The 121,896-nt window shown below is 41.1% G+C and overlaps 2 protein-coding genes across 9 annotated transcripts; one reads left to right on the top strand and one right to left on the bottom strand.

Annotated features, from left to right (window-relative positions):
• Positions 1-1,194: 1,194 nt before the first annotated feature.
• stk11ip (serine/threonine kinase 11 interacting protein) lies at positions 1,195-64,373 on the bottom strand. 7 transcript variants are annotated; one of them, XM_062967232.1, is made up of 25 exons: positions 64,275-64,373; positions 31,551-31,614; positions 29,754-29,956; positions 22,241-22,315; positions 21,772-21,867; positions 20,267-20,374; positions 19,977-20,048; positions 18,321-18,450; positions 18,084-18,187; positions 17,505-17,594; positions 15,660-15,701; positions 14,632-14,802; positions 14,167-14,248; positions 13,736-14,077; positions 10,851-11,041; positions 9,491-9,601; positions 8,588-8,759; positions 6,943-7,362; positions 5,134-5,246; positions 4,895-4,992; positions 4,325-4,503; positions 3,727-3,811; positions 3,297-3,382; positions 2,967-3,190; positions 1,195-2,106 (listed from the first exon to the last, which is right to left on the bottom strand). In XM_062967232.1, the coding sequence occupies exons 2-25, from the start codon at positions 31,612-31,614 to the stop codon at positions 1,966-1,968; spliced, it is 3,399 nt and encodes a 1,132-aa protein (XP_062823302.1). In that variant the 5' UTR covers positions 64,275-64,373; the 3' UTR covers positions 1,195-1,965. The 7 variants fall into 7 exon arrangements, with proteins under 7 accessions (XP_062823302.1, XP_062823297.1, XP_062823303.1 ...); XM_062967227.1 differs by lacking the exon at positions 64,275-64,373 and adding an exon at positions 33,218-33,348; XM_062967233.1 differs by lacking the exon at positions 64,275-64,373 and adding an exon at positions 33,020-33,211.
• slc4a3 (solute carrier family 4 member 3) lies at positions 57,236-112,788 on the top strand. Of its 2 annotated transcripts, none has more exons than XM_062967224.1 (23): positions 57,236-57,770; positions 64,753-64,905; positions 69,384-69,540; positions 78,222-78,538; positions 78,881-79,044; positions 80,071-80,282; positions 88,842-88,993; positions 89,380-89,560; positions 91,319-91,454; positions 93,595-93,775; positions 94,997-95,096; positions 96,135-96,319; positions 97,994-98,210; positions 98,487-98,711; positions 100,939-101,087; positions 102,700-102,894; positions 103,103-103,309; positions 105,051-105,140; positions 106,779-106,945; positions 108,664-108,917; positions 109,293-109,462; positions 109,744-109,917; positions 110,390-112,788. In XM_062967224.1, exons 2-23 carry the CDS (start codon positions 64,852-64,854, stop codon positions 110,465-110,467), a joined length of 3,765 nt encoding a protein of 1,254 aa, XP_062823294.1. In that variant the 5' UTR covers positions 57,236-57,770; positions 64,753-64,851; the 3' UTR covers positions 110,468-112,788. The 2 variants fall into 2 exon arrangements, with proteins under 2 accessions (XP_062823294.1, XP_062823295.1); XM_062967225.1 differs by having other exon boundaries at positions 57,236-57,842.
• Positions 112,789-121,896: the final 9,108 nt, after the last annotated feature.

Genomic DNA, 121,896 nt, shown 5'->3' with positions numbered 1-121,896 from the left:
AAGCATTCAGTTTCTTGCCGTGGGGAGGGGGCATAACTTGTTGCAGATCTGAGGCTTTTTCTGAAAGGCAGCATGACTAGACTAAAAACCTTCCAAATGCAGCCTTCCAAATCCTAGCTTCACAGGCTGACACTTAATAACCTTAGTTACTCAAGAGTGACTGGAGGTGGGCTAGAGCCTTGAGGAGAGTAACATGGATTACGTGGCAGGCATTTACGCTGAGCAAAGGAAACTAAGATCTCAGGCAGAATGCACTGGGTGTTTCCACTACAGATATACTCTATGGCATGCCACAAAGACCTCCGCCCAATCAGTTGGTCTTTTCAGTGTCTTCTCAAACTTCACAAAAACCTCAATTCTTGTAACATTGCTGCTGCTGCTTCAGTTCTGTTAGCCAGGGCTGCTGATCAAGACATGCTTTGTTCTTTAGAAGGCAGAAGGTCAGCTAACTGGTCATGCAACATACTGGGATGATTTGTAAGCCCCAGGACGTGCTGCTGGAGGAACAGTTCACATTTTTGCCACAAAATCTTCCAAGACTGATCCAGAAAGAAATTTGAGTTCTTTGCTTAAGATAAAGGACAGAATGCTCAGAAGGGGAAGAAAGAGGAACAAGAAGAAAAGAAATTTAGGATGGAGATTGCATCATTTTATACGGTTCCTTAGTCTCAGCAACACAATGTTTCCAATACATGTCTGTGTTATTCTGCCACCACCTTGAAAGGAAGCCCAGAAACAAGAGAGACAGCAGCCCCCGATAGCTTAAAATAAGGTGTGAGAGACACATTTCACAGAAGAATCTAAAGCATAATTATGTTACCTACATTAATGTCTTTTCTACAGAAGTAATGATTTCCTGCTTCACTCCTTTCTAGAGCTCAGAAATGTTACCTTTTTTGAAATCCAACGCCTACCCACCCCCAGTGGTATCTGGATGATTCTGGACATCCTAGTCTGTAAAAGCAGTGTTTCCAAAGCTCTGTTCCTTTCATTAACCTCCTAATATTCTTGGAAAACTGGATGCAGTAAAGACTGCAGACCCAGTTAAGCCCTCCCCAAGATGATTTAGAGACCCTTCATGTCACATCAAACTAAAAATTAGGACTTGTTACACAGGAATAGGAAGAAAAGTAGCAACAACAATGGCTTGTGAAATTTGACCTGTATAGAAAAAATATGTTAGCAGAGTAAAAGTGAAAGGCTAATAAAAACACTTTTATTAGAAAACAAAAATAAAAGCCTCACAGTTAAAATTGATCTTTGTCCTGTCCAGGGGAGGCTACAGTTTCCAGTGATTCTTACCCAAAAAACCTGAATTCTCTCTGTACCCACAGAGACAGTGTGCAACATTCTCAACACCCCACCCAGCAGTTGAGACCACCCTTTGAAAGATAGTCCAGCACACGGACACAGATCTCTGTGTGTTTTCTTCACGTGTCTGGAAAGTGAGGCCCTCATTCCAAGCAAACATGGTCTGGAGCCTGCTGTGAGAGCTCTAGGTCCCCTGAAGCAGAACCACAAGAGTTCAGTTTCTATGCACAATCTAGAACTGTCTGAATGCTCTGCTTCAAGATCTCCAGCAGCTGCTGCTCAGAAGAAAGTGACGAGTGCACATGAACCGCTATGGATAGCTGAGGATTGCCCCTGGAAATGCCAAGGAGGGATTCTTCTCAATTCAATAGGTGGTGATTGGTGTTACTGTCTGTGGCTCGCTCACTTCCTGATCCACAGGAAGTGACCTACAGGATCATTAGCGAGACCTTGCAACTAGTCAAGTGCCCGTGCTATCAAAATAGGGGAAGAACCCAGCACTGTTCTACAGCAGTTACCAGATGTTGCTAGGACTTTTCCAGCAACAGCAGTAAAATTCAAAATGATTTTGTGCAGCAGAGGTGTGGAAGTAGTCCAAGAACTGCTCTTTCAATCCAGCAGGGATAGAAACAGCCCAGTCAGATTTTCCTTAACTCACTCCAGCACCTCAAGCACAGTCTTCCGGAGAGCAATTGAGAACATCTCTTCCCAGGGCACACGCAACCACTCCACCAGCTCAGCCAGCAGGTCTGGACACTCTGTTCGCAAGTGCCAAGTACTCTCCACTTTTAGGACCTGCAGAGGAAATGGCAGAGTTCAAATTATCTAAACTTCTACAGATGCCACAGACTGCCAAAATGAATTATAAATGGGTCCTAGTACAAATCAAGACTGAACTCTCCTTAGAAGCCAAAATGGGTATCATACATTGGCCATATCACAAGACAACATAGCTCATTTGGAAAAAAAAATCGTGTCAGGAGCAACTTGAGTCACTTCTGGAGTGAGAGAATTGGCCGTCTGCAAGGACGTTGCCCAGGGGATGCCAGGATTTTTTTTTATGTTTTACCATCCTTGTGGGAGGCTTCTCTCATGTCCCCGCATGGAGCTGGAGCTGATAGAGGGAGCTCATCCGTGCTCTCCATGGGTGAGATTCGAACCTGGCAGCTTTCAGGTCAGCAACCCAACCTTCAAGTCATGAGGCTTTAGTCCACTACACCACCAGGGGCTCCTATTTGAAAAGATGATAATGCTCAATAAAGTGGGAGGCAGCACAAAATGAGGGAAAACCACATTACAGGTGGTTAAATTCATCAAGGAAACCACAGATCTGAGCTTGCAAGATTCGAGCAGGCCTGCTAACAATAGGATGTTGGTTTCTCATTCATATACTTGTGAAAAGTTGAAGCAGCCTTGACAATTACCAATGACAAAAGTTTAAAATGCGGTTTGCAACACTAATGGAACTTCTAAATCCCAAATTTTACTCTGTGCATAAATTAAGACTGTAATCTGTATGAATGCAGTCCACAATCCATAAATTAAAGGACTGAAGAGAAACAGACATGCAACACTGCTCTTGTTTCCCCACACTACACTTGCTTGGTCCCTTTCCATTCAGTATATCAGAGACCACCTCTAATTCTGTTACTTACCTCATCATAAAGCTGCAGTTTTACATCACAAGGAGAGAAACGGTAAAGTATAATGCCACTGATGCTACTGATTGGCTCACTCTCCTTCAGATGAATACTATCCTTGGGCTCAGTGCTACTGTCTGAACTAGAAGAAGGTGGGTCTTTTTGCCACTGGTGATCTTCTTCCACCAAGAAAATGTTACTATGGGTGCTAAGCAAGGTCACAGGAAAGGCAGAAGCCCCTAGGAAGAAGAGAGGCATACACACTCTTTATAAAACAGCTCCACAGCAAGCACACATTCTTATTGTGGCTGGAGAACCAATAACAATCCCAAGAACTCTCTATACCTTGGATGAGATATGCCAACAGATAGAAGAAGGGTCTGGCCGAACCACTTGGAGCTTCTTTTGCTAGATCTTTGTCAATCAGTGACCTAAAAGACAGCCACAAATAACTGAAATGGGACTGCCAGTACATTCACTTTCAGTTTATTGAATGCTATCGTGAACACACTGATTCAGTACCAATTTCAAAAATGAAGCCACTTCAAATCAGTTTAGGAAGTTGATAGGAGACATTCAGAGTACTCAGCTAGATGAACCATGAGTTTTCTGACTTAAGATAATTCAGTTCCAATGCCCCAATTGCCACCTCTTACTCTGCCAATCTATCTCTATTACAAAGCTTGAATCTCCACTGCATCTCCTAAACATCATGCCAGCACCAACTGTAGGGTAAACTCTTATTTATACTGTACAAATGCAACAGGATTCTTACCACAATGGATGCTGGGGATTCATTTCCAGAACAGTAACATCTGGGATATTTCTCTTGCTTTTGGCCGGCAACTCCTGTATGAGTTCTGCATAAAACATTGAAAGAAGTCATTATGTGAATGAACTAGAAGAAGGGTCTGAACTGTTTCCTGTCTTCTAGGGCTAAACATTCAGCCAGGAAGGAGCAAACTTTGCGTCAAAGTTATCTGCTGCCAATAAAGAAAAGTCTTCCTTCACAATAGCCTTAACAAAAGACATAGCTCACAGCACACAAGGAGCAGAGCAGCCAAGACTGCAGAAAGTCACTAATCTAAAAGTAAACAGAAGGAAACACACTGAAGAACAAAGAAGTTATACTACTTTTTAAATCAGTTGAACTTTGGTGCCAACGTCATCACAGCTGTACCAATTGCCAGCATTTGGCTGGTCAGCACTGTATCTCAAGCCACTTTTAGGCTGACAAGTTGTCATCCCTGTGATAGAAAACCAGAGTAGTAGCCAGATCTTCTAATCATCCTCCAGTTTTGATACACATGTGCGCCATCTCAAAGTAAAGGAAGATTGTTCAAAAATGGACATAGCCTCAAACCCCTTCTTACGTGTCAGGCACTGGAGGAAGCGTCGACAGCGACTCTGGTTGCGAAGCAGCAGGTTATAGGAGGCAGAAGGATTCACAAACTCCACATGCAAGCTTTGGTGACACAGTCCTACCTCCAGGCAAGAGAGGTTAGATAGGCAGTGGCAGTCACCCTTCTTCAACCAGTCAGATGGCTGTCCCCTAGCACAGATAAAACAATATAAGCCTCCACTTACAAGATGGGGAACCCACCCCACCTAGAAGGAAATAGATCAAGAACACAGGGTGATTTGTAGTTGGTGAGGAGCAGAACACCTGCTCCAGTATGAACCCATCCTTACAGTGAGATTCAAAACTTAAAACTCTCTTGAAAGTTCTCCAAATTCTAAGGCATCTAAGTGGCATTTGATCTCTGCTCAAGAGCACAGTGTGCACAATGGAGAATAGTGGAACTAAACAGTGTCCAATTTAGAATAGCTATGTGTGCTAGTCTAATTATTTTCATCAGTCTCCTGGGTATAAAAATATTCAAGTTATGTTATGTCTGGAAGCTGGGCAGAAATGAGAACTGCCTCAAAATAGTACATCTCACCTTATCTCCCCTTTAACCTCCAACACATGAAGTTGGACATCTGAACACACCAGGAGTGCCTGGAACTCTCCTGGCTGGCCATTTTTCACTACAGCCACCTAGATAAAGAATGACAGAAAATGGCACCTTCTGAGAGACATGGTGCCTCCAAAAACACTGCCATTCCAACCATTACTACACAGAAAGGCCAGATCTGGCAGATCATGACGTATCAAGGTCATGAGAACAGCATCCTATACCTTGAGAAAGCATTTGAACTCTTCTGCCTTGTCAAATACTTCCATATCCAAATAAAGCTTTAGACGATGGTCCACGGAAAAGAAGTCCCGCATGCTCAACAGATTGTTGGTTGCTGGGTTGGAGGAAGCAGCAGAGTTAGCGACATTCAGCAAATCAACGGCATCATTTGAACTTTCAACTTGGAAAACACAGCTGTCGCCCTAACAGGCCTGAGCCTGCTGCAATCACATTACACTTTCATTACAAGTAAAATTTAGAACATTTCTCAATACAGATAATGAGATTCAGCATTTGAATCATGTGGAATCCATTAAACTACAGGTGACACAAAGGGCTTCTTTATATTTAAAGGCAAAGCTCCCTCTTCTGGAGCATACATGCCAGCTGACTCTGTCCAAGTCAGAGAGACGACGAGAAATATCTAGAGCAGGCATGGGCAAACTTCGGCCCTCCAGATGTTTTGGACTTCCTCAATTCCTAACAGCTGAATTGTGGGAGTTGAAGTCCAAAACATCTGGAGGGACAAAGTTTGCCCACGCCTGATCTAGAGCAACGGATTTCTATGCAGAATTTTGCAAGGGGACTGCATACAGACCATCACAAAACTCCCTTTTATATTATATAGCTATCCCATGAACTGCCTCAGGCTGACTGTTCCTCCTCTTCCACACATGGAGCAACTTGGAATATCTTAGAGATATCAATATTACTTTTTAAAAATAAATTTAAGAGGATAGCACTCTTACATTAATTGTAGAAAACACCCCAGTTAATTGGTTTTTTCCCCTTAGTTCCTGCTTAAACGCTCCCCTATTTAACACTCGAAAGCACTCTCTTGTCTCTGAATGATCACTATTCCCTTCTCCATCTTACAAGTCTCACTACAAATTTTTGCGACCCTGCTTTTTCTACCAGCTTTGCAGAACTCTCTCACATCACAACACCCCTTGCTTCCTTTAATGTCTGGGATCAACACCATTTGTTGATCACAGCAAAAAGAATAAAACAAAAGGCATACTCTCACAACAGTTTACACACTAATTGGCCTTACTTTCCACACCACGCAGAAAACCAGATTTGTTGCTGAATGGATACTGGCTCACTCATAGACATAACTCTACTGAAGGAACGTCCTGTTTACATAGTCAACACTTACTGCCCTCTCCCCTTACATTCGTCACATTTATGAATAGTTTACACATCTAGACATAAACATGGTCATTGTTCCTTGAAATCTCAGATCAAGGCAAGTAACATGGCCATATGACTCCAAATGGCTGGAAAATCTGGAAGCAATTCCGCCACCTGTGGTACCTATGCACAGCCCCAAGATATTCCCTAGACATGGCAATAAGCCAGGAACAGTGGACAATCCACAATCTTTTCAAAAACCACCCACCACCTGCTATGGAAGCTAGAGTTTAACAAGTCTTTTGACTGCTGTCACATCCTTTCATCAATGCTAGTGGAAGCACAGCTGTCATGAAAACTTCAGCAGTGATTCACACATCAGTCAGCAAGACCTTTGGCTGCTTTCAAAGTGGCAATTGAAAATAATTGAAAGGCACTTAAAATACTAACCATACAACACCTCTAACAATCAGCAGGTGGAGCTCTTGCCTTTCTCCTACTACAAAATATTCCTCCATTTACAGCTTAAGTAGGCCACCTGGCTGAATATGTTATGTGGTTAAAAATTCTAGTTCTGGTTAGAATAGGCTTCCTATCTCTTCACAATCACTATGCACCATCCCTTCTGCCTTAGAGTCCTTCCCATGCCCTTACAGCAGCTGCCTAAATCTACTCACGGGGGCTCAGGTTCCAGTGCTCCTCATGCTCTGAGCTCAGAGAGAGTTGAGAAGGGGTGGCTCCACGAGATGTACTATAATGATAGCTCCCCATCAGGCTCCCTCCATTGGTGTCTGTACGGCTGAAGGAAGAAAATCGCCTCTTGGAGTTCAAATCCCTCTTATTCGCATCTGCCCCTTCAGAGCTGCGGGAACTGGAATGTGCACTCAATTCTTGAATTTGGGTACTGGAGCTGGTCCCAGTTTCAGAGTTATTATCATCACCAATATAGAACTTCCCTGATTCTGGCACCTGCTGGCTTTCATCAAGGCCATCTTGAGGAAGCAACAGCGTGCTGGGACGTGTTTTGCAGGGTAAGATAACCACATGGTCACTAGAGCAGCTAGGGCAGATGATAGGCTCACTGGAAGCAGCAGCATCTAAAGAAGAGAAGAACGACAGCTCACTCACATCTGGGTGCCACAGTCCTTGAGCCAAGCAAGTAAAACACCAATCAGGTCCCAAGGTCTAAAGCAGTCTCAAAAACTATGTGTCACTCCCACCTCAACCTTTCCACTCTTACTTTTTCTTAGAAAGTTTCAACACACATTTATTGATCCTTTTGTCTTAAGTACTTTTGTCAACAGAGAGCTAACTATACCAAAAAGTGTGCTATAAAGTTTTCATATTCATTTCCTACGAATGTTCATATTCATTTCCTACAAACAGGTACTGACAGTTTCTTCAGCGATAAAATCAACAGCAGCTAACAGTTTCCCTCTCCTCAAAGGAATTCACTAGAAGTGCCCAGGTAAATAACCAATGTCAATAATACAGCACTCCATCTCACAAGACCAGGCATAACATGAATCTACTCTCAACATTACACAGAAGCAGAGTCTGTTTAAGTTTGCAGAAGACCTACTGCAGGATGTAAGGTAAAGGTAAAAGTTTTCCCTTGACATTAAGTCTAGTCGTGTCTGACTCTGGGGGTTGGTGCTCATCTCAATTTCTAAGCCAAAGAGCCGGCATTGTCCATAGACACCCCCCAAGGTCATGTGGCTGGCATAACTGCATGGAGCGCTGTTACCTTCCCGCCGGAGCGGTATCTATTGATCTACTCACATTTGCATGTTTTCTAACTGCTAGGTTGGCAGAAGCTGGGGCTAACAGCGGGAGCTCACCCCGCTCCTCAGATTCAAACCTCTGACTTTTCTGTCAGCAAGTTCAGCAGCTCAGCAGTTTAATCCGCTGCACCACTGGGGGCTCCAGTCAGGATGTACACATGACTAAATAGTAATCCCGCTCAACTAAAATCGAGCCTACATATTCTTTGGAGGTTGAGAATATTTTGTGACAATCATGTCCAGGAATCCAGTTTAGTAATTAGATATCTGTTATTTTGTGAAAACTTGGCTACAAATGGTCTAAAGCTAAATCATCTTACACTGCTACTGTCTCTTCTAGCACCATACAGAGAACTAACAATCAAATTGTTGTGGTTCTCATTTTTTGTTAAAGAGAAGATGAAGAAAGTGATATGAGATTATTTCCTTAAAATCAGAAAGTCATGCATCCTTTGAGCCAAGAACTCACTGCAGAGTCATTCCCCCCCTTGCCATGGCTCCAGCAGTTTAGAATTGGACCTGTACTAGCAACTCATACCTTGCTCTGAGAAAGTGGCAGTTTCTTCAGCAGGGCCTGCACTCTGCCACCCAAGCAGGTGCCCTGGAAATTCCTGCTTGCATTTCAGACACTGAAGCTTTAGGCCTCCCTTTCCCTGACTTCTGTTGTTCCGGTTTTTCTCCAGGATTGGTGTCAACACTTTGAGTAATTTCTAAAAAGAGCAACAGGACAAGGGCAGAATGACATGAGACAATAGCAAATGCCTCCACTATTCTGAATACCTTGCATTTTTGCAGAAGATTAAATATCACAAAGAGCCCTGCCACCTTAGCCATTGATAGGGAGCACAAGAAGTCAGAGGGCACAGAAATAAGCATTGCCCTTCTTTCACTGATGTTCAGCAACAAAACCAGAACAGACAAAAAGTATTTTTAGGCAAGTCATAACTTCTAGAATGTGCTGCTTCAAGTTGTGATGACCAAATCTAGCTAAAAATGAACTTAAAATATAGCAGTTACTAACATAATGTCTACACGGAGCCTCCAGGTTCAGAGGCTTCATCCCCCTGAATGGCAGAAGATGGAGAGGAACAGCAGGAAAGGTTCCTGACCTGCTTGTAGAATCATAGAGTGGGAAGAGACCTCGTGGGCCATCCAGTCCAACCCCCTGCTGAGAAGCAGGACAATCGTATTCAAAGCACCCCCTGGCAAAGCCTTTTTAGCCACCTGATTGGCCACAGTGAGAAGTATGATGCTGGGCTATGGTGGGCAATTTCATTAATCCAGTAGTGCTTCTCCAAAGACATTAGAGATTCAGCCATCCTAATTTTAGAAATAATACAATGTAGCCTTCTCTCCCTTCTTCTCTATAGGCTTGAGTAGCTATAGCTACATTACAAACTCACATTGGCCACTCCTCCATTTCATTCCAGTATGCTCTCACCTGTACACAAAGTTCAGGCTGGTCATCAAGTACTACGTAGCAACGCTTCTGGCGGTCCTTGCAGATGTAGCTGAAATGCAGGGTGAGAACTGGAAAGACCCGCTCCAGATCCTACAAAGAAGCAGCACGTTTCCAATCAAAACAAATTACAGATGCCAATGAAAGCAGCCTTGTCTTCCCACCCCATTTTCATTAGACACTGTCATGAACAAAGATCACTCACTGTTCATATTACAGAGTACGTGCAAGAAGACATCCAAACATATCCCCATGGGCTAGCCTAAACTCTGTGTTTATTAGCAATTACACAGGACTAGAACATGTTTTCTTTTGTTGATCATAAGAAAAGGCAAAGAGCTACAGAGAGCCAACAAGTTCCATCTCAATCATTGGATATCTCGCATTACTGCCTTTCCCCCTGCTTCTGAGATTTCATTTGAGCAATGCCTACATATTTCCAAGGCCATCTTCCCAACTACACTAAATAGCAACTTATCTCAAACAGAAATGGAAATCTGCACCCAGTGTCTAAAAACATTTGCATGGCAGAATTATCACAGAATGGAAAGCCCTAAGAAAAGTGGATAATTTCTGTCACAGCTGAGAGAGAAACCTTATCAAGTAGGTGCCATAGACCAAACAGTGCCCCACAGGAGGAAAAAATGGAGATGACTAGATGTGCATGTCCCGTTTTTATTTTTTCCCTTCTAGGGAATGTATGTGAATTTCTCACATCACTAACATCTCACTAAGTGCAAAAATCACTGTACTTGGAGGCCTCAGTTTTACATTTTTTTTCTGTTACTAGGGGACATCAGACGGTGTCAAAATGCCACAGGCTTCAACAATGCCTGCTCCTGCCGGAAGATAGGACAAGGCAGTTCAAAATGCACAAAGTATGCCCGCTTTGAAGATACTGCAATGGGACAGACCTTTAACATGCAAATAAGCAACCACACAGGCAAGTCTCTAAAACATGTGGTTCTTGACTTGTGGGTCCCCAGGTGTTTTGGCCTACAACTCCCAGAAATCCCAGCCAATTTACTAGCTATTAGGATTTCTGGGAGTTGAAGGCCAAAACATCTGGGGACTCACAGGTTGAGAACCACTGCTCTAAGGAAACACTTATATCCTAGTGCAAAGCTGTTCTATGTGTGGCCAGTTATTTCCACAGTTAGATTCACAATGGATATTGAATGGAAGTGAGATGTGTGTTCTCCACATAGTGAAAGATAATTGTATTTTTCACATGTTCTTCCAGGGACTGGTGCGTGTATTTTTGAGTAATGTCCAAGCAAACGAGGAAACTATACAGGGATCAGAATACTAGAAATTTCCCACAGAAGCAGCCACAGCTTACCATCCTTTTCCAGAGAATCTCTGAAGTCTCTACTTTCTCCAGGCTTTGCAGCTCCAGCCTGTGTAGAACCCTGGCTGCCTTCAGCTCCACCTCCATGACATGCCAGCTAGTGACTCGCAGGAAGATCCAGTCTGGTTCTGGGTCACCGTCACTTTCTATCTGACTAACCAACATTGGCTGGCAGAGGTCCACTGTCAGCATAAACACAAGTATTAGCCTAGGTCAGCTTCAGCCGCTATAGCCCTAGCAACAATGAAAGTTTTCAAAATCCTGTATTTTTAAAGAGAAAACCTACAAGAACAACAGGGTTGCATAGCTCATAGACAATACAGAAAAGTAAAAAGCAAGTGATTGAAAGAGTGAATAAGAATACACTCAGCACTTTAAGTAAACTATATTGTAGCGCTGACCCACACATCAATATCTTGAAAGTTTGTTTTTAAAAAACCATATCTCACATTTTAACTGCTTCACAAAACAGAAACCCAAAGCCAACTCCTCTGCTGCATCCTTTGACTCATAATCTCCTTTTGTTTTCAAATCTACACTCCCTTTAAGCAAGTTTTTCCAAGGCCAAAAGCCGAGTAGTTGGTCACCTTCAATAAGCACTGATGAGCAGGATTTATCCAGTTATTAAGGGTTCTTTTACTTTTGTAACTGCCCAATTTCCCATGCTTACTCAATGTATTCTTTAATATGTATTTCCTAATGTGGATTTGAAATCTTAGATGAGAGTTTAACAAACTCTAAGGGAGACTTTCCCATTCTCCAGCCCACTTAATCCATGTTTCTGAGATTTATGCCAAAGGGAAGTGAAATGGGAGAGGACCAACTGTGGCTTGACTAATTATTAAAACTTAAGGGTTTTGAGTAAGGAGGCATATTTAGGCTTGCTCAGAGTGTGTGATGACAGCCTTAAAAAATAAAGTAAAATGAAAGCTGGCTCACACACCAGTAGTCAATTGAAGATGCACAATATGTTCATTGCAATGATAATGAAAGCAAAGGATTTTTTTCTTGCAAAATCTCATCATGTTCCCCAAATGTTGTAACTGGGGTATCATGAGCTTAGACTAAAATCTCAGCTAAGGAAACCTGCAGGTGTCTGCCACTCTTAGACTAAGCCTCCTCCCAGGACACATGATCACTATGAACTAATTTGATGAAAAACTGTAATGCACCATGCTAGCAGATACAGAGGAAACATTAAGCACAACAAGCAGATGCCGAGGAAACATTAATCACAACAAGCTATGAAGAGATATGCCAATACTTATGCTAAAATACAGTGAACCAGACCAATTCTAAACAAGTATATTACATACTAGGCATTCAGTTGGTCATGAGTGGGAGAAAGGAAACACAGAAACAGAAAGAGCCAAACTGGTTTTTTAACAAGAAAACAGCTTACAATGCCACGCTTTATTAAGACCATGATATTCAAAAGGCAAATAAGACTAGACAAGCACCCTTTGTTTAAAAAAAGACTGTGCTAGTCTTTCAATGTGATCCACACCACACATACACAATGTACCATTTTATATGAAGGGAAATTTGTGTGATTGCTATCAGCTTCCATATGTTCTGGTTATGCACTTGGTTTAAAATTTTGCTTATTTGGGAAGTTACAGGATTCTGCCATTATCAGTTAGGGAAATAATGGAAATCAGGGTTATAAACATTTTATCAGGTATACATAAATAGAGACCTAGAACGCAAAGAGAGAAATCAGCACTCAAAGGAAGCAGCACAGACTGGAATTCCCATCTAGGCAACAGTCCTTCCGGTGGCAGGCTAAAACATTTCTATTCAGGCAGGCTTTTAAAGGTTAAGGTTTGTAAGATCAATTCAGGGGATGCTGTGGTTTTAGCTTTGAATATGCATCAAATATGTTTGAATGGTTTTAACTATGAATCTTTTAATACTGTGTTTATATTTAATTCTGCTTTAATATTTGTAGAGTAGAGTCTCACTTATCCAAGCCTCGCTTATCCAAGGTTCTGGATTATCCAATGCATTTCTGTAGTCAATGTTTTCAATATATCGTGATATTTTGGTGCTAAATTCGTAAATACAGTAATTACAACAAAACATTACTGCGTATTGAACTACTTTTTCTGTCAAATTTGTTGTTAAACATGAAGTTTTGGTGCTTAATTTGTAAAATCATAACCTAATTTGATGTTTAATAGGTTTTTCCTTAATCCCTCCTTATTATCCAAGATATTTGCTTATCCAAGGTTCTGCCGGCCCGTTTAGCTTGGATAAATGAGACTCTACTGTATATTATAAATGCTGTGCTAACTTTTTATTTAAAGCCACTGTGAGTCCCTTTTGGGGGAGATAAAGCAGGATATAAATAAAAAAATTATAATAGTAATAATAATAATTCAACACGGCTGGAGTGCTTAATACCAATTATTGCAATGAGATTAAAATACACTCAACTCCATGACAAACAATGCTCAATTTTATGAGATTTTGACAGGAACTGTGTTTAGGTTCTCACATTTTTCTTATAACAAGGGCCTGGTGTAAGATTTCAAGAAGCATTTCCCAGATTTTCCTATTGAAGTATCACAGGCATGATGCTCTGATGAGATCCAAGCTGATTTCTAGATGAGCTACCTCCACTAAATAAAGCACAACTACTTAGGCAAGCTCAAGCACTGAAATGGTTAAGATGGGGAGAGGACTCAGCTAGCACAAGCTCAAAGGGCTGATGCCATAACAGAAATAAGCTGTAAGAAAGCTAGGACTAGGAATACTACAGACAGCATGCTCGTTGGCCCAGTCCTTGAGGTAACCCTCCAGAGAGGGTAAATGCCCACCACCTCTCACTTACCCATGGGAATGGAAAGCGGCCCAGAAGGAACACCATTTACCTTCCAGTTTTTTCTCCTGTTCTTTATCTTCTTTAGCTGCTGGCACATCTGTGACTGCTGTTGCTTTGGGATCTTCCACCACATTCTCCGCCTGCAGCAGGTCCAGGTCCTGGTCTTTTCCCTCAGCAGTATCAGGGATCTTCTCTGGTACCAGGCTCTCACTCTGCTCAGAGGCCTCACTTGTATTGCCAGGAGATTCCACTGTGGGACTGCCAGAGGGGGTAGCAGGCCCAGCCTGTCCATCAGCTTCCAGGTGCCGCCGATACTGGAGCCAGTGTGCCCCAAAGCGATCCCGGAAGCTGTCCATGCGCTCCATCTCTGCCTGGTGCTGCCGAACTACACCTGAAAGGTAGAGAAAGACCCACACATTTTGCAAACTCTCATGTGTTTACAGTCCTAGGTAACAGGTTCCATTATAACTTCCATCTTACCTGCAGAGAGGGGTAATACTCTGTTCTCATGTTCTGTATCACTGGGCTCTGAAATGCTGGCCTTGCGCACTTTGATCTTCCCCTGAAAGAAAGACAAGCAGTATGTAGAGCCTGAAAGTGACTCTTTCAGACTCAAACTGAATGAGCTAAGTTATCATAATTGCTTTACACCTGGAAGAAAGGCCTTATAAAGAAGAGTTTGAGGTTTTGGTCTGATTTCAAGTTGTAATTACAAACAGCAACCTGCAGGTTTGTTCCCCCATCTCTACCACTTTATTTTTTAAAAAGGAAAAGATTTCTAGGATGCTGCACACCCCCTCTTAGTTTATTATTAGAGATCTTACAGGATAATGTGTATGTTCCTGTAAGAGTATAAAGTTAAAGGCTTGTTCCAGTCTTCTGGCAGGTGAACACATGGCACCTATTGTCAGAATAGCTTATTCTCTCTTCCTGTAGAAACATCACCTTAGATCTCTTCTGTGAGAGGCGTCTTGCAAATTTGTTTTCTCCAGGGGACTGGCTGTCACTTTGGTCTGCGGCACAAGAACTTTCCAGGGCACTGCGGTCTGCCAAGGCCCTCTCTGAGGCTGGAGTATTGAGTGGTTGAACAATAGTCTGATCCAGTTTGGAATGATTCTGAAAGATAGAACAAGCCCTAAAGAGGTAAGGTGGCCAATTCAAGATTTTTTACATTTAATGTTCCAAATTTCAAAAAAATCAGCAAAATGAGCAATTACACATTCATTGCTTACAAATATTTCAATATGATATTAATTGAAAGTAACAGTCAATTAATATTTATAAAGTGCTTTTCAAAAAATTCATCATAAATCTTGGGAGTCTCTATGTTTTTTCCAGTTGTGAGCATGACTAAAGTGACACCAAGCAGCTAAACTTTTTCTAAGGCCCCTTCTACACAGCTGAATAAAATCCCATGTTATCTGCTTTGAACTGGAATATATGGCAGTATGAACTCAGATAACCCAGTTCAAAGTAGATACAGTAGAGTCTCACTTATCCAACATAAACGGGCCGGCAGAATGTTGGATAAGCGAATATGTTGGATAATAAGGAGGCATTAAGGAAAAGCCTATTAAACATCAAATTAGGTTATGATTTTACAAATGAAGCACCAAAACATCACGTTATACAACAAATTTGGCAGAAAAGATAGTTCAATACGCAGTAATGCTATGTAGTAATTACTGTATTTATGAATTAGGCACCAAAATATCACGATATATTGAAAACATTGACTACAAAAATGCGTTGGATAATCTAGAACGTTGGATAAGCGAGTGTTGGATAAGTGAGACTCTACTGTATTGTGGGATTTTCTGCTTTGATATTCTGGGATATAGGGCTATGTCGAAGGGCCCTTAGTGAACAAAACGTATGACTGGCTTGGTGTTAATTCCAGGATGCATCTAGGATGAGATTGCTTTCAGTAATTATAATCCTTTGGGGAAACAGTAATAATCTCTTCTACTCACCCGCAGCTCAGAGACAGACAGTGGTTCCTCATCAAGAAGGAACTGGTATAAGAAAAAGCATGGTTAGTAGGATATCAGCACCCCCATCTCTTTGTCACTCATCAACAAACCCTCCAGAAAAGATTTTTACCAAAATTGGATATAAACCCATGGCACTTATTAATGTATGACAGAGAAGGGTAACCTTTAGAAGTTATGGCGGTATGCTCCCATTACCCTACCATTTGTTTGACTGTTCTTTGAACAATAAATTCCCCTGTCATGTCATGAACTGCTTTTGAAAATGCTCTGTCACCAAAACAGTCTGCAACAGGGGATTATTGCTGGACACAAAAGAGCTCTAAATTATCCCCATTTCAGCAAACAGAATTAAGTTTTACAGAGCAGGTTTCTATTTCCTATCATTGTCTTCGCAGTAAACAGTATTCACCACAAGGGGCACCTGGAGACTGTCAGTTCTGCTTCTACTAATTGTTTTGGGGAATAGAACACAGATTATGGATATAGCACACAGTTGACCTGATGTGGGTTCCTGTTCTTTCTAGTTGCAAGATTAGGGAGTGAGCCATGTAAAAGTACTTCACTTAAGATGCTACAGAACCCTTTCCATTCCATTCAGCACAAAATGGACTAATTCCCAAATTAGTTAAGGGAACTGGGAGAGAATATAAATACCATGGGAAACAGGGTTAGACGCACCATGTCGTCCTGAGAATCACAGGCTGTCACTGTGTGATGACTGATAAATTCTGGCCTAAATCTACTTGTTAGTCCCAATTACACTGGGCTCATCAACCAAAATTTGGTAAGCCAAGACCTGCATAAACAGGTAACTAAATGATTTTGAACTTTCTTATGTTTTACTGTACTTTGAAAAATAAATCCCTGTCATGTCATAAACTGCTTTTGAAAATGCTCTCAGTTACCAAAGTGGCTTGCTGCAAGAGACTATTGATGGACATGAAAGATCTCAATAGGACAAACAACTGGATGTAGGCCAATGTCACTTCTATAGTCTTTCTTCCCTCTGATCGTTTTGAACTAACAAACACAACACAAACTTATGATATGCCTGAAGAAACCTAGTTTACTTCTGGGCTGCAGGAGGAAATGATGGTACAGTAGTCTCTCGCTTATCCAACATTTGCTTATCCAACGTTCTGGATTATCCAACGCAGTCTGCCTTTTAGTAGTCAATGTTTTTGTAGTCAATGTTTTCAATACATTGTGATGCTTTGGTACTAAATTTGTAAATACAGTAATTACTACGTAGCATTAATGTGTATTGAACTACTTTTTCTGTCAAATTTGTTGTTAAACATGAAGTTTTGGTGCTTAATTTGTAAAATCATAACCTAATTTAATGTTTAATAGGCTTTTCCTTAATCCGTCCTTATTATCCAACATATTCACTTATCCAAGGTTCTGCCGGCCCGTTTATGTTGGATAAGTGACTCTCCTGTACCTCATTCTATAACTGCATCAACTATGATACCACAGAATAGTGGAAATGGGAAAACCTTTTATGACACTGTATAGCAAATAAAACTCTATGGAGACCAGCGGCAAATAGTACACTTCCAAAGCTTTATGGCAGTAAGAGAAGAACACTGTGGCTCAAATGTGACTAAGCATGAAATTATTATTTATTATGTTGTTCCCATTCAACTATCAACATTTAGTAGTTGTGCCAGTTAAGGGATACTAGACCATGAATTCCAAATCTATCTAGAGGGCCACACAGTTGTTATCCTCTGAGAAGATAGTTAAATAGTGCCGATCCTTGGGAATTATGCTTTGTATCAGAGATGTGAGGAACTTCTATGCTTTACTACATATACTCACACTGCAGGGAATAGCTCTAGAAGACAAGTGCATTATCGTGGCCAATCGATGATTCTGATGGAACCATAAGGGATTCCCTTCCAGGTGCAACTGTAAGGATAAAAGTATACCTCTTTCATTTTTTTTAAATTATTCTAAACTGTGAAACTTCTGTTGTTTTCCAGTGCAGTACTATGGCACAGACATTATTTTATGTTTCCCACCAAAAATGTCTGGGTGACCTTCGTTTTCTTTCCCTCCCCTAATCCCCTCTAATAATCCTATGAGAAAAGTTAGTTTAAGAGACAGCAACAGGTCAAAAGTTATCCTTGAACTGAAATTTAAAGTCTTCTATCTGAAGTTCTAGTCCAACATTCTACAACCATTATAGCAATTTGGCTGGATTTTGGAATGATGCCCATCTCAAACAGTGACTCCACAACCATGTCAGGTGTCAACAGAAATATAATTGTGATGATGACAGGCACCTACGAGTTAGTGCTAGCAAAACCCTTTCTCCAGACATTTTAGAATGTTCTAGTCTTACACAAACCCCAACATATCCATTTGCCCAAATCCTTAATCAAAATGACTGCTCACTCTTCTCAAGTTGTGGAGCAAGGACAATGGCGCTAACAGAGAGTGCTCCAGCAGCAAGTTGTAAGCAATGTCCAAATGCTGGAGGCTTGGTAGCTGTTCCACACCTGCAGAGAATGAAGCCAGATAAGATCAGAACCTTTCCCATCAAGCTGTGCTTCCCTGTAGTGTCTTGCCTCTAATATGGTCTGGCTTTTGGGCAGACTTCCTTTGCCAGCTGTCTACACTGTATAGTCTTACCATTAATATTATCAAGCTGGTTATACCGAAGGATAAGGGTCACCAATTTAGCCTGGCTGTATAGTCCAAGGTCAGGCATCTTAGTCAGGAAGTTGTAGGCTACATTCAAGTATTCCAGCTCTGTCAGCACCTGTTGAGAAAAATTGCTCATCTATAAATTTATCTCCTTTATTCATTATTTTGTCTTCTGTACCATGCAAAACACTCTTAAAAGCACCTTATGTTGGCAATCAAAACAGCAAGCTCAACACACTCTAGCTCATGACAGGACAAAGATTAGACTACTGGGCAGGCACTCTCTTTATCTTAAAATGTTCAGGAGAATATGCCAGGGTTCCACATGACGTACACTTTCTCCTTGCCCAAGCAAGCATATGACAGCCACACAAAATATGTAGAATGAGGGTAACTTCATAGCAAGAGGAAGCAGAACCCTAGGAAGGCTAACTGTTCCCCCAACAGGCAGACAGCTCCCACCTAGAAAGAATTTACTGTAATTGCTAACTTGGCTGCTGATAGTTTACATTTTTTAAAACAGAAGCTGTCTTCAAAATCCTGATAGAAAGACAAGATACTGATTTTAAACACAAGCAAAAGTTTTAGGTAAAAAAAACACTTGAGCTAGAAAATATCCACTCAATAAGTAATGGAGAAAGGATAAAATGAAGGCAGCCTCTCCATATGAACAGGCGGCTAATTCAAGGGGGGAGGGGAGTTGCCTACTGAAAAAAATATATACTCCACTTTCGAAAAAATACATGTTTTCCTGTCAAGCTCACAAACAAATCCTTACTGTAATAAAAAGAAACCCTACTCAAATGTTTAGTTAAAACTCTCAGGCAAAAAGGGAAGTCTCTAATCCCTATTCTTATGTCCACTACACCTATGTATCTCTCATATATTAAGCATATAATAATAATAATAATAATAATAATAATAATAATAATAATAGGCATTCCAAGGAGTCAACCCTGCACAAAGAGCAGAGCAAAAGAATCAGCAATCGAGCAGTACAAGGAAATATCCCTAGAACGTTAGCTATTTTTTCAGGTTTTTCAGACAGAAAAATTATTGTAACTTCAGCCCTTCCTAAGTGATGACACTACCTTAATTTCTAACGTGCTAGCAGAAAAATCTATCTTGCTAGCAATTTTTTAGTATACCAGTGAAGAAAATAGTATGATACTGAGGGGAAAAGAAGAATTACTATAAAGGAAGAGAACATGAAACAAAACAAAAAATCTAAGTTGACTAGTGAAAAACCATAGAATGATTACTTTGACCAAGTACGGTAGTAATTGGGAAGTCTGGTTTAGGCTTTAGATAGCAATGACATCAGGAGGGGCAGCAGCAGTCAAGAAATGTCCAGAAAGCTAACACCAGATATATTCCTGCAGAGAAATAGAATAGCCTTTTACATCGGCAGAAGGGGCATTCACTGATCCCCATTTTAGTCTGACTGGCTTCACTGGATTGAGCCTACAATGAAAAGATGAGTATTCCCAAATGAAAGATTTTTTTCTCTCACAAAAATAGAAGCGTAATGGACTCCATAAAATGGCCAGAGTACAATGAGCTGAGTCAGTGACAGGAGTGAAGGGGGAAAAACGTTTATTACTTTGCCAGAGTTAGCATCAAAATAAATGTGGCACTTACTGTCAGGTAGCGCTCACAGTCCTTGATAAGATTATGACTAATATCCAACGCCTTCAACACATTCAGTAATTGCTTTACAGAAACAAGAAAAATATATTAATGATAACAGCTAAGGCAAAACCATAAAACAGATTATCCCACGAAGAGGTCGAGAGTCGTGGCACAAGTGTGCTAAACCCAGGTTCTCACTGTACCTCATTATCAGAGAGAAAAAATAAGACTACCAATAAGTGTACTATCACCCCCTGTTCTCATTTCCTTACCCACCCCCACTAGCTCCTCCAACATACCAGTGAATCATCTAGGTTTGCAATGGAATTGTAGCTGAAGTTGACTGTCTGTAATTCTAGCCAAGGAAGTGCAGAACTGAGGTCCCCTCCACATTCAGAGAAGATCTCCTACAGGATTAAAAACATGTAAATGGCAAGTGAATAAGGAAGAGTTAATCTATGTGTGTATCTCTGCATCTGCTTTTTCAGGGTTTTCAGCATTTGAACTAGTCCCAAAGCTAAACCTTGAGTAATAGTTTGAATAGCAACAACAATTAACTACTGCCTATGCCCATATCCATGCTGTGATTGAAAAACAGGTTCTTTTTCACCAGCCAACGATTTCACAAAAAGTACGGGTACAAGAACCAGCTCGCCTGCAATCCTATACTGTTCTTACATATTTTGCACAGGAACTGTTAAGAGCTCTGAATTTTATTTTCTTAATTGCTTTTTAAAAGGCTAAAAATTACTCTTGATCCAACAATATAGTTTCCCTAAGCAATTCTTTTTGGGTGAAAGGGGCTTATTGATCTAGCATTAGCTAGAACAAACTTTTTATTGGGTAGCCGCTTTCAACATCTGTTTCACTGAAGAATCTGCTTCCCCATTGGAACATATCTCTCTTCCTGTTTCTGGCCTGGCTATTCACAAAGATGCAGACCACACAAGAAGGCTGTTCAAACTCTGTTGTCATTACAGAATCAGACATATATTCCTTCAGTATTCAAACCCAGGTTCTTAATTCATTTTACTTAAGGGACACAGAATAACATGTCAATAGTGCCATAACAATGTACAGCCATCCCTCCACATTCACTGGGGTGAGAGGCACAAAACTATCACAAAAGTTAACCTGAGAAAACACTTTTCTAGAAATCTCTGGATCCTCCCGTGTACTATAGTAGTCATCTTCTGCCAGTTGAGCTGGAGGACCTAGAGATTCCTAGAGCACTGTGCTAGAGGACCTAGAAATCTCTAGGTTCACCAGCACAACTCTAAGATCAACTTCACTTTGAGGTTGACCACAGAGTTGTGCTGGACAGCCTAAAGATTCCTAGACAGACTATATTAATCAAATCTATGATAAATCAAATCCACAAAAATTAAACTCACAAATGAAGATGATTGTAATTTAATTGTTGACAGCCTCTGGGGATTGATTTCTTTTCAGATAACAGACAACCCCACTGTCACAATTCATCCTGTAGCAGTGGTAGGGAACCTAGTCCTGGGGGTAAAAGAAGCCGTCCTGGAACTCCAGTCCATCTCCCTCAGCTTTTGCAGAAAACCACACCTGCTTCCCCATGACCCGATTTTTTGCTGGCCTAGTTTTTATTCAAGCTTTCTACCCCATTCTGAAAGACTGGAATGCCTCTTATAATTAGAGCTTTAAGCTAAAATATAATGGTACTTTTGGTCCTATCCTTTCGCCACTAGTGATATCAATCCTAAGAAAACATTCAGACTTAACCATTATTTCTCTCAAAAGGAGGAAAAGCAACTTAATGTTAATCTCCACTTACTTTTAAGGAACTCACGCATTTGGAACAGGTCAAAGCCTCCAACTGAGAATAGATAAACCGTAAACCTTGCAGACAGTGTAAAGGAACACACTTCAGCTACATAAGAAAGCAGAAAATACAAAGTACATGTAAAACATTTTGTTAAATCTTAAGCACAAACTTCCCTCATTAACTGGTTGCACTTTGACTGAAACTGGTTATGGGATTTTGCAGGTTTACTCAAAGTTATTAAAACTCACATTAAAAATCAAAAATCTATAATAAATTTAAGAAAACTTACTTTAAACTGCAGTGAAGTAAAGTACTCTTGATTAATGAATATGAAAATCTTATTTATGCAAAAGTTCACTATAGTCTCATTTATTATCTGTATATGCTCCAAACAGGGAAGCTTCTCATGCTCATGCTAGAAACAGACCAAGGCACCATACCTACCTCTACTGTAAAGGACTCCCATAACAGTACTCACCTCTAAATGCCGCAGAGACTTGAAGGGGGAAATTTTCACAGCAGCTTGCAGAGCATAATCAGGAACATGAATGAGCTAAAAGGGAGAAGAAGGAAAAAGTCAAGTAGTCACCTAACCTACCATTAATAACAAGAGTCACAATTAGACCGTTCCAACTCCAATAGGTCATCTTCATTCTTTGCTTAAGATTTAAAAAGCACCCAGCCTGGTCCGCAAACATTTCTCTAGCTTGAACTGAACACCCTGAAGGCAGGCATGAAACTGTAAGTAAAATAATGAACTGTTACCAGATATTGCTGGATATGCTACATATGTGGTCACTGAGATTCTAGTAGTGAATGTCTCAATGAAGCGATATGCAACATGCTAAGAAACAGATACACAGGTCATCAGAAAGTCAGTTTCATAAGGTGTTTGCTCTTCACATGAAAAAAGGAGTGAACAACTCTTTTTTGTGGAAAACAAGGAAGGAACATTAGCCCTTTAGGAGACCTTGGAAAGCCTTACATGCTCCAGCCTTCACACACACTATGCGGGACATGGAAACATCCCTAGATGACATTTCAGCACATTATGAGGACATTTTAAATTTAATTTCTGCAAAATTTAAATTTTGATTCCAGAAAGGCCTAGGGAGGCTCCAAACATGGGGAAATGGTTTTTGATTTCCAGTGACAGAAACAACAGAGGCAAGAGGCCTTTCTTCCTTCTAAATTAGGATGCTTAAATCAACAATATCTATTCTACAGTTTCCTTTTTAAAAACCCAAACACAGAATTGTAAAAAAGTTAGAAAAGATATATTCAGGAAGACAAGACTAAAGAAAATAGAGACAGTGGTAAATACAATGGCCACAGATAGGATTAATCCTAACATTCATAAAACCAATGATGGAATTATATTTTGATAATTGTTAATTCTGGATACAATAGAAACGTTTGCAGAGATCTTTGGCTATATGCTATGAAGTTTACTGTATCCGTTGATGCATATCTGCACTTCATCATGGGTTTCCAATGTAAAAATTCTGTGAACAGATATTTCTCAAAACATATACCATAAAGTACTCATCTTGCTACTTCTAAATCCCTGTTGAGTTGACTCCTCTTTATTACATCTCGATACTGCAGAAAGAGTTTGCTGTCCCAGGGGTTTGAGAGATACTTCCATGTACTGTATTCCTTTTAGCTACGTAAAAACGGATCTAATCATTCTTGTTCAAGACTAGCATAATACATAAAATGATACAATTGTAAGAAAATAACCCATTTTAAGTCTTTCTCTAACAATGAAGCTCATTAATGGTCAAATCTTACCTGATGTTACGGATCCTTAACTGAATACTTATCTCTTGTTTATTTAAAAAGTGTGTGTGTGTGTTTTACAGGAGCTTTAGGATTCCTGTTAAAATTCCTAATTTGCCTCATTAGGAAAAACTCAAGATACATATGGTATATTTCCTTTATATATGCAGCTGTTTTTTTAAAAAAAAATCCCTGCCTAGTTAATTACTTCTTGGGTCTAAACTTCCAGAATAGCTTCAAGAATGAAACAGAGAATGATATATGTCATACATTATGTCCTTAAGGTCTGAAGGAATGGGATAAAAAATAATAATTAAAACACAACTGTATAGCGATAGTCAAAGTGAAGAACAATACTGCGTTTACTCAAATCTAATGCTCACCTTTTCTGACTAAATTACCTCACCAAAATGAGGGTGTGCATTAGATTCGCATAATACGGTGCTGAGCCAAAGCAAAAGGGGAAGCTGATTCATTTAATTACCATGGCTCAATGCTATGCAATTCTGGGATTTGTAGTTTGGTGAGGCATCAGCATTCTTTGGCAGAGAAGGTCCAAAACCTTGTAAAACTACAGCCCCCTTAATTCCTCGGCACGGAACCAAGGCAAATTGAAGTGGATTTGTTCTAAAGCATAGATGCATCTTAAGGTTTTCTTTTCCTTTCAATTGCTGGAAGTTTTGATGTTCTAACACTTCTGGTTTTAAAGATGGAATTCTTAGCAGGCAGCAACTGTAAGGCACACCTTTTTTGGCCAAACTATAGAGAATGCACTTTTTGCTGTTGCGCATTACATTCAACAGTCAAATTTTTTTTGGTTTAAGGATTCTGAAAATTTTTGGTGCGCATTAGACTTGGTGGCTCATTAGACTTGGGTAAATACAAGTACAGGCATTTTTGGACTCATGAAGCAGCACCACTGTTCTTCACTGTGCCTACAGTAACTCACTGTTCCCTTCACTTAAGAACCAAACTGAACCAAATGTAATTTGCACTGAGAAATATAAGAACTGAGCTTATTGATGTCAGCTTTTCATTTAGGCTGTTGGCTAAAACCCATATTAGTAACTGAACAGAACAAATTGCACTAGTAGATCACATCATTGTGACATGTATAAAGTTAGAGTATCACTCACAGTAGACTAAAATGACAAGACTAAGATATGAAAGGGCACAAAGTCATTCTGAAGCCAAAAAATGACAGAGCAGGCTATGCAAGGAACAAAGTGAAATGAATGCTTTTTAAAATACAGTTTAGGAGACAATCTTGTATATACTCTCCAATGTATAAAACTCATTGAATTCAGTAGGATTTACTTGTGAGAAAACAAGTGCAGGACTGTACTGCTAAAGTAAAAGATTTCTAAAACAAAGGGCCTGATATTATCATGTTACATAAACAGATGGAGCTCTATAAAATAACAGTAATCATTGAGACAGCTATACCACCCACTTTTATGATGCTCTCTAGTTACAAATATTTAGAGATTACATTAGATTAGAAAGGAGAAAGAGGCATGCAATGGAGGCTGATTGTACACTGAGATAAACTGACATATGAACTTCAGATACCAATCATAAGATCTGGTCACTCATGTGAACAACTTATTTTCTTTTTTTGGGTCGGACAGCCAATCAAACCAATCAGCATTTCCAAATATGCTCCAACCACATGGGCATACTTTATCTAGACTGCATTTCTGGATGATGATGTAATGTAGCTGCAATTCACCTAGTCAGAGATCTGAGGCATGATGTGATCTCACAGGGCATCTGTTAAGGATAACACAACATTGGAAGACTCCATGTAGAGGCTTCAGGGAGCCTACATCCAGCACATTCAAAGGTTAATCAAGGACTCAGATTCTGCAAACATCCCTCACAAATAAAGAGATTAATTCTTGTATTAACTCAAGCAAACACTAACAAGGCCCACAATTGTGTTACCATAGATAGCTAAACTGTCAAGCACATTCCAATCCCTTTCTGAGTAATAACCCTGCTTTGGTTAAACAACTCATGACCAGCAGTGGAAATAACCTGAACAGTGTTCTTAAAGATGACACAAATGTAAACAACTTTCTGAAACAATTGAAGTCAATAGCTTGTGGAGCTGATGAAGCATAAAACATAAAAGGAAAACTTAATGTATCCAAGTGACATGACTAACATCTGTCACTTCCACACAGGAGTGTTACATACCATATCTTTCTTGCTCACCTCAGATGTTGCTAATTAACATTTACAACTTATACATTGAATTATGCAGGGGGGGAGTATTAAAATCTACATAGCTATATTTCATGAAATGAAGACTAATAACAGTTAATTTTGGTGGGCTGCTCCATAATTACCGGCTCTGTCCGATGTTCAGTCTTCCTGAATGTCACAAATTTCATTTAGAGAACCAAGTGTACAACCTTGTCTTACCCTTGGTCCTTCTGAATGTCATGTATTTCCATTAGAGAACCAAGTGTACAACACTGCCACTGAAGAAAAGCTGAATATCAATTATAATAAATAAAAGTAATGGTGTTTGGAAGAAAACACTCTCAACATAGATGGTCCATCGGGGGTCACCAAACCGAACTATGTCAGGAATTTAAGTACCTTGGAATCCATTTCAAAGCAGTGGCTTTGAAAACGATTTTACAACACTGCAGGGGGTCATCCTGCTGTCCCAGTACTTAAAATATTCCAGAGTAAAGTTATAGCTCAGATTTTGTATGGTGCTGTCGTCTGAGGATGGGATGAGTCTCAGACAGTGAAACTGGAGGCCCTCCAGAATACATTTCTTAAAAAAACTACTAAGACGACCACCAAGCACCACTGCAGCCTTGGTCTGAGCAAAGTTTGGTCTCCCTTCCATTAGATCACATGTTCATTTCACCCTATTTAATTATTGGAGAAGTGTAAAAGATTCATCAGTTAGTGTTCTCCCCAAGGGATGTTTTGAACACCTAGCAAAATGCAAAGTCTGGAATACAAGATATCAGAAGCTGCTTGAATTTCACCCCACTCTGTTTGATAAGTTCTCTGTCTTGAACTCAAGGGAGAAGGTCCATGAATATATTTTTAATCAAGGTGTACACCAGAATAGGCAGGCTATTAATAACTCCAAATTTTCCCACTGGTTCCGAGTAGGCTCACATTTCCAAAACTTAGGCAAGCCTTCACAGCCCTTCATTTTCAAAGTATGCCCACAGTGGTGATTGGCGGTAGATACACAGGCACCGCTCTGGCTCTTCGTTTGTGTGTGTGCGTGGCCCCGGAAATTGAGGATTAGCCCCACTATTTATTTTCCTGCCCTCTGTATTCTGAGCCAAGAACTAAAATCCTGGGACCTATTCTTTAGCTCCTTCAAACCAATACTGTGCCAGAAAATATTTTCTATCTTTTGGCTGACACTAACCCTGTGGTCACTCACAAGGTGTCTCTTTTTGCCCTGGCAGCACAGAAAATTCGGGCAAGACTGATTTCTGAAATTGCAGTTGATTGTGCTGAGGATGCTTTTAACTAATAGTGACTATTTATATCCAAGGTGTTCCCCACTTAAGTTTTAATAATGCTGTATTTACTTGGGTTTTACCTGGTTTTTAATTATGCAGATTCTAGTCCATGAACTATCTTATGTTGTATTTTAAGGGAGTATCTCTGATATATGTAGCATTTTAATGATTGATATAGGATTTCAATGCTGTATTTTATATTGTATTTAATAATAATTTGGTTTTCATGTATTTATTTGTTTTCCTTATATGTGAAAGACCTTTGCTCTAAGCATCAAATAAAACAAATAAGCACTGCCATTGAAATTACATTAGGCTCCCCATCTCACCTCTCAAGTTATGAAATATATGTTTCTGTCAACATTTTTTAAATAACTTTTTCTTCACTAACCTAGGAACAATCCAAAGGATCACTGCATTTCACAGAATATAGGATACTTTAGATTATATTCCCATCCCAGAAACAGAAGCTCTCCGCTAGTGCTAAGTGACAACACAAGTATTTTCTCCTATTTACTTCTGAGAAAAAGTATCCTATTGAAGTCCAGCATTTATAGTCCTAATTCCCTTCTTAACAGTTTCTTGCCCTGCCCTGCCCTGCCACTTTCCCCCAGCAAATAGAGGTGGAAACAAAATAAAAATGCCCTGTATTACTACATGTGAATAATTATGAAGGTTTAGTAAATGTTCAAGTTATCCAATTCACATATTTTATGCAAACAAAACTGACAACCTGTAAGGCAGAGTCAAAGAAACCAATTCAAGACCCCTACCTCCTTGCTTCAATCAATGTCAAACCTCATCTCTGCCACTACATTTTTCTTAAGTTATTTTAAGACCAAGCATTGTTGAATTGAATCTCCAGCACATCCCAAGTCCCCAATCTGTTTTTTGTCTGCTTGAACAGACGGCATGAATATACATTTACAGCCAAGAGGAAGCAAATTCCTTTGCCAATCTTCCACCGCCCCCACAGCCTTATGCCAACCAGGCATAGCTGAATCTGCAGATGCCTACACCCTAGTCTCCAGACAACAAAGTACAGAACACTCAAAACATTTTATCATTTAATTGGAATGTCAGCACTTTGCATATCCTTCATTAAATAAACCCATTGGGGCAACCTAATACTTTTCTTATTGGAGCTGTTGGGAGAGCTGTTAAAGTCATGGAATAGGCAGCCACATACAATAGCTAAATTGCCTGAATACAGAAAGAGAAGAATGGCTGCAAAGTCATATTGGAGATCAGTTGAGAAACAACTAAGCATTTTAGACTTCTGACTCTAGTCTAGTAATCAAGTAAAACATCAATATTTTGGGACTCTACACATTACTAGAGCAAGATCACAAATCAGTAGGTGAGCATATGCTTTGCTCATTTTAAACTACTAGCTGAATGTCAAAAATTTCCAAATACAATCATCTGAAGCAATATCTTCCCCCTGAGATCTTTTAGAACTGGTGCCAATCTGTACTTGGCTAGAGAAATGAATGGCCCAATTCAAACTAAGACACAAATGGATAACTTGTGACCTTTCATCACTCACTATCAATTCTGCTGATTAGAACTGGAGTTCCAGCCTAACTTCATGATGGCCCCAAGTTCCTCATTCCTGGTCTAAAAGTAATTTCAAATGACAATAGTGCATCTTTCATGTCTTGCATTTTGCAGAAAACTGCAACTATGAAGTACTTTGCAGTATATGTCTTTGTGTACTTGTATCTTAACCCCTCCTTCAATCAGTAAAAAGTATCTACATTTTATGTGTTAAAGAAAAAGGCAATGTTAACAGTTAAAACAAAAAAAAAATCCCGAATGTTTGATTTGTCCAAGTACATTTGATTAATCTACGATAAAATTGTAACCCATCATTTCAGTCAGAAACATATAGGCTATGGTGCAACATGTATGAAATAGAACTCCTTGATAATCTATCATAGGGTGGACAACTGTAGCAGTATATGGGAATGCATTAGTCCCCTGGGTAATCACTTCTTTACATGCACTCATGCAAATATATATATATTGCTGACAAATACCCTGTTACTAGGCTTTTTATCATGTCCTGGGCCATTTTATCTCCTATTATTCTATGTATGCACTGTCAAATCACCCATCAATTTATTACAATCCTCATAATGTCACAGGGTTTTCTTAGGCAAGAAATACTCAGAGGTGGTTTTGCCAGCTTCTTTCTCTGAAATACAACCTACAATACGATGTATTTGTTGGCAATCTACTATCCAAGTAATAACCAGAGTTAACCGGATGGGATCTCGTGCCTTTAGGGTATATAGGATACTTCCTGTTTACCACCTGTTCTTAAGAAAGGCCTTCTAGACCCTAAATTGGCCCAAGAGATAACATAGTGAAAATGCTTCATGCCACCTGGGGGACATTATGGGCCAAAAATCTGTAAAGCAAGGGTTGATCTTTTGGGGACCCAAGAAGTGTCCATAGATTGTGTAAATGTCCTACATATATCAAGAGGGCATCTGAAGAAAACATTTCAAGAAACACCAAGGCCTTGAGAACTATATAAAAATGCTCCTGCGGGAGTTGTATGCGATCCACAGGTTGCACTTTGCCCACTCCAATCTACCAAGATAATTTCAGTTCCTTTACTTCAGAAGCATAAGCCTTGTTCCAAAAGATAACACAGACCCACTACTCACAGCCCAGAAATTCAATACACACCTTAAGTGAGAGTGTCTTTTGCAAGACATCAAAAAGAAACTGGGCTTGAAGGATTGCCGATGTTTCAGCCGGGTGTGATGAGAGTGCAATGAACCCATGATTCTGGTTTCGTGGCAGTAGGTGCTGTTCAAAGATTTCAGTGAGAATCTGTAGTGTGGATGTGAACAAAGTCAAAGTGCTAGTACCATCCAAAATCAAGTCACCTAAAGAAAAAGACAAAACCATTAACATCGGATTAGCATGAACTTACTACACAACATGAAGAAAAGCTTGTTGATCGCATGTAAGTCTGCTAACATATTACCACAATTTTGCATCTTGATAAGCAAAGAACCATACTTTGAAGTTGCTTTTGTTAAGGCGTTCCAGAAATGTTTCAGTTCTTTGTCAATCACACACTTATACATTCCCTACTTTCCTACATCACAACTACTGCTCACAAAAACTGAATGGAAACTGCCATATTTCTCTTACTAAATGAAACTGCAAATCCTCATGTTAACCCAATACATAAAACAACACAGAGAGGAAGCTGCTTCCCAGAAACGAGATAATGGTGTTCTTCATTTTAGACATGCCACCCGGGAAGGAGAACTGTTCTGTTTTGGTGACAAGCTCAAGAACAGAAGTACATAACTCCAATTCATTTTATTTTATTAATTTATATTCTCCTTCTCTCCCAGCAGAAGATTCAAGGCAGATTCAATTAGATTCTCAACAAAGATAATGGTGTAGTGAGCAAGTCTGTGGAGGAAGTTGTTAACCATAAATGTTATCTGTAATAAAATACCTGTATTTAATCTGATGAGGCAATTGAACTGCAGGTTCTAAGTATTTAGCCATACTGATGCTTTACTGACTAATGCTAATTACTGTATAGCGGTGTGGTGCACTGTTTTCCATCTACTCCTTAAAAAGCACTCAAGTATGCTGCAACTCATCATTCAGCCATCATCACCAACTTTTGCTTGAGGAACAGCATCTCCTCCTATCAGCCAGCATGAGCCAAGATCATCAAGAGAGGCCCTTCTCTTGGTCCCTCCACCGTCACAAGTACAGTTGGTGAGAAAGCGAGAGAGAGCGCTTTTTCGGTGGTGGCCCTGCAGCTCTGGAACTCCCGCTTCAAAGAAGTGCTCTTGGCCCCCTTGTTATTGGGCTTTTGCTCCCAGGTCAAGACCATTTTATGGAAGCAGGCCTTCCTTGACAACCCACAGTAAGCAGCCTATTTCAATCAGGCAAGGCTTACATGGCCAAAGATTTGGAGCTCAAGACTTTTAATATGATGTTTTAGGATAATGTCAGTGGCCTGAGACACAGGGATTTTAATGACAATGTTCATGTTATTTTTAAGCCTATTTATATTATTTACGTAATGTGGTTATGCAATGTGTTGGTTTTCTGTTTATATGCTTGGGTTGAGGGAATGTCATGTTTTTGTATCATGCAGTTTTGTTTTTTTGTTTTTTTACCATTTGTTTACCGCTTTGAGTCCCACCCATGGGAGAAAAGCAGAACAAAAATAAATAATAATATTGCTCAAAACCCAACAACAGGGTATAATTAATGCATATTGATGTAATTGCTACTACTATGGCTCAATGTTACTGAATTATAGGAGTTGTAGTTATAAGAGATTTTTAACCTCCTCTGCTAAAGAGGGCTGGTGCCTCCCCAAAGTACAACTCCCAGGATTCCACAGCAGGGAAAGCGATGTCAAACTGCATCCTTTCTATAATGTAAATGGCGCCCAACCATGTTCCAGCAAAGTGAAGGTGCAGCAAATATTCAGAACCTCACCAGAATCCTGTAGCAATTGTGCTAGGCTCTTCAGCATTATTTCCTTTGGAGCTGCAGGCGCCATCTGTAAAGAGAGAGGACAAAGAGAAGAAAATAATTACAAATCATCCGAGAAGCAGTGACACAAGAAAGCTAGCATGTTGAAGTGGTTTGAATACTGAACTAGACCAGGATTTGAAGTCCTGCTCAGCCAAAGAAGCTGATGGGATGTTCTTGGGACAAATAACACTCTCTCAGTGTCAGAACAAGTCTTGCCAATTCCCTCTGAATATGTCTCCAAGAAAATTCTGTGTTAAGGTTGCCATAAGTTGTAAATGACTTGAAAACACACAAGAACGAACAGTAGCATACGTTTAAACACAGCAGACTCTCAGTTAACCAGCACCCATGGGGATTGGCAGGTGCCAGATAAATGCAGTTTCTGGTTGCTTAAGAGTTACTATTAAAATCAGGCCTAACTAATACTATACCTCATACTATACCATACCATAAACTCTGCACTACCTTGACATTCATATTGAAACAGAATACAGTAGAGTCTCACTTATCCAAGCTAAACGGGCCAGCAGAACCTTGAATAAGAGAATATCTTGGATAATAAGGAGGGATTAAGGAAAAGCCTATTAAACATCAAATTAGGTTATAATTTTACAAATTAGGTGCCAAAACATCATGTTATACAACAAATTTGACAGAAAAAGTAGTCCAATACGCAGTAATGTTACGTTGTAATTACTGTATTTACAAATTTAGCACCAAAATATCACGATATATTGAAAACATTGACTACAAAAATGCATTGGATAATCCAGAACCTTGGATAAGTGAGTCTTGGATATGTGAGACTCTACTGTAATTAAAAGCAAATCAAGAGAAATAGACAAACTGAATGTAACACAGTTTTACCGTATTATAAAAACAGCTTTTTCCAATTTTAAGCATTGTTTCCATGATAGTTTTGCCAGTTGCCTGGTTAACTGTGAATCTTCTGCATACCTCTAAGCTAAGCCATTCTGACAGAACTGCCCTGCACTCACCAAGCTGAAATGTGTTCACAAAACGAGGGGACTAGTCAATCACAACTCTTGCCTGAGAAAGTCAGCCCGCACCTGAGCAACCTCCCCCTCCAGAAGGCCAAGCCTTTTGGACCCAGTTCCTCCCTAAACCACTGTTGCGGTGTCCCCTCGGACTCACATGACGATGCGTGGCCCAGCTGCCCTCGCCACCCGCAGGGAATGCTGGGACCCTTCTGGGACTTCCACTCGGCCAGAAGGAGCCCCGGACTCACCTCCGCTGGATCTCTCTCTCTATGCCAGGGAAGAGGAAACAGGCGCCACGTGACCCGAGGAAGTAACCATGGCAACGCAAGCGCAGCCTCTCCCTCCTTTTTATCCGGAGAGCCACGCGCCAGCGGCGTCCGGTTGAGCTTCCCGAACAGAGAAAGAGAGACAGAGAAGGGTTTCACTCACTTCCGCGTTACCATAGAGAGCATTCGCCAGAGTGTCCGCGGCGGATTTAAAGCACCCTCGCCTTCCTTTCCACTTCTTCGCTAGCACCGCCCCCTTTGGGCTCTTCCCTCCTAGATCTTCGGCGTTCTGTTTTTGTATGGACTTCAAGCCAGTTTGTCCAGTGGTTAGGAATTCTGGGGATTGAAATACTAAATGTACCTGAAGGCTCATCGTTTGGGAACCAGTCTAGAAATTTTGTCTCTGTCTACTTTGCCTTTTGGCCTCTTTCTTCTTCCAGAAATAAGACTAAGGGCCTCAGCACACTCCAGCATCCACTTTAAATGCTGTGACTGCCTCCTGCAGAATTCTGGGGGTTTGTAGTTTAGGGAGGGGCCTTTAAACTGCTCATCCAGAGTAGCCCTGGGCCTCCCTAAACTACAAGCCCCAGAATTCTGCAGGAGGCAGTCACAGCATTTAAAATGGATTGAAGTGGAAAGATGCTCAAGTGTGATGAGGCCCTAATTGTAGAATTAATGGAGTTTGAGACCACTTTAAACTGCCTTGGCTCAATGCTGTGTATCTTGGAAACTGTAGTTTGCTGCAGAGAAGGCTGAAGACCCTACAATTCCCATGATTCCAGTCATAAGCCGCTTTGAGTCTCCTGCAGGAGAAATAACGGGTGTGTAAATACATATAATAATAATAATAATAATAATGCAGTTAAAGTTGTCTCAAACTCAATTAATTTTACAGTGTAGAAGCACCCCCTGCTTCATTCTGTGTCCCCCAAGAGTCACTTCAGGAAGCAACCATGTCTGCACAAAGCTTTTGTCAAAATGGATATTGTTCCATTGGGTTGCTGTGAGTTTTCCGGGCTGTATGGCCATGTTCTAGTAGCATTCTTGCCCACATCTATGGCAGACATCCTCAGAGGTTGTGAGTTCTGTTGGAAACTAGGCAAGTGAGGTTTACATATCCGTGGAGAAGGAACTGTTGTCTGTTTGAGGCAGGTGTAAATGTTGCAATTGACCATCTTGATAGCAATGAATGGCCTTGCAGCTTTGAAGCCTGGCTGCTTCCTGCCTGGGGGAATCCTTTATTGGGAGATGTTAGCTGGCCCTGACTGTGTCCTGTCTGGAATTCCCCTGTTTTCTGAGTGTTGTTCTTTATTTACTGTCCAGATTTTAGAGGATTTTTTTAAATACTGTTAGCCAGATTTTGTTCATTTTCATGGTTTCCTCCTTTTTGTTGAAATTGTCCACATGCTTGAGGATTTCAATAGCTTCTCTGTGTAGTGTAACATGGTGTTTGTTAGAGTGGTCCAGCATTTCTGTGTTCTCCAATAATATGCTGTGTCCAGGTTGGATCATCAAGTGCTCTGCTATGGCTGACTTCTCTATTCCATTATCCGGGCAAAGGCCACAAAGGGGCGCTAGACAGAGAAGGATAGTCCATTTTACGGGGTGGAAAGGGGTTAAAGGAGTTAAACCATTTCTCCATTTTCCTGTTATTTCCCCCACCCATGTCACCGTTGTGGAAACAACCATCGTTTATGACAGGGGTCCCCAAACTAAGGCCCGGGGGCCGGATGCGGCCCATCGAAGCCATTTATCCGGCCCCCACAGCACAAGGGCAGAAGGGGTTGGGCTAAATGACCCAAGGGGTCTCTTCTCTTAAAACCCTTATTATTATTATTATTATTATTATTATTTGAAACACAACAAGATGAGTCCACAGCAGACACTCTGCTGGCTGTTGTATTGGATCATATGTCGGACACTTCCCAAGTGTCTTGGACTGTGTGATGTATCGGCAAATAATGTGTGCAGATCCCAGTAAGGTGGCCTTCTGCAGCTGGCAGGTGGTAATTTTGTTAGCGCCGATTGCGTTAAGTGTAGGCCAAGGTCTTTAGCCGATTACCACTGGGACCACCTTGACTGGCTTGTGCCAGAGTCTTTGTAATTCGATCTTTGACTCCTCATATCGTGTCAGCTTTTCCAGTTGTTTCTCCTCAATCCTTCTGTCACCTGGGATTGCAACATCGACAATCCATGCTTTGTTTTTTAACACGATTGTGAGGTCAGGAGTATTGTGTTCCAAAACCCTGTATTATTATTATTATTATTATTATTATTATTATTATTATTATTAACATTGAGGCAGGGTGGCCATCTGTCAGGGATGCTTTGCTTGTGCTTTTGGTGCACAAAGGCAGAAGGGGATTGGACTCAATGGCCCAAAGGGTCTCTGCCAACCCTCTTTGTTGTTGTTGTTGTTGTTATAAATAATAATAATTATTATTATTGCTCAGTGGCCAACTATAGTCCGGCCCTCCAACGATCCAAAGGATCGTGACATGGCCCCTTGTTTAAAAAGTTTGGGGACCCCTGGTTTATGATATGGAAAAAGGGCGGGGTAAAATAACCAGTGAACATGGGGAAAATTGTTTTCCTCCTTCAACTCCCCCCCTCCCTAAAATGAACTATCTTTCTCTGTTTAGGTCCCCTTTTGAAGTCTGCCCGGAAAATGTATGGAGGTTTTCTAGGAATTTGGCATTTTGAATCCAAAAAGGGCTTCAGGTTTGCTCCATTGTGTGCAGGTTTTTAACTTCCTTTAGACAATTTTATTTTTAAATTTGTGAGCAAGTACAATTTTGTAAAATGAGTAAGATTTTTTTGTGGAGTAAATGGTGAGAAAATGGTTAACACCTTCTATTGGTCTTTCAAAACACATTGATGAGAAACTATCCAAAAGTGATAAGAAATTTAGACCTTAATAAAATGACAGTCTGCCTGGCAAGCATTGCTAACAAAAATTAATAACCAAAGTTCCAGATTAAAGACTCATCAGGAAACTACAACAAAGGACAGAGGCTTTTTAATGCATTCTTGGCCAACCATTGATGCCTGTGAGCTCCTGCCCGAAAGTAAAAGCATAATGAATATGTCCTGTGCAAAACAGTTTTATGCAACCAAGTTACCATTGTTCCAGTTTGAATTGTCCCTCCCCTGTTTCTGGTTGGCCAGAAAAGAGGCTGACTAGGACCCATGTCAGGATTGATCTATAGTGGAGACTGCAGAGCTGATCTCATGGGAGGGCACAGCCTGGAAAAATAAAGATATGCTGATGGCTCTTAATCCAGTTTTATATTAAACAAAAGCAGAGTTTTATAAAACAGCCAAAGAGGTACATTCCAGGCCTCTGTTTCTGGCAGCAAACAAACAGGTTTGGCCAGCCAAACAAAGGGAGGGTCTTCGGGAAATCAATTGAGGTGGCAGCAGTTGAGCTGCTGGGAGCTATTGCATATATTTTGTCATATTCTTTGCCTAGGGCTGAGAAGCATTCATGAATGATGACACTTGGATTGAGTTGGGTAATTCAGATAATTTTTTTACATTTAGTGCCTTTAAGAATAAGGTAGAATAAAAATACAATTTATACATTTCAGTACTTGGGAAATAGATACATTATAGAAAAGGATAAAAGTTATACAGAAAGGAATAGATACAAATATGGTAGCTGCTAATCTTAGTCTTGTCTTTGGATTTCTGGACATGGAGATGATGAGATTGTGTAAATGTCTTTTCCCAGGCTAGCCAGGTAAAAAATGTTGAAATGGCCAAAATCACCTTTGTTTCTGAGCCCACACCTAGGGCTGTTCCCCAGCGTGGTACAATAGCTGGATAGTTTGCCTCTTAACCTAGGTCAAGCAGAGGCTAGTGTTTCCTGTCACTGAAGTAAAATAGAACATATTTAATAGGTTTACATGAATAAAATGAAATGAAATATAGTTAATGGTTAGGAGGGTAGAGGAGAAAAGCAGAGGTCTGGAGGTAGCGGAGAGCTTGGGACACTTCATGTAGGAGGAAGAGCACTGCTGTATTTCATTTTGGTGTGTTGCATCTTGGCATCCTCTGCCTCCTGCAGAATTCTGGGAAATGTAGTTTAAAGTGGGGCCTTTAGAATTCTCAGCTTGCCTTTCCAAACTACATTTCCAAGAATTCTGCAGGAGACAGAAGATGCCAAGAAAATGGGGCTGTCCGCTTTAAAACGCCAGTCTGAGGATGTCACACTGGAATATCAGCATTTGCAGTTAATCAAAACTGAGTAGCAACTGAATTGATAAAAAATATCAAATTTTTGAAACAACTGTCGGTGTGGTACATATTTATTGTGTTTTTCAAATTCAGTACCCCACCCAAATATATTAAAAACAGTTATAATATTGAAAAACGGGTTTCTTTCCTTTAAGTAATCTAATCCTCTCTCTCTCCTGGTACAGAGGCTCAGAATTCAAGTAAGCCTCTCTCATCAAGAAGTTAATTGAGTTGAGTTCTAATGACAGAGGCCCCATCAATCTGAACTACGTTGAACTGCACTATTTGAGCCTACACTGACCATATAATGCAATTTCAAACTGCATTATATGGCAGTATAGATGGGGCCAGGGATCCCTGTGTTCCTCTGAGCTTGTGCAGAGAATCCTTCAGTCACCTCTGCATGAATCATGTGTCGTATTCACTAATTCAACAGAATAGAACTATTGTGGCTTCTCAAATATTTGACGTTGAATACTATTGTAAAATTTCTTATATATACATTTAGATGAAGGATACAGAGCAGCACTAGCAGATAGTATGTGTCACTTTAAATTTTATAAGTCTCATTTTTGGGAGAAAGCAGGGTATTACTAAAGATAGCAACAACAATCACTTAAAGTGACTCCTCAACAGGACTAACAAGTCCTCAAATCCCTGTGTATTTAGCAAAGTCAGTATGAGAGGGACTTACCATGCCTTCTCAAGACAAGGCTATGATCGGCATCTGAAAGCAGTTCCACTAATTCTTTTTCACACAATCTCCTGATCTTATCAGCTGTGCACCTCTTGATCTAGTTATTCAGTTTACAATTTCATACTTCATAAAACCCGAGTTGATTCAACTGACTACACTATAGAATAAACATGGAACCTTCTACATACAAAGCATTCACCCTTTGGAAAATGTTCTTTATTTAGAGAGGCCAATGGAAAAACTCAATGCTGATGTTTTTTGCACAGTGATCAAGCTTTCGTCACAGCTTTGTTTTCAGATAGGACTAACCCTGCCAGAAGATATTTGATATGCTATCTGAGGCCCCATCTACACTGACCATTTATTGCAGATCAAACTGCATTATATGGCCCTGAAGACTCATATAAAGCAGTTCAATGCAGTTAAACTGCATTATATGGGCCTACACTGAACATATAATGCAGATTCAGACTACAATATATGACCCTGTAGATTTAGCCTTAATCAACAGTAAAGACCAGTCTTTTCTGACTGGCCTATCCAGATTATTTTTAAATAATGTTTTTTAATAATGTATTGATGGATTTTAATATGTATTGGTTTTATATGTTATTTTAATTGATGCTAAAAACTGATCCTGTCAATTTTAACTTGTGAATTTTAACGTGTGTTTTATTAGTAATTTTAATATGTATTTTACCTGTATATATTTCTAATATGTATTGTAATAGTGTTTTGATTTATCACGTTGTACCTTGCCTCAAGCTGCAATGAGAGGCGTGTAATAAATTATTATTATTATTATTATTATTATTATTATTATTATTATTATTATTATTTTATGTGATGTAATGTGTTATTTGTTAGTATTAATTGCCTCTATCCATGGGGGAAAGTGGGTAAGAAATAATTTCTCCCATCTCATTCCTCATCATAATCATCCTCTACTATCCTGTTTTGACAAAAATCTGGTGAGAATTTTTTTTAAAGGGATAGTCCCGTACTTTATGATTTCCTAAAATCTTTGGTCAGCTATCAGTAAAGTTTTACAAAAAAAAGTTTAAATTTATTTACTGTTCAGTTTCTGCTGAGAAGTCATACTGGTTCAGTTCAATAATCCTTTGTAGAAATCTGAGTTTTCTATTGATCCCTTGTATACACGTGTCCTCAAACTCAATACATACATAAATAAAACCATTCTGTGTTCGAATGAGTCCTCCAGTCACATGGAGGTTATTAACATTACTCAAATGTTTGTTATGGGTTTATATGGGATTCCTGAATTCCTTATCCACAGGGCTACTGGCTATGCTAATCAATAGGAGAGTGAGGGTTATCACACTTCACATCTGTTTGCAAAGAATTAAGCTTCCTTTGAGGTCATGACAGATCTTTGCTAAGAGTTATATACTAGCAAGTTACTTCTTCAGTCCTTTTGCTTTTATTTTTATTATTTCATCTTTATTCATGCAGTCTTTCTTTGTCCTTCTAGAACCGATCTGTCTTCCTTGTGGGCTTTTCATTTAAATTCACTACTAACGTTTTCTGCCTACATCTTTGTTGAAGTGTGCAATCTTCATTTGTACCAGCAGTAATCCAATAACTGGGGGTAATAATTTTTCAAAAACTAACTCAGTAATTTAGCTGCCATGAATTTATGGTCTATGACAGGGTGTGATCGAGGTGACCTCCCCTCCAGGACTTTGTAAAAGATAGTTCAAAAATCAAGACTTTATGTTCTATATTCCATATATTTATAGTAGAAGGTGATTGGGACTTTTTACTGGAGTTACTGTGGATTATCCCTGCACTCTGAGGCAAGAGATAACAACTTCATGAATTGTGAAATCATACTGTTAGGACTCCACTTCTATATTGGGTTCCCCAGATGTTGTAAACTTCGTTTTTATCAAATGTTTTCTATTGTTTATATCATTCATGATTCCCCTTTATGCAATGTCACCTACCTTTATGGATTCTCCTTTATTTCCTTGAAATCTACCTATCGGCTAATATGTATTTATACTCTTTGGGATCCCCGGAAAATATGTGTTTTTCCCAGCTGGGTTTATATTCCAACTTTATTTTTAATTTTCATTTTATCCCATATAATTGTCAGATCATGAAATCAAATGGGAAATATTATGACCCCAACCTGAACTCTAGCCCCATGACTCAGACCTCCCTTCCCAAAAACAAAAGGATAATCTGCCACAGTTTAATCCCATCTCATTCCGATCGCATGGACAATATAGGGCGAGTCACCAAACTCCTAAAAGTGACTCGCCCCCAAGGCAAACATTGTCACATCTCAGGCCAGGACGCCGCAGGAAGGCACCCTGTGGGGCCGTCAATGATGGCTCATCACCACCCATCACCACTTCCCGTCTGACACCCCAAAGACATATCTAAAATCTGTGAACGTGACAGGACCCCGGACATCCTTGATGGGTGTCATTAATTCCTTTAGAAATCGGCTGGGCCAGAATTAATCAGATATTTCCTGTCCGGTCACCCCATTGTCTCAATAGCTCCCGCCTCCTCCTCTCTGATTGGCCCGAGAGGGGACAAAAAGCGGCTCCCCATTGGGCCAGCAGAGCAAGGCGGGAAACGAAAGCCCGCCTCGTTCAACCTCTCAGCCTATCCGCGATCAGATGGGCAGGGAAGCGGGGCGGGAGATTCAAAGGGCTGTCAGACCGAAACATTGTATAAATATGGCTTTATTTGAAACATATGTTACGCTAGTAGATTGAATGATCACTATTAGCGTCCTTTTCAGCTGAATTGCTCAATAAAAACTCCTTGGCGGATTTTCCTTCAACTTGGCGGACCTTCTTCATTTCAGGCTTCAGGTTGTATTGCGGCTTATATTCTCCTTTTGGCTTCGCCAAGGTCCGTTCCCTCAGGACCGGATCGGCTCTCTCCTTAAGGGGCCCGATCCCCTAAAACGCGGTCGATAACATAATTTGGCTTTACCACGAAGGGACTTGCTTGGAAGTTCCAAAAACCAATTTTTTTTAGGCTAAAATTCCAAGCGGCGACCTTGGTCCAGATATTCTGGGACAGGTTGGGGAGAGAAACGGCTGCAAGGAGGGCCCTCCGACCAACAATTTGACCTCATTTCACATCCAAATTTCTCTGGCAGTCCCTTTCTCTCTCTAGATCTGATTCAGGGTACTGAACAAAGGAGCCAGATAGGAGGAAGCAGATTTTTAGCTCCTCGAAGGAAAGGCGCCAACGTGAAACAGGGGACGCCCTGTAAAAAAATAAAAGGGAACCGGCCCCGTTGTTAAGACCCAGGTGGGCGGAGTTCTGGAGGTATTGCACTTCGGATCAGGGCTCGGTAACAAATTCCTGGTGAAACGCGGGAACATCTGGCGCCCGGTGGTGTGTGAGAACAGTCTGGCTTGTAAGATTACAGGTTCTAGGATCGTGGGGTAGGGGAACGATTGTGTTCCCGGGGCACCTGCGGATCCCACGAACGCCAGCCATTCAGCCTTGGTGTAGGGAGAACTCTTGAAAGGACGAGTTGCATCCAGCCGGTGGGTGAGTCGTTACTCCATTAACTGTCAGGTACTGGGCAGGGGCTGAGCCAAGGATGGGTGTTTGTTCAAGCACGTCTAGGGTGTCCCACCCCAGCAGACATCCCCAGGGATTCTCCATTGGGAAAGATCCTGGCCAATTGGGGTGGGCTTTGCATCGAAAAACATGGTGCAGGCCAGGTTGGGCTAACTCAGAGCACATAAGTGGCCCCTTGTGGCCCTTGAAGGGGGAACAGCTTGCCCCCCCCTTTTGCTCGAGTCGCCGAATTCGGAGTGTTGACCTAAGGTGACTCGCCAGGGGGAGGGCAAGTGGTCCCAACTTGCTTATGCTGCAATGTTCATGGCCCTAAGCCAGGGAGAGAATCGGAGGGGGGGAGGGGGGCCCACGTCTTCCCATGCAGAGATTTGGGCTCCAAAAACAGCCCCCCAAAGATTCCCCCCTAGACCCTTTTCCCCTTACCCCCTCCTCCAGAGGATTTTCTGGACACATTTGCTTGCCTTCTCCCCACCCCATCAGCCCCCTCCTCCAATCCCCATCCCCACCTTTTCTCCTCACCCTGAGTCCTACACTGATCCAGGACTCCCAAATTGGCCTTCCAAGGGAACCCTTACTTCAGGGATCCCCCCCCCCCCAAGAAATTCCCCTCCAGAGAGTTCAGCCCAGTCTAACGTGAAGGAGGGCTCCCAGCCCCCTCCCCTCTCACCCCGAAACACACCTGATCCAAAACACTGTTCACACTCTCTCAGCCCCCATCCCAGCCGTTCCTTTGAAGCCTGATGCCCCCCCCCCCCAAATTGTATCTGCCCCTGCCACTCAACTCCTGCCACATTCTGAGTTTTCCTCAGATGGGAAGAATCGCCCCACCATCCCCCTCCTTCTCTTGCCCCCACCAGGCTCTCTCTCTCTCTCTCTCTCTCTCTCTCTCTCTCTCTCTCTCTCTCTCTGCGCTCATTCCTCTCTTGGAGAGAGAGGAGAAGGAGGGGCCGCGGGGAGATTGTGCAAAGAGGACACTTTTTTCCTCTTCCTGTTTTTGGAGGGGCAAAGGGGGGAGAAGATTCAGTCCTGAAGCCTGCCACCAAGATCTATAGTTCTCCAAGGATTGCTTCCTTCTTTCAAATCAAATCTTCTCCAACTTGATATTCTGCCTTGCCTACCCTCAAATTGTACCCTTTTTTTCTTTTCTCTCTCTCTCTTCCCCGGCCTGAGTGAAAATCTCTCTCTCTCCCTCAAATCTCAAATCCATTTCTCCTCTCCTTCCTCTCTTCTCACCTTTTAAAATCCCTTATTTCCCTTTGTTCCCATTTTCTAGACACTATCCCTAAGATTTTACCTCAGTGTTGTCTTATATTTCCTTTGGTCCTTACAAAAGGGGGGAGGGGGGCATTCCTTTAGCCGCTTCTGTTTCTTAACTTCCCCTTTTCTTTCTCTCCCATCTGGGAAGCATGGCAAAGGATTTGGGTGGGGGAGGGGGACTCCCAGAAAAGTGTTGGTTAAATTTTGTGTGTTTATGTAATGTGTGGGCTGTAAACTCTTCTCTACTCATCCCTTTGCCTTAAAAGCCACCAGTGATATATAGTTTTCTGGGAAGGAGGGCTGGAATGGACTAGCTTAGTGCTATGCTCTCTCTCTCTCCCTTTTCTTCTGTGCCATCTCACCTCCCTATTTTCAAAGGTTCAAGCCCTAATATTTTGTGAGACCCCCCCCCCCCAGAGAAAACCTGCTGCTTCTGTGGTTTTAACTTTTTCTTGTCTCTCTCTCCTCAAGCCTCCCTTATCTTAGAGAGAAAAGGGGGGGATGGAAGAATTGATGTATTTTTCTATATGTGAGTTTTTTTTCTCTCTCTCTCTCTCTCTCTCTTCCACTTCATGTTTTCCTAGGCCGAAATGCACTTCAACATTCTCCTTTTTCAAAGCTCCCCCCCCCCCCTTCCTTCCCAGCATCCCCATTTCTCCTTATAAACATTCAGTCAAAATCCTGGTTTACTTTTATAGTGAAGGCACTCTTTCACTCTCCACAGTTCCCCAACAATCTCCTTTCTTCCTTTCGGGTCCTTCTCCCTCCCTTTCCCTGAGTGCATGCGTGTGAATGTTTTAAAAAATCCCTCTAACTGCCTTTAATTATGAGGGGGGTCAGTACAGAGTCCAGGGGACCTTCCAGGCACAGCTGAAGAGATCCAGAGGACCGGACCCAACCACCTGACTGAGGACATCAGACCAGACTGCAAGACCCATAATCCATACCTGCCACCATGAACAGTTCTAAGACCTGGGTAGGGGCTCTCGGAGTGCGCTGTGGATTTCATGCAGCAGCTAGAACTCAGAGGCCATTGGAGATGGTCCTGTGAGGGTAAGCCCGGACCCCCAGTCACCCAGAAGAGACAGCCCCACCTGTGGCTGATCTGAGACCCCCACGGGGGAAGCAGCCCCATCTGCCTGGCTCAGGGGCTAGAGACTAAGACACTGCTGAAAGGATTCTTGCACATGGCAGGCTTTTATGGCCAGACCACCGTATGGTGCCCTCCAGCTGGCCTGGTTCTGCCCTGGCAAAGGGCTACTGAGTGCAGGTCTGCCTTTGACGCTGCCAAGGAGGCCCTCATGACATCACCAGGGGACAGAATTGGCCGCCATGGCAGAAGATGTCCCAGAAGAAATGAACAGGATTCTACCAGTGACCACCATGAGGGAAGGATGTTCCACTTTCACCAGAGCTGTGCCAAAGAAGGACCCCAGGACTGCTGGAGCCCTCACAAGGTATGAGTGACTTCCCTGACTAACCCCACCACGGGAGGGAGGGGGGCTTATAATCTGTCCTTAGTTTCCCTAGGCACTCTCTCCTTTCCGTCTCCTCTGTTGGAGTGCTGGACCTGCCTGCAGTCACCAGGAGGCGCCGTGCTGTGAGGCGCAGAAGCTGTGCCCAGTTGCCCCCAGCTGCCAACTACAAAGGGGGGCCCAAGCTGCAGCCAAGAAAAGGCAGCCAAATGGGAGTACTGCATCACAGCCTCCATCATCCCCAGCCCTCACCACCTCCACCTTCATGCTCCATTTCCCATGACTCCAGACCAAGGGACATCTGTTTCAACACCATGGGATCACCCACCACTGACTGAACCTCAGCTTTCACCTCTTCAAGCTCCTGCCCTCCAACAAAAAGGCACAATCTGATCTACCAAGGCAGAGGCCCTGCATGCAGTGAAATGTCGGGGCTTTGGGAAATGTTCATAGCCATTTCCAAGCCCCGAAGGGGGGAAAATGTGATCGAGGTGACCTCCCCTCCAGGACTTTGTAAAAGATAGTTCAAAAATCAAGACTTTATGTTCTATATTCCATATATTTATAGTAGAAGGTGATTGGGACTTTTTACTGGAGTTACTGTGGATTATCCCTGCACTCTGAGGCAAGAGATAACAACTTCATGAATTGTGAAATCATACTGTTAGGACTCCACTTCTATATTGGGTTCCCCAGATGTTGTAAACTTCGTTTTTATCAAATGTTTTCTATTGTTTATATCATTCATGATTCCCCTTTATGCAATGTCACCTACCTTTATGGATTCTCCTTTATTTCCTTGAAATCTACCTATCGGCTAATATGTATTTATACTCTTTGGGATCCCCGGAAAATATGTGTTTTTCCCAGCTGGGTTTATATTCCAACTTTATTTTTAATTTTCATTTTATCCCATATAATTGTCAGATCATGAAATCAAATGGGAAATATTATGACCCCAACCTGAACTCTAGCCCCATGACTCAGACCTCCCTTCCCAAAAACAAAAGGATAATCTGCCACAGTTTAATCCCATCTCATTCCGATCGCATGGACAATATAGGGCGAGTCACCAAACTCCTAAAAGTGACTCGCCCCCAAGGCAAACATTGTCACATCTCAGGCCAGGACGCCGCAGGAAGGCACCCTGTGGGGCCGTCAATGATGGCTCATCACCACCCATCACCACTTCCCGTCTGACACCCCAAAGACATATCTAAAATCTGTGAACGTGACAGGACCCCGGACATCCTTGATGGGTGTCATTAATTCCTTTAGAAATCGGCTGGGCCAGAATTAATCAGATATTTCCTGTCCGGTCACCCCATTGTCTCAATAGCTCCCGCCTCCTCCTCTCTGATTGGCCCGAGAGGGGACAAAAAGCGGCTCCCCATTGGGCCAGCAGAGCAAGGCGGGAAACGAAAGCCCGCCTCGTTCAACCTCTCAGCCTATCCGCGATCAGATGGGCAGGGAAGCGGGGCGGGAGATTCAAAGGGCTGTCAGACCGAAACATTGTATAAATATGGCTTTATTTGAAACATATGTTACGCTAGTAGATTGAATGATCACTATTAGCGTCCTTTTCAGCTGAATTGCTCAATAAAAACTCCTTGGCGGATTTTCCTTCAACTTGGCGGACCTTCTTCATTTCAGGCTTCAGGTTGTATTGCGGCTTATATTCTCTTTTTGGCTTCGCCAAGGTCCGTTCCCTCAGGACCGGATCGGCTCTCTCCTTAAGGGGCCCGATCCCCTAAAACGCGGTCGATAACAAGGGTATGAATGTTTACTTGGGAGTAATTCACTATTGAATACAATCCAGGCAGTGAACAAATAAAACAAATAAAAACCAATTAACACAAAGATAAAAACAATCAGTGTCTTGGATATTGTAGCTGTGACCAATCAAATTGATATTGATGCCTACACAAAAGAGGAAATTCACAGTTATTCCACATAGGGAAATCACATAGGGAAGCCATTTTACAAGCTTAGGAAAAAGACACAGAAAAGAGAAAAAGATCATAAACCAATAAATAGTGAGGGAGGGAAATATCAGAACCTTTAACAAATATGTACGCTTTCTCATTTACACAGAGTGAACAATTCTGCTTTCCCCTCCTAGCAGAGGAAGTCTAATTCTTCATGTCAAAGCCTCCCCTTATGGATGACTTATTATAGAGCCAACAGTTGCTTCTGTCATTCATGTTAAAACATTTTTGAGAAAATAGCTGAAGGTAATTTGATCGAATCTAATTTTGGAGCAGGCAAAACTGCTCTTTGTATCCCATATAGCACAAGGATTCCTTTTGATGTGTGGTTGATTCAATCCACAAGATTAGCTATCAACACGCTGTCAAAGCCAGCCTACGATATTTTGCCACCCCAAGGCAGCACAGCAAATCCCCACCTCCTCCAATTCACAGCACACAGTATCTAAGGCCAGTCAAGTTGTTATGACATTTGAGGCAGAAAATCCCACAGGCAGTAAAAATAAAATTACAACAAACGGGGTAAAACTTTGATCCCCTTTCTTGACATGCAGTATCTGTTCCCTCCAGTTGTTGCTTGACTGTACAGATGGCCCTCTTTATCCATAGATTCTGTGATCACAGATCCCATCATCCACAGCTTGAAAATTCCCCCCCCCTCCCCCCCCCAAAAGAATCCACAAAGCAAACCTTGATTCTGCCATGTTATTTAAGGGCATCATTTTACTGCATCATTGTTTATAATGGGACTTGAGCATCCATGGATTTTGGTATCCACAGAGAGTTCTGGGACCCAACCTCAGTGGATAACAAGGGGCCCTGTAATTTAATGATATGGCCAGCTCTGTATGTTGTACATTTATACAGTTCCTAGAACAGGCAGGCCGGGAATGCTCAAGCACAAGATCAGACAGAATCGATCCAGCAAGTTTCTTACACAGTTTGTCTCTGTCGTGATCAGTCATTGGTATACTAAAATCACTGCTTTTAAAACCGTGAGTCCTGATCTCAAATGGGGTCCCCTTAGCTCAACATTGGCAATGGTAAAAAGTCTTCTGGACTCTGCCAATTTACACTAATCTGTTAGCAACAACATGCAGTGGACTCAGCAGAAAATGTTTCAGCTGTTCTCCAGGCTGTTTAGTGAGTCTTGTAAATGCTGATTTATCAATATATGTTTGGTTTTTATACCTATTTAATAGACTTATGTACCCAGGGTTAGAGAAAAAAATTCAGGTGGAAAAAGTTTAAGAAGCCCTGTACTAAATGGTCGAACATTAATAGAGTAAGCTGTTGCAGCTGAGCCCCCCGACCCCAGTAATAATAAAGACAACATGCAGCCTAGCCTACACACAATTCCTTGGGAGTAATTACCATGAGAACTTGCAAGGAACTTCTAAGTACACACCGAACTTTGAATTGTCTTAATAATGAAGGATAACACTGGCTAACATGCATTTTGGTGCCTCAAATGTTTGATCTCTTTCTGGGTATATTTGAACAGCCATAGTTTTTGAAATACAGACCACCTGCTTGCCTATGGAAAATCATGATGATTTTATTTCAAAACTAGAGCTGATGTGGTCTATCCAATGCAATTTTCTGGACCAGTGCCCCAAATAACCCCAGGAACAGGCCCCAAAAACTAAGACACCAAGAATTTCTTTTGCTGGGCTTTGTAAATATAATTGATGGAAGAAATAATCTTCTCTCCTCCTTGATTGTGGCCTCAGAGGATGTAATAGATGTTATGATGGCCTGACTAGGGATTTCGAATCACAGTACAAGCAGGTTGTTTCTGCTCTCAAGGATCATTGAAGCATCTATGTTCTTTAGTTGTCTCATTGAGCCAAGAGTGAGTTTGCTTCATGGAGCAAAGGAGATTGCAGCAGTGATTTACTTTGTGTTGTTGAAAAAAATCTGGATAAAGACACCTACTACAGCATGGTGACTCAGAGTAATCCTTGAATGACTAGGAGTTTGGTACACTGATGGTTCAGATCAGAGTCATAAAATCAGAGTTAGAAGGAGTCTTAGGGGTCATCTGGTCCAGCCTATGCTAGCTCAGGAATCCATAGTAAAATGTTAATGGAGCATGAGAATTCACCCTCTGCTCAGAAATATCCACTGCAGAAGAGTCCACCATCCTCCAGTACCACCCTCTAAGTAACGTGATTGTACATAATACAGGTAAAAGAAAATTGCGTTACTTATCAATAAATAAAAGAAGTGGTGCAAGTGCACTCTAGAACCAATGCAGTCTGACACCACTTTAATTGCCATGGCTGAGTGCTATGGAAACATGATAGTTGTAGTTTGGCAAGGCAACAACAGTATTTGGTAGAGAAGGATAAAGACCTTGTAAAAGTACAATTTCCATGATTCGTAGCATTGAACCATGCCAGTTTCAGTGGTACCAAACTGCATTAATTCTACAGTGTTGATCCATCCTTAGTCTCTAACATTTCTAATTCAGTTTTGATTCTGTATTCATAGTGATAGGTTGAGAAAGCAATACAGAATCATTTTGGAACTGGAAAAAAAATCCTAATAGCACCATCAAGGAAAAACCTAAAGGTCTTCCGAAAAAGCTGCTTTGGTACAAAGCAGCCTTCCTTAACCTATCAACCCTTGAAGAATCCTTGAAATAATTTTAAGTTCTCAGGAAACATCTGCGTAAAAAGTAACAGTTATATATAGCTTTAACAAAAATCCACTCATGAAAACTCTAGTGACCTCTTGTGGAACCCGAGGGTTCCAGGGAAGCCTGGTTGAGAAATTGTTTAGACCACAGAGGATTAGTATTTACAAGGAATCAAATACAGTAGAGTCTCACTTATCCAAGCTAAACAGGCCGGCAGAAGCTTGGATAAGCGAATATCTTGGATAATAAGGAGGGATTGAAGAAAAGCCTATTAAACATCAAATTAGGTTATGATTTTACAAATTAAGCACCAAAACTTCATGTTATACAACAAATTTGACAAAAAAAGTAGTTCAATACGCAGTAATGTTATGTTGTAATTACTGTATTCACGAATTTAGCACCAAAATATCATGATATATTGAAAACATTGACTACAAAAATGGCTTGGATTATCCAGAGGCTTGGATAAGCGAGGCTTGGATAAGTGAGACTCTACTGTAAATGGGTGGCTTTTTTCTTCCTTTTTCTGTGTGGCTTGCACGTTTTGTTTTTGGTTAGGAGTATGTGACTTTTCCCAGAAAGAAGAGTGAAGCCATCTTTTGCTGATTACATTGCCTTTATCATTACCAAAGCAATCCCTAAAGCATTTTTTTCTGCACAAGCCACATTGTCAAATTTTTAATTTCTGTTAGCAGTACTTTTAGAGCCTTCTGGAAATTTCCATTCTTCTTTAACTTAGGAACTGATCTGAGATCTCAAGAAGAGCCATGCTGGATTAGACTGGGAAAATATCTAGTCCAATATTCTGTTCAATATTATGGCCAGTCGCTTGTCTATGGAAGTCTTTTAGCAGGATGGGAATGTAATTGCACCCTCCATAGAGAGAGCCATACTGTCTCTGATACTGGAGGTGATATATAGCCATCTTGACTAGTAGCCATTGATATGGCAATCCTCAATGAATTTATTCAGACTCCCTTTAAAGCCATCCAAGTTGGCAACCACCACGACATTCTGTTTCAGTAACACACACCCCGGTTTAACTAATCTCTGCATACATACTGTTATCTGTCCTGGATCTCCAACTATTCTGTTTCAATGGTTGACTGTGGGTCCTAGGATTGTAAGAGATGCAAAGTTATGTACAAATGTATCTCCATTGTGACTTTTCTTCCTTGACCTTTTTCCTAAGCTAAATAACCTCAATCATTACAATCAGTTTTCAAAGGGGAGTTGCTCCACCCCTTTGGCCATTTTGATTGTTGTTTTAAGGAACATTTCCCATTTATGCTACCTTGGATCTCATTTTGAGAAAAAGATGGGATATGAATGCAATACAATAAATACCGGTAATTAATTAAATAAATAGTATCTATGTGTTGTCGAAGGCATTCATGGCCGGAATCAGGGCTGTAGCCAAGGGGCGGTGTAGGGGTTCACCCCCCCCCCCCCAAATTTCAGGTTTTAAAAAAACCTGGTTTACTTATGAATTTTAACTGGTTAACCAAATCCCCATGAGTGTCCACTGAAGTTTAACTGTCTTGAGTATCCACTGAAGTTTATCAATGGAACCTGATTTCTAAATTATTTTGAGTTATGAAAATACTCTACATTATTTGCTAAAAGAAAATTTCAACCCCCCTCCTCCCAAATTTTTTTTCTGGCTATGTCCCTGGCCGGAATTACTGGGTTGCTGTGAGTATTTTGGGCTGTATGGCCATGTTCCAGAAGCATTCTCTCCTGGCGTTTCACCCACATCTATGGCAGGCATCCTCAGAGGTTGTGAGGTCTGTTGGGAACTAGGCAAGTGGGGTTTATATATCTGTGGAAGGTCAAGGGTGGGAGAAAGAACTCTTGTCTGTTTGAGACAAGTGTGAATACTGCAGTTGGCTACCTTGATTAGCATTTAATGGCCTAGCAGCTTCAAATTCTGGATTCTTCCTGCCTGGAGGAATCCTTTATTGGGAGGTGTTAGCTGGCCCTGGTTGTTTCATGTCTGAAATTCCCGTCTTCTTAGTGTTGTTTTTTTACTTCTTGTCCTGATTTTTTAGTTTAATACTGGTAGCCAGACATAAAACAATCAGGGCCAGCTAACACCTCCCAATAAAGGATTCCCGCAGGCTGCCAGACAGGAAGAATCCAGACTTTGAAGCTGCCAGGCCATTAAAATGCTAATCAGGGTAATTAATTACAGCATTCACATCTGCCTCAAACAGACAAAAGTTCTTTCTCTCAACCTGAACTTTCCACAGATATATAAACCCCACTTGCCTAGTTTCCAGCAGACTTCATAATCTCTGAGGATGCCTGCCATAGACGTGGGTGAAACGCCAGGAGAGAAAGCTTCTAGAACATGGTCAGAACAGCCCGGAAAACTCACAGCAACCCAACTAATATCTACATCATCCTTTATAAGTGCCATCACCAGATGTGGCCACACCACTGATTTGTGTAAAGACACTATGATACTGGCAGTGTAATTTCTGGATCCTTTTCTAATTATGCCCACATAGGAATTCGCCTTTTGTTGGGTTGACATTTTCATAGAGATATCAACACTGATCCCCATATTCCTTGGTCACTTGCTGCCAGATGACATTTTGTTGTTGTGTGCCTTCAAGTTATTTTCAATTTATGGCAACTGTAAGGTGAACTTATCTAGGGATTTCTTTGGACTAGAGAGGGTTTTGCCATTGCCTTCTTCTTGAGCCTACAAGAATGTGACTTATTTAAGACCTACCAGTGGGTTTCCATGGTCAAGCTGGGATTTAAACCCTGATCTCTGGGGCCCAAGTCTAACACCCAAAACACTACTCCATATTGGTTCTCACACCCATCCGTGTATGGGTGAAATTGGAATTTGTATGCATAGTTTAACCTTTGTTTTCATGCAATTTTCATTTATAATTTTAAAGTCCACCCTCCCAGTTTAAACAGATCCTTTTGGAACTCTTTACAATCTTTTTCTCTCTCGCTACCCTAAACAATTTATTACAATGGATAAATGTGACTACCTCACTATATCCTCCTGTATCCATATTTTCAACCAAGAGATTCTCTGCACCTCAAGCTTGGTAGATATCTATGTTCTGCATTATCTTTCAAGAGCATTATAAATGTGATCCTGCTACATTTAAATATATCTCCACAGATTTTGCTTTTAAAATGGTGTAATAGGGAAAAGGTAGGTGTGTTAGAAGACCTGATAAGCATATTTGCATTTACATATATTATTGACATATTTTACCCTTTGTCTTTATTTGATGTTGTAATATTTCATCTATTATTTTGCCAGTGATTTCATGGTACTCTGATTATTGCCTGCTTCAGTTGGTTATTGTTGTTTCAGTACAATGGATTCGGTGTTTTCATTGTTTTGTGAAAATGTACCTGAAAGTAAGCAAATGACAAGCGGCCTACCAATGTTGAGCCCCCACTCGTTAAAACTAATTTTGGAGTCCCTAATGCAATGACTTTAAATGAACAAAGCAAAGCAAATTATAACATCCAGACATTAAGACTAGATCTGCCTCATCTGATACTTACAGAGAAACAACCTCTCTCAGTATAATAGTAATGCATAAATAATACAAAGGCACCCCTTTTATAGTATTTTCAGCCTGGCAGGTTTACATAAGAGCCAGCTGTAGAATTCACATATGTACATAGGATAAATATATAGATAAAATGGTATTATATGTTTATTAATTTTTGTTGGAGAAATAACAAAAAAAAAATAAGTCAATGAGTTAGGCCTGTATGATAGACAATGACTTTCATGCCTGGAAGCAAAGACTTGGGCCTTGATCTCCTACACAACAAATCTCTACAAATGGCAAACTGATTTATACATTTCATTTTGGTTTATCTTCCGATGCACCCAAAGCAATAAAGGCGACACACATTTTAGACATGAAATAATATTTAAACATCTGCATCACGCTTCTATGTATTTAAAGCCCTGTGTAATCTTGTCCATAATTCTGTCAGGTTAAGTTGTCATTATTATCTCATACATTTTAATTGGGAGAGGGGGCGTGCTCAATTGAAGCTGATAAAAACAGTCTTGCTGAAAATCTCCTGCTTAAAATTTCATAGGGTTTCCTTGCCCAAGAAAACCCTATGAAATGTAGGGGGGTCACCATCAATCAACAGCGACTGAGGCAAGCATAAATCTGCATAGACATCCATACAGCCACAAAGAGTGTGTCTATTCTACGCTATTGAATTCATGTAGCTTGACAACACTTTAACTACCATGCCTCAATGTTATGGAATCCTGGCAGGAGAGGATAAACTTGTTTTGAGCTCCTATTGAGACTCAGGGCCCTTCTGCACAGCCATGTTGTTTATTCATTCAGTCGCTTCCGACTCTTTGTGGCCTCATGGACCTGCCCATGCCAGAGGTCCCTGTTGGCCAGGCCGTGGCCGCCCCCAGCTCCTTCAGGGTCAAGCCAGTCACTTCAAGGATACCATCCATCCACCATGCTCTTGGTCGGCCCCTTTTTCTTTTTCCTCCCATTTTCCCCAGCATCATTATTTTCTCCAAGCTTTCCTGTCTTCTCGTGATGTTGCCAAAGTGCTTCATCTTTGCCTCTAATATCCTTCCCTCCAGTGAGCAGTTGGGCATTATTTCCTGGAGTATGGACTGGTTGGATCTTCTTGCGGCCCAAGGCACTCTCAGAATTTTCCTTCAACACCACATTTCAAAAGCATCTATCTTCCTTCGCTCAGCCTTCCTTATGGTCCAGGTCTCGCATCCATAGGTTACTATGGGGAATACCATTGCTTTAAATATGTGGACCTTCGTTGCTAGTGTGATGTCTCTACTCTTTACTATTTTATTGAGGTTGGTCATTGCTCTTCTCCCAAGAAGTAAACCTCTTCTGATTTCCTGGCTGCAGTCTGTTTCCGCAGTAATCTTTGTGCCTAGAAATACAAAGTCTGTCACTGCTTCCACGTCTTCTCCATCTATTTGCCAGTTATCAATCAGTCTGGTTGCCATAATCTTGGTTTTCTTGATGTTTAACTGCAGCCCGGCTTTTGCACTTTCTTCTTTCACTTTGGTGATAAGGCTCCTCAGCTCTTCCTCACTTCAAGCCATCAGAGTGGTATCATCTGCATATCTAAGGTTGTTTATGGTTCTTCCAGCTATTTTAACTCCAGCCTTGGATTCATCAAGCCCTGCATGTTGCATGATGTGTTCTGCACACAAGTTGAATAAGTAGGGTGAGAGTATACAGCCCTGCCGTACTCCTTTCCCAATCTTGAACCAGTCTGTTGTTCCGTGGCCTGTTCCATGGCCACACAGCCATATAACCCAGAATGTCAAGACAAAAAAATCCCACAATATCTGCTTTGAACTGGGTTATCTGAGTCCACACTAATAACCCAGTTCACATGTATTCCAATTCAAAGCAGATAATGTGGGGTTTTATTCAGCTGTGTGGAAGGGGCCTAAGACACAACAGAGCGATGGATTCACAATGCAGGAAAAAAGATTTCAGCAAAACATAAGGAAAACTTCCTACGGTAGGAGCTGTTCCGCAATGGAACAGGCTGCCTGGGGGCCCTTCCACACAGCCCTACATCCCAAAATATCCTGGAAGAAGATCCCACAATATCTGCTTTGAACTGAAGCGCCATGTTATCACCACTTTTAATGGCCATGTTTTTACTCAGTTGAAGCTGTATTATTATTATTATTATTATTATTATTATTATTATTATTATTATTTTCATGTCAGGAGCAACCGGAGTTGCTTCTGGAGTGAGAGAATTGGCCATCTGCAAGGACGTTGCCTGGGGACGCCCAGATGTTTTGATGTTTTACCATCCTTGTGGGAGGCTTCTCTCATGTCTCCGCATGGAGTTGGAGCTGATAGAGGGAGCTCATCCACGCTCTCCCTGGGTGGGACTCGAACCTGGCAGCCTTCAGGTCAGCAACCCAACCTTCAAGTCATAAGGATTTTATCCCCAGGCCACCGGAAGCTCCTAGCTGTGTTATTGATCTACTGTGATTGTTATGTATTTTATATTGTTGTATTTTATATTGTGTATTTTATACTGTTGTATTTTATTGTATGTTGTTGGGCTTGGCCCCATGTGAGCCACCCCGAGTCCCTTCGGAGAGATGGGGCGGGATATTAAAAAAACTTATTATATTATTATTATCTGAATCCACACTCAGGTAATGTGAGATTTTTTTTTGCCTTGATATTCTGGGATATAAGGCTGTCTGGAAGGGTCCTGGGACTGTAGTGGAGTCTCCTTCTCTGGAAGTTTTAAGTCAAGGCTGGATGGCCATCTATCGGGAGTGCTTTGATTGCATGTCAGAATAGGATTGAGTTGGATAGCCCTGGAGGTACAGTAAAGTCTCACTTATCCAACATTCGCTTATCCAACGTTCTGGATTATCCAACACATTTTTGTAGTCAATATTTTCAATATATCGTGATTTTTGAGTGCTAAATTCATAAATACAGTAATTACTACGTAGCATTGCTGCATATTGAACTACTTTTTCTGTCAAATTTGTTGTATAACATGTTTTGGTGCTTAATTTGTAAAATCATAACCTAATTCAGTGATGGCCAACCTATGACATGCGTGTCAGCACTGACACGCCTAACCATTTTTGTTGACACACTGCTGCATGCAGATTGATTGGATGACTATGTCTTTTGTGGCCAAATTTGGTGTGATTTGGTCCAGTGGTTTTGTTGTTTACTCCATGGGAATTATGCACATTACATTTATATATATGATCTCATTCTATTATTATTGTAGTATATTATCATATTATTACCATTATATTATTATTATATTATTCATGATACATTGAAACTAGAATAGAGAGAAATCAGCATGGAAACTGCAAGAGGTACCATAGATTGTTGTACATGGAAATAATGGTAGTAAACAGTTTTTGATTTATTAAATACAGTTATATATTACAATTATACATTTTTGTTATTTAAACTATACATATTGCGAAATTATGGTTTTTTTTCTCAAAGTGACACACTACCCAAGTCATGCTAGGTTTTTTGGTGAATTTTGACACACCAAGTGCAAAAGGTTGCCCATCACTGACCTAATTTGATGTTAAATAGGCTTCTCCTTCATCTCTCCTTATTATCCAACATATTCGCTTATCCAACATTCTGCCGGCCCGTTTATGTTGGATAAGTGAGACTCTACTGTATATTATTATTATCTGAGTCCACACTCGGGTAATGTGAGGTTTTGTTTTTTCTTTACCTTGATATTCTGGGATATAAGGCTGTGTGGAAGGGTCCTGACTGTAGTGGAGTCTCCTTCTCTGGGAGTTTTTAAGCCAAGGCTGGATGGCCATCTGTCGGGAGTGCTTCGATTGCATGGCAGAATAGGATTGAGTTGGATAGCCCTGGAGGTACAGTAGAGTCTCACTTATCAATCATAAATGGGCTGGCAGAACGTTGGATAAGCAAATATGTTGGATAATAAGGAGAGATTAAGGAGAAGCCTATTAAACATCAAATTAGGTTATGATTTTACAAATTAAGCACCAAAACATCATGTTATACAACAAATTTGACAGAAAAAGTAGTTCAATATGCAATAATGCTATGTAGTAATTACTGTATTTACGACTTTAGCACCAAAATATCACAATGTATTGAAAAGATTTACTACAAAAATGCGTTGGATAATCCAGAACGTTGGATAAGCGAGTGTTGGATAAGTGAGACTCTACTGTATTGAGAAATTATGGGTTTTTTTCTCAAAGTGACACACCACCCAAGTCATGCTAGGTTTTTTGGTGAATTTTGACACACCAAGTTCAAAAGGTTGCCCATCATTGACCTAATTTGATGTTAAATAGGCTTCTCCTTCATCTCTTCTTACTATCCAACATATTTGCTTATCCAACGTTCTGCCGGCCCGTTTATGTTGGATAAGTGAGACTCTACTGTATATTATTATTATCTGAGTCCACACTCAGGTAATGTGAGTATTTGGGGTTTTTTTTGTTGGTTTTTTTGTTTTGTTTTTTGTCTTGATATTCTGGGATATAAGGCTGTCTGGAAGGGTCCTGGGACTGTAGTGGAGTCTCCTTCTCTGGAGGTTTTTAAGCCAAGGCTGGATGACCATCTGTCGGGAGTGCTTCGATTGCATGGCAGAATCGGATTGAGTTGGATAGCCCTGGAGGTACAGTATATATATCTGGCTACCAGTATTTAAAAATCTCCAAAATCAGGACAGTAAATAAAGAACAAACACCCCGAAAACAGGAATTCCAGACATGAAACAACCAGAGCCAGCTAACACCTCCCAACAATGGATAACAAACTCTACTGTATCTTCAAATTCTATGGCTTTCTGTAGTCTGGTGAGGCGCCTGCCTTCTTCGGCAGAGAGGGCTGAAGACCACCTCAAACCACAACTCCCAGGATTCCACAGCCTCGAGCTCTGGCAGTCAAAGCGGTGTCAAAGCGCCTCAATGATTAGACGGTGTCGATGCAGCGGAGGGAGGCACGACCCGCGCTCCGGTACGCCACGCGTGGCTCCGGACCTGTGGAGGCGAGGAGGGCCGGTGCCAGGCCAAGTGGGCGCGGGGCTGGCAAGGAGGCTGTGCCAAGGCATCCCGGCCTGCCTCTCCTCTCTCGCCCTCCCTCCCTCCCTCCCTCCGCCTTTCCCGGGTCGCCCATCGCTCCGGCAAAAAGGAAAGGAGGAGGGTTGGGGAGGGGGAGAGAAAAGCGGCGGGTGACTCATCGCCTCGCCGCTCGCCACGCAGAATTGTAAATCAAGGAGCCCGAGCAGCCAATGTGAGGCGCGTCTCCAAGCAGAGCCCCGAGCGGCGGATGGCTGCCTGCAGGAGGAGCAGGAAGCTGATGCGCTGAAGAAGAAGAAGACGAGGAGGAGGAGGAGGAGGAGGTGCCTGACCCCGCCGCCCCACCTGAGCCTCCAGCGGGGGAATGGACACATGTTGAGGGACCCCCAGCGCCAGGAGAGGAGCCCCGGAGAGGCCCGCAGCAGCCGCCGCAGAGGTGAGGGCGGCGCGCATCCCCCGGACCCCTGGCCCTCGGAGGCAAGGAGCTCTCTTTCTCCGCAGCTGCGAGGTACAGCCAGGGCTCCCCTCCTCCCCCGCCCCCCCCCCCCCTCCCGGGCCGCATCTTCGCGATGCTCCACGTCTGAACGGAGCCAGACCCGTTTCCACAGGCGAAAGAGTTTTGATGCTCCTGGGCGAAGAAAGGCAGGCTGCGCATCCGCAAGGGGGGATCTGATGGGGGAAGTCAGGTGGACCTTGGCAGGAGAGGCCTGGTGGGTGTGCCTCTGTGTGTGTGCATGCCTCAGAGTTGTGCCCCCCCCCTCCCCACCACCACCACCATCACCACCAATACGCCCTCCTAGAATGTGCCCTCTCCTGAGCATGGCACTTCAGCACCAGAATCAGGGTTGATTTGAGCAGGAGAATATAATTTTGCAGGAGAGAGGATGCCTAGTGTGCGTTTCCCTCATGGCACTCCACACCTTGAGAATCAGTAGAATCATAGAATCATAGAATCATAGAATTGGAAGAGATCTCATGGGCCATCCAGTCCAACCCCCTGCCAAGAAGCAGGAAATCGCATTCAAAGCACCCCAGACAGATGGCCATCCAGCCTCTGCTTAAAAGCCTCCAAAGAAGGAGCCTCCACCACAATCTAGGGGAGAGAGTTCCAGTGCTGAACAGCTCTCACAGTGAGGAAGTTCTTCCTAATGTTCAGGTGGAATCTCCTTTCATGTAGTTTGAAGCCATTGTTCTGCGTCCTAGTCTGCAGGGCAGCAGAAAACAAGCTTGCTCCCTCCTCCCTATGACTTTCCTTCACGTACGTGTACATGGCTATCATGTCTCCTCTCAGCCTTCTCTTCTGCAGGCTAAACATGCTTAGTTCTTTAAGCCACTCCTCATAGGGCTTGTTCTCCAGACCCTTGATCATTTTAGTTGCCCCCCTCTGGACACTTTCCAGCTTGTCAACATCTCCCTTCAATTGCGGTGCCCAGAATTGGACACAGTATTCCAGGTGTGATCTGACCAAGGCAGAATAGAGGGGGAGCATGAACCAAGTCAGAAGCAGTGGCTATCAGGCGGACATTGTTTAGCCCCAGGACTTCTGATGAGATGACCCACTAGGGCAGTGATTCTCAACCTGTGGGTCCCCAGTTTTTTGGCCTACAACTCTCAGAAATCCCAGCCAGTTTACCAGCTGTTAAGGATTTCTGGGAGTTGAAGGCCAAAACATCTGGGGACCCACAGGTTGAAAATCACTGCACTAGTGTAAAGCTTTATAAATATCACATGCTGGCAACACACATTTTAGACATGCATCATTTTGTGACACAGTCATTCAGTTTTGTGAACAAAGTGGAGGATAAACCAACCCTTTATAACAGATACGGACACATATATATGGTAAACGGTAACAACAAAACGTTGTTGAAGGCTTTCATGGCCAGAATCACTGGATTGCTGTGAGTTTTCCGGGCTGTATGGCCATGTTCCAGAAGCATCCTCTCCTGACGTTTCGCCCACATCTATGGCAGGCATCCTCAGAGGTGTGAGTTCTGTTTGAAACTAGAAAAGTGAGATTTATATTTCTGTAGAAAGTCCAGGCTGGGAGAAAGAACTCTTATCTGTTTGAAGCAAGTGTGAATGTTGCAATTCATCACCTTGATTAGCATTTAATGGCCTTGCAGATTCAAAGCCTGGCTGCTTCCTGCCTGAGAGGATCCTTTGTTGGGAGGTGTTAGCTGAAGCCATTGAAACCCACAAGCATGTAGACAATTTCAACAGAAAGGAGGAAACCGTGAACATGAACAAAATCAGGCTACCAGTATTTTTAAAAAACTCTAAAATCAGGACAGTAAGTAAAAAACAACACTCTGAAGATGGGAATTCGAGACAAAAAACTATCAGGGCCAGCTAACAGGGCCCCGGCTGTGGCGTAGGAGGGAGAGCAAGCCAGCTACAATTAACTGCAATGAATCACTCTGACCAGGAGGTCATGAGTTTGAGACCGCTCGGAGCCTATGTTTGTTTGTCTTTGTTCTATGTTAAAAGGCATTGAATGTTTGCCTATATGTGTAATGTGATCTGCCCTGAGTCCCCTTCAGGGTGAGAAGGGCGGAATATAAATGCTGTAAATAAATAAATAAACAAATAACACCTTCCAACAAAGGATTCCCTTAGGCTGGAAGCAGCCAGGCTTTGAATCTGCAAGGACATTAAATGCTAATCAAGGTGATCATTTGCAACATTCACACTTGCCTCAACAGATGAGAGTTCTTTCTCCCAGCCTGGACTTTCCACAGAAATATAAACCCTACATTCTTAGTTTCCAACAGAACTCACACCTCTGAGAATGCCTGCCATAGATGTGTGTGAAACATCAGGAGAGAATGCTTCTGGAACATGGCCATACCGCTCGGAAAACTCATAGCAACGCACTGTAACAACAAAATGTATGGGGACACAAATGTGTCTCATAAAACTTTTCATTTATATATTTAAAAATATATTTGTGCACGACAAACTTACACACTCCAGCCAACACACAAACATGTCACAACACACAGTTTGGAAAACTCTGTGGTAGTGACTTATCAGTCAATATGGATATGCTACAGCAAATTTGGCATGTCTGTGTTTTGTTTTCTTTTGTGCCTCTAGATTTGTTCCACCTATTGCGCATTATCTCAGCTTGTGCTTGTGGTCCATGCCTTCAATTCCCCATTGAAAACCTGGTCTCTTTCCTCCTCTGGCAAAAACCTGAACTTTGTGAAAGGGCTATGTGATACTCTGAGATGTTGCCTCCTGCTGTTTTGCTTGGGATACATTCTTTAGTCCCTCTGTGTTGGTTTCCCTTTGGCGCCAACAGCCTGTCATTTGGGAGTGATGCTGCCTTTAATCAAATCTGTCCGCTTCTACCTCTTGATTTCCTTGTTTATTGCAATAGGTCTAATAAGCCCTGGTTATGAGCCATGCCCTCAGTATACCTAACAACGTATACATATGAAATAAAAAGACTATGTACAGCTCCATTCAGCGTTTAAACATAAAAGAGGGGTCTGGAAGGCAAGTCAACGAAGGAGTCCAAGTGATCAGTAAGATGATATAAGCTAATATGAGGGAAAGGGACACTATCAGCAAGGCTATAAAAGGCCACACAAGCCAAGAAACTGCTTTATTCATTAGGCCACTGGCCCCATCTGGTCCATTACCAGGAGCCTTTAGAGGAAATGACCACAACAAATGGCTGTAATATATTAATTTCCTTGTCAGTTGTTCTCAACAAGGATTGCTGACTCTCTTAACAATTGCACAAAACCCAGAAATCCAGCACATGAAACTTTTTCTACTGTACAGTGATGGAATAGGCATCACTCGTCCAGTTTTTACTTATCTAGGAAGAGAGGCAATGCCATGAAAATGTTGGCATCCTTACTCCTCTTTCCCCAACTCCTAGAAAAAAAACTTCCTGAAGTGTAAGAGGAATATTATCCAAAAGCATTGATCTGGCTGACTAATGGAGCTCCGTTGCTGCTGCTTCCTATTCTCCATCTCTTCTGCTGTCAGCTGTACATAAACCCAGAGCCACCAGGTGTACATAAACCCAGAGCCACTCTGGACCGTGATCCCAATCCACTGACAACCCTTCCCTGCTCTGAAACCTTCAATGAAGGAAAGATCCTCATATTCCAAGGCTGTGTATTTAATTGTTTGACATCTCTTCTGGGCAGAAAAATGCTTTCCTAATTTTTAGATAGACTGTCTCTCTTCATCATTTTAATCCATTGGTTTGTGTCTTGTCCTTTGGAGCAAGGACCCCAACAAATTGCTGCAATGCAGAATTGTTACTTTTGGGCCAGGTATAAATCCAACTAAGGAATCTTTGTGTAAAGATGGATTCTGCACTGACCAGAAAGTTAGCCTAGGGTTCAGTGATAAAGTACATCATTTGCATACTGAAGATCCCAGGTATTTGATTCATACCCCACTTTTTTTCCAAATTGGAACCCAAATCCATGGCATCTCAAGTTAACTAGTAATGCAGCAGAAGACAGAGAATTCCGCTCTTGGAGGTTGCAGTGGTTGAGAAGTTGCCAGTCATTACAGGTTGAACATCCCTTTTCCAGAAATCCAAAATTCTCAAAAATGCAAAATTGTCCCCATGAGTGGCTAGGGGAGTGAAACCTTTGTATTATAATGATTCAGTGTACACACACTTTATTTCATACACCAAATTATTAAAATATTGCATCAAATTACTTCAGGCTATGTGTATAAACTGAATAAGAAACATAAATTAAATTTGTGTTTGAACATAGACAGACAGACCTATTTTGGAGATGGGATCTGTCTGTCTGTCTATCTATCTATCTATCTATCTATCTATCTATCTATCTCAAAATACCGGAATTCCAAAATCTATTAAAAAAAATATTCCCGGATTCTTCCAGTTTCAAGCATAATGGATAAGGGATGCTCACTTGTATTGATAATACTCTGTTAGATGGTCCCGAGTCTAATAATATCATATACCTACAATTTCAGGGTTTTAAAAATCATTTTAATTATTTTAATCTCAAGTATTATTCAATGAGCCTTGGGTGGCACATATCCCAAAATGACTTTTTGAGACAGATCCAAAGTCACTCAGCACTTTATGACTGAATTGATATTTAAATCTTAACCTCCCAACAATCATCAAGCATTGTAGCCAGCTATTCACATTTCTCTTCTCAAATCCACCAGTACTCCATTCAGCCAATTTTCTCCAAGCATTTTCAGGTTATGTCTGTTGTACACATACTGAATCAGAAATTTATCTAGTTGATTTTAATGCCTGTGCTCCAGTACTGAGACTCAAGTTTTCATTGTAAGTAATACTTGAAAGTTTGTACTTTTCCATTCCCTGATGTTTGGCCTAACAGGGATTTTGCATTTTTGAAAAAAATAATGACCAGTATTGCTGTATACCTTGTTTTAATTCTTTGACCTTAAAATCTTCCCAACTAATTCCACAGATATATGGGCAGATTTATTGATGCAAATATTGAGGAAAAGGTTGCTGATGATTCATGTGAAAGACTTTCAGTTGTGATGGAAGAATGCTTTGCATGCACCAAGAGGCTTCTGAATAAGGGCTCTGAAAACAGGTTTTAGGGACAAAGTTCACAGCAAATTAAGTCCTATCCATAGATGAAAAAGATCATAGCTCAGTGATAGACCACAAAGATGGGGATCTGCAACACAAATGGTCCTTGAACACTATTTGTTTTTACGACTTATTTAAGTAGCTCCCCTCCCCCCATTATAAACAAATATACTTTTGCATACCTGGTCAGGCTTCTGGGCATGCAAAAGCCATTGCCTTGTGTTTGGGTGCTTCTGATTCACTGATAGAGGCATGGAACTGAAAAAAACTAGATGTGAGTGTGGATGATATGAAGGCTCATAAATACCTTTGCCTTCAGTTACTGAAAGTCAGGGATGATATGATAAACATGTTTAAATGTTTCAAATGATGTCATATTGAAGAAGGGACAAGCTTATTTTCTGCGGCTCCAGAAATTTGAAAACAGGGCAATGGATTCAAAGTACAGGAAATAAGATTCCACCTAAACATTAGGAAGAACTTTCGGATGGTAATTGTTTCTGATGGGTCTATGGACCGTAATAAATGTTGTTGCAGATGGTAATTGCTGTTGGTCAACAGAATATGCTGTTTTAGAGCATGATGGGGGTCTCCTTCCTTGGAGGTTTTTAAACAGATGCTGGATAGCTATGTGTTGGGAATGTTTTGATTGTGTATCTATATCAGACTCTATTATTGGAGAAGAGAAAATATTTAGACATTTAGAGATTAAATGTAGATAGGACTTTGATAGTTACTGTGTGCTGAAGTTATGTTTTCAGGAGTCCCTGCTCCCCACCCTGAACTCTTATTTTTTTCTTATTTGGATAGCTGTCTGTAAAATCAGAAATAATGTGTGTATACTTAAGCTTATTTATTGAATGTCACTATTTCTTTACTTTTCACACTAGCCCATAATCTGCACTGCTTGTTTAATGTGACCCTTAGCTACTCATAATCTCATTGCTAGGGGAAACTTTTGTCTCTGCTCACATGTAGCTCCTGCCTGTCTTAGAGAAAACAAGCCACCAGCTATAGTTAATTTGAATGCTTGGATCAACTGGAACAGACAGATATGGAAAGGCAACCAATAACTTAAACCTGTATTGAGATTTTTTTAAAATTAAGTGGGGAACAAATAAACAAAATTCTCTAGAGTCCTATTTAAATCCAGTAAGGATCAAGCAGTGCAATCCTCTGTCCAACTATTTTGAAGAGATGTCAGAAAATCCCAGGAGGGCTATTAAGTTGGTGCTCTGTAAGACCCAGTAGCTACGTAGGGATTACGCAAATGGCAAATGGAGGAATTACTCACCATGCTTCTTTGATTAGTTATAAATGGCTGCCTTTTAGCTCTGGAATTGTTTTACTTACCTTTACTGTTTGTTATTTGCTAACATCTGTTGTGTCATCTCACTTTGCTTCTGAAGGCCTCAGTTTATCTCCGTCTCTCCACAAAGAGGCATTTCCTCAGCATCATAGTCTTACCCAGGGATCAATCCATTCCCACCCCCACCCCCCACACTGGTGACCAGAGTGGCACATGACTCTTCAGTGGAGGACATTATTAGACTGTCATTACTATTGTGCTCCATGCCATTCCTTTTACATCCTGACACTCAGTCACATGCAATCTGAGCCAAGCAAGTTGTTGAGCTGTCTGCAGCAATCTCCAGGTCATTTTTCTGAGTGCTTATAATTAATTTAGAACGTTGCGTCTTGCATAAGGGTGTCGCATGAGTCTGCACAGTGGCTCTGACTTTCCATTAGCTCCTATTTGTCACAACCGTAACCATGGCATGCCCCTTGCCCTTTCCATGAATTTATTGTGAATTCTGTCTTTTCCCCACAGGTTATGCCACGCCTCAGACTTACTGGGTGCTTGCTAATGAAAGAGAAAGGTTGATATTGGTCCAAACATTGCATGACGGCCCATAGAGCATAAACCAAGATGGCAGCTGGAAATACGGCTCCTTTGGGAAGGATCTTCACTACTGTGCCACAGGTGATTGATTGCACAAGAACTTGGAGAATGAAAAGATTTGGCAACTAGGAACTATGTATAGATTACTGAAGCCACACACTTGCTGGTAGTTTTGCTCAGACTTTTCTGAATCAATACATTATATGATTAAGAAAGTCTACAACTTACTACTTCCTAAGTCTCTAGAGAGGAAATCATTACAGATTCTCAGTACAAGCCCCAAGGCATTTTAAAGCTGAGATTGTTATGGCCTCTATAGTCTTTCTTCCTTGGTAATGTACTACAAAACTTTGATGATTTTGCAGCCGCAAACTGAATTGACTAGCACTAGAGTGCTTAGTGGGAACAACTGGTATATTCTATGCTGGAGGGATGAATCCCCTTAAGGTTTTATGGCCATTTCTACTGCAGCTACCTTAAAAGTTAACTTCCATAGTCCCTTCGTTGACTTAGGCTGCTGTGATCCTACACCATTCCAGCATTGCAGTTGAGCAACATCTGAACCTCATAAATATATTGCCGATCTATTGCCACTATGACATAACTTGTAACTTACCTCTGGTCAGTGAAAAACAGCTGTGTGATAGAGATCTAGATATCCTACATGTAGTAATTTGGACATGGAGACATTCAGTCTGCAACTATTGTTGCAAGATTACCCCGGCTGAACTATTGCTGGTATTCAATTTATGATCTCTGGGTCAAAGAGTAGTTGCTAAAAATTTCTGACACATTAAATGGACTATAGTGATTTTGTGATATTGTTAGATACATCTCTGTTTAAAATACAGTAGAGTCTCGCTTATCCAACATAAACGGGCCGGCAGAATGTTGGATAAGCGAATATGTTGGATAATAAGGAGGGATTAAGGTTATGATTTTACAAATTAAGCACCAAAACATCATGTTATACAACAAATTTGACAGAAAAAGTAGTTCAATATGCAATAATGCTATGTAGTAATTACTGTATTTACGACTTTAGCACCAAAATATCACAATGTATTGAAAAAATTTACTACAAAAATGCGTTGGATAATCCAGAACGTTGGATAAGCGAGTGTTGGATAAGTGAGACACTACTGTAGTTGGTTTTTGCTTTGTTTCTATTTTCTAAATGCGGAATGGATCTTGTTAAGCTGCATTTATTAAAATGGGAATCTTTCTCCCTTTCTCTCTATATGTTTTACTCCCTAGAAGTAGGGAATATGATGTCATGTCAGCAGAACTGCACCTTAGACCACTGCTTCTTAAACTATGGGTCTCAACTTCAAATGGGGCCTCTTTAGCTCATTGTTGGGGTCACGAAAAATTTAGCAACAGTAAGATATTTCTGATCCCCAGTGGCCAGTGGGTTAAACCGCTGAGCTGCTGAACTTGCTGACCAAAAGATCAGCAATTCAAATTCGAGGAGTGGGGTGAGCTCCCGCTGTTAGCCCCAGTTTCTACCAACCTAGCAGTTCGAAAACATGCAAATGTGAGTAGATCAATAGGTACCACTTTGGCAGAAAGGTAATAGCAGTCCATGCAGTCATGCCGGCCATATGACCTTGGAGGTGCCTACGGACAATGCCGGCACTTCGAGTTGAGATGAGCACTAACCCCCAGAGTTGGACACGACCTTTACCTAAGATGTTTCTAAATGTCACCCATTTACACAAATCTGTTAGCAACAATGTGCATTGTTTACAGTGGACTCTGCAGAAGATGCTTCAGTTGTACTTCGCAAAAAGGAAAATCAGACTGTTTAGCAAGCTTTGCAAATGCTCATTGATCCTCAATAAATGCAGTTTATATCTTTATATACCATGTAACAATTTATTGGATGGAAAAGGGTCATGGGTGAAAAAAGTATTAAAAAACCCCTGCCTTGGACCAGAACCAAATTATTTTTTATTGGTTCCTTCAAGATCCATTAGAAGCTATGGTTCAGAACTATCCTTAAATTGCTGGGTTGTTATGAGTTTTCCGGGCTGTATGACCATGTTCCAGAAGCATTCTCTCCTGACGTTTTGCCCACACCTATGGCACATCTATGGCAGGCATCCTCAGAGGTTGTGAGATCAGACCTCACAACCTCTGAGGATGCCTGCCATAGATGTGAGCGAAACGTCAGCAGAGAATGCTTCTGGAACATGGCCATACAGCCCAGAAAACTCACAGCAACCCTGTCCTTAAATTCTAAAATTACAAGTACTGAGATTCAAAGATGCCTCCAGGCACATGGTGATATCTGGCCTTGATACTGTCACTATGCCTAACCCGGGAAGCATTTCTCCATAATGTCAGAAGTGTGGGATAGGCTCAGTGTCGACTGCAGTGTGCTCTTCATCTTCTTACAGGCCCCGTTTCCATGCGATGGGGATTAGTCCTGCCATTGAAACCAAATTCCAGAGCTGAGCCTCGCCTCTAATTAAGGCTGGATGCAACAGTCCTGTCTGCCCAGAAACAAGAATAATAATGCTGAAATTGAGTTGCACAGAGCCTCCCTTCTCCTGCCTGTTGGTGTGGAGGCAGGTGTTGGGAGACTGTTCAGCGGAGGCCTGTTTGCTCCTCATTCTGGTTCAGCAGAGACCTGTCATTGCCGGGCCTACTGTGTTGCCATGGCAACGGAGGAGTCCACAACAGCTTGGCACTGGCGTTTCAGGCTCTACGGTGACAGGGTTTTTCTTTGAAAAGCCAGCGGTATTGCAGCCGAGGATTGGAAAGAGCCCAAAATAAGAGTCATAAAAAATAATCCCTGACTGACCGAAAGGGACTGTACCAAAGAGCCTTAAAAGTCGAACGGCTGTGGCAGAGACCAAAAAGTCGGAGGCCTTGAGGTAGCGCATGTCAGGGGACGCAGCCTGTGATGAAGACTCCGCCTGTAATAAGACAGGATGGGAGAAAAAGGCTAAGAGCCCCACACAGGTGTGCAGTCAGCCAATAGGGCACATCGTACAAGTGTAATATGCCATAGCCCACCTCCCCTGTGGACTCTGGCCTATAATTTCCTGTTGTCCCTGTCTCTGGAGGTAAATCGCTATTTACCCAGACTCTTTTATTTTCTACCTTGCCCCTTTGGAGATCATGGGATCTTCTCCACTCCCAAATGCCCAAGTTGGAGTTTAAATACCAAATTTCAAGATTCTCAGTCTAAATGGAAGGTTTTTTTAATCATGTCAGAAGCGACTTGAGAACATACTGCAAGTCCCTTCTGATGTGAGAGAGTTGGCCGTCTACAGAGATGTTGCCTAGGGAACGCCCAGATGTGTTACCATCCTGCTGGGAGGCTTCTGTCATGTCCCCCAAAAGCTAGAACTGACAGACGGGAGCCCACCCATCTCGCAGATTCGAACTGGCAACCTTCAGGTCAACGACCCTACCTTCAGGTCAGCAGTCCAGCCGGCACAAGGTTTTAACCCATTGTGCCTCCTCGCCTAAATGAAGTGAAGAGTGAGGATAGTGAAGTCTTGAATTGTGAGATTTTGTATTCGTGTTTCTGAGCCATTCGCTGTCTCCCTCAGAAACTTCATTGCAATGCCAAACTAGGGTTGAAGACAGAGGCTGGCTTTATCCGCACTGCACAATTATAGCAGTCTACACCACTGTAACCGTCATGGCCCAATGCTATTGAATTATGGGAGTTGTCTTTTTGTGATATGTTTACCCTTCTCTGTCAGAGAACCCGGGTGCCGTAGCAAACTATAAATCCCATGGGATAGAGTCCTGGTAGTTAAAGTGGTGTCAAACCGCTTTAATTCTGAAGTGTGGGTGATTTATAGGTTAGGACAATGGTTCCCAACCTTTGGGCCTCCAGGTGTTTTGGACTTCAGCTCCCAGTAAAAGGTAAAGGTTTCCCCTGATGCTAAGTCCAGTCGTGACCGATTCTGGGGGTTGGTGCTCATCTCCATTTCTAAGCCGAAGAGCCGGCGTTGTCCATAGACATCTCCAAGATCATGTAGCCGACATGACTGCATGGAGCGCCATTACCTTCCTGCCTGAGTGGTACCTATTGATCTACTCACATTTGTATGTTTTTGAACTGCTAGGTTGGCAGGAGCTGGAGCTAACTGCAGGCGCTCATTCCGCTCCCAGGATTTGAACCTGGCACCTTTTGGTCCGCAAGTTCAGCAGTTCAGCGCTTTAACACACTGTGCCACCAGGGGCCCCTCACAATTCCTAACAGCTGATAAAATGGCTGGGATTTCTGGGAGCTGAAATCCAAAACACCTGGAAGCTCAAAGGTTGAGAACCACCGGGTTAGGACAATATTTTAAAGGCAGGTATTTCATTAGGTTAGGACAATATTTTAAAGGCAGATCAATGTTAGTTGAAGCTTTAAAGTGAATATCAAAGGAGACTGGAATTTGCCTATGGCTTCTTTTTTGGCTGCATTATTGTGAAATGTGGATCAAGGGGCTGTTGGGAGGACCGGAGAAAGAGTATCAGAGTATTGACATGTTAAGGGTCCATATATAAACACTGTTTAACTGTCTCTTCTGCTGAATCATGTGCAGGATGGTGAGGATGCTGAGACAGCTTTTCCTGTCCCTGAAGACGAGGAGGATTTGGACAAGACCTTGGGAGTTGAACGGTTTGGAGACCTGATCAGCAAGTCTGTGCTCAGAGACCAGGAAAAACATGGCCGCAGTTACAGTGAGAGTGACTTTGAATGTACGTATGTCTTGTAAACCTACCTTAGCTTACTATCACAGTGCAGACCAACAACACTTTCAGGTATGAACTGTTCTTAATTATATGAGAGGCCCAGTTGCCAGTCTTCCTAGTCATCTGCAGAACAGATTAACACATAGTTTACCACTCTATGGATGGCTTTCCAGCCATTTTCTCCATATTATCAAGTTTGGAAGAATTTCAATGGAGTATACTCATCCTAGCGAGAACCTAAATGAACGAAAATGGTAAAACGAGACCTAACTTTGTATTTTAAAACCCACAGATATTTAATTTTAAAATTGGTGACATGTGGGGATATGAAACATTTAGTAGTATATTTCAACTTTTACCATTACAATTTGATTTCCATAATAGCTTTCAAAACTGCAAATTTCAAATTTTCAAGGTTTGAAATATTTTAAAATATTTGACATTTCCAATGTCTCCAGTATCATTGTATTTTGAATGTAGCCAATGTTGATGACTCATTGTATAAGAGTAGCTGTGTTGGCTACAACAAATTAGAATTAAATTCAAAGAAACTTGGCAGCATTGCTTTATCTGGCCCACAAATAACAACACTAGATTTCAAACCCTACTGGCTTCTTTATCATGCAAATAGAGTAAAAAATCATGCAGGGGAAGGAAAATCTCAGAGTTTTGTATTACAAGTTTGTATCCTGCTTGAGGTGGCGTCTACAGTAGCCATGATGGAAGGTCATTGCAGATAAAGGGCTATGCTCCTCTTGGCCATAAAGGGAATGGGAACAAAGGCAGCAAAAGAAATTCAATATGTTCTTTCTCCGTTGCATAAAATATTCTTTGGGACATACTTCTCATTTTTCTCCAAGATATCCTGACCCGGAAGCAAACAACTCCATGATAATTTGTGTGTCTCCCATCCCATTTAGTAAAGTGATAGGCAGACATAGACATCTTTTTGACCATGGAGTATGGTGGTTAGAGCACCTTTAGCAAGGAACAGAAAGTTTACATGTATGCCTTCAGGCAAACGAGGGAGCTTGGAAAACTGATTATGATAGATGCATCATAATTTGGGGCATTAAGTTATGGACACCATGGTCTTAGGCCTGATAGTCTGTTTGTTGCCTATGGTGCAGATGTTTTTGTCTGTATTTTTGGTGAAATGTACTTTAGCTATTTCTCTTGTAAACCCAAGAGGAATCTCAAAGTTTTAAAAATTCTATCTGCCTCCACAGAGATCTCAGGGTACCATATCATGAACCAGCTGTGAAAATGAATTTCCAGCATCATGTATGGATATGTGTGATTGTTATGTATAGCTCTTGCCAAAGTCTTATTAACAATGTTCCTTTGTGATGCAGGCCTAAATGCATTGCTCTCAGTGTACTTACATTGTTGCACTTACTATACCTTCTTTCTTCATTTCCCTTCAATTAAGCAGTTTTGATTGACAGCAAAAGAAAGAATTTATTTTCTTGTATCATAATGCAAAAGCTTCCACTTAGGCATTTTGCTATAGGCTTAAAACTGATTCTTTCATATCTCAATTTCCAAGTTTTAATTTTTTTCTTGATTAGTTTATATTTTTATTTATGGCAAAACCTAAATATAAACCATTAGGCAATTTAAAGCATATATAAAACAAACAAAAATGCACAAACATCCATTATAAGGCTTTTCTGGTCTTCAGGAAACAGAAAAAATTGAAATCAACCAACAGTAGAATTAAGAAGTACACCAAAAGATGCCTGTTTTTTCCTTATGTGGGTTGAGGCAGGTTGCTGCAGATGATGTCTTGTCCCATTTAGTTATTTGAGTTCTCCCAATGGAATCAAGAAGAGGGCCTCTGAGCTTTAATTTTGCCCTAGATTGCGGTCTAGTTTGGAAAAAAGCTGATAGATATATGTCTGCCTTTCAGCCAGAAGGTTGATTTAAGCTATCAGTTTGGTATGCTATAATCTTTATTGAGACATGACCTCACTTGAGGAAGATGCGTTCCTTTCTTTTTCTTTTTATAAAGCGTTTGTGGATGGGTTCCATAATGCTCAGCTTTGATTGATCATGTTATGGCCTAAGAATGAATTCATCACTTTCTAAGCAGGACTGCTAATAAGAATGAAGATTTTTATTCACAGTCGCCCATGACATTGCTTATTTTCTTGGGAGAGGTTAAACTATTTGCTCTATAAAAGCATCTAACCAGAGTGGTGGGAGGGATATGGCTGCCTAGCTTTAATATAATGTTTTGTGAGTTAGTATATGAGGAACTTACTGTTTAGCACCTGGCTTTAGCTGTTACTAACCCTGGATCTGAGAGGGTGAATTATCTCATGACTACAAAGTAAACAAACAAAAACAAAACAAAAAGGTTGGCTGGCATCTAATCTGAAACAGAGTTGCTTGGCAAATTCCATTAAGTTATTTGGGGAGTGTGGTTGGCAATTTGTAAAGGACTATAACCCCATAGCCTAAAGGCACAGATCCCATTTGATCTTGGAAACTACTGGTTAATACAGTTTGAGTACCCTTTATCCAAAATGCTTAGGACCAGAAATGTTTTGGATTTTTGTGGATTTTGGAATACCTGTATGTACATATTTGTACATGATGAGATATCTTGGAGATGGGACCCAAGTCTAAACATGAAATTATTTAATGTTTCATATATACCTTATACACATATCTTGAAGGCAATTGTATGTAATATTTTAAATATTTTGTGCAAGAAACAAAGTTTGAACACTGAACCATCATAAAGCAAAGGTATCACTATGCCAGCCACTCATGTGGACTAGTGTTTCAGATTTCAGAACTCCAGATAACAGATGTTCAACCTGAACTTGAATGAAAGACCACTAGTTTATAGGTTTGAATGTTTCAGTTGTCCACCTTGATTAGCTTTGATTAGCCTTTCAGTATCAAAGTATGGCTGTTTACTGCCTTGAAACTGAAAGGCTAATCAATGCCAAATAAATGCTAATCAAGGTGGCCAATTGAAACATTCACATCTGCCTCAAACATACAAGGGTTCTTTCTCCCACCCTGAACATTCCACAGATATATAAACCCCACTTGACTAGGTTCCAACATACTCACAACCTCTGAGGATGCCTGCTGTTGATGCAGTTGAAACGTCAGAAGAAAATGCTTATGGAACATGGCCATACAACCTGGAAAACTCACAGCAACCCAGTAATTATTCACATATCTAGTTTCCAAGGTCAAGGAGAGCAGTTAGTTACTATCATAGTCAGATTTCAAATAAAAACCTGTTTGTCTTAAAGGTGCTGCCATATTTCTGTGCATAAATTAATTAACTAGTTTTTTTTTCCTTGATGATGTTTACCAAATGTTTTTCCTTCAGTAGCTTTAACCTTCTTGCTTGTGATATATATAGGCACCCAGACTGAATACTCTAAGTTGTCTGGTATACAATCAATTATTCAACTAATTACAGTATTTGTTTGTGGCTTCTCCGCCCATCAGTGTCCCTAAGGGAATCTACATCAGATAAAATCAGATTAAAGTATTCTTGAAAAACAGGTCATTCAAAAAAACAAACAAAAAAAACACAAACCCACAATTTTAAACACAGAGACAGACACAAGAAAAGAGCCCCAAAAGCTAACCCTAGTTTTGGGGACCAAAAGCAATGGAAAATATCATGGTGTTGACTATCTCCTGGCAGCTCAAAACAGATGGACCCAGGCTGACTTCCATGAAAACAGAGCTCTCCAATAAAATGTTATTAGTGACTCATTTACTCACCAGCCTTGTTTCTCAGTCTGGAGCATCTTCTGCTGAGTATCTTGCTTACAAACAATTGCTATTTGGTTGGACCAGAAACTGACTTTTAAGGACAAAAGGGAGGCACAGTTTTCAGCTGGTCTTTGGAAGTTCCCTTTCAGGTCATGAGAATAAGTGTGATAAAAATGAAACAGGGGTTTTTGTATGAATTCATTTGCTTCTTTCCTTCTTCAGAGGATAATAAGGCACAGAAGTAATTTAAAATACAGGCAGTCCCCGAGTTTCAAACATCTGACTTACAAACGACTCATAGTTAAGAATGGGGGTGAGATAACAGGAAGCGAGAGAAATCTACCCCTAAAAAGGGAAATTCACTCCTAAAAGAGTTATTGTGGAAGCTTTCTTACCAATCATTGTTTCCAAAACAAGCCAAATTTTTCAAAATCCAATTGTCACAGGGACAGAAAGTGAGGTGAAATTTTCTGAACAGGGGTATAGATAGCAAGGCAGACACCACAGGGGTGTCAACCCTTCTTTATGCTAGCCAAAGTGTGTGTGTGTGGGGGGGGGGGGGGGAGTTACACTTTAAAATGTACCTGTTCCAACTTACATACAAATTCAGCTTATGAATAAACCTACAGAAAATATCTTGTTCATAACTTGGGGACTGCCTGTAGTTTGCACTTCCATCTGGGAACTATAGCTTTTAACCCACCCACACTCTTTCATTGCTTCATTCTGTGATACTGAATGGCATTTTCTCCCACTTTCCATTTCTGAAAGTGTCTTTGTCAGTCTATACAGTGTTCCCTCACTTATTGCGGAGGCTATGTTCCAGGACCACCTGCAAAAAGTGAAAATTCGTGAAGTGAGGATGCTATATTTGTGTTGTTTGCAAGTAGCATCTCTGTCCCCTCCTCGCCTCTCAAGCACGTGCATGCGCATACCCACTGCTGCCACTGCCTTGTGAAGTGAAAACAAAGCTGCTTCAGCCTCCTTTTCTCTCCCTTCCTTAGGCTTCTCCTTAGGAAGAAAGAAGGATTTATAAGGGATTTATAATATTATTTTATGATTTATACTATTATTTCAGTGTTTATTAAAAACCCACAAAACAGTGAGGGAGTGAAAAGTGAACCGCGAAGTAGCGAGGGAACATTGTATATAACAGCTTATTTATTTATTTCGTGTCAAAAGCATTGTACAACAAATACATTTCAAATAATGGAAATTTAAAAAAAAGAAATCCCAAGCAACTAAATAGTTTTGGACCAAAAATGGGCAACAGCAACTGCATTGTCTGTAGCTTTAAACAACTCCTCCTCTGTACATGAGGCAGGGCATTGTGAGCAAGCATACATATGCTGAGTTGTTTGTTCAGCTCCACAGTCACACAAGGTGGAGGATTCCTCCGGGTAGTGCCACCTTGCCAAGTTGTCTTTTGATCTCCCCACTCCACTTCTGAGTCTGTTCAGGGACTTCCAAGTTGCCCATTCTTGGTTTGCCCCTGGAGGAAGACCCTCTTGGGGGGCCATCCAGTTAGAATTGCCAGGTTTAGCTGCCCAGAGGGACACTCTTGCTGTTGCTGGAGGAACATCAAGAGGAGTGGTGGTTCTCATGAAGCCCTTCCTTGATTTGAGTCTGGTGGGAGGAGGGTGATAGCCATGCAGTGGGTGGCTTTCACAATGTCTGACCTTTTTTCTCTCACCGTTAGCAGCAACTTCCCGTCGCACGTCAGGAGGGGCAATGCCAGCTAACTTGTAGAGTTTATCAACAGATGTAGGTTTAAGGCATCCCGTGATGATTCTGCATGTTTCATTTAGTGCTATGTCCACCTGCTTTGCATGGGCAGACTTGTGCCAAACAGGACAGGCATACTCTGCAGTTGAGAAAGACAAGGCCAGGGCTGATGTTCTTATTACTTGTGGGTCTGTACCCCATGCGCTGCCAGTCAGTTTCCGCAGGATGTTATTGTGTGCAGCTACTTTGTGCTTGGTGTTCATGCAGTGTTTCCTATATGTTAGTGTTCGGTCTAAGGTGACACCAAGGTATTTAGGATGGAAACAGTGTTCAAGCTCTTGGCCTTCCCAAGTAACTTTCAGTTTCCTGTTGGCTTCGCGGTTACGTAGGTGGAAAGCACACACTTGTGTCTTGGCAGGGTTAGGCTTCAGGTGGTTCTCTTTGTAGTAGCTGGAGAGATCTTTCAAGGCATTGGTGAGTTGCTTTTCAACTGTTTCAAAATCTTTTGCTTGTGTTGTAAGGCCAAGGTCATCAGCATATATAAAGCTCTTTGTGAGTGGTGGTTGTGGCTGATCGTTCGTGAAGATATTAAATAAGGTTGGTGCAAGAACGCTGCCTTGGGGTAAACCATTCTTTTGCCTCCTCCATCTGCTTTTCTGGCCCATATAACCATATAACCATATAACCCATATAGCCATATAACAGCTTATTATATGGGGAAAAATCTACTTCCTATTTGAATGCTAACAAGCAAATTAAAATCTAGAAAAGCTGGATGGGCTTGATTGGTTTTGGTAACAGTTTGAAAATATACCCAGAAATGTTTTCCTGTGTACATCTTAGAAAGGCATTTAGTGCACACTAGTATTTAAAATTATTTTCAAGCATTCTTATATGAAGAATGGTGAGATAAAATATATGAGACAGGCTTGGATAAGTGGCAGAGAAAGCCAAGTGGCTGAGCAATGGGCAGAATTTTGTGGAGCACACATCACTGCTTTTGGGAAGTACCAACTCCACAATATTTGGGGGTTGTTTCACTGGTATTACCTGATAGCTGCTCTATGGAAGCACTGTTATGACTGCTTCCATAGGCATAACCAGGAGTAGCTCATAGCTCCATGCACATGATGTAGTAGACTGAAATCTATACACCTCATCCTACTGAGGCCGAGAAGTGTCTTCTCCTCTCTTCTCTGCGCTGCTGGCACTCTACTGGCATGGAGTTCCACATAGCCCATCATATGATGCAGAGCTACTTCCAGTGGATCTCTGTCAGCAATGTGCTGGCAGCACAGAGAAATGGAGCCCAAAAGAGTCAGGTGTATATAGAAGAAGCTGGGGAGAAAGCAGGGAATAATGGGAAAACGTCATGGGAAGGGATTCCATGATCACCAATGGTAAGGGAGTGCAGCATTACACTGCCCCATGGTTTCCCCTGCTGTCCCACGCTCCCCCCTGGCTTCTCGGCCTCAATGTGATGAGGTGTTATGAAAACATATGTTGCCAACTTCTTCCTGTAAGGCTTACATTGCCGTATAATGCAGTTTCAGAATGCAGATTACCTGTATTGAACTGGATTATATGTCAGTGTAGACTCATAAAATCCAGTCTAATGCAGTTAATCTGCATTCTGAAACTGCATTATGTGACAATGTAGATCCAGCCTCAGTTAACTTCAAATGTGCTGCAAGATCCTTTTACATACTGATCCAGACTGACATACGTAGTTATGTCTTTGAATTCTAGCTCCAGCAGAGTTGACATTAGTCAACTGATGCTAAAAAGAGTAGCATTTCAGGGAAAACATACACAAAGCCATAGCTGAGTCCATGGATAAGAACAATCAAACTTCTTTGTCCACAAAGCTTTGCATTCACATAGTTCCATTCTGGGCATCCTCTCAACTCTTGTCTTATAATGAAGTGAGCAACTATATTCTTTACTGAAAAGCAGTCTTGGGAGTCTGCAAATTGTATAGTCAACCCTCTGTATCTATGAATTCTACATCTATAGTCAACCATTCATGGTTTGAAAATATCCACACATAAAATCCCAAATGCAAACCTTGATTTTGCTATTTTATATTAGGGACACCATGTTTCCACAGCATTGTATGCAATAAGACTTGAGCATCCACAGATTTTGGTCCTGGAACCAAACCTCGGCAGATACCAAGAGCCAACTATATAGGAGGAATTGAGAGATTCTAAACCTTTCCCCACCAATTGATTGAAAAAATGTTTTTGAGAAAAGCTTTAAGCATTGCATTCTCACCATTACTTTGGACAAGCAATGTCCTGTGGAAGTTTTTCATGAATAACAAGCTTGCCATGATTTTCATAGGTGTCATATTTGCTGCTTTAAAATGTAGCATTCTAGACAGATGATTGAATCTGCTTTCTTTAACTCGTCTGTTCTAAATTCTGGAATTTCTGAAAGACTTGGCAGCCTTCCCTCATACATTCTTCTTCATTATGACATATTTGTGAGTACCACACATACATATACCAGCTGGAATCCCTCTATGCCTTCTTACTGCATAAATATGCTGTAGTTTCTTGGTTCCAGGAGGACGTTGATGTTACAAAATAAAATATCACAACTAATAAACAGTTACTGAGCTATTTTCGCTCATCTTGCTTGTTTGCTTGGTTTGTTGGTTTATTTGTGTATTTACTCATTCTTTAATAGTTCTTTTCCTCTTCATATCAAATTACTGTAATTTGTTGCTTCAGCAAAAGCATAGGCTGCCACCTAGAGTCATGTGATGGTAAGGTTGACAGTGATTCTCAAGTAGAGTCAACCTTCCACATTCATGGGTTAGGGGCAAAGGACCCCACTGAAAGTTTTTTAAAAAGTGATTTTAAAATGCTATTTAATCTGAGAGAACCCCTCTCTACACATTTGTAGATTTTCCAGTACAACTTTTGCTGGAATCTGATCATAGATTTGCACTGGAGAACTTACAAATGTCTAGAGAAACCTTCTCTCTAGGCATCTGTTGCTGGGGTAGAGGCAGCACTGTCCTTATGCATTGAATAGGAATCAGACCATGAAGAAGAAAGCCTCCTTTTCTTGCTAAAACAGTGTGTGGGTATTTCCTGTTGCTTTATTCTTCCCTATCCCTATTTGCCTTGCCCTGCAAGATGTTTTCCCACCCATTCTCCATGATATGATCAATCCCTTCCCTTGTTTCTTTTCCACAGTCCATCGTCAAACATCCCATCACATCCATCATCCTCTCTCCACTCACCTGCCTCCCCCGCATAAGTCCCAGAAGAGGCTTGCTTGCTCGGGCAGAAAAAAGAAGAAAAAGAGAAAGCCTAGGAAGACCTCTATACCACCTTCCAATGTCACGCCAACCATTCATGAGGAGGAGGAGGAAGAGGAGGAGGAAGAAGAGGAGGAAGGGGAGGAGGTTCTAGAGAAGGAGAGCTCTGCAGAGTCTGACCTTGAAGCCTCTTCCAAAGAAGAATCAGATCATGGAAAGCCAAAAGCACCACTGACAGAAGGAAGTGTGGAGGTGAGAGACTTTCTGCCCATCCTGCAAGAGAGAATCCATGAGCCTGGAGGTACATGTGCAAATCTTAGGTGTACCAAAAGAAAGTTGAATGATTTCCAGCATCTCAGGTGTGCATATATAAGAGAAAGAGAATTAGTAGTGGAGAGGGAAGGATCCTATATAGTCGCATAAGTATGAAACAATTAGATAATATGAAATAGTCATAAAATCTGGATGGATATTTTAGAGATTGAAAGTATTTGGTTGTTCTTTATTTTGGTCAGCTTTAACCAGGGCAACAGCAGTGGCATTCTCTAAGATTTCTGCATGCTATGGGTATTGACTTTCTTTGCTTCTTTACAGTTCATCATTGGGAGTGAGGAAGAAGCAGAAGAGGAGGAAGATGAGGAAGCCCATGGCAGCCCATGCACTTTGTCATTTCATGTTGCAGAAGAATGCAGTCACCTCTCTCCACTCCCATGTCTTTCAAATCTGCTACCTGAGAAGGGACCTCCCTTTCCCAGGAGGTAATACAGTTTTCTTCAAATGGGATGACCCTTGTACTCACCTTAAACAAAAAAGATCCTTTAGGAAATGCAACCATGCCTGAGGATTGTATTAATTTGAGAAGCAGCTGATAAAGGCTTAGTTCTAACACTTATTTAAACTCAGTTTTGGGATGTGTATGTAATTCAAAAGTGTGTACATTTCTTTTATCTCTTAATTTGTGCATTATAACCAATGTATTATAGTGTACACAGTGCTTGGAGACATACATTAAAATCTCTACTTTGTCTTGGACCTTACCAGTTACATTCTCAGCTCAATCTATCTGACAGTCTTGTTGTACAGATAAAATTAATAATTCTCAGGTATTATCTTCCAACATCTTTGAAAAAAAAACCAGAATGGAAATATTATTAATTAATTTATTTACAACATTTTTATCCCGCCTTTCTCACCCGAGGGGACTTATTATATTAATAATAAACACAACAGCCCTGCAATTACACCTAGAATTGTAAATTAGAACAGAAGACTTATTTTCCAAGCAAGCTCAAACAGTGAGTAGCTATGGTGTTTAAAAACTGAAAATTTAAAGAGACATCACAGCTATGAACTTCCAACCATTGAAATGCTCTATTAATGGGAAGGAGAAGGCTAGTTTATAGGATTTATTTTTTCATCTTGCTTCTGCTGTTTGTAAACATTCAATTGTATTGCTTTTAGGACAGTTCTAAGTAGGACCAGGCCTAGACAGTACTTGAAAGGGAAACTGCCAGGGAATATTAGGTAATGTAAGCCACGCTTGAGAAGAAGACAATGGCACAAGACCACTGAGTATCCCTTGCCTAAGAAAACCCAATGATATCTGTGACCATAAGTTAACAATCAACAATAATTCTATGATTCTATGTATTCAGGAAAGGTTGAGGTAACTATAGCCAATCTTAAATTCTTCCTTTCAAAATGGAATTTCAAGTCCTCCTGCTAGTGATAACTCTCTATTTCTACTCCTCCAACAACACTACATTCTCTACTTTTATCCACAGCTTCTCCGGATCCAGAGATAATGTATCTCGAGGATGGGACAAGCGCAAAGCTTGGAGTCAGGTTCCAAGTGGACAGCGGTCAAACTACGACTTGAAGGAGAGGGTGTGTATCGGTAGCATGACTACTGTGGAGTGTGCCACATACCAGCGAATCCCTACGGACGAGGCTGAGGCTCAAATGCTGGCTTCTGCTGACCTTGATGATATGAAAAGTAAGATGATGATGACGACGATGATGTTTATTTACATTTTGCTTTTTTCTCAGGATTTAGACCCAAGCAGCTTAAAACTGTAAAAATTGTACAATAAAATGGTAAAAGGATGGATATTAAAATAGAATTAAATATGTTATAATTATTAAAACAAGTCCTGACCAGCATTGAAATATGGGTCTCCAGGTTCAATTCTGAGTTAAGTAATATGTCCTAACTGTGAACCTGAGTCTTCAGGGAGAGTGTAATCCCATCTAACACAGACTGAATCCCTATTCCCTGATTTGCCTTGCAACTGACGAAGAGTACCTCTGTCTTGTCTGGATTAAATTTCAATTTGTTTGCCTCATCCAGTCCATTACTAATGGCGGCCATTGGTTTAGTGCCAGGAAAGGAGTTGTAGAATGTCATTTGCCTGTTGATGGTATCACATCCCAAAACTACAGATAATCTCTCCCAGTAGTTTTATGTAGATGTTTAATAGCATGAAGGACAAAGCACAGATCTGAGGGATCCCCACAGGCGAATGGACAGGGAGTCAAACAGAGGTCCCCCAGCACCACTTTCTGGGATCACCCCTCCAGGAAGGAACAGGGCTACTGTAAATTAGTGCTTCCAAGTCTCATCCCAGCAAGGTGACTCAAAAGGTCGATTCAGATTGAATCTCTGTATGATTGGTGACTACAAAAGGCAAAAACCATTAGAGGAGTTCACACATGTCATCTATCCCAATTTTGATAATATGGCACTAAACAGAGAACCTAGATTCTATTGCTGTGAGGATTCTCAAGGCCAACCTCATTTTCCTAATGGGAATAATAATCAGATAATCTGGATCAGACCCTGGGTTATATAGCCATGTAGATCCAGCCCCAGAGGCTCAATTTTGTTTTATTCTATGTATATCTTCTGCTGCTATTCATCCATAAGAACTAAGAAAAATTCAGTTTTGACATATTCAGGCAGGCTCTGTGTTCTCCCAGCTGTGATTCCAAGACTTTTCCTTGTCTGGCTGACTTTCCTAGTACCAATGTATTATCACCAATCCTTTATTTTCTGAGCAAACTGTGTACTTTGTCTTCTGGAGAGAGCAGGGACACTGGATCGAGATTCCCACTCGGAAGGCCTATTGTAATCACAATTACTAAAATGTTTCAAGGTATCTAGGAGTCATTTTATGTATATATATGCTTAAGTGTACATGTATAGGGTATACTCTCCTCCTACCCAGAATGCTGGTTCTCTCTACGTCATGGAAATGCCAGTTCTAAGCCCCAGGACACAGATAAGTCAATAGACCGCTTTCCAGGCTTCAGTAGGTGGAGACACTAAAATTGTGTGAGGGGGCACAGCAAGCTGTGTCACAAATCAAAGAAGCTTTTGCAACTGCACAGGTAGTGGACCTCCTACAGGAAGATTCCCTGCTGAAATGTGGTAGTGTGCAAAGATATGGAAACAGTCTCAGGGACTAAAAGCAAGCAGGCTCAATCTCTGCACTAGTTTTTTTTCCACGATGAGACATGCTGGTAATTTCTTTCAAATATATCAAACAAATTCTTGGATACTGGATGTAGAAGCTTCCGGCTACCCGAAGAGTGTCAAACAGAAGAAAGGGTCCTCCCCTCAGCCCTGCTTCCTACCAATGTTGTAAATGTCACCTGCCCCTTGATCTCCCATTCATATGGACATAGCAATGGCTGATCCAGATCGAGATGAAGCACTGAAAGAGATGGGAATAGGAGACAACTCCGAAGTAGGGATAGCTATCTGTGTCCGCAGTTCATTTGGCTATGATGACTTTGAGGAGTTTGCTTTCAATTTCGAGGACTATGATCTATGGGAGGCTATCCAGAACCATCTGGGTTATTCCCCTTTGGAGGCAACCTGTAAGTATCTCCTGGTGTGCTGGAGGCATACACATTCTCTTATACAACTTTCTTGCAGCTATGTTTAAATTGAAGTTTTTCCATTGTGTGACCATTTACAGGAGAAAAAAACTTGTTTACCTTTAATAGATGCACACAAGATCTTGTCACTGTGTTGCAACATCTTGCATTTCTCAGAATCATTCCTTCTGCAAATCTATTAAAGACACAGGAATTTTATCCTTCTTTATATCTTATTTGCTCAGAGATGTGCACAAGTAACCTTCTGTTTCTTTAACTTGTACCTTGACCTGTGCCATAAGCATTTGTCTTATTCTAGCATAGAAACTTCCTGCAAAAAATCTGTTAAGAATGAGAAACTATATTTTGGAGTGCAACCTCTATACACTCATATCATATATGCGCATGGGTATGAACACACAAAACCCTCTTCAGAATTTGAGAAAGTTGCCATGATATCTGGAGGATTTGGGGACCTAGTTACAAAAAATATTTAATTCACCTCTGCACACCATGTATCACAAAATGTGAAATCTCTCTATTCTGCTGAAGAGGTACTAGTGACAAAACATTGAGAGAGCAATGAAACATATACTATGAGCAATGTGCACTTAGAACTAGCGCTTGCAGAAGTAAGTGCTGAGTGATTGTGGGAATTTTTGTCTAAAAAATCACTTTTTTGAGCTCATCCAAAAGTCTGATGTGACGCAGGAAACACTGTTAGTTATGCACGAGGCTGTTAATTACCATTTTTGGACAAGGCCACTTGGAATTGTTAACAAGATTTGAATGTACTGAGTCAGGACAGCCTTGAATGCAGAAGCCGAGGGCAGATAATGCTTATTAGTCCACAGACTGTCTCCTCTTGGACATACAGTCTCCCATTTTGACCTCCATGGTGACAGAAATTATATAATCTTTACTGCCGACTACAGTCCTGCCTGATCTTGATACTGAAATCATATACCTTAAAGCTTCTATTATCTCTACTGGGGGGAAACATTGATAACATGTAATAATAATAATAATAATAATAATAATAATAATAATAATAACAAAACCAACTTTATTATCCCTCCACTATTTCTCAAAAAGGACTCGGGCGACTTACAGAACAGCACATAATAGTGCCAAAAAAACACACAAAAATACAGGTAAAATTTCATGAACATGTTAAACGATAATATTAATTAACATAAAACAACACATTGCAAAAATAAAGACACAATGTAGTCAGGGTCGTAGCCAGAAAAAAAATTATGGTTTTTTAAAAAAAAAAAATCGGGGGGGGGGGGGGGGTTGAACCCCTGGCACCCCCCATCCTCGCTACAAACCTGTCAATATCTGTTTGAGATAGTGCCTGGAGGGACTCTTAATGTTTTGCGTCTCATAGATTTAGCATGGGGATTTGGTTAACCAGTTAAAATTCATGAGTAAACCAGGTTTTTTTCTATAACCTGAAAAATTATGGGGGGGAGGGGGTTGAACCCCTAACCCCCCCCCCCCTCGCTACAGGCCTGAATGTAGTAATATAATGTTGTGAGCTGCTTTGGGTCCCATTTAGGGAGAAAAGCGGGATATAAATAAAGATTTATTATTTATTATTACCCCTGACAGATGGCCATCCAGCCTCTGTTTAAAAGCTTCCAAAGGAGGAGCCTCCATTACACACCGAGGCAGAGTGTTCCACTGCTGAACACTCTTAAAGTCAGGAAGTTCTTCCTAATGTTCAGGTGGCATCTCCTTTCCTCTAATTTGAAACCATTGTGCCGAGTTCTGGTCTCCAGGACAACAGAAAACAAGCTTGCTCTCTTCTCCTTTTGACATCCTTTCACATATTTATACTTGGCTATCATGTCTCCTTTTAGCCTTCTCTTCTGCAGACTAAACCTACACAGCTTTTTAAGACGCTCCTCATGGGGCATGGTCTCCAGACCTTTGATCATTTTAGTCACCCTCCTCTGGATACCTTCCAGCTTGTCTCATTTAAATTGTGGTGCCCAGAATTGGACACAGTATTCCAGGTGAGGTCTAACCAAAGCAGAATAGCGAGGCACCATGACTTACCTTGGTCTAGACACTATACCCCTTCTGATGTAGCCCGAAATGCCTTTTTTTAGTTGGTGCATGACACTGTTGGCTCATGTTCAACATATTGTTCACAAAGACTACAAGATTTTTTTCACACTGACTGTTGTCAAGCAAGGCGTCACCCATTCTGTATCTTTTGTATTTCATTTTTTTCTGCCTAAGTGTAGTATTTTCCATTTGTCCTTACTGAAATTCATTTTGTTAGTTTTGGCCCAGCCTGGAGTTTTCCATTAAAATACTGTAAAGTTTATGTTGGTTAAAATTGTTATTTGTTTTAAATATTGTATTGTTCTTTCTTTCTTTCCTTCTTTTTTGCATTATAAACAAGATATGTGTAGTGTGCATAGAAATGTGTTCATGTTTTTTCAGTTAGTTCTCCATCTGCCACTGGCCTGACACGCTTTTCAAATTTCCAAATGCAATGCAGCCCCTGTATCCAAAAGTTTGCCCATGCCTCATATATATGATACACACACACATTTCTTGGGGCTCCAAAAGAAACTTTTGCTTCAAAAAGAGCTGCGGCTGAAAAAGTTTGACGACCTTAATCTAAGTCATTAATAAAGATGTTGAACACTACTGGACCCAGGACCGAACCCTGCGGCACTCCACTAGTCACTTCTTTCCAGAATGAAATGGAACCATTGGTGAGCACTCTCTATTGAAAAAAGAAATAAGATTAGTCTGGCATAACTTGTTTTTGAGAAATCCATATTGATTTTTAGTGATCACAGCATTCCCTTCTAAGTGATTGCAGGTTGCTTCCTTAAAGATCTTTTCCAGACTCTTCCCTGGTATCGATGCCAGGCTGACTGGATGGTAATTGTTTCAGTCCTCCTTTTTCCCCATCTTGAAGATAGGAACAATATTGACCCTTCTCCAGTCTTCTGGGGCTTCTCCTGTTCTCCAAGAATTCTCAAAGATTATTGTCAGTGGTTCTGAAATAGCTTCTGCTAGTTCCTTCAATACTCTTGAATGTAGTTCATCTGGCCCTGGAGACTTGAATTCATTGAGAGTGGTCAGGTATTCTTGGATTACTTCTTTACCTATTTTAGGATGCATTTCTCCTATTACTTTGTCCACTCTGTATTGCTCAGGTTGAAAACTGATTTCATTTCCTGCTTTGTCCCAAATTAATCCTCTTTTACTGGAGGCCTCCGGCAAAAGTTCAGCAGGGCCTGCATTTTGGATCCTTAGTTTCCCCCTTCTTTTATATCACAAACTCCTTTAGTCATCACAAGTGTCAGGATCAAAATGGGAGCCCCAGCAGATTTAAAGTTCAAAACAAAATTGAGAGATTTGATTAAGGATCTCCCTCATCACATTGTCTTTGAATTTTGGAAACAAACCACTCAGACCTCTTTCTGCAGAATGGAGATCAGCTCTTTTAAGGAGATGTCAGGCAAATGTGTAGGGCACAGAAATATGAAGATAACATAGAGTCATTAGAATCAACTACTATTACTCAGTATAAATGCACAATTTACCACTTAAGGTGCATGCAGTACAAATTATACACTTTAAGTTTGTAAGCCATACACATGCATTACATACAGATTTCCATAGTTGACATTCCCATCTAAATAACTAAACTGTACAGCTTGCCTTTGAAAATGATTGGCATCATATAAAATGCACAGATAGCAGCCACAATAGCAACTCCAAATGGCTTGAGTGCCTAAGTATTGAACAGTTATTGGTTTTTGCCACTCATGTGCATCTGAAAGTGGGAGATGAGCAGCAGATCTCAAATCAGGAACAGCCAGTGGGGGAAAAATCCCTCTGGCACAATATAGATTTAATTTACATTTAATTTAGTGACCCAGTTTTCCAAGGAGTAAGGCTCTAGCGTATCAGCACTGGATCTAAAATAATCTTTCTGTGAGATGAATTCATTGAATAGTGGAGAGACTCCAAGCTTGGTTTCTAGGAATTTATTATTCCATTCCATATCCACAACAATTATTAAAATAGGTGGAAGATCGATGAAGGGCAGGCCATAGCTGGACCATGCTGATTACACCTAGACATAAGTCAGTCCAGAGCTTCTCTCTCTCTTTCTTATTGTCCTATTCTCCCATAATTCCACTAAAGTCTGGAAAAATAAAATGAAACAAAATCTCTTAAGAAATTGCCCTGAGTTTGAATTTACAGTAATGGAGTCATCTCTGCTATTCCCTGAATAGAAACCATGACTTCCATTATAGTAATTGAAATCCCCATATTTGCTGTACGATTTGCAGCTACTGCATAGAATTTTCTGTCTGTTAGTATTAAAGGCCCTTTCCTCTGGATTTGTAGAACATGCATTGAACATTGTTTACCTTGATGTGGAAAACAGAAGATTAATGCACACTAGATTATCCTCCTGGTGATTTATTTCCTCATATAAAGGTAGAGCAGCAAAAAGAGAATAAAGTTTATCCAGTAGGTCTTTTCTTTGGTTCAGCACTGATCTAGGAAATTTAGTTATCCTGTCACCATTGGAAATATATTCGAGTGGCAAAATGTAAGCACCTATTCATTTTGAAAATATCTGGCACTGTGAAGAGCTGGGATACTTTCCTTATCACCCTACAAGTTGAGCTGATTAGAGGAGTTACAAGGGCATGGCATTCAGAGGTGAGACTGTTTACAACAGAGAGCTACTGGGTGCATTTACATGGTAGAATTAATCCAGTTTGACATCACTTTAACTACCAAGGCCCAATGCTATGGATTCTTGGGAGTTGTACTTTGGTGAGGCACCAGCACTCTTTAGATGAGAAGGCTAAAGACTTCCTAAAGACAATGTATTCCATTGTTGAACAGTTCTTACCATCAAGAGGTTCTTCCTAATGTTTAGGTGGAATCTCTTTTCCTGTAGTTTGAATCCAGATCAAGAGAAATCATGTAAGTAGAAATTGTACATACTGTGCTTTTAAAAAACTTGCAACATCTAGATTATACTTCAGAGTTATACAAATTTTAAAGTGACAGCAGTTCCAGGAAATACTCTTATCATACCACCAGCTTGCTTAATTCATGGAATTTTACAAGGACTTTGATACATTGTCACTTCCACTCCTAAGTCTCCTTTGTTTTTCTACTGCTTTTTCCATCTTTTTTCTTACTGCAGAAAATCCATTAAGGAGAAAACAATTAACTGTATCGAGCCTTCTAACTGTTAGCATGAAATGCCCTCTATCTGGAAAGGTTTTGGAAAAGCTGGATTCTGTGTCTTTTATGAATTAAGCAAATTGCCATGCATGTGTTTTCCAGAATTTATTATTTTTTCAGATAGAAGGAACTCTGCAGTAGTCATGGGCCCGAAATTTGTCTCATTTGTTTCATCCATGTTTTTGTTTTGTGCTGTTCATTTGTTTGGCATAATACAGGAGACCCCTTGCCAAATGGAAAATGCAGTGAAAGAAAAGGGAAGTAGGAATGGTAACAATTTAGTGGCCTGATTTTTATCCCATTGGCTTCCCACACTCCCCTTCACCTCAGTTTTAGGGCTAGAGGATCTCACCATTTCACTGATCCTCAGACTCTCTCCAGCTTTCATTTGAGTTGTTAGGGTTGGTGGGGTAAACCCGTCTCTGAATCCGAATAGGCAAAGTGCAGTCTGTGGCTCATTGAGGCTGTTTTTGCAGCCCTTGCCTCTTCTTCAGGTTCCATTATCATTTTAAAAGGGTAACAAGGTCCCCCCTGTACTTCTCAATACACATGGAAAGAGACTCTCTTTAACTGTGTGTGTGTGTGTGGCCTCCAGGCCCCAAGCACCTGTGACTGCCAGGGCATACAGCTGAGTGCCGAGTGGAGTGCAGAGCATCTTTTAGACACTTGGCACTCAGCATTGGCCTGCATGTTTGCGGGCTCTTTGAGTGTGTATGTTGCCTGCAGTCCCAAAGAGCCCGTGACTGCCAGGACTTGCAGGAGAGCGCCGAGAGCCAAGTGCCTAAGAGGCGCTCGGTGCTCCAGTCAGCGCTCAGCCCACCAACTCTAACAACTCAAATGAATGCTGGAGAGAGCCTGAGGATCAGTGAAATGGTGAGCCCTCCAGCCCTAAAACTGAGGGGAAGGGGAGCATAGGAAGGCCTCCCATGTTGGCCAATGGGACAACATTTTCATTCATTCAGACGAAAGAACAAAACAGCTCATTCAGAAAGGCCTTGTTTCCAGAAGCAGCACTCAAAAACAAAAATGGGGCCATACAAATGAAACAAACAGAACCGGGTAGCGATTCTATACAAAAGCACAAGACTACTCTGCAGCAGGGCAGCCTAACAATATTTGAAATCCTGGTTGTTCCTTTTTCATCTCCTGAATTGTCATCATGCATTGTAATGTTCACATGCTTTGAAACCTAGCTTTGCAGCTGTAAAAATTGGGAACAAATGTTTTTTTCCATGAAAACTGCGTTACTTGGAGTATCATATCCCTCCTGATATTACAAGAAAACGAAACCTAACACTTATGTTTTCATGGTTCAGTGATGACATTCGGCCAGCCTAGCTACAGAAGATCAAATTGACTGTCCTCATGGTGCATTTTTGTTCATCATTTCACTTACCATTATACCTGACTGCCTTTCTTCCAGGCCATCGTTTTGAAGATAATCCAGGAGTGAGGAGACATCTGGTTAAAAAGCCATCCCGGGGCCAGACTACTAGAGCCAGCAAAAGGTCTCTGTCCTCACAGTCTATCAAGAAGAAGAAAAAGAAGAAGAAACTTGACAGAAAACCACATGAGGTACCATAATGGTCCTGTTTTCCCGAGATCCTACAATGCACAAGAAGGGTTGGTAGATTTGAGTGTGTGTTGGTCATGTAGAATGTGGATAAATTGCTTTCCACAAAGGCAGTAGCAACCATTACTGTGGGACTGTATGCCCCAAAATAGGTATGCAGAGTTCATGGCACTGAAGTACAGGGAAGGGATCATCTATAGATCCCTCATAGAAAGAGGTCAGCACTAAAAAATGCTACCTCTTTCCTGTGGCATTTTTCTGATGGTAAAGCATCTAACAATGCCATTTTTAAAGAGAAACTGAACAGAGAAAACAACAAATGAAAATGTGATGTACTTATAGTTGTAGTGTGAATTCCCTGTCTTAATTTTTTTCCTCCCTGTGTTAGGTATTTGTGGAGCTGAATGAATTGATGGTGGACAAGAATCAGGATATGCACTGGAAGGAGACAGCACGCTGGATCAAATTTGAAGAAAATGTGGAGGAAGACACAGCACGCTGGGGGAAGCCTCATGTAGCCTCACTCTCCTTTCGCAGCCTTTTGGAGCTCAGGAAAACGATTGCACATGGTGAGTAGCCAAAAGAAAATGTGTTCTTGGGTTTACATTGACAAAGTCCTAATCACAGTTCTATTTTAACTACCCAGAAAGACATAAGCTCACTGGCTGATGTAATCGGGTCGCAAATCTGTAATTGTAGCAGTAGTGAATGACTGAGGATGGTGCAATATTGCTGCCTTGCAGTGTTTTAATTTTTATATACTTTTTATCACGTTTTTATCATGTTTTAATTGTTTTGTTTTATAGTATATTTGTTGCTGGCCCTCATGGCAGAATGTAAGCCGCTCTGAGTCCCCTTGGGGAGAAGGGCGGGGTATAAATGCATGTAATAAATAAGGGACATTTTTCATGGTTCAAAATCTCCAAGGAGAAAAAAAAAAGACTGAGGCAAAGTTATGGCCAAGAGGACACCTTCTAAGTGCTAGGATCTTTTTCTACTATGCATAGTAACCTAATGTCCATATTCCGTAGTACTATACACATCTGACTCCCCCCCCCCCCAACAAGAAATTCAAACAAGATTCAGTACTTTATGGGAGACTTCAACAATTTATGAAAGCCCAGGCACCACAAATCCTTTAAAAGAGATAAATATATATAATAGGGAATTAATGACATTCCTAAGTATTCTAAGACCATCCTGTCACACAGAAATGACTAATACTTCCTTAAATTCCCTTTGCACAGAGGAGGAGGTGGCGGGCAACATTCTGCTTGACTTTTTAACTGAGAAATTTCTCCTGTGACCTTCAGTAATTTAAATTTACCTTAAGAAAGTAACATCAAGAAACTTGTAAATGGAATATTTAATGGAAAAGGACAAAGATCGGAAGTAAACCCTTCCCCAGTGTGTTTTCCCTCCACAAACTTTAGCCCACCAACACACCCTTCTCCCTATACCTCCCCCCCCCATCTAAACCTTACCCCCCCAACCCAATTGTTTCTATGTCTATTGTCTAATGCAGGGGTCCCCAAACTAAGGCCCGGGGGCCAGATGCGGCCCTCCAAGGTCATTTACCTGGCCCCCGCCCTCAGTTTTAGACTTAGGCTCACCCAAAGTCTGAAATGACTTGAAGGCACTCAACAATAACAACAATCCTACTTAACTTGACTATATCATTGGGCAGAAGCAGGCCCACACTTCCCATTGAAATCCTGATAGGTTTATGTTGGTTAAAATTGTTTTTATTTTTAAATATTATATTGTTCTTTCATTTACCAATACTGTGCTATAGTAATAATATAATATATTGTGTATACATATTATATTATTAATAATATTATTATAATGTCATACAATATAATAATATTAATAATAATATAATATATTAATTATACATTATATATTAAATTTAATATTACTAATAGTATTACCATATAGTGGTATAGTACAATATAGTAATATATAATGCTAATATTGTGCTATGCTAATAATATAATATATTGTATGTACATACAACTTGTAAGCTGCTCTGACTCCTTCGGGGTGAGAGAGGGTGGGATATAAATGTAGTAAATAAAAAATAAATAATTGTTGTTGGGGTTTTTTTGCACTACAAATAAGACATGTGCAGTGTGCATAGGAATTTGTTCATATTTTTTTTCAAATGATAATTCGGCCCTTCAAGAGTCTGAGGGACCATGAACTGGCCCTCCACTTTAAAAGTTTGAGGACCCCTGGTCTAACGTCTAGTTGTGTATATAAGAAAACTTTCAATATTTTTTGTTTAAAAGTAATTTAAATGTATTTGTCATCTTCTTTCCCAGGAGCTGTTCTTCTTGACTTGGAGCAAACTACACTACCTGGCATTGCTCACTTAGTGGTAGAGACCATGATAATCTCAGACCAGATCAAGGCTGAAGATAGAGCCAATGTACTGAGGGCCCTGCTGCTGAAGCACAGGTATGTGGTATTAAATGGATAGGCATTTGGGATTTGAGACACACGTGTACACAGCTGTTAATACAAAGGAGACAGAGACGTCCAGGGATGGTAGCTCATGGTTCACTGAGGTCATGGCATTGGAAAGGGTGTTATAGGTCATGTGCTGACTAATCCCAGATATCAGGTGTCCCAAAGACTAACAGCCACACCAATATACAGGAACACAACCAGGAATAATATTCACCAAAGTCACTATGCCAAGACCAAGGATAGGTCAGAGAGAGTAGTCCAAAGTTCAAATGAACAAGTCAAGGCTGGAGCAAACAGGTCAATGATAATCCAAAGCAGAGGTCAAGGTCCAAAAATTCTCAGCAAAATACAAACAGTGGGCACAGCACAAATGCAAGTTCCTCCCACAACTAGCCCATAGCTTTCATTGCTATGGGCTGGATCCTGATGGCACTTTGGCAGTTCCTCTCTGCTGCTCCCTTGCAGCTAAACAAGCACTTCTATGCATTTCCTTTAAGCAAACCTTAGCCTCTGTCGCCTCTGTTCTTTTGGTGACTCAGGTGAGCTGGGCATCTGCTCAGGAGCAGCTGATGGTGGTTGATTACAGAGAGAAGAAAACCCCTTACAGTGAGTTTGCCCCTGCTCTGCCTCTGTAGGCTGAAGTGTTGTTACATTTCCATCCTCCTTTGGTGTCTCTAGCTCTGGGGCTAAGTCTATATCCAGATTTGGGTCTGGAATTTCCTCCTGCTCATGGGTCTGAAAAGTCTCCAGAGGCAGCTCATCCCCTGACTCCTTGTTAAAGACTTGAGAAACAGGCTGACCCAGTACAAGTCATCACATCTAGCCCCCTACTCCATGCAGGATCTCCAGCTAGAGGGGTCCTGAGATGTTTTTGGTCTACAACTCCCAGAAATCCCAGCCAGTTTACCAGCTGTTTGGTTTTCTGGGAGTTGAAGGCCAAAAACATCTGGGGATCCCAGATTGATAATCACTGAGCTAGAGCATTCCCAGCAGGTAGCTGTCTAGCTTCTTTTAAACCTGCCTCTCTAGGCAATTGGTTCCACTGCCAAACTGTTCTTACTGTCAATATGTTCTTTCTAATTTCAATCAAAATCTATTATCTTGTAAATTAAAACCATTAGACTTAGTTCTACCCTCTGAAGCATCAGGGAACAAGTTACCCCTTCTCTTTATGGCAATTCTTCTAGTATTTAAAGAGTGCAGTAAAGAAGCCTTCTCTTTGCGAAGGTGAACATGCCCAACTCCTTCAACATCTTTTCATATGTTTTATTTTCCTTACTTCTGATAATCCACATTGCCCTTCTCTGTACCTGCTCCAATTTATCTATATCCTTTTAAAAATGAGGCACCCAGAATTTAGTGCATCACTCCAGATGAGGCATTACCAGAAAAAATATAGAAGGATTATTATATCCTTTAATTGGAAGCTATGGTCCTATTAATACTAACTAGGGTAGCCCTTGCCTTCTTGGCTGCTGCATCATCACATTGCTTGATCACCTTCAATTTATGATAACCAGAAATTCCAAGGTACTTTTCACATGCAGTACTGCTGAGCCAGGTATTCCCCATCCTATACATTTGCATTTCACTTTGTGACCTAAATGTAGTGTTTTGATTTGGTGAATTATCCTGCCTTTTCATTGTGATCTGTTAGCATTTTACCATTCTTGCTTTAAAAGTCTTGCTTCCTGTTCCCCCGATTTCAGTTTATTTTGATCTTTAGCTTTCCTTACAAGGTAGGAAATTAGGAAGAGACGTTTTCAGTGCAGAATTGAAGAGGTTCATGGATTTGTCTTCAGAACTGAGAAGGCATCAATAAACATTGATGCATATTTGAAGCTGTTGAATAGTTTAAAAGAAACACATGCAAAGAGGCCAGGGATTTGTGGCATACAGAGACTAGGCAAGTGGAGTTAAGGAATTCCAAATTAGATGATTTGTTGATGTGAACACAGTAAAAACAAATAACTCCATGAGAAAGCTGGGGAAAAATTTATTAGTTTTTTCCTCTCAGATTCTGGGCAGCTGTTTGAGTGGGGCACTTCCACAGAAATGTACTATCCTTTTGTAAAATTTATCTGATCAAGATGCTGTAGCTTCTTAAACAGCCATGTTTTTTCTTTAGTCACCCCAATGATGAGAAAGAGGCATTCTTTCCTCGTAACCATTCTAACTCCAGCATGAATTCCATGCTTGGAAACCACCATCACAACCATAACCACACAGTTGACACTTGTGTGCCATTGATGGGGGAAGAGCGCATTGAGATGACAGAGCCCAGAATCATTGACCCTGACTTCAGAGAGGTGAGTGAGAAACAGCCATTAGGGCTGGATTGTTTTTTGAAGCATACCCGTATAAACCTGAGTATGATTTTTAATCTACTTTTATTGTTAACTGAGCCATGTGTTCACTGTGCTAAAGAAGAAACGAATGTCCATACTCTGCAACGTAAACAATACCACACACTTCTAATATCTATGCTAATTATGGAGAGAAAATAGAAACAAAAGATACTAGATCCTGGATCCTATTTGGTCTTGGAAGCCAAGCAGGATCAGTCCTGATTGGTACTTGGATGAGACTGCCAATAAATACCAGGAACTGTATGCTATATTTCAGAGAAAGCAGTTGGCAAAAACACATCTGGGTATTCCTTGCCAAAGAAAACCTTATAAAATTCATAGCATCACCATGAATCGACAATCAACCTAAAGGCACACATATATATCACTTCTTCAAAACACATTCAGGGGTGATTTTCCCCCTCTTTCACCAGCCTTTTATCTGATACCCATTTTGTTAGCCAGACTTACAGATCTATGCCACTTTAACATTCTGGAAGGTAGCTGATGAGGGAAACTGAACTGCTTTTTCCTCTTCTCTCTATTCTGTTGTTCATGCTCAGTAAGCATTTCTGGAGACAACTCCTATTTATCTCATCTGTTGTAGTTAGGCACATGTGGCTACAATAGGATTGGCTAGAGCAGAAATCAATTCTTTCTCAGAACTAGTGGCATTGGATTGTTTACTGCAGGCACACTAGTGCCACTTGACACCAGAAGTTTGGTTTCTCTAATCTTCTTTCACCAGTCTCCCAATGGTAGTGCTGCTAAAAAAATCTAGCTAGACAGAAGATAAGGAGGAAAAGCAGGCAATGGGCAGGTTTAAAAAAAACTTTGTTAAAAGGAGCTTATTTGTCAATGGCTTTGTTAACTGTGGATATGCCACTAGAAATGGAAGATATTTGCATAAATGCTTTGTGGCTTAAGAATGGGTGAATGATTAAATAAATGAGCAAATTAGTATGAAGGGAGTATTGTTGCAAAACATAGTAGACTTCTCTTCAATGCGAGACAACAAGAGATCACAGACTGTCCCCTATGAAATCTTAGCAACCAGATTTCAATTTTTGTGTTTTTATAAAACACCCAGCAAAGCCAAGCATTGCTGCATTGGTGTGAGAAGCTTAAACCTCATCATAGAGGGATAGCTTTAACTCATGAGCACTTTTCTTGTTGAAACAGAAAAACATGCATCTTCACAGCAATGAGGCACATCGTGGCAAATACGTTAAGTTGATGGAGAAGATTCCAGATGATGCTGAGGCCACTGTGGTACTTGTTGGTAAGAAATCATGAGCCAGATTTTAGCAGAGAAGACTTGAATAGCACCCATTGAATCAAAATATCTGTAGCATTACCAACAGTCCAATTTTTCCCATTTCTGCTCTCAGCTCTGTAAAGTCAAGTTTTTTCCTCAGACCTATTTATATCCCTATTAAATATGGCAGCAGTCCCTACCACTTAGTGTGCTTCAGGATTCGTCAGGATTTCCTGCCGCCAAGAAGACTGCTTTGTGTCTCAAAGGCAGAAGCAGAAGGCTGTGATGGTGGCGTGCCACCCAAAATATGAGCTTTGCAGAATACCTTGTAGCTGGTGCTTGTCACCATCTCCATTGATGCCCACTGCCTTTTTAAAATAGAGACTTGAGCATATGTGAATTTTGGAATCTTTACTGCATCTCACAACCAGTTCCCCGTGAATACCAAGGGCCCACTGTAAATACCAATTTTTAAATTTAAAAAAATCCTACAAACTGAAAGTAACTTCTGGCTGGTGGTGCAATTTACCATAGAGGCAAAAGTTGGCAGCTACCATAATTCTCTACTTCTGTAAAGACTATCAGCCATTATATCTCAACTACAGAATTTATCTGAAGCTTCCTTATCAGTTCTAGATATGCCAAAGTGGTTTTTTTTTTTTGCAGAGTCAGCCTTTCAAGTTGATTCGTGTTTACCAATCTTACCTGTGGTATGGATAGAGGGATCCCTTTGATAGATTTCTGGATTTGACATTTGTCTTTGTTGAGGTGGCTACAGAGAAGAATAAAATGATCTTATTAACTAAGAGTTGCATTTTCAATTGCAGTTGGTTTCACCTTTTCTATACAATTAGGGGAAAGTAATTAAAACTCTTCATACCCAGATGCGTTTCCTGTGTTTTCAAAAGAAATGGTACTGAAGGCACTGTCATGAAAAACATACATCTGAATGTGCCTAAATATACCTTCTTGTCCAGATTTCCTAATTCTGAAACTTGCTTCCTGTTACCAATACATTTTGCTTTCATGCTGACCCATGTTATTGAATTCTTCTTCTGGTAGGTTGTGTTCAGTTCCTTGAGCAGCCAACAATGGCTTTTGTCCGTTTAAATGAGGCTGTGTTCTTGGAGTCAGTCCTGGAGGTTCCAGTTCCTGTCCGCTTCATCTTTGTCTTGCTGGGGCCAACCCAGTCCAATATGGACTACCATGAGATTGGGCGTTCCATTTCCACACTCATGTCAGACAAGGTGAGTCTGTGTTGCTTTTGGATGAAGCTGGAAAAGAGTTGGAAACTGTAGTAGCATATGGATTGAATCAGGTATTTTTATCGGCCCCAAATAGTATTGAATTTCAGTGGTGACTCTGTTTTAAAAACAAGAATAATATACATATAACAATAATAAAAGTAACACCAGTCTGATAAAAAATAAACAGTGCACATGTGCTAAGTATGACAGACACAGGTGAGAAGGTAGGGGGAGTGTGGAAGATTGATAGTGGGACCGTGCATCTCTAAAGCAGCACAGTAATACAATTGCAGAGAAGTGTGATCCTAATTGTTTCCATTTCTGTAAGCTTCTATTTCCTTAAACAATATGAATGCTGTGAAGTAAAAGATTGCTATGATAAGACCTATGATTTATATACACACCTTCTCAGATGCAAAGTTATATTATTGTGCTATGTCTGTAGAGTTCGCTAGCAGAATGTATGGCTGATAAATGCCACATTGGATAGCTTTAGAAAAGGGATTAAACAAATCAGTTGAGGATGGGCTTTTTGTGACATCTACTACTCATGACAGATATTCACCCTTCCAGTACTAGAGTTATTCTGCTTCTATATAACAGTTAATAGGGAGCTGGAGCTGGAGGATGAAGTTGGATAAAGTTATGCTGATGGGTTTTCTAAAGGCAAAATTTTGCATGGTATTAGATTAGACTGCAGTTCTTCTCTTGTTGTTATGCCTCAATAACCCAGTAAATCTCATACAACTGCCACATTTTTCCACTATTTCACAAGTAGAAACTCATACTCCTAAGTATTTCTAACATCTCTGTTCTCTAAACCAAAGATCTTTGACTGAATATACAAGTGTCACTAAACACACACACCATCACACACGTCAGTATTGCTGAAAGTTCTTCTCTACTTGCTTAAAACTGTATTTATTTACTCCAAAATAGCCTTTCCTGCATTCATGTCTCAAGTGAATATCCTAATTAATTAACTGTAAACATTTCATTTTTTAAAAGTGCACAAGAATCTTTAATCTTATAGTGGATCACATTCTGTTTGATGCAGAATAGATAAAGCCAAAGATATTTAGTATGTAGATAAGTAATTACAGAAAGATTAAAAGAAATCTTGTACTTTTGTGTTCAGAAACCCGATAACATGCCTTGAGCTACTGCTTCATTTGATCAAGAAATTTAAAACAAAGAGGGTGATATTTTGATTAAAGCATAATTGTCATTTGATATAACACTATTATAGCTGACAGTTCAGTTCAAAGCTCACTAATTCCAATGTGTGAAAAAGCAGGCCGTACATTAGATGGTGTCTTACTGTTGATGCATCTATATTTCTGTGCCTCTTAATGGAGTTAGAATCCATCCATTTTCAATTCAATTCAATTTCAATTCAAAAGTTCTGATTTAAACTTCTGGGAATTACATTAACAAAATAGTGCTAATAAAGTCACAAGGTAACGAGTAAATAGGAGGGATGGAACATCTCTTGTATTCATGACCTTTGCTTAGATCAGGTACTTAGCCACATTGGATCATTGCTGACCTTGAAAGTGGGCTTGAGGACACATATTGATTCTGATGTGGTTTCACCTGCTAATGGACCAGTAGGGAAGACCTTACAAAGGAATGGTTTTGCTTGATTTACCACATTCCTTTATTGACTGACAGCGTTTCCATGAAGCTGCTTATATGGCAGATGACCGCCAGGACTTGCTGAATGCCATCAATGAGTTCCTTGACTGTAGTATTGTCATCCCTCCATCAGAAGTAGAGGGGAAAGATTTGCTCAAGTCGATTGCCACCTTCCAGAAAGTACTCTTGAGGAAGAGAAGAGAACGGGAACAGAAAAAGGTCACCAAAGAAGGGAATGTTCAAGAAGCCAAAGGTCTCTATTTTGTTTTGTTTTTAAAGTACTGATTCTGTTTAATGCCCTGGTTAGGGTGGGGAAGGGTTACCACAGTCCCTGTGTGCCTCTGTGCCAGCTCATAAGAGAGAAGGTGCACATTTGTGGGTGCTACTGAGAGATTTTCTGAAGATTAGGGGATTCAAGTGAATAGACTTGATCATTTACTGGAAGTTAGTGATAAAAGATGCCTTGCTGCTTCTTTCCCCTTTCCTTGCTCTTCTTCATTCTCATACTATGTTGTTCATGTCTTTACAGAGGTGTGTGAGGTAAAGGTTGAAGAGGAAGAGGAGGGTGAAGAGGAGGATGACCCTCTGAGGCGCACCGGCATTTTCTTTGGCGGTTTGGTGCGGGACATAAAGCGCAGGTACCCCAAGTATCTGAGTGACCTCAGAGATGCCCTGCACAGCCAGTGCCTCGCAGCCGTGCTATTCATCTACTTCGCTGCTCTCTCTCCTGCCATCACCTTTGGGGGACTGCTAGGTAACAAGTCCGCCCTTCTTCTCCCCCACATCCCCATTCTCTGCTCAAGCTGTTGCCGGTATGTCTGCCTGTGCTGCCCAGGAAGTTGAGCAGGTTTAGTTAAATTTCTGTCTGTGCTTTGACTAGCTAAGTGGATGGGATTGGTTGATTTGTGCCTGTGCCCCTCCTGGCCAAGAAGGCAGACTCTGTTTGGTTCTTGTTATGTACAGATGAGTTTGGCTCTGCCCCATTTTACTCTTGCCTGGCTCTGGGATTTCCAGTCAATGCATGTTCCTTACTCATTCTACAAGTCATAACCCAGGACCTAAATTAGGGATAGGGATATATAAAACGACAGTAGAGCCTTACTTTCTACACTTTGTGCTCATATAAAAGACAGTATTCAGACAATATAGTTGCCAGCCAGCATCAGTTAGAGTCAAGTACCATTTTCCCTAGGGAACATCTATGGTTTTGGCTTCTTTGTATCCAGGTGAGTGTAGACAACTTCTAAAGGGCTCTTCCAGACAGGCCCTTTATACCAGGATCTGATCCCAGGTTTTCTGCTTTAAACTGGATTATAATAGTCTGCACTGCCAGATAATCTGGGATAAACAGAAAACCTGAGCTCAGATCCTGGGATATAGGGTATGTCTAGAAGGACCCTTAGAAGGTACTTAAAAGCAGCACAGGATTCAATATCACTATGCTAGAAGGTTTTTTTAAAACTACTTGCTGTTTGCTTTGCAGGGTGCTTGCTTTGTTTTGTGATTATCTGTTATAAATTCTCTAAAATTAAGGTGTTTCCTGTTTATATGGAGGTTCCATAATCTGTTTACACCTGTATGTTTGTTTGCTGTGAAGTCTACTTTGACTCCTAGTGACCACATGAATGAAAGCCCTCCAAGGCACCCTATCATCAACAACCCTGCACAGTTCCTGCATTTTAAACCACCTTTCATTCAATGGATTTCAGAAATTGTTGTAACAGACATTTAATTACTTTAAACAAAATAAAAAAATACAGTTGCAAGGCCATGGCATAGACTAACAGAAAAAAAATGAATCTAATGTTTGAAAATGGCAGTGTTTATGCCATTCATAGCGTCTTCTTTTTCTTCTTTTTCTTGAGGGGATGGGATACTTTTGAATCAAGCACCCACTGTAGGAAAAGACCATGAACTTTCTGTATGTGTCACAAAAGGGAGAATGTATGTGTCACAAAACACACGGAGAATGGACTCAGCAAAAGATCTTAAGGCAAGGGCATGCTGGTGTAGGAAGAGGCAATTCTTCACATCTTTGAGTCCCAAGTCAGTTAATGGTCAGTACAGTGTTCCCTCACTACTTCACGGTTCACTTTTCGCGGATTCGCTGTTTCGCAGTTTTTCAAAGACTCTAAAAGACTATTATAGATCATAAAAAATTACAATTTACAGTCTAAGGAAGGGGGGAAGGGGAAGCCAAAGGGAGAGAAAAGAAGCCCAAACAGCAAAGGGAGGACAAGGAGGCGATTTATGAACATGCAATTGATTGATAAAGACTTAAAATAGTATATAACTACTAAAGTAATGTATAAATATTAAAATAAATATAGTGTCCCTACTTGTGGATTTTCACTTATTGTGGGTGGTCCTGGAACATAACCCCAGCAATAAGTGAGGGAACACTGTACCAACGCCCTAGATTGTTTTAATTGAAAACATACAACAATGTAGTCCTTTCAAAATTTAAATAATGAATTATCACACTTAAAATCTTCACCAACTGACATTACTGAGTTGTATTTAAAGACATTCTCATGTATAGTAAGTTACTCTAATAGAATGACAAGATAACAGAGTAGTGGTTACAGGTAGCAAACCAGTAAAGCCATAAAATACTGCAAGGCCATCTGAGCTTCAGTAACAAAACTGGAACAAAGAACATCTACCCCAAGCAGAGGTTGTTTTTTTTTCCTAAGAGGAAGTGCATTAAGAACTGGTTAGATAACAGTATCCCAGACCTCATAACTCCCTAGCCTCAGAGTCTCATTTTGTCAGGATTCAGTTTGTTAGACTTCATCCAAGCCATTATCAAAAGCAGGTATGCTGGCAGGGTCCATGCATGGTGGGAGTTATGAGCAGTGGCAACTGAAAGAAAATGCTACGCTATTTCTTTTATCATGGGCTGCTTATATTAAGAGGAGCTGTGCATGTGTTTTTGCCATTCCGCAGTGGACCTGAGAGACATTGCTTTTTTTCTACAGGTGAAAAGACAGAAGGCCTCATGGGTGTTTCAGAGCTGATCATCTCTACATCAGTACTTGGCATGCTCTTTTCTCTGCTGAGTGCTCAGCCTCTCCTTGTTGTTGGCTTCTCTGGGCCTCTGCTGGTCTTTGAAGAAGCCTTTTACAAGGTATCTGTAAACTGGTGCCCTGCTTGGTTTTACAGTGTTGCTTCCTGTTGCATTTGTCCCATGGAGCCCATACAGGCAGTTCCCAAGTTACGAACAAGATAGTTCTTAAGTTGAATTTGTGTATAAGTCAGAACAGGTACATTTTTAACAGGATTGTTGTAGCCCCTGAATATCCTAGTTTTTGCCTAGATCATGCTACCAGGATGGGTTTAGACTATAATTTGGGTCCAGTTTTTAGCCATTAATTTAAAAAGATAGCAAGTTTCTAGCTCTTGTGGACCATGCTTTATCTCTTTAACTGCTGCTTTCTGTCCTGAATTTCCCCTGCATTTTATCTTGTGAAGCGGATGATGGCCATTCTCATAGGCCTCCTATACATTTTTCATGAATCTGGAATATTTTACCACAGCAACTCTGTAAGGCAGGTTTGCAAAGTTCTATTACAGTATTACACTAAAGTTCTCATATCAATTGTAACTGTAAAATGCTATGAAAGTTGAAACAGTGGGAAAATGCAACAATGAATTTGCTCCATCTGCATCATATTCCACGCTTACTCTGAGGGAGTGGAATATGGCACTCTTATGTGAGCAGAACTTTATGAGAAACTGCATGAAGCGGTTCTGACATGTCTTGAAATGTTTTTCAAACTATTGGATCCACCTAAAGATGTAGAGTCCATGCCCCTAATAATATGGAAGTCACTTCTCGTAAATAGTTTTCTTCTGTTTTCTGTTTACTTGCAAATCACAGAGGCCACACAGGTAACATGCAGACTGGCCAATTCATGGCTAGAAATGACTCAATACTGTGGGAAGCCTTCTCTTGCTGGTCAATAGATCATTACTAATGGATCTCACAGTCTTCTGAAGCCTGCAGCTGTAATCAATGCATATTATCCCTGCTTGAGGAAAAACTAATGCCTGGACGAGAGAGAGATGCTCCAAAAAACAATAGCATTGTTCTCAATTAATGATGTAAGATGATTGTGCTGCCTTTACTAAAGAGCACACTGTCTAACAGTAGAAACTGAAATAATGGTTCTTGGGTAATGCTGCTATTGTTTCTGCTGCTCTGAGCACCTTCTATTCTTTGCCTACATAGGAATGTTCCCATCCTGAGTCCCTTTGTTACCGATTACCAAGGTGTAAGATGGTTGAGATGCAATAGGATTTACAAGAATATGGGGTGGATTGATTATAATAAAATATGTGTGTGTTGGCAGGGAACCTGATAGGCTTAGACAGAGTGAGGCAATGGACGTTGAGTAGAATGAGAATGAAACCCAATGATCCCTTCCTTTTTATCTGCTTGGCACTCCTTCTAGGTAAATCAGAAGTGCTTCTACAATTTAATAGCTCAGCAAGCAAAATGCTGTCTATGGGAATGCCATCCGTCTTTTTTATATATAAATATAGAAATACACTGCTATTGTTTTGTCATCTTTTTGGGACTACAAATTCTGTAGGCATGTCACATTCTCTGTGTGACAGATAAGTAGACCAGACACTCTGCAAGCTTGCATTGAAAATAGGCGGAGAAGTCTGAAATATGAAAGCACCAAAAATCTGCTTAGGATAACTCTCTCCTCCTCCTCCTCCTTCTCTACTAGTTCTGCCAAAGTCAGGATATTGAATATCTGACTGGTCGTGTGTGGATTGGCTTTTGGCTCATCGTCTTCATTTTCATCATCGTGGCCGCTGAGGGCAGCTTTTTGGTGCGCTACATCTCCCCCTTCACCCAGGAGATCTTTGCCTTTCTCATCTCCCTCATCTTCATTTATGAAACATTCTATAAGCTGTACAAGGTGAGCTTTTCTTAAAGAATATGCCCTATATCTGTCTTCTCTGGCTGCTGGCATCATTTCTCTGTATAACTATAAAAATGTGGTCTGTGGCTTTTGAGTAGTTATTGATTACTTCCTCCCATACTGTCCTCGAATAGGAAGGCTTAACAGCTCCTCCGCCTGCCTTGACTGGCTGTAAGTGGCTTTTTTCCTTACATGGTATCCCCAGGTATTCACAGAGCACCCGCTGCTGAGGTTTTACCCACCATATCTTCAAAGTCGTCTAAACTCCAGCTCACTGTCTGGTGATTCCGTGGCCCGTGACACCCAGATGCAGCCCAACACCGCCTTGCTGTCCCTCATCCTCATGCTGGGGACCTTTTTCATTGCCTTCTTCATGCGCAAATTTAAGAATAGTCGGTTTCTAGCAGGAAAGGTGAGCCTAAGATCTGTTCCTGAAAAGCAAGATACACACTGGTTTTCCTACAAAAGCATTTCATTTGGATTGTCTGTCTTTTACATTCTACACATCCAGTGAAATTGGAGCTGGGTGGGGATGGGGATGTCTTTCAGAATAATGGAAATTTGAAATATGCTGTTGGTGTCCTTTCCTGTATAGTTTTATAATACAAAGGCTGGCTAAAGGCATTGATAAATGTTTCCCACAAAAGCTTTCCCCCACTTTTCTTCCTTGAGATGAAGAAATTCAGCTTAAGAAATTTTAAGATTTAATGCAGTGTTACTCTGTCTAGACCAGGGGTCCCCAAACTAAGGTCCGGGGGACACATGTGGCCCATCGAAGCCATTTATCCAGCCACTGCGGCAGCAGCTCCCTCCTCCTCCGCTGAGGAAGGTGCATGCGGCACGGGATAGGAGGGAAAGGTACGCGCCTTTCCCATTTCCTCCCTCGCCTGGTGCGTGCCTTCCAAAGCTTTGCTTGTTTATAATGGTATTTTAATTATTATTTAATTAATAATTAATTATTAAGGGGTGCTTTGCTAGTGCTTTTGGTGCACAGAGGCAGAAGGAGGTTGGACTAAATGCCCCAAGGGGTCTCTTTATTATTTTTATTATGATTATGATCATAATTAACATTGAAGCTGTATTTATTCCTGTTTTTTTTTTTACTTCAAAATAAGTTCTGTGCAGTGTGCACTGCATAGGAATTTGTTCATAGTTTTTTTTAAAAAACTATAGTCCGGCCCTCCATCGGTCTGAGGGACTGTGAACTGCCCCCCTGTTTAAAAGTTTGGGGAACCCTGGTCTAGACCATGGGTTCTCACACTTTTTCAGCTACAGAGCCCTTTTTGAAGACGTTTTTCATGGAGCCCCCGAAATGTTTTTATATTATATTATATTATATTATATTATATATAATTTATATATATCAGGCATAGGCAAACTTGTTGATGTATTGTCTTTTAAAAATTTACAGATGGGCTGAGCCAGTGGCAGATGGATGAAGAGTGTTTGTGTGAACTAATTTTAAAAAATGAACAAATTCCTATGACACTGCACATATCCCATTTGTAGTGCAAAAAAACCCAACAAAAAACAATACAATATTTTAAATGAATAATTTTAACTAACATAAACGTAACAGTATTTCAGTGGAAGACCCCAAGAGCCAACCAGTCCAACCCCCTTCTGCCATGCAGGAAAAGTACAATCAAAGCACGCCTAACAGATAGCCACCCACTCTGTGTAACAACAACAACAACAACAATAGCAGAAACCCCAGGGGCCATTCAATTCAACACTCTTCTGCCATGCAGGAAAAACACAATTAAAGCACCTCCAGCAGATGACCATCCAGCCTTTGTAATAATAATAACAACAGTAAGAAGAGGATGAGGAAGGAACCATTGAGCCCCTCAGTATGAGAACCACTGGTCTAAACCATGTGTCAGAGTTGTCCATAGGTATTTTAGAATATGACCTACCATTTGCATTTGAAGAGATCTACTAATTGGCCAGGGTACTCTCAGTGGTTGACACGGCAATATAGAGGGGAGAAAATAGAAATCTGTCCAACATCTTCAAGACAAGCAATTATACAGAATGTTCCACAGTAGTTTCGAGCAAAGTCATTTCGTATGCTCCATGGCAACCAATTATTTACAGGATGAAATGTGTTTGTCCTATGCTCATGTTCAACTCTTATGCTTGCTCTGTAGGCACGGCGAATAATTGGAGATTTTGGAATCCCTATCTCCATCCTTGTCATGGTTCTGGTAGACTACACTATCACCGATACATATACACAGGTGGGTGCAGCTTTCTCCGATCCTGCATCCTTTAGTGTTGGATGGAGAGGCGTATGTTCGAACATTGGCCTGAGCCTGCTATTGTTAGGATGGATGCTAACATTTGTATCATCTTAACCATAAAATTCACAAGAAAATCAAGAAGATCTTTAAAAAGATTTAGGAATAGAAAACATATCAGGGTTTGTTCATACAGTTAATTACACTATCCTTTTCCTCTAGCTGGATCTTTTTTTTTTTTTTTTTGCAATGTGGGGCCCTGGGAGCAACATGAGGTGTTAAAGGATCTATTTTGGATATTTGTGGCAGTTGTATTGGTCAAGGGCACTCCTTTTGTAGCAAAAGCTAATACTGGAATTTATTTCCAATATTTCTACCCCGCCCTTCTCCCCGAGGGGACTCAGGGCGGCTTACACAACTGGTAGGATCACTACCAGTACATCATAATACAATAAAATAAGAATAAAACAATTAAAATAATTAAATAACATAGTAAAATACAATATATAAAAATTTAAATTTGCCTCTACTTTGCTTATTTTGTCAAAATCATTTCAGTCTAGAGTTTCTTGTTCTAGTCACTATTTCAGCATAAACTAGATGCATTTTGAAAACAAATCATATTTTTTCTACTAAGCAAAAACACAACTGAATTCTATGTAATTTCATGTAATGCTTGCTTTGGTGGCAAAATTTCATTCAACAATTGCCTGACTACAAAATATAGGGTCAGTTTCATTGAACAATTTCCTAGGCTTTAAATCAAGGGACCTAAATTTTGGTTCACAGAACCACAGGCTTGATTCTTTCCCTGCCCTGCCATGTTATCTCCAGTAGTCTTCTTCTGGGTTGCAGGGAATGAAAACATGACTAAAATGCCCCCCTCCCGCCCCATCCCCTAAAAGTATTGGGAAGAGATTTGACATCCAACATTTTTTTGTAGTCATCATCATTGGGGTTTCACCCTGTGACATCCCCTAAACAGACTAATGCAATCACCTAGCTTCCTACTGTTGCCCATTCTTACCTTGAGTGTAATAACAGATGGGGAAACATGGCAGACTGCATCCAGCTTGCAGATCAGATCTTGAAGTAGTAATGCTAAAATAACTCTATTCTTAGTCATGTTCAAGTGTATTCTGTGTTAGCCATCAGACTCTTGCGTAGTCAGAAGAATTGGAAACCAAGGTGGGAGGGCAGAGGCAGAGAGAAAACAGTTTTGTTTGCCAGATGAATTATTCTCCATTGTAATAGAAGGTACTACTTCTATGCCAGAATTTAGTTGATAGTCTAGCAGGCTCTGTACGTGGAATGGACTAAGAACATTTTGTTGCTTAACTAAACAAAATGGCTTAAGCCATTTCTAGCCAGTGAATTCAGTGATAAGTACAGAAATCTGAATGACTAGTGTCAGCATGGGAGAATTATTTGTTTATTTTTGAACTGTTCTTCAACTGTTTCCTACTGTGAAGCTAGGCAGCTAACCTTCAGGTTCAATTATATCAATTTTCCATGGTGGTATATACAGACCTGGAGTTTTTATTTAGAAGGGAAAGTCTCAAGTGTATGGATATTATATTTGATGCACAAAACAAGGATTTGATGTATTTCGCTCTCTGTTTTGTGTTCTTATCACAGAAATTGAATGTTCCCTCAGTGCTGTCAGTCACAACCCCAGAGAAGCGTGGCTGGTTCATCCATCCCTTAGGTAACAAGCAGGCTTTCCCCATGTGGATGATGTTTGCTTCTGCTATCCCTGCACTGCTGGTCTTCATCCTTATCTTTATGGAAACTCAAATCACCACGTAAGTGCCAGGTTTCCATACAATATGGTGCAGCATTTTGCATCAACCACCTTGTGTGGATGTTAAGTAAACATAAATACCGTAACTGCAGTGGGCTAATTACACTATGTAATGTAATTTTTGTTCTTGGGTTATAAATGTCATTTTCTAATTAGTTATATCATAAAAACATGGAAACAGTTTATTAAACTGCAAAAATTTTGTTTTTGTGAGACATCCTGCAGCAAATTTTGCTATAGTTTTTGAAATTCAAAATAGTTTGAATTCAAAAACCAAGTTTCTGGAGTATAACAAATACTTTCAAAGCAAATACTGCATAATTAAACAGGAATAACACTTTCAAAGGGAGCCCCCGGTGGTGCAGCATATTAAAGCGCTGAGCTGCTGAACTTGTGGACTGAAAGGTCGCAGGTTCGAATCTGAGGAGCGGAGTGGGCTCCCACTGTTAGCCCTAGCTTCTGCCAACTTAGCAGTTTGAAAACATGCAAATGTGAGTAGATCAATAGGTACCGCTCCAGTGGGAAGGTAACTGAGCTCCATGCAGTCATGCCAGCCACATGACCTTGGAGGTGTCTATGGACAATGCCAGCTCTTCGGCTTAGAAATGGAGATGAGCATCAACCCCCAGAGTCGGACACGACTGGACTTTATGTCAGGGGAAAACCTTTACCTACCTAACACTTTCAAATCAGGAACAGATTTTTTTTCAAATTTTGTTATATAAAGAGAAACAGTGGATGCGGATGGGAAGGTGGAATAAAGTGTATTCTGTGCTGGGACTGGGTCCCCTTCTACACTGCCATGTAATCCAATTCAAGGCAGATCATCTTAATTTTATATAGCTGTGTAGAAGGTGCCTGGGTTTAGCTCCAGACCTCCCCATGAGTTCTTCTGGTGCTGAAGAATGGCACACATTATTGCAATATGATAAGCTTTATTGGTGGTAAATGAGACAGTAGAGGTTCACAAAAGAGAAGCATTCCAGCTCTTTTACTGATGTGTCCTGCATCCCCTCATTGCCAGTGGTAGAACTGGGCCCCAAAATAATTCTGCACAGACTATTCCAGGTCAATGACCAAATTCTGTATTGCCAGCTATGGTAAATGGGGCTCCTGGATTGGGGTGTACTTCATCTAAGGCATGGCCAATAGAAGATGGATTCCCAAGGGTCATATAGTACAGAAACAAGCAGAGAAACTTAAAGAGCACAGGCAGAACCCATTTCTCCCTAAATAGTTAAGAGAGCTGTACAAATAGGTAAGCAACACAGAAAAATGCATTCTCCTGTCATTCCTCAGTCTTCATATCTCTTCTCAGCCTCAAAGTGCCCAGCTAATGCAAAAAGTATCAAATAAGGTCACTACAGTAATACAGATTAATCCTTTCATGGCACTGGACAGCTGGTAACATTTGGTCATAATGCTAAAAAGGACTCCAAAACACCTCCTTAGTGGCCGAGGCCCAACAAATTCCAGGAATTAACAAACCCTTCCAAGGGTATGTGACTAGTGAAAATTAAGGATTACTGGGTTTTGTCACTGCTATTCCCATTGGTCCAGAGGCCTACAGTCTGCTTTCATGATAACAGTTTGCATGACATGCAAGCTGTTCCAGCAGTACAATATATATTGTTTGTTTTGGATACCATACCAGAGGCAAGGGATGTTGGGCTGATCTTTAAACCTCACCTGTGCTCTTACCAACCTTTTGTTTTGCAGCTTGATTGTCAGCAAGAAGGAACGGAAGCTGAAAAAGGGGTCAGGTTTTCATCTTGATTTGCTACTCATTGGTACAATGGGAGGGCTCTGTGCCCTGTTTGGACTGCCCTGGCTCACAGCTGCCACTGTCCGCTCCATCACCCATGTCAACGCTCTTACTGTTATGAGCAAGGCCATTGCACCTGGTGAGAAGCCAAAAATTGAGGAAGTGAAGGAGCAGCGCGTGACAGGAGTGCTCATTGCTGGCCTTGTTGGTGAGATCCATACACAGTAGATGCCTTTATGGGGTGGTGGCCTCGTGTATCTCAGCTCATTGGACTGAAATGTTAGAATTTTTGTTGTAGGTGATAGTGTGGTGGGTGTCTCTACCTGTCAGTCATTGTGTTGTAGCTCATGAGGACATTTCACAGGTGTTATCTATGAGTCTAGAGTAAGCCCAATATAGGTTTTTTTCCCCCAAAACTATGCATCTACTGTATGCATCCGTTAGTGTACCTAATATTGTCTCACATGTTCACAGGAGTGAGCATGTGTGGTAGTGCCAGCCACTATCTCATATTTCTCAACACAAAACATGGATACATCTGTATGTGATCCAAAAAGATTAACACCCTACCATGCTCTTATAGGTCTGTCCATTGCTATGGGGAGTGTATTGCGCCAGATCCCACTGGCTGTGCTGTTTGGGATTTTCCTGTATATGGGTGTGACATCGTTGACTGGCATCCAGCTCTATGAGCGACTTCTCCTTATCTTCATGCCATCTAAGCACCATCCGGATCATGTCTATGTTGTCAAGGTAGGTGTACTGGGAAAAGTGAAGGGACACATCCATTTATAGCAAGTTGAAGAATATTTGGGAATAGATGTGGTGGGTACAGGGGGGAGACCGTAAAGTGGCTGCCTGGTCAGATGTGAGAGGAAGCAACCAATTGCTTGCTGCTATCCCATACTGCTTTATGAAAGATGGCCCTTCTCTAGAATAGGATATGATATTGCATTGAACATATAGTACTTTATCAAGTGCTGACAAGAACATCTGCCAGTGAATTGTGCGTGATGTGCTTGGCTTACCCTCAGGTAAAGACATGGCGGATGAATCTCTTCACATGCATTCAACTAGCCTGCATCGTGCTGCTGTGGGTGGTGAAATCCACAGCAGCATCTCTGGCATTCCCATTTGTCTTGATCATGACTGTACCCTTACGACGATTTCTACTGCCACGCTTCTTTCAAGAAAGAGAACTCAAAGCGGTAAGCAAATCCCATGACCAGAGCTGTAGCAGGAAATTCAGTACTCCTTAGCCAATGGTCTACGTGGTGCCTCTATTTTGCCGAATGAGCATTATCTCAGTTTTGGAAAGTATATTGCATGTCTGAAATTTGACAGAAAACAATTTTGCCACTACTTTTGTTTTTCACATTGCACCTTTCTCAGAAACTAAAAATCTGTTTCTCTTCTCACTGTATTCTGAGAACTTTGAAATGTTACAGAGATGCTCAGCTGTATACGATTCTCTGATTCTACAGATGGGCATCTCTGTTATGTTGCAGAGAGTCGGAAGAGGCCTCATAGATATTGAACCCAACCCCCTATTCCATGCCAGATCTCCAACTAAAGCATCCCCAGATGTAGCTGCTCATCCACTTTTTGAAGATATCTAGAGAAGGAGGCTCTACCCCCTCTATACTCTTCCTCTCTTCTATCTTTTCACTCTACTTGCAGCTGGACTCAGAGGATGCAGCACCAAACTTTGACGAGGATGGGCGGGATGAGTACAATGAACTTCACATGCCTGTATGAGCAATGTAGCCTTCTCTATTGGCCTTCGTTCTCCCCTGGATTCATGGGATTGGCCACCTTTCCTCATGCTCTCCCAGAACACCAGTCAGAAGTGGCTTTGAACTGATCATGAGTCTGCACCAACTGGCAACTGTGTCACAGCCCTTCAGGAACCTCTGCAACACCAGGAACACTGTGGCCAGTCCAAGCAAGAGATGCTGCCTTCATCTGGACAGACATAGAATATGTGTCAAGGCACTTCACATTCCTTCCTAAATAGACTTTGCTGGGGTTGGTGCTCTGACTTCTGTAGACCAGAGTAGGTAATTTAGGCAGCTGTCATTAACTTCTTCCTCTCAGAAGATAGCAGACCAGTGCTTTGCTAAAGGAGATACAGCATCATGCCAGCAAATAAAAAGCAAGTAGGCCCTGCTATGCCAAATGGCATTCATGCAGAGCTAGCAGATTTCTGGGGTAAAATTGGTGTTTCAATGTGAAGCCTTACATCCCATGATTGTGACCATGAACATTCAACAGCCCGTGGTCCGTTTGTTGTTCTGCTTGATGCTCTTAGTTGGAATATTTTATCCATGGAACACTCTGATCTCTTCAATTTCTAGAATAGTGGTCAGGGGTACTAAAAACTGCAAACTATAGTGTGTGCATGAGCAGGCCTTCTGGACCCAACAAGCATAGCATGGGTACTTGTGCAATATTAATGTGTACAAGTATCTATTTGTGCATAATACTATGCCTCTTCTCCCTATCTCTGAAGGCAGCCCTACAGGTTGCCAAAGAGTAAATGTATAAAGCAGATCTTCACTCATGCAGGAAGAGAGAAAGTGTAGGCAAAACTTGCCAAAATAACCTGGATACCAGGAATAAGGTAACCCAATGACTGAGTGGGGACTGCATTACTTAGCTCTTATGGTTAGGAAATAATCACACAAAATTTGACACCTCTCTCACGGTAGTTTCTCCTCCAACCTTTGAAGAAGAGTGTCAGGGAATGCTTATAGAAACAGAGACCACAGGATCAAATTCTGGAACTTAGTCTGGAATAAGATGGGATCTGGCTCAGACTTCTCTTCAAGCCCATCAGAAAATAGAAATTCCCTGTATCATTTGTAGTGGCCAAGGCAAACAGTACCATTTAAATTGTTATTTGTCTGGTCCACAAAACAGAGATCCGTGTCTCTTGTACCAGATTGCCTGCTTTGGACTCCAGTTTCTACAGTATTTCCAATTCCACCTTGTTACTTGCTCTAGCCTTCTTTCCACAGTTCTGCTGTGTTATTCAACCTTAGTATTGTCATTGCAACTCTTATCTTATTCTTTCCCTTAAAAGGGGTTCCATCTGGGGCAAGACTCATCATCATGGCCAAGCCTCCAGAAAGACCAAGTGTGGCTTGGGCATAACTACTGGAATAATATATTTCCACATCTGGCCGTTCCTGTGGTTCTGAACTATTACACAATATGAAGTTTCTCCTCATTTGTCCTTTGACAACTAAAGTCAATGGCAAAAGGTTCTTCGACTTTCTTCTGCTTTTAAAATCTGTTCCCTCTTTCTCAAACTAGTCCTAGCCCCACAACTTCCACCAACAGCTATGCTGTTCTGCTCACCTCTGATGTACTCTGCTTCTTTTTTTCACTCAGCTGTCATATAAGAAAAAAAATCAGATTTTATGATATGCCTAAATGACACAAAGTATGTTTTCTTTAGTCACTAAATTTGAATGCTTAAAAAGAAGAGCTCCTGTCCCTCCCTCCTGCTCTGCATTGGTGAATGACACACATTCAGCCATGGACAGGGCACACTAGTGTGCCTCATAATGTTTGCACATGTACAAACACCATGCCACTGGAGCTTAGGGCAAGAGTCCAAAGAGCAGCTGATCTCCCACTGGATCATCACACAGGTATTGTAGGCAACTGTGAAGTCCTGTTCTGTAAATCTGTTCTGTTAGATTATGTTTGTGGAATAATGGGGTGTGCAAAAGTGGCAGACCTAACTTCCTCCACAGCCATGCATTGAGTTTGGTTCATGGCACTACTCCGTTTCCTACTCCCTGTCATGAATGGGGGCTGTCCCTCCCCACCTACCTCAGGGGCTGCCTGCGGATGGCTGGATAGTTATGAGGCCATATGTATTCCTCTACTCATTCCCAGCTGGCTGCCAGCCTGCCCCACCCACAGACAGTGACCTCCATTGTGCCCTGTGTAGCCAGGATGGGTAACCTGACCTGTAAAAGCAGACTGCTCTGCCAACACATTGCAGCTCATCTGAATGTAATAGGGATGGATATGGTTGCACCAATAAACCCTTCAGTGGAATGTTGTGCCTGGGTTTTGTTCTGTGTTTTTTGAGATTGACACTTCTGGAAATTAATAGCTGTCCAAAAATAACTGTAGGAGCAGTATGTGATGCGTCTTAGCTGCAGCTTCAACAGAAAAGCATTATTAAGCTGTATTTCACACTCTGTTAGTGTTTATCTGTGGAAAATGTGACAAAGAGTCCATGTGTCATTATAACTCCGTACTTGGAAGCACTCATGTTCCTTAAACTTCAGATCGGCAGATTAACGGTTGATACTACATTATATTGAGTCAAACTCTTGCTCATATAGAGTAAGACTACCAATCTTGTGATTGGTAGTCTTTCTTTGAGGTTTCACTAAAAGGTTTAGTACCCGAAATCTTTTAAATGGAGATACTAGTGATCAAACCTGGTGGGGCTTTACCCATATTGAACATGAGCTCTTACTAAACCATAGAATTAATGTAAGCAAATTCACCAACAGTTGGGTCTTTTAAAATAACCTAAGGATTTATAAAATAAAGGAATTGGAAAATCAGATGAAACAGAAAATAATACAGGTTCACAGTACAAAGGCAACATGCAAGATCAAATCATCTCTCAATCTGAATTATATATAAGGTGAAACTATAATTTACGTGCACATGCATGTAACAAAACAGTGGGGTAACTTTATATTTGAAAACAGCGGCAAACATATATCCAGAAACCTGCCAGTGAGAGTGAAACAATTTAGAGATAAAAACTGCAAAACAAAAGAGACACAAATGAACCCTCCTGAGCTGTTTCACCAATCCACTCCCACTGAAAGCTGCTTTTTCTATGTTCATCTATTAAATCATAAAGTGCAGTTCTATCCTAAACAAATATTTTTCCTCTCCACATTGCATAAATGCTTGTGAAAACAATTTTAATATGCAGTTTTCTTTGAAACATCTGTCTGCATTGTAACCGAAAAGATGTTGCTTCACTCCATGGTAAATTTCACTCCTTTGGTACTGGAAACTCTGATGAGCAGGGCCTCCACTCCCTGATTATCTTAGGATGCACTCATCCTATGCAATTAGAGTGCTATTATTCCTCTTTATAATTGTCATAGTTCTGTTCTAAAAAAGCTTCAAATTTGCAGTTGACAAAGGGTCATTTAGAATTCTTGGGCAGAGTGATTCAGTGGTTCAACAAACTACAAATTCCAGGATTCTGTAGGACAGAACCAAAGCAGTTAAAGTGGGATTAATAACACTATAAGTGTTATATGGCCCTTAGTGGCCATATGGGACAGGCGTATTAAACAATTTCCAAACTCTCATTACAGCCAGCCTCAAGAGGACATTCATTTTCAGATTATTATGACTCTTTCCATTTACATCATTCTTTTTTTGTGTTCAAAACATTTTACATACAGTATATTGTCTCACTTACAAAAGTCCTCTAAGGTAAATCAATATTGATACCTCCATTTTGAGAATCAGCAGCTGAGTTTTCAGCTTGGACAAGATGTGAATCTCCTCTTGACCATGAAAACTTGATGAGTTATCATGGGCAAATCACATCCTGTGACCCCCAGTGGAAGGCAAGAGAAAATCCCCTCTAAACATGTTCTGCTAAGAAAACCTCATGGAAGGTCTGCCTTAGGATAGGAGACAGGTATTAAATTTGTAATGCATATGAGATTTAATATAGGCATTTCAGGAAATGTTCCATTCAGAGCTAGGAAGTTTTGAATTGCACCAGTTAATAGAGATTTTTGTAGCACTTACAGAAATTGAGTTACTTCTTGCCTTTAGTGTCCATGGCCAGAATTCATTACTTTTCCATAGAACAGAAATGGATGTTTGCCAGTTAACTTCTACTTAGCACATATGTTCACTTATTCAGTTTAAACAATTAGAAGAGGGTGAGGCAGTCCCATAGATGGTTGCTTTGTGCTGCAGCCAACTAACTATAAGGATGAAGAATAGAGAGAGAAAACAAATGAGGAGACAGCAGATATGAACTATATGAGAGAGTAGGTTACCGTAAAAATTTTTAAAATACTTCAAAAAGTTAACCTTTTCTGCCTTTCTTTGAGAGAAACACTTTAAGCAAGTGAGAGAAAGTGATCTGCTCGGCCAGGAAAAAAAAGAAGTGAACGAGTAGGAAGGGGGGGGGGGGGGAGAGAAAGGGTCAATGCATCAATAGTGCAAAAGCAAAAGTAATGATAACTTTCTAGTATCAAAGAGCTAAATAATGTCTGAAATGCAAAAAAATAGTAACTGTAATTGGAGCCAGTTGATCAGAGTCACGAGCAAAATAAATAATTCTTTTTTTAGAGTAACATTCTAAATTCTGATTGCATGCCAATGTGCATAACCAGCTTTCAGTGCTTGTGACACTGAGGTCCCATTACAGTAGAAAACATGGTGCCTTCTCAGAGACAGTTAGTAAAAAATACATCTGGTCATTGCTATGCTATATGCAGGAGCAGATTGCAGAACACCCCATACTAAACAAACCTTGAAAGTATAAGGAGGGCAGTGTGTGTCCCTGCTTCACCCAGGCCATGTGGTCTCCTGACTGTCATGACTTCAAGTCATGCCTGATTTCATCAATACCAGGAACTGGTTCTTATTTGAGATCCGGTGATCTCTAACAAGCTACTTCTGGTTCCTGATTTGCTTCTTTCTGTTTGATTAAAAGGTTTTTTGATGGTTGATACTTGAGTTCCTAGGAAGATGCTACTAAGGAAGTAGTAGTTCTGCTTTGAGAGCAGCTTCACGAGTCTAGCATATGTTATCCCTAACCAGGCCCGTAGCCGGGGAGGGGGACGAGGGGCTTCAGCCCCCCCCCAAATTCCCAGGGTGGTCCACGAGAAGGCCTTACATTCATTATTTAAACTGTTATGTTTATTCATATCATAATCTGATCACCATGCTCAATATATCCCATATGCAGGGCCGGCCCCACTATAGAGGCACCTGACGCTGCCGCCTCGGGCGCAGGCCCGGGGGGGCGCCGTCAGGCTGGGCGGGAGGCGGGGCACCGCCCTGACGGTGCCCCGCCTCCCGCCCAGTGCGCCCTGGCCCGTCTGGCCTTTTCTAGCTGGCCAGACTGCAGCGGAGGTCCCTCCAGGCTGCAATCGCGGCCTGCAGGGACCTCCGCTGCAGTCTGGCCAGCTAGAAAAGGCCAGACGGGCGAGCGGGAGTAGCGTGGGAGGCGGGGCCAACTCTGGCGCCGCCCCCCCGCCCAGCGTGCCCTGGCCCCGCCTCCCATGCTGCGTGGGAGGCGGGGCCAGGGCACACTGGGCGGGGGGCGGGGCCAACTCTGGCCCCGCCCTCCTCACAGGGCACGCTGCGTGGGAGGCGGGGCCAGGGCACGCTGGGCGGGGCCAGGGCGCGGGAGGCGGGGCCGGTGGTGGGGGCGCTTTTCAGCACCCCCGCTTCACATTAAAAAATATCTCCGACCGGCCCTGCCCATATGCATGGGGGTATTGGGATAACGATACAAAAGGTTTGCTAGGGTAGATCCTCCCCCACTCAACCTCAAACCTCCCCTCCCCGAATCAAAATCCCAGCCCCTCCTAAATCAAAATCCTGGCTACTGTATTGGCCCTAACCAAATACGAATAATCCCCTGTTCAGTGAGTACCAAAGTACCAAAGTGTGTGGTAAACATAGCATCCTAACAGGAAAAAACATGATCCATCTTCACTGAACTGCAGAATCCTCACTTTGTATATACAAGATTGTTTACTTCCAGATAAGTGTTGAATGTCCATTGACCTCAGCCAGCCTAGCCAATTGTGAGGAAGGATGAGAATACTCATTCTACAACATCTAAAGGGCCAGAGTTTTCCCAGTGCTAGTTGGTTAGAAGAAGGTTCTATGACTGTGCATCTAAAAATATCTAAGCCTGTAGTTCTTGAACTCTGGTCCTCTTGGTGTTTTGGACTTCAGCACCCAAAAGCCTCAGTCAAGTTGTTCAATGATCAGGTATTCTGGGGACTGAAGACCAAAATGTCACAAAAAGCAAAGATTGAGAATTCTGGATTTGTTGTTGCATGCTTTCAAGTCATTTCTGACACATGGCAACTATAAGACAAACCTGGGATCTTATGGGCAGGATAATTTTAAACAATATTTTAATAATTTTGTGCATGAAGCAAAGTGTGTACACTGAACCATCAGAAAGCAAAGATGTTACTACAGTATTTAGTCACTCAGATTTTGGAATTCCAGGTAAAGGAGGTGAAACCTGTAACAGGAAACCTATTTATTATGTACTGTGGAAGCTGCAGCTTCCAGGCAGTCATTTATGACTGCTACAATTCAAACACATTGGAGTAGTCAGCTACTGAATCAAGAGTTACAGCTGATAAGATTATGACCTGTACCCAGAAGTAAGTCCACCTTTATTTAGAGGTAGAACTAGTAAGATGAAGGTAATTCCCTGTACCGCTTCAATCTAGGATTCATTTTAGTCTGAGGATCAAGAATGTCATCTGTTCAGATCACCAGAACTGTGTGAAAAGTATGAATCTGTTCCGTTGGCTGGTTGAAGATCTGGACGAACTTCTTCTCTACCCTGCAACTGCCTTACAAGCATCTTGCAACGTTCCTGCAACTGGAAGATGTACAAAAAGGCAAATGAAATTAAGTATTCAGCCAGAAACTCCTCTATGTGATCAGGATCAGCTCCCTCCCATTGGCATCGTCTCTAACCAGAAAGGTTCCAGTTTTTCCCAAGATCACTGACCCTATATGAGAGGGACTGCTACTATTTTGCTGCCTGCATCCCTTGCTTTCTTGCCCTTTAGTTCTAGCTAGGACTCAGTGCCACACAGCTACAGACCCTCTACCTTCATGCTACAAAAGAACTTCCTTCCTTCCTCTGTTCTTGGGTTGGCAAGAAAACACTCGCCATTGGATTCTACAATTTATTATCTTAGCTGCTTACTGTTTGAATTGGTCGGATAAGGACTGGCCTGACTGCCAGCTCTAGCTGCCAATCACCCTGCAGGATGCTCTTGCGGTACTGCTCCAGCCTAAGCTGCCTCTTTAAGGCCTCCAGCTCATAGAAGGCTGCCTGGTGCTGGGTGTTGGGCACTCTCCAGTTGTGTGTCTCCAGTTGGGTGTTAAGGGCTTCCAGCTCCCTCTCCTTAGCCTCCTTCTGAAGTCGCATGTTGGAAATCCTCTGGTTTACCTCATGTAACTCTGTTTCCAGTATATCAGAACGTTTCTCCTGCCAAAGCAGGAACATGAGCTCCTCATGGAGCTCATGGAGCTTAGTTCTTTCTTGGCTAGTGGTTTTTAAACAGGTAGAACTACTATTGCTACTGTTTTCTTTGAATGTTGGCCCTAGCTCCATGCAGTTTGATTGAATTTTAGATAATCTAGACTGGCAATTGGTCCTGCCATATTGTTGATGTTCCAAGACAGACGCTCCTGTGCCATTGCATGTCCTGGCTGTGCCTGGGTTTGAATGTCTTGACTGGGAGCCGTATACACTAGCATGGTGTTCTACCCATTGTTTGGCAAGTGCAGTGGCAGCCAGGCCTTTGTGAAAGAGGTCAGGGACCAGTCTCATGATCTTTGCAAAGGGGTGGATGTTGTCAAAGCCCTGCAAATCAGGCAGACTTTGGGCACTGAAGTTTTGTTCATCGATCCTGTCCCTTTTCAGGAGCAAAGCCCATTTTCTCCGGAGAGCAAACAACTGCTTGGCAGTATGTGCAACAGATGGTGTGGTATGAGGACTATGTCCTTCCCCATATCCAAGAGGCAGTGCATCAAGAAAGTCATCATTAACATATAAATTCTCACACAAAGGAAACACAACCTTGGTGTCAAACTTCTCTTTCAGGGAGCTTAGATATCTCACATAAGAAACCATCCAAGAGATGTAGCCAGGAATGTCACTCTTCTCCTGGCCAGTTGTAATTCTCACAATATCTGGTCCATCCCATTCCTTGGACTTTGCAAGTTTTTCCAGCTGCTCAAGGCTCTGAATGCCTCCCAAAAGCCCACTTTCAGGGACAAGCAGCTGCAATACATTGAAAAGAGTGTGAATGTCAAAAGCTTTCTGGCAACTCCTTATGTGTTCCTCAAAGGACTTGATCTCATCTTGTAGACTCCTGTACAAGGTTTCCATTTGTGCCACAAACAACCTGAAGATGCAGAATAGAAAGCAGTTTGAAGGAAATTCAGTTGCAAAATGTTTCCAATGGCTGCATCTGGCTTCTTGAAAAACTTCACTGAGCACATTTCTTACCTAATTTGTTTGTCTATTTAATTTAGATCCTGCCTTTTTGCCAAAATGATACTCAGAGCAATTCATATTGTGAGTCAAAATAGGGTGCCTCTAAAGAAATGAGAAATAAAACAATTGCCATATCATATTAAAACACATATACACAGTTACTTTAAAATGATGTAAAGTAAATAAGAATGCAGTAAAGATACTCCATTGAAAGACCTCACTACATGGCTAGTTAGTCAAACAAATGCCTGCTCAAATGAAAAGGTCTATCTGCCAGGAAAAGGAGAGCAGGGAGTCAGGAAGCCTCTTCTCCCATAGAATTGAACCCCAAAACCTGGAAGAAAAGACCAATAAGGCTGTCTCCCATTTCCTCACCAAATGTACCTATAAGGCAGTGGTTCTCACCCTGGGGTCCCCAGATGTTTTTGGCCTACAACTCCCAGAAATCCCAGCCACTTTACCAGCTGTTAAGATTTCTAGGAGTTGAAAGCCAAAAATTTCTGGGGACTCCAGGTTGAGAACCACTGCTTTAAGGAGTGGCATTAAGACAAGGTCCTCCCCAGGGTATTAAAGCTCAGGCAGGCACATAGGACTGTTATATAGGGACACAATAGTTTTTAAAGGCATGGGACAGTTCTGAGAAGAGGACATACTGGTGATAGTTTCCAGAAGAAACATGAAAGGTTTAGTGCTCCAGAGAGTCCTTTTGGACTACAAATCCCATAACTCCACATCATTCCCTGTGCTACATGGGGTTTTGGTAAGTGGAAACGCATTCATGTAGAGGCCTACTCATCCCTGTAGCAAACAATCTAAAGACTCCTAAGAACAACACATTTATGAAGGTATAATATTTAATGGAATAGAGAGGCATGAAGTATTAACCTCAAGTGATAGGGATATGTACACATGGATTATGGATATAGGGGTGTAACAATGAATAATGTGAGGTCAAATGACAATATAACACAAAAGATATTAATTGATCATTTGCTCCTCCACACACACACACACATACTCCATGTAAAAAGGGCAATCCATCTGAGGAAGCCTCTCAATCCACAAAGATGTCATAAATATCTATCTTGTTCTTTAAATGTCCAAGGATTCTTGCTTCTGCTGAAACAAACTAACACAACTATTGCTCTAAAAAAGGTAATTCTCATTTTAGAGTTATGATGTTGCCACATAAGGTCCTATGAGTAAGGTATTGATAAATATTAGTGATCTAATAAAATGGCATTCCCATGTCCTTGTCTCCTTTGGAGTTGCTCCTCCTGCTCGTCCCTCAGCACTCTCTCTGCAGTTGGGAACTTACCACCTCCTGGAACAACTGCCATCTATAGAAAACAAGAACCAGATATTGAACAAGGGAACAGGTAAACATTTCTTTGCTATGGATACAGCAAGTTGACACTTGCTCTCAGCACTGCCTGCTGGGAAGAACTCTCGGTCCTTGTAAATATTGCAGGACACAATCAGTGGTTTAAATTTTTCAAAACTTACAAGCATAGCCTCAAGAGTCAGTTGGGCCAGCATCGTAGAGTCCTAGTGAAGGATTAACAGGGTAAAATGTGACTAGATGCCAAGAAAAGGAGTCTGCTCTTGCTTTTACCAAACGGAGATTCAGAACACTGTAATCTTGCCCAAACCTAGAGGACAAGCAAAACATACCAGTGTTGCTTATTAAGAATTCTTAATGTTCCAGTGCCACAGAAAGCTATAACTAATAACCACTGAAATGAGTGAGATTTCCTTCTGAACATCTGTGAACATCAAGTTGAATCAGACTCTTGATGCTGGGGTCAGTGATCTGGAAAGTGCAAGCATCAGTATCTGTTGTGAGGGATGGTCGCCTGGGGTCCAAAACACATCAGAGGTTACACTCTGTGCCCGCCTTGCGTCACTTTTGTCCTGATGGGACCAGTGAAAACAGACAGGATTATTCTACCCCTTAAAGATGCTATGATGGCTGAAGAATGTCAGTGTTTTGAGGCTTTTTTTTTAGTGGATACTACATGTCCCATGAAGGCTAAGGAAGGTCTGATGATTTTCCACACCTTGTTGGAGCATCAGCACAAAGCCAGCCTCTCCACAATGGGCATGGGAAAAACAAAGAATATATCGTACATACTTGAGTATAAGCCGATCCAAATATAAGCCGAGGCACCTAATTTTACCACAAAAAACTGGGAAAACATTGACTCCAGTATAAGCCAAGATACCAATAAAATTACATTAATTGAGGCATCAGTAGTTTAAATGTTTTTGAATATATCAAATTGTAATTTAAGATATGACTGTTCAACTCTGATTAAATCATTATTTTCATCTTCTTCAATGTAAATGTGCATATGTATCCTTTTAATAATAATAGAGTGAAATAATAAATGTAATAATAATAATAAATGCAGTAAAATAATAAATGTATTAATAATAATAAAATAGAGAAAATTAATGTAAAAGTAACAACAATAGAGTAAAATAATAAATGTAATCATAATTAATAGAGTAAAATAATAAATGTAACAATACTAATAATAATACAGAAAAATAATAAATATACCATATATACTTGAGTATAAGCCGACCTCAATATAAGCCCACCAGGACCCTCACCCGAGTATAAGCCGAGGAGTTTTTTTTTTCAGTCCTAAAAAAGGGCTGAAAAACTAGGCTTATACTCGAGTATATACAGTATGTTTTATTTCTACAAGTATGTCAGCTACTGGCTGGCTAGCTGTCATCCTTTCTGGCCAGATCAAATAAAATACAGTAGAGTCTTGCTTATCCAACCTTCACTCATCCAACGTTCTATATTATCCAACACAATCTGCCTTTTAGTAATCAATGTTTCTGTAGTCAATATTTTCAATATATTGCGATGTTTTGGTGC

The sequence above is a fragment of the Anolis carolinensis genome, chromosome 1 (genome assembly GCF_035594765.1).
Source record: "Anolis carolinensis isolate JA03-04 chromosome 1, rAnoCar3.1.pri, whole genome shotgun sequence".
In the NCBI taxonomy this organism is placed as follows: Eukaryota; Metazoa; Chordata; class Lepidosauria; order Squamata; family Dactyloidae; genus Anolis; species Anolis carolinensis.
Note: the sequence above shows the minus strand (reverse complement) of the source record. Positions and strands in the feature narration are given on the sequence as shown.

What these genes read in the sequence shown, in the direction of transcription:
- slc4a3 (XM_062967224.1), top strand. Translation starts at nt 64,852, where the DNA reads ATGGCAGCTGGAAATACGGCTCCTTTGGGAAGGATCTTCACTACTGTG. An exon ending in GAATGTTCAAGAAGCCAAAG is followed by an intron (nt 98,211 to 98,486) that starts GTCTCTATTTTG and finishes ATGTCTTTACAG; the next exon opens with AGGTGTGTGAGGTAAAGGTT. An exon ending in CATTCTATAAGCTGTACAAG is followed by an intron (nt 102,895 to 103,102) that starts GTGAGCTTTTCT and finishes TGGTATCCCCAG; the next exon opens with GTATTCACAGAGCACCCGCT.
- stk11ip (XM_062967226.1), bottom strand. Translation starts at nt 32,501, where the DNA reads ATGGAAACAATGCTTAAAATTGGAAAAAGCTGTTTTTATAATACG. An exon ending in ACTGTGAGCGCTACCTGACA is followed by an intron (nt 18,451 to 19,976) that starts GTAAGTGCCACA and finishes TTTTCTCAACAG; the next exon opens with GTGCTGACAGAGCTGGAATA. An exon ending in GCACTGGAACCTGAGCCCCC is followed by an intron (nt 5,247 to 6,942) that starts GTGAGTAGATTT and finishes CCTCCAACCCAG; the next exon opens with CAACCAACAATCTGTTGAGC.